Raw genomic sequence first — 144,179 nt, 5'->3', positions numbered from 1 at the left:
CTGTTCTAGGGCCTCCGTCTCTCCTCGCACCTGGACCCCATTAACCCCAAATACAGCCCTCAGCAAACAAAACAAAAAGGTGTTTTGCTGGAGCATCTCGGGAAAAGCTGCTCCCTCTTCCAAGTTAGCAGTGACGAATATAGGATTTATAAAGGGATGGCAAAGGCGACCAGCTCACATCTCAGAAAAGCAGTGCTGGAGATAAGTCATGCCGCGGTCTGACCAGCAGAGGTCGCTGCTGTGCAGCAGGAGGTCCCTGCTGCTCCAACTACCCAATATAGCCCCCAAAGCTCTTAATCAGACTCTCGAGGGAGGCATTCCATTAGGATTACCGCACTGGAAGTTAAGCACACGTTCTGGGGCTTTGCTGAATCAAGGCCTAAGTGCGCTCAGTCTTCGCCGCACGCCGGCAATCTGGGAATACGGCAGCATCTGGAAAACAGACCCTATTTTTAACCACAAGTCTTTCTGGTATCAATATTCCAGATTATATATGGCAGAAATATATACCTTTCTTTCGCTTTCAGTAGGCAGCCAACCTGCGTCACAAGCGCCGGAAGCGGCCGAGGCGACTGGACGTCCCATGGACTGTCCCCCTTGGCCAGAGCACAGATGATGAGAACAGAGGAATTTACCTTCTGCAAACTGTTGCTCTACCTAGCTCAGTATGTCCTACAGTGTTGCATGAGCCTGTGTGGGGTAGTGGTTAGAGTGTTGGACTAGGACCGGGGAGACCGGGGGTTCGAATCCCCACTTGGCCTTGAAGCTCAACTGGGTGACCCTGGGCCTGTCCTTGCCTCTCCGGCTAACCTGTCTCACAGGGTTCTTGTGAGGATAAAACAGTGGTGTAGCATGGGTTGCCAGTTCCCGGGGCCACTCAGAGCAGGGCGGGGAAGGGAATGGATGGAGTACGCATGCACATTCAATTGCCTAAATACATCAGCTTCACCCAGGAGATTGCAGCCACAGAGATAAGGAAATTTCGTTGTCTGGAGAGGTCACTTCCTGGTTCACATGGAGAAGCCATTTTCAATGGAGCCCAGTGCCAGAAATGTGCCGCTATTTCGAGGCAGTACTGGGTGTTTTGCGCCCGGGTCAACCCCCACCCCATGCTATGTCACTGGGATAAAACGAGGAGTTGGAGAACCATGTTTTCCACCTTGAACTCCCTTAGAGGAAGAAGTGGTATATAAATGTAATAACCGTATTTTTTGCTCTATAAGACTCACTTTTTCCATCCTAAAAAATAAGGGGAAATGTGTGCGCGTCTTATGGAGCGAATGCAGGCTGCGCAGCTATCCCAGAAGCCAGAACAGCAAGAGGGATCGCTGCTTTCGCTGCGCAGAGATCCCTCTTGCTGTTCTGGCTTCTGGGATTCAGAATATATTTTTTTTTCTTGTTTTCCTCCTCCAAAAACTAGGTGCGTCTTGTGGTCTGGTGCGTCTTATAGAGCGAAAAATACAGTAAATACACTGACTGGTAGGAGCATTCCAGGGTTTCAGGCAAGGAGTCTTTTCCCAGCCCTACTGGGAGATTATGCTATAGGGTGAGCTGAGCTGAAGCCCCTTCCCCACGATTGCAGCCCCCTGCCCACTCCCAAAGCTCAGTACAATGAAATCAGTGTTGAAAGTGCTGGGATGCAACTCGGCTTATATTAGGGCTGGTAGATTTGCACGGAGGAAAAGCAGATATAATAATAATAATAATAATAATAATAATAATAATAATAATAATTTATTATTTGTACCCTGCCCATCTGGCTGGGTTTCCCCAGCCACTCTGGGCGGCTTCCAACAAAGATGAAAAATACACTAAAATGTCACATATTAAAAACTTCCCTGAAGAGGGCTACCTTCAGATGTCTTCTGAATGTCAGGTAGTTGTTTATCGCTTTGACATCTGATGGGAGGGCATTCCACAGGGCGGGCGCCACTACCGAGAAGGCCCTCTGCCTGGTTCCCTGTAACTTGGCCTCTCGCAGCGAGGGAACCGCCAGAAGGCCCTCGGAGCTGGACCTCAGTGTCCGGGCAGAACGATGGGGGAGGAGACGCTCCTTCAGATATACTGGACCGAGGATAGAAGAAATGCTGAGTTTCCTAAACTGTCTCACTGCCCCTTGATCTCTGTGCAGACCTCTCAGCAATTGCTAGACGGATATTCTTAATAATAATAATAATAATAATAATAATAATAATAATAATAATTTATTATTTATACCCCGCCCATCTGGCTGAGTTTCCCCAGCCACTCTGGGCGCCTTCCAATCAAGTGTTAAAAACAATATAGCATTAAATATTAAAAACTTCCCTAAACAGGGCTGCCTTCAGATGTCTTTTAAAAAGAAGATAGCTGCTTATTTCCTTCACATCTGAAGGGAGGGCATTCCACAAGGTGGGTGCCACTACCGAGAAGGCCCTCTGTCTGGTTCCCTGTAACCCTGTAACCGCATCTTAGAGATGCGGACCTCACTTCCTGTTCCTTTCTCCAGAGGAGACATCTTCCCCTTGTCTCCTTCTCCTGCAGAAATCAAACAGCAAGCAGGGCCCCCAACTTAGGTTAGTTAGAATAGGAATTCTTTACTACCCAATATGTATTTCCTGGGGTAAACTGCAGCTTTCTCACTTTCTTACCTGAAGTCTCAACGTGATCAATTTCAGGTAGAAGCACGATGCAAGCAAGGATTCATAACTCGACTCAAGTTCTGATGTTGCATACACACTCCATATGCCAACAATTAAAACCACGCCAAGCCCCCAGTAGGGACTCTAAATCACCACTATCTTTAATTTTCAGGGTGGAAATCTAGGAAGCTACCTGATAACCAAGGCAGAAAATTCCCACAGGAACATAGGGAGCTCTTTATATAGAGTTAGACCATGTGTAGGCAAACTAAGGCTTGGGGGCCGGATCCGGCCCAATAGTCTTCTAAATCCGGCCAGTGGACAGTCTGGGAATCAGCATGTTTTTACGTGAGTAGAATGTGTCCTTTTATTTAAAGTGTATTAAAGGTTATTTGTGGGGCACAGGAATTCGTTTATTTTTTGCTTCAAAATATAGTCCGGCCCCCTGCAAGGTCTGTGGGACAGTGGACCGGCCCCCTGCTTAAAAAGTTTGCTGACCCCTGAGTTAGACCATTGGTCCATCTATCTCACTATGCCCCACACTGACTGGCAGCAGCACTCCTAGGGCCATTCCCAGCGCTTCTTGGAGATAAACGTGAGATTGAACCTGGGTTCTTCTGCATACAGTGCATGTGCTCTGCTCCTGAGCTGTACTCCTTTTCCTGCTTTTCCAGGAAAGGGGTTTGCAAGAAGCTCGATTTGGCAGAGGGGTTTGCAAGAAGCTCGATTTGGCAGAGGACTTTCTATCATCTCTTCCCGGTAGCGAGGGATCAGGCTACAAGTTTTTTAGGGATGCTTTGGTCCACACTTCATGCAATGCCTAACCTTTTCCACTAGATGGAACCAGATGGTGACATTTGGTTCAGCAGCAAGCGCAGAGTCACAGCGCCAAAAGGAAAAAGAGATTTCTGGGACAAACTGTCTGTCTGTCTGTCTGTCTGTCTGTTCAACTTGTATACAGCTTTGCATTTCAACATAAATCTCTAAGCCGTTTACATATATCAACAAAAATTGTTGTTGTTTAGTCGTGTCCGACTCTTCGTGACCCCATGGACTAGAGCACGCCAGGCACTCCTGTCTTCCACTGCCTCCAGCAGTTTGGTCAAACTCATGCTGGTATCTTCGAGAACACTGTCCCACCATCTCGTCCTCTGCCGTCCCCTTCTCCTTGTGCCCTCCATCTTTCCCAACATAAGGGTCTTTTCCAAGGAGTCTTCTCTTCTCATGAGGTGGCCAAAGTATTGGAGCCTCAGCTTCAGGATCTGTCCTTCCAGTGAGCACTCAGGGCTGATTTCCTTAAGAATGGATACGTTTGATCTTCTTGCAGTCCATGGGACTCTCAAGAGTCTCCTCCAGCACCATAATTCAAAAGCATCAATTCTTCGGCGATCAGCCTTCTTGATGGTCCACCTCTCACTTCCATACATCACTACTAGGAAAATCAACAAAAATAAAACAATACAGTGTTACAGTCCGCATTCAGTGTTACTACTAACAATGATGATTCTAAAATCATGGAAGGGATCTCAACGGTTATCTAGTCCAAACCTTTGCAATGCAGGAATCTCAACACACGGTCCCCCATCTCATTTGAAACCATACCAGACACTACTTAGCTTTGCAACTGTGCTGTTGGTTTTATTGCTGCACCATTTGGGGGGATAATTATTCCCACATTTTAAGTAACATAATTGCACAACAATAAATCTTGAAACAATGTACAGAAGGACATAAATAAACAAAAGGCACAGAGGCAAATAATACACCAAACATCAAAACACAGCAGCGTCAAAATGCAAGGTAATTACAGCATAATCTCATAAATGGTGCCCCCCCCATAGGATAGCATGTAATACAGCCAGGAATTCAGAAGCTGTGCTGACACCCACAACTGCTCAACAACCACATTCTCATTGCACCCACCATGTCACTCCTCTCAATTCTCAGTTCTGCAAAACACACAACCAATAATCATGTACAGAAAGATTGGCATCTACAGAAACAGTAACTCCAATAACTGTTAGAGGATTCGGGACAGATAAAATAACTTCTTTAACCATGGCATAGGCAAACTTTATAACTCGCTCCGTGTGTGTCATGATTGTCACACCAAAACCAGAGCTTTTCCAAACTTTTCACGATGGTGAAGACTCTCTTCCCTGGAAGAGAGGGGAGTGGTTGTGGGCGGGAGCCCGAGCTCCGCCCCTAGCGTCCACGCCCCTCGGCAGGCATCCAACCAGGTGCCACGGAGGGGGTGTGTTCAGCAGCCTTTTGCTGCAGCGCCAGCCTCTCCCTGGCCTCATTCTTCGCCGTCGTCTCGTCGTGAGTAATCAATAAAGTTGTGGCCTTTCCTTGCCCATTAACCTTAAATCACATGTCCTTGTGTATTCATTTCAGATTGCGGGGGTCGGGTCCTCGAACCACAACACACTTTTTAGCCGTGCATCATTTTGCGACACAGTAATTCAGTTTTACTAGCAAAACAGAGATTAAACTTTTTTTTTGAAGATAATCTTTATTGATTTTATGATTACATACTATACATATACACATTACTTTACATTTACATTTACATTTACATTTACATTTACTCGTAAGAGTTGACTTCCCTCCTTCTTTCTTCTGGCTTTTTTATGTCGTCTCTAAGTTTTTCGCCTTGTCTTTATCGATTTTGTATATTGTTGTTCTTCTTTCAACTTTATCCGCACCTTAACCTATGTATAACATACATTTCCCCCATTCTTTTTGAAATGTTTCATCGCCCTGTTGTCGAATTTCCCCCATTAATTTGGCTATTTCCGCATATTCCATGACCTTGTACTGCCACTCTTCTGCTGCTGGCAATTGTTGCTGTTTCCACACCTGAACCAGCAGTAATCTCGCCGCTGTTGTTGTGTATAGGAACAATTTCTGACCCTTCTTATCAATATCCTATCCCACCATTCCCAACAAGAATGCCCTTGGTTTTTTCAGAAATGTGTACCTAAAGATCTTATTTAATTCACTGTATATACTTTCCCAAAATGTTTTTACCTTATCGCATGACCACCACATGTGGAAAAAACCACCTTCTTCCACCCCACGCTTCCAGCAATTCTTGCTTCCTGCAAAACAGAGGTTAAACTAGCCCCTTTCCAGGAAGAGAGTGGGGAATGTTTGCACGACACACTGCTGAAGAGATTTCCCCACCCCGGTCCAAAGTTGGAATCTGGCATGTGCATTAGGAATGTGCACAGAGACATAGGAAGCTGTCATATACTGTACTAGGGTTGGGTGATAACAGGTTTTCAATATAGCGATAAATCACCAGCTAAAGGAAGGAACTACACAGAGGTGAACAGGACAATGTCCTGGCAACTGCTACTACTTAAAGATCTAAAACTGAAAAATGATATTATCAATGACCTCATGGTTACTTTCAGCAGCAGGCAAACCAAAATACATCCCAACAGGACTGTGGGTTAAACCACAGAGCCTAGGGCTTGCCAATCAGAAGGTCGGCAGTTTGAATCCCTGCGACGGGTTGAGCTCCCGTTGCTCAGTCCCTGCTCCTGCCCACCTAGCAGTTCGAAAGCACATCAAAGTGCAAGTAGATAAATAGGTACCGTTCCGGCGGGAAGGTAAACGGCGTTTCCGTGCGCTGCTCTGGTTTGCCAGAAGCGGCTTAGTCATGCTGGCCACATGACCCGAAAGCTGTATGCCGACTCCCTCGGCCAATAAAGCGAGATGAGCGCCACAACCCCAGAGTCGGACACAACTGGACCTAATGGTCAGGGGTCCCTTTACCTTTACCAAATGGTGGTATTCAAGACAATCCAAAGTATGGCAATGAGTCATAGTGAATACAAATAATCTGGGACCGCCAGCAGGCCTAGCTGTTACACACACTGTGATTTGCGATATATTGCCAGCTCAAATATTATGAAACAATTATCACAATGTGAACTTCAAACCGATTTTGGACAATATGGTTTCTTTAAATATTAAGGTGCATTATTGTTTCTCTTTAAAGGCCAGAGCAAATAACATGACCTAGTTTTACAGGTGTGAAGCAGTATAGCAGGTGCTGTTGAGTTGTGTTAATTAAGCTGTGTGAACAGTTGGGTATAGTATATAAAAAGCAGCATGTACCTCTTTCAGTTCCCTGGTGAATGGATGGGTCATACTTATAGATTTAATGTAAAAGGAGTTTTTGGTTTTTTAATTTTGTTGTTGTTTAGTCGTTTAGTCGTGTCCGGCTCTTCGTGACACCCTGGACCAGAGCATGCCAGGCACTCCTGTCTTCCATTGCCTCCTGCAGTTTGGTCAAACTCATGCTGGTAGCTTTGAGAACACTGTCTTTCCATCTCGTCCTCTGTTGTCCCCTTCTCCTTGCGCCCTCCATCTTTCCCAACATCAGGGTCTTTTCCAGGGAGTCTTCTCTTCTCATGAGGTGGCCAAAGTCTTGGAGCCTCATCTTCAGGATCTGTCCTTCCAGTGAGCAGTCAGGGCTGATTTCATTCAGAAAGGATAGGTTGGATCTTCTTGCAGTCCATGGGACTCTCAAGAGTCTCCTCCAGCACCAGAATTAAAAAGCATCAATTCTTCGGCAATCAGCCTTCTTGATGGTCCAGCTCTCATTTCCATACATCACTACTGGGAAAACCATGGCTTTAACTATACACCTTGTTGGCAAGGTGATGTCTCTGCTTTTTAAGATGCTGTCAGATACTTTTGTGTTTCTTCATTGTTTCCTGAACGTGTGGTCTCCCTGGCATGCTTTCCGCACCGAACTTAATCTGCTAAATACGCAACAATATCGCCCAGCCCTAGCATATACTGAGTCAGACATCTTACTCAGTATTGTCTACACTGACTGGCAGCAGCCCTCCCTGGAAATGCCGGGGATTGAACCCAAGACCTTCTGCATGCAAGGCAGACGCTCTCTACCACTGCGCCACAGCCCTTCCCCAGCTTCCTGCCCCCGCCGGCGCAGCTTGAAAAGGCTGCTGTTTCCAGATCAATCTCACAAGCTCCCGTTTCCACAAGTCCAGCCTCAGAGAGAATCCATATAAATGTAACCGAGCAAATCCTCAAATCTCCAAATAACGAAAACAAGGCGACGCAAGTAATGCAATCTGCCGGAAGTGACTTGGATCTCCGCTGGCTTAGGAGAAAGTGTCCATTAACGAGGGATTAACATGAGTGCGAGGGAAGCACATGGCCAGGCCGCTCCAAGTAGGGAAAGAGCTGTTCCGTTCGCCTTTGGGGAGGGTGCAGGGAGGCAACGCTTTAGATGTGCCACCCCCCCCCCTCAGTGGCAGAGAACCATTTCCTGAATTTTGATGGGAGAAGCAGGGAGGCCCAAACTGATCTCTGCCTCCCCCACTGCATGAAACCATTTGGAAAAGTTGCCAAAGTTCTGCAGTCGAACAGCAGGCCTCTGTAGGCGCCCTTCTTATTGTGCATTCATGGTGATTTGTGCTCCTGAGGAAGAAGAAGAGTTTGGATTTGATATCCCGCTTTATCACTACCCGAAGGAGTCTCAAAGTGGCTAACATTCTCCTTTCCCTTCCTCCCCCACAACAAACACTCTGTGAGGTGAGTGGGGTTGAGAGACTTCAGAGAAGTGTGACTGGCCCAAAGTCACCCAGCAGCTGCAGGTGGAGGAGCAGGGATGCGAACCCGGTTCCCCAGATTACGAGACTACTGCTCTTAACCACTACACCACACTAAAGCTATCAGGGTGGCGTTATCTGATCCAGCTTTAAATATTGTTTGCACCCGCAAAATGTTCAGAGCAGACAAACATCCTTGTTTCCAAATTGTGCACGACCTTGAATCCTGCAACTTTCATTTTTTTAAAAAAAAAAAATATTTTTTTTATTAGGAGTTTCAGAATAACGGTCAGTCAAAAATACATCATCCTCACCCCCCCCATTTTTCCCTCCCCCCTCCCCAAAAAGAAAAAAGCCCCCCCTCCCGCCAGACTTCCGTCAGCTCCTCTCTCTGGTTTCTCAGCACATGTTAATCTCTGCATGTTATAAAATTATAAAGATCCTTAAGTTATCTATATATATGTTATCAATAAAAAGTCTGTGTATGTTTATTCAAAACCTGCCAAGGAGTCAGGGTTCATTTTGTTGTTTCTTTAAGTACTTTGTGAAAGGTTCTCATTCTTCTTTGAAGTCACAGTCATCCTTGTCATGTAGTTTGTGTGTCAATTTCTCCAGTTCTGCGTCACCCATCAATTTCTCTTGCCACAGTTCTTTAGTCGGGATTTCCTCGTTCTTCCATCCTTCTGCTATTAAGACTCTTGCCTCCGTTGTTGCAAACATAAAAAATGTTTTTCAATTTCTTTGGCAGGTCTTTTCCTACAATCCCTAACAAAAATGCTTCCGGTTTTTTAAACAAATGTTAATTGGAACATTTTCTTCAACTCATTGTATATCATTTCCCCAAAATTTTTGATCTTACTACAATCCCACCACATATGGTTAAAAAGTCCCTTCTTTTCCCTTACTTTTCCAGCATATATTTGAAGCAGTTTTATACATTCTTCCTATTTGCACTTGGGTTATGTACCATCTAGAATCCTTGGGTTATGTACCATCTAGAATCCTTTCCAAACCAAAAATGTTCCTGGGTACGTGTGTTGTAGTCCCACTTTTGTTCGCCACCATGCCTTCCACATGCGCTGCGCCGGGAAGATTTTGGGGTGGAGTCTCAAACACAGGAGTGCTCTCCTGGCTTGGTCACATCCACAGAATGGAAGATGGCAGGATCCGCAAGGATGTGATCTATGGGAGCTAGATTATTATTGGCACAGAAACGGAAGCAGGAAGAATTACCGATGAAAGTGGAATGGCAGGTGAAATTGATGGACTATGCAGAATTGGGTAAAATGACATGGAGAATTTGAAACCAGCAGGACCAGAAATTATTGAAGGATTGGAGTAAATATGCGAGTTATCTGAAAGACAATTGTAATCAACTGTCCACGCTTGTAGGACTACAAGTTCTGAAAGGAGAACTATATGAAGTACTGCAGAAAAGAATTCTGATAATAGATTTTAAGTTATTGATTATTAAAAGTAATAGTTATGATGACAAATGCAAAATCGAGAGAGGAGGTTGGAAAATCCTTGGGCGTGGTTGATAGAAGTCTCAGGCTAAACTAGCCAAAGTGATGGGTGAGATGAGATGAGATGATTTGTTTTGTTTAGAAAATTTATGTAAAAACATAGATAGATAGATAGATAGATAGATAGATAGATGCCATTAATTTGGTTTTGAATTGATTTTAGAATGCTGTGTTACTTTTATTGTTGTTAGCAGCTCTGAGCCCGGCTTCGGCTGGGGAAGGCGGGATGTAAATAAATTATTATTATTATTATTATTATTATTATTATTATTATTATTATTATTATTTTATATATAGATGTGATCTATGGGTGGCTGGCTTCAGGCACCAGGCCCCTTGGCAGATCAACTGTGCGTTATAAAGATGTCTGCAAATGTGACAGGAAACCTGGCAACATCAGCCTGGTAGGAATCTCTTGCAGTGCTTGGAGACAGGCAGTCAAGTCGTGTATCGTATCCCCAGCAGTGACCAGAGGAGGGATGACCGCTGGGAGGAGCACAGAGAGAAGAAATGCCAGCAGAGCAGCAAAACTGGAGGCCTCCATCTGTCCCGGCTGCAACAAAACATGTCTCTCCCATGTTGGCCTCTACAGCTACAGCTGGTGCTGTAACTCTGCAACTGTTTAACTTCACCCCTGAAGGCAGGCTCTTCCATCTCGAGACAGACGGATGCCAGCCTAGGGCAAGAGTGACCCATCAGGTGGCACTAATATGGTAACATTGCAGAAGCATCTCAGAACAGCTAATCACAGCAGAATAATATGCCCACCTGAGCAACAGAACTTCCTCCCCCACTCTCCTCCCCCTGCGTGTCCCCTAAATTTGTTCTGATTTCCCCCCAGCCCTCCAGAGCAGATTTGGGGGTGGCATGGAGTACCCAGGGGGTGAGAGGGGGAGAAAGGCCCTACCCTGCAAGCAGAAGTCATGTCTGAGCTTGCAGGCTTCCCCCATTGGTCAGCCACTGTGAGAAAAGAACTAGATAGGATACCGGCCTGATCCAGAACAGCGCTTCTTGTGTTCTCTTTCTCTTACAGACACCGGCTGCTCTGCCATGATTTTTGACCCTGGATGTCAAAGAGGAGCAGCTGTACTGAATGTGGAATTTAAGCAATATCTGTTCATTTTTGTTGAGGTATGCCGCAAAAGGTATAAAGCAGGATACAAGATAGATGATGATAGAGATAGATAGATGATAGATAGATAGATAGATAGATAGATAGATAGATAGATAGATAGATATAGATGATAGACAGATGATAGATAGAGATGATTCAGCGGTTCTCAACCTGTAGGTCCCCAGATGTTGTTGGACTACAACACCCATCATCCCTGAGCTCAGGCCTTGCTAGCTAGGGGTGATGGGAGTTGTAGTCCAACAACATCTGGGGACCCACAGGTTGAGAAATAGATGACAGATAGATAGATAGATAGATAGATGATTGATAGATGATAGATAGATAGATGATAGATAGATAGATAGATAGATAGATAGATAGATAGATAGATAGATAAGATGACAGATAATCCATCTGTATGACAAATAAGGAACATGGTGCCATGGACACAGAGGGATGGTGGGAGGAACCAGCTGGGGAACCCCCAAGGTAAGAAGGCTCAGAGCCTGGGGAGTGGTGGTGGGACAATGATGAGTGGTCAGAGGGAGAAGCCTGGGAAGAGGAGGTGTTGGTAGCTGACGATGTAACAGGATTTAGTGAGCAGGAAGAGTCTGTGGCAGAGAGCAGCCCAGAACCCAAAGCTGAAGCAGGCAGGGAGGGAGGCCAAGAGGAAGAGGTGAGTCAGGCTGGTGAAGAGTCCCAGATGTCTCTCTCCCTGCTCCCCCTCCCTGTAACAAGCTCCTCTCTCCCCAGTCTCCCAGGACCAGGAGAGGCATGAAGTGGGAAGAGCAAAGGCAGGCATGCCGGCGTAGTCTCCGATAGCTTGGGAAAGTCCCAGGAGAGGAGGAACCTTCAGCAGCTGTGGGAAGTCAAGGACCTTCAGACTCTGCAGCTGCCTCATAGGGGCCAGACTAATTGAAGAAGAGTTGCTGTGCTCATTAGGCCTGGCACTCTCGAGCAGATCCTGTTTCTTCTGATGAAGAGTTTTTTTTTTTTTCTTTTTTATAATATTTTATTTGGATTTTTCAAACATAAATGCAAAAATAAAAAAAACAGTATAACATATATCATAACATCTTTTCATAACATCTTTGGACTCCCTCGCGCCTGATGAAGAGTTTTCATTTACTCTGTGTGGTTTACTGCTGCTGACACATAGGCGGCTGCCTTGTACGGAGCCAGACCATTGATCCAGCAGGCTCTAGACGGTATACCCTGCCTGGCAGTGTGACTCTCCAGATTTTATGGCAGGATGCACAGTGGTGCCTCGCAAGACGAAATTAATCCGTTCCGTGAGGCTCTTCGTATAGCGGTTTTTTCGTCTTGCGAAGCAAGCCCATTGACAGCTTAGCGGATTAGCGCTATTAGCGGTTTAGGGGCTTTTAGCGAATCAGCTGATAAGCGGCTTATCAGCGGATCAGCTGATAAACGGCTTAGCGGCTTAGGAAAAGGGGGGGAAAGGGGAAAAACCCCCGCAGGAACTCGCAAGACATTTCGTCTTGCGAAGCAAGCCCATAGGGAAATTCGTTTTGCAAAGCACCTCCAAAACGGAAAACCCTTTCGTCTAGCGGGTTTTCCGTCTTGCGAGGCGTTCGTCTTGCGGGGCACCACTGTATATCCCAGCTCTGCCTGGAGATAGGCATGGAATCTAGGACATTCTGCAGATGCTCTCCCACTGAGCTGCAGCCCTTCCACAAATCACAGAAAACTAGTAGAAAGCACCTCGCTGAGATGGAAGGATATTTTGAAAAGGAGGATCCTTTAATTCTGTGTGCCTCCAGGTGCAGTTCAAAGTGCTGCATCACAGATACAGGTTTCCCCACCTCAATGGGAATGAGGCCCTACAGAGAGTTGCTGACATCATCTCTCTCTCCCCCCCCCCCCCCCCGCCATTGCCCCTGGCTTTGCGGTGCCAAAGAAGACTTTAGAAAGAGCCTTGAGTTACAGAGAGAGAAAGAAAATATCTGTGGAAGAAAACTGCCTTGAGCTGTTCTTTAAGTTAATTATCACTTCTTTGGGTACCCTGAATGGCTGTTCAATGACAGTGTCAGCGAGTGGAAAGAAGCAAATTACTTTAATTATGGAGTAATTGCACAGAGTGATGGTAATTAAATCTTGATCAGTTTAAGTGAGTGAATTAATTGCTCCAACTTGGAATGCAAATCACAGCGAGAGGAGTTGTTTTGTAGTTTAATTAACACCAGCCACTAAATTCTTATCATATCTAAAATGCAGCCCATTAATGAGTTTGAATCTGGGCTCACCTTAATAGGAACTAGGACAGAATCCCTGCTGCGGAAGGTATGGCAGGCTGGGTGAAAAGTGATGGGGAACTTAATATTCTTGTCAGTTGTGCAGATATTAGTTGCCCACTTCATTCTGCCTTCCAGTGTAATGTGCAAATAGAAATATTTCCATATAATTAGCTTTTGGTCCCCTTTCTTTTCAAAATTCCCTGATCTGCTAAAGAGTATCCGCTTTCAAATATGACGGGGGGGGGGGGGGCCTCCCACCAAGTCGCATATTTGCAACAAGATCCCTTCTGTCTTCTATCACTCTTCTGTAACCAAACCCACCCACCCACTTCCTGATACCTGTCTCTCCACTTCTGGAACTTCATGCCGTTGCAATAAACCTAACAAATTTGATGTTGGCACTGGAAACTCCTGAGATTGAGGGTCTGGTAAGATTAGAGACTCTTGAGAGTCCCATGGACTGCAAGAAGATCAAGCCTGTCCATTCTTAGGGAAATCAGCCCTGAGTGCTCACTGGAAGGACAGATCCTGAAGCTGAGGCTCCAAGACTTTGGCCACCTCATGAGAAGAGAAGACTCCCTGGAAAAGACCCGGATGTTGGGAAAGATGGAGGGCACAAGGAGAAGGGGACGACAGAGGACGAAGAAGAGAAGAAGAAGAGTTTGGATTTGATATCCCGCCTTTCACTCCCTTTAAGGAGTCTCAAAGCGGCTAACATTCTCCTTTCCCTTCCTCCCCCACAACAAGCACTCTCTGAGGTGAGTGGGGCTGAGAGACTTCAAAGAAGTGTGACTGGCCCAAGGTCACCCAGCAGCTGCATGTGGAGGAGCGGAGACGCGAACCCGGTTTCCCAGATTACGAGACTACCGCTCTTAACCACTATAGTGTTCTCAAAGCTACCAGCATGAGTTTGACCAAACTGCGGGAGGCAGCGGAAGACAGGAGTGCCTGGCGTGCTCTGGTTCATGGGGTCACGAAGAGTCGGACACGACTAAATGACTAAACAACAACAAAGATTGAGGGTCAAGAGACATAGGGTTGTGGGAAGCTGCCCTATAGTGAGACAGACCTGGGGAAGTTGGCAGGAAGAGGATTGGCGGAAGCTGGCAGAGGTGGTTGCGTGATGCTGCCCAGTGGTCCTTGTCTCTGGCTCCCCGTACTCTGGATTTCTGAAGTCGGTGAGGTTTTCTGGAGACCATCCCTGAGCACAATGAAGAGAACTGCTATGCTTAAGCAAACCAGTTGATATTTCTAAATAAATGGCTTTCTAAATGCGTTTAGCAGTAGTGACCATTCTAACTTTTTCTTCAAAGGCAGACAACAGAAGATCAGATACATGAGTGTTACACTAACACTACTTATTCTTTGGCAATCACTCATAGCCGAGTAAGATTGTATTCCATGAACACAGTCTTAACAGTCAGTCCATAAGTGACTGCGGAGGCCAATTCTGGATCCACACGTCCTTCCACAGTGGGGACATTGGTTTCCAGGCGGGAGCTGGTCACAGTGTGGATTTGCCAAGCGTGCCTTCCTCCTAGCATGTTTCTCCCTTGCGTCCTGGGTTTGAGTTCTTCAAAGCCCATGACACCTTTGGTAAAGGCTGTTCCCAATTGGAGCCCTCGCAGGCCAGTGTTTCCCAATCGTCAGTGCTTATACATTTGTTTTAGATTTGCCTTGAGTGAGTCTTTGAACCTCTTTTGTTGACCACCAGCATTACGGTTTCCATTCTTAAGTTTGGAATAGAGTAGTTGCTTTGGAAGACGATAATCAGCTTTGGGCATACATCTGTTCCAGCCCCCCCCCCAAAAAAACAATTATTTAATTTTAAAAAGGTAAGGGAACTTAGTTCCCCCGAGTTCCTGCTCAAAACCCCTCATGGGTATATAGATTTATTACGATTATTGTATTTAGTCACTCCTCCATTGACTCCTGAGACAGACGGATGCCGCCGACAACAATTTATATTCCACCTTTTCCCCAGACCGGGACTCAAACCTGCTTGCAATAATGAAAGCAACACCGGTAAAATGCAAAAAGCAAAACACTTATAAAAGAGACTCATCAAAAAGTAATTAAACTCTAATAGAATCAAAACAATATAAAAACAAATGTATTGAAACATAAATCAAAAGAAAAGCATGGCACTATTGAAGCAAATTTCTTAAGAAAACAGTCAGTTCCCAAAGGCCTGGCAGAATAAAACAGTCTTCACTTGCTGGCGGAAGGACAATGAGGAACCAGTCTAGCTGTAGATTATGCCAGTGGTTCTCCAAGGTTTTTTTTCCTCTGGGCCACACTTTCAGAATAAAAATTTGCTCATGCCACACCGAATTTTTTATTGATAAGAAATACATTGGGAAACAAGAAGAAACAACACCTAGCAGTGCTTGATTTCATAGAAGCATAGAATCATAGAGTTGGAAGAGACCACAAGGGCCATCGAGTCCAACCCCCTGCCAAGCAGGAAACACCATCAGAGCACTCCTGACATATGGTTGTCAAGCCTCTGCTTAAAGACCTCCAAAGAAGGAGACTCCACCACACTCCTTGGCAGCAAATTCCACTGTCGAACAGCTCTTACTGTCAGGAAGTTCTTCCTAATGTTTAGGTGGAATCTTCTTTCTTGTAGCTTGGAACCATTGCTCCGTGTCCACTTCTCTGGAGCAGCAGAAAACAACCTTTCTCCCTCCTCTATATGACATCCCTTTATATATTTGAACATGGCTATCATATCACCCCTTAACCTCCTCTTCTCCAGGCTAAACATGCCCAGCTCCCTTAGCCGTTCCTCATAAGGCATCGTTTCCAGGCCTTTGACCATTTTGGTTGCCCTCCTCTGGGCACGTTCCAGCTTGTCCGTGTCCTTCTTGAACTGTGGTGCCCAGAACTGGACACAGTACTCCAGGTGAGGTCTGACCAGAGCAGAATACAGTGGCACTATTACTTCCCTTGATCTAGATGCTATACTCCTATTGATGCAGCCCAGAATTGCATTGGCTTTTTGAGCTGCCACGTCACATGGTGATTTATAACGCAGAACACAATTACTTTATAATACGATCACAGGATATCCAGAAAGTATAAAACAGCTACAAGAGAACACCAATCATTTCCAAAATATAATTATAAACGAGCCTCTTACATATGTACTTTAAGTATGTACACAAACTCAATGAAAGGTGTGAACTTGCTTTTGCCGGGCAATCTCATTTATATCAGATCTAATTTGGGACAAATAAAACTTTCATTTCCTCATCAACACAAAGAAGCCTTTCTCTCTCCTGATCTTTCATATTTGTCAGACTTGAAAAGCGCTGCTCACAACAATATGTTGTGGAGAACTGCGGAAGAATAGCCAACGCTCTTGAAGGGAGGCAGGGATCATGTTTTTGGTGGTACATCCCCCCAAATTATTTTGATGCTATACTACAGTGAGTATAGGGGACGCGGGTGGCGCTGTGGGTTAAACCACAGAGCCTAGGACTTGCCGATCAGAAGGTCGGCGGTTCGAATCCCCGCAACGGGGTGAACTCCCGTTGCTCGATCCCAGCTCCTGCCAACCTAGCTGTTCGAAAGCATAAAGTGCAAGTAGATAAATAGGTACCACTCCAGTGGGAAGGTAAACGGCATTTCCATGTGCTGCTCTGGTTCTCCAGAAGTGGTTTAGTTATGCTGGAGACATGACCCGGAAGCTGTACGCCGGCTCCCTCAGCCAATAAAGCGAGATGAGCGCCGCAACCCCAGAGTCGGTCACGACTGGACCTAATGGTCAGGGGTCCCTTTACCTTTACCTTTACAGTGAGTATAGAGTCAGTGTGGTGTAGTGGTTAAGAGCGGTAGACTCGTAATCTGGTGAACCGGGTTCGCTTCCCTGCTCCTCCACATGCAGCTCCTGGGTGACCTTGAGCCAGTCACACTTCTCTGAAGTCTCTCAGCCCCACTCACCTCACAGAGTGTTTGTTGTGGGGGAGGAAGGGAAAGGAGAATGTTAGCCGCTTTGAAACTCCTTAGGGTAGTGATAAAGCGGGATATCAAATCCAAACTCCTCCTCCTCCTCCTCTTTTCTTCTTCTACACTACACTGAAATAATAGAATCATGGAATTGTAGAGTTGGAAGGAACCACGAGAGTTTTCTAGTCCAACCCACTGCAATGCAGGAATCTTTTGCCCAACTTGGGGCTTGAACCCTGAGATTAAGAGTCTCATGCCTTGTTCAAACGTTTCCTTGATTGTCCACGAATCTTGCCGCCACACCCTTTCAGCACCAGTGGACAATGCCTATCCCTACAGACCCAGCTCTGGACAGGTGCCCAGCTGGTCTGGGTCTCCTGGCGCTGCCTCTCACCCCCCCCCCAGCTCCTGCTGGTCCAGCCTCCCACTCCGTCTGGGCTGTGGTCATTCTCCCCTCAGGGCTGGCAGAAGAAAACTACAGATGGATGGAAGCCCAGTGCTCTCCCCTCTGCTTTTCATGCAGAAGGTTCCGGGTTCAGTCCCCAGTGGCAATGTCTCCTGCATGAAACCCCAGAGAGCTGCTGGCAGTCCGTGTAGGCAATACTGAGCTAGATGGAGCAATGTTGTGATTCACTATAAAGCAGTGTCTGATGTTCAGGGATGATGCAAAGGTTCAGGGAGGGTGCACCTGCTCCTGTTCAGAAGTGCTCCAAACTCTCAGGACAAAGGGACCAAGACGTCATCTTGCTCTGGAACCGATCTCATCCTTGGGAAAGTGCCCATGTTTGGGGGGGGGGCGGCGGGGGGGAAAACATCTGGATTCCCTCTTCCTTTTATCTGCCCATCTTTGAGAGATTTGGTAGCTTACTTTTTATTTTAGTCTCTTCCAACACATTTCTGCAAAGCTGCTTTGGGCTGAGTGCTTCTTAGTCTCCTTTTCTGTTTCTATTTAAACATATAAAAATGTTTTTAAAAGCACATTTGGGGGGGGTGGAGGAGGGGGGTGGGCTGCCTAAGAGCGAACTGGAGACATGCCCCATTTGAGTCTTGTTTACAACGCAGCTCAGCGGCACAATAAATTGCAATAGATTAAGATTTCCACTAAACTGCATATGTGTGCGTATATGTGTCGGGGTTATGTTTGTGTTTTTTGTTTTAACTCTTCTCAAAGTGCAGAATCTATTAGTTCACAACCTTATGTTTCAGTCGGAAGAAAGTAGCTTTGCACTCCATGAAATGTGTTAATGCACGGATAGAACCCCTCTTATCCTTTTGCTTTCGCCAGTTCCAATCAGCAGAATGGATTATGTTTTTAATAATCTGACATTAGTATTAAAAGTGATATTTAAGGCATTAGTCCCTGTAACTGGCACAGAGCGAGAGAGGGCCGCAGCGTCCCCCTTTTCTCTTCGGCGACAAAACATATGTTTATGAAACAATGCATTAGCAAAAGGGGACCAGCCAAATACGTGGAGATCAACGGAGGAGACTAGATTACGCTCCGAACATCACTTCCCTTCTGCTCCCCCCCCCCTCCAATTAGTGGAAAAAGAAAGATTTGAGAGCCATTATGAAACTGATTGTGGAGAAACGGTTTACAGAGACAGTTCATGACTGGTGAGCAGGGAGGTTGTGGCTACGACTGGAGGACCAAAATTTGGCTCGGGGTGGGGAAACCCAAGCACGGCTCTTTGGGGATCACCGTTTGGCCCTTGGCCAAACAACATCTCCCCTACAGCCAGTTTCCCCCCACTTACCTGTCCTGCTCCTCACCCTCCTTAAGTACCAGGCTAGAATGTATCCTTGAACTCTGATCATACCTCTTGCCTTCCTGGGTAGAGGATAGAGAGGTAGAAGGAGAGTTTGGATTTGATATCCCGCTTTATCACTACCCGAAGGAGTCTCAAAGTGGCTAACATTCTCCTTTCCCTTCCTCCCCCACAACAAACACTCTGTGAGGTGAGTGGGGCTGAGAGACTTCAGAGAAGTGTGATCCAGCAGCTGCATATGGAGGAGCGGGGAAGCAAACCCGGTTCACCAGATTACGAGTCCACCGCTCTTAACCACTACGCCACACCGGCTACATACACACTGGTGTATATGTAGAAATGAATCTGCTTTAGAAAGGTAAAATTCGCACCCGTTGCTTTGTCCACCTTTGCCTCTAGCCATGTCCATCACTGGCATGTGGTCCCCAAAATGTTGCCCAAAAGGGAATGGTCAGGGGCAGGTGCCAGGAGAGGATCAGTAATAACTCACATGGCGTCCGTGAAGTTAACTCGTTAGTCAAAGAAACAAGACAGCTCGGGAGGCCAGGCCTAGTGAGGACAGCAACTCTTCCCAGATCTTGCCCCCAATGAGGCAGTTGTGGAGGCTGAAGGTCTCCACTTTCCCACAGCTCCCTATGTCTCTTCCTCTCCCAGGTGCTTTCTAAGCAATCTGAGATTCTGTCTCCCCATCTGTCTCTGCTTTGCCCTCTTCATACCTCTTCTGGTCCTGGGAGACCAGGGGGGAAGGGAACTGGTCGCAGCAGGAAGGGAAGAGAACCTGGCTTCCTCACCAGTCTGCTTCATCTCTGCTTCTTGGCCCCCCTCTTCTCCAGCCTCTGCTTCTGCCTCTGAGTCTGGGCTGCTCTCTGTCACAGGCTCTCCCTGCTCACTACAACCTGTTGCCACTTCAGCTTCTGACACCTCCTCCTTCCAGTCTTCTCCCACTGAGCCCAGCTAGTGCCTGCCTCCATTCTTCTTCATCCAGCCAGTGCACGATAGGAATGTGGACCTTTGGGAATCTTTCCAGCTGCAAACTTCATCATTGCCCAGTTACTACTGGCATTTTCGCAGAGTTAGCCTTACGAGATGTTGTTGTCAGATGGGAAGAAGATGGGCCTAGGAGCTGACAACGTCACAACCACTCAGGCCATCTTCTCAACTGGAGAGCAAGGTATGTGTGCACCTTCAGCTGAGACCAGTGGTTAGTTGGCAGCTATTCTGTCCTGACGTCCTTTTCTGTCCTGACGTCCTCTAAAGAATCCTGGGACTTGTCATTTGACAAAGTACTAAACATTCTCCCGGAACTTGAGACACTGGGGATTTCAAGCTGAGACCTCGTGAAGGGGGAAAAGAGGCTCCACCAGTGAACCCTGGTCCTGTCAAATGCATTCAATAGCTGTGTAAATATAGGCACTGCTCAGTCACTGTAATGTCAGAGGACAACTTGTGACAACTTGAGCAAGCTATCAGAGATTAGAAACCCACAATCTCTCCTGATCAAGCTTGTAATTGACAGTATGGTTCATGGAGAAGGGCGTTATGGGAAGATGGCGGCATAGAACACGTCAGAAGATGAGGGAGAGCTCTGTCAGTAGAGCATGAAACTCATAATCTCAGGGTCGCAGGTTTGAGCCCCACGTTGGGCAAAAAGATTCTTGCAATGCAAGATTTCTGCATTGTAGAGGGTTGCATTAGATGGCCAGATGGGCCGATGGCCTGATCCAGCGGGTCTCTTCATATGTTCTTATCTCTCCAAATAGAGGACTGCCCTCTGCAGAGTGGGGGACATGGCCACCCTAACTCTTAAGCCAGATTAAGTGTGTGAATACTGTTTTGTCTTATGATCAGCCTGTTAGTTCTTTTTAATGACTCGCCTGTCTCCTGCCCCCACCCCCACCCCCACCCCCACCCCCAAAAGTGCCTCTGAGTGTTTTCCTATTAACCTTATCACCTGATGGGTGAAAGAAAAGGTTTAACGGAAGCTTAGGCCTAATTGGATGGCATTTCTGTATTTTCTTATGTAAAACTGGTTCTGGTCCATTGTTTTTATTTATTTGCAATAACTGTGCTCATTGGAGTTTGTAATGACAATGCCATGGGTGAAGAGAATTTGCTCTAAGTATTATTCTCTCTCCCTTCCGTTATCTCCTGCCTCTCCTCTAAACTAGGCCTCTCAGGAAGAAAGCTGCAACAGACCCCGGCAGGAGAGGCACCTCGCTGAGTACACACAGCTTCGGTTGGTTTTGGAGATGCCTGCTCCAGCTGCGTTTGAGATTGCTTTACAAATATCTTGTTTATTTTTCTCCCTGCTCTCTTTCCACCTTGTGTACTTGCTAATACAGAGCAGGAAGGGGAAAGGAGGCAAAAGAGCGAGAGCGAGAGAGAGAGAGAGAGTTGGGCATCGTACAGAGAGAGAGGCGGTGCCATAAAGCAGGAAGTCCCGGATTCAAATTTTGCCCGTGTGCAATGAACTTTCTAAGGGTTAAAGCAAGTCTTCATATCCAGTACTGACATTCCCATACTGTAGATAAACTGTAGATAAACTCATCCCTGGTGCCGCCCACCAGTGCCGGATTTACGTATAAGCTAAACAAGCTCTAGCTTAGGGCCCCGCTCTCTTGGGGACCCCCCCCCAAAAAAAATGTAAAGGAAAAGAACAACTGGATGTACATTTCCAAAATATAAGATGAAAAACAAATAAAATAAGACCTACATACAGCAACAGTGTTTTGTGCTGTGTAGGCTCCTATGATGTAAGTCATGGGCCCCGCCTGCTAGCCTGCTCCCTAAAATATCACTGGTTTGCTCATTTTTATATATAGGGTGCCTACATTCTGCATGGACTGTTCGCATGGCAACAAGTGCAAATGGCTTGAGATACATACCTATTAGGTCAGTGATGGCCAAACTTGGCCCTCCAGCTGTTTTGGGACTACAATTCCCATCATCCCTGACCACTGGTCCTGTTAGCTAGGGATGATGGGAGTTGTAGTCCCCAAAACAGCTGGAGGGCCAAGTTTGGCCATCACTGTATTAGGTCCATAAATTATGATATAGCATATATTGAACACAAAAAAGCGACAATTTGTTGTTGACAAAGGACAGCTGGACATACAGAGCCCCCCCCCCATTACCTTCAGTAGCTTAGGGCCTCATCAAACCTAAATCCAGCCCTGCCTCCTACACCTTCAAGTGTCCCTATTTTCCAGGGACAGTACTGGATTTGCAGAAAGCGTCCCTGTTTCTGATTTGATCCCGGAATATCCCGCTTTTCCTTAGGACGTCCCTATTTTCATCGGAGAGATGTTGGAGTTATGCAACCCGTGATCCAAGGAGATAAGCAACTATACAGCCTTTAGAAGACATCTGAAGGCAGCCCTGTATAGGGAAGTTTGCTGAATATTTAATGTTTCATTATGTTTTTATATATGCTGGAAGCTGCCCAGAGTGGCTGGGGCAACCCAGTCATATGGGTGGGCTGTAATAATAATAATAATAATAATAATAATAATAATAATAGGGGTGTCCCTATTTTCATCAGAGAAATGTTAGAGGGTATGCTACCCTATGAAATACCCTGTTATTCAAAACAGCAGTTTGCATGGCTTGTTAAGGAGCAAAATAACCTCATAAAGTTCAAAACAGTAACAATGAATTGCACGTTTAACCAAAATCCAGTTAAAACTATTCGGTTTAATTAACCCAGCAAAGCTGATGAACTCAATTCAGTGATGACAGCTTTTCAAAGACTTTTTTTTACACCTCCAGGTCCCAATCCTGCTGCCCTCTTGCCTCTTAGCACAAACTCCGTGATAAGGACAACTGTGACTTTAAAGAAGAAGTACAAATTACTTAAAGAAACAACAAAACGAACTGGACTCCTTGGCAGGCTTTGAATAAACAAACACAAATTTATTATTGGTAACATATAGACAGATAATTTAAGGATCTTTACAATTTTATAATATGCAGATTCATAACATGTGCTGAAAAACCAGAGAGAGGAGCTGATGGAAGTTGGGGCGGGGGTGGGATGATATGTTTTTGATAAATTGTTATGTTGAAATTCTTAATAAAAATTATTTTTTTAAAAAGGGGAAAAAAAGAAAACGCTTTCCAATAGCAGCGTGGAAAGGTTTTCTAAATCTATTACACTCCGCTGTTCAATGCAACGTGCATTTGGCATATCACAATTTTGAGTTTATACTGGGCTTCCTTGCTTTCAGGCCCACCTCTTCTCCCCTCGCCACCTCATTTTCTTCCTGCTGTTGCGTTTCCCCATTTCTGATGCTCTCGAGTCCCTTCCTGCATCTCTTGCTGACTTTCTTAAAGATACTTGACTTTTTCTTGACTTGTTCAGGGTCGCAGCTTTGGCCGTTCCTTAAACTGATCCTTTCCCCCCCAGATTCCTCCAGTTCTGTTTCGCTGACTCTCCACTAGAGTATGCTCAAGTGTCACAAGTTTTAGAGTTACAGCGCAAGGTGAAGTGTTAGAAACTTAAAGCTTAATCTCAGGACTAGCTCTATACCTAGAAGCGGAAAGTATTTTCCTGTTTTTTCTTCAGCTTTTTTTTAAAAAACAAAAAACGCTTTAATTATAGAAAATTACAGAAAACACCAATCCACACCTACAGCAAAATATATTAATTGAATCAAATAAGGTTAACAAAAAAAGCACACCTCTGAAAATATCATGTCCATCTCATTTTCCAAAAACCCGCTAAATACAGACTTAGGCTTCACTTACTGGGTGTCCTTCAGATCCTTTGGACTCCAACTCCCATCATCCAGTGCAACACTGTGGTGTTGGGGCTGATGGGAATTGTAGTCCCAAATCTCCTGGAGGGCGCCAGTTTCACAGGCACTGATTATTTGTGAGACAAGAAATTTGGTATAATAAATCATAGACTAGAGCAGAATGCTAGTGGATCTAGCCAGATCACTTCTGTTTCACTCCTCCCCAGTGGTGTCTGTGCACATGTGTGTCTTAAATTTCCCAGAATGAAATATTTTTCAGAAAAACTTGTAGTGCTTATTTTTCCACATAAAAATGTCCCTTTCGTAAGACTGTTAGTAACAATGAATGGATGCAAGTTGCAAATACAATACTGGGCAAGCTTTACATTTTCAAAGTTTCTAACTTTGTTTATCCTTTCATAAAGTTTTCTGATGATAACCCTGAAGATTGTCACAAAAGACTCTCACAAAATTTATCTGATCTGTTCAATGGGTGGGTGGGGGAGAAGGAATTACTGTAAATGTATCTGCTTCCATGTTAGATACTGAAAGTGAATAAACATTTGTTACCCCCCCAAAAAGAATCTACCATCGTTTCCTAAATGCAAGGAAAACACAGTAAATTAGATCACTCTTTATGGCATCAGAATTCCTTTTGCAAACTGTCAATTACCCCATGCAAATGACCTGACTTGCACTGAAAATTGTTCAAGTCCAACATTTCCTGGAAAACACAAATCACTGACCATCCAGCTTGAATCTGACCCCCCCGCCAGCACTTCCATTCATTTCAATGGAGGGAGCAACATTTGTTGTTGTTTAGTTGTTTACTCGTGTCCGACTCTTCGTGACCCCGTGGACCAGAGCACGCCTGGCACTCCTGTCTTCCACTGCCTCCCGCAGTTTGGTCAAACTCAGGCTGGCAGCTTCGAGAACACTGTCCCACCATCTCGTCCTCTGTCGTCCCCTTCTCCTTGTGCCCTCCATCTTTCCCAACATCAGGGTCTTTTCCAGGGAGTCTTCTCTTATCATGAGGTGGCCAAAGTATTGGAGTCTCAGCTTCAGGATCTGTCCTTTCAGTGAGCACTCAGGGCTGATTTCCTTCAGAATGGATTGGTTTGATCTTCTTGCAGTCCATGGGACTCTCTCCTCCAGCACCAGAATTCAAAAGCATCAATTCTTCGGCGATCAGCCTTCTTGATGGTCCAGCTCTCACTTCCACACATCACTACTGGGAAAACCATGGCTTTAACTATACGGAGCAACATTATGTGCATTGAAAAGGTGTGGGGGGGAGGGGGACACATACACCACACATGAGCACACCCAGACCTCTGAACCGGGGTGGCTACCTTAGATAGCCCACGATCGCCCACCTGCTCAGAATTTGATACGCAACATTTCAATCAAGCCATCCCTTAATCTCCTCTCTTTTCCCACTCCCCCCTTTCCTTAAAAAAAATAAAATAAATGAAATGCAAACCTAATTTCCCAAACGTCTCTGCTTAGATTTAATCCACATGACTGTTCTATCATCCCGGTTATGTGCTCCGCTATATCTCTCAAGCCCCCCCCCCCTCTCCATTTGTATTCAAAACCCTTTCTTTAATCTCCTCCAGTACTCCAGGTACAGCTTCTCTAGTCTTTTGTTACAATCCCATAATGATTTCTGTGAATGTGTGTTTTATTCTTCTATCAATACTTCCCTGTACTCTATTTGCTTTCTAAACTACTGCCACGCGTTGAACTACTGTTTTGTTTTTTTTAATAAAATAATATCCTTTACTACAATCCTCGGCCAGATTTGCGTCTCTCTGTGTGTGTGTGTTTTTCTTGGGATATCCTTCTGTTTCGCGTACAAACATCCTCCATTCGATGCACTAAGTCCAGTGTCTGAAAATGGGAATTCAGGTGAGAGAAACACACACACACAACCCCCCAACAGTTTTTTTTACATATAAATCACATGCATATGTTGTCCTTGCTGCAAGGGAGCAGGGGCTTAACTGCAACACAATTCTGCAAGAAGTAGAAGCTGGTCCACTACAGAAAATGAAGCAATGTCTCACTAACTTTAGTCCAAAGAACCTAAGGGCTATTGGCAAAACCTGTTGGTGTTTCGCAACTTTCTGACTAGCAGGACTTTAGCCAGACCTAGCAGAGAAAACACAGAGTTAGGTGTTTATTATATACAGTGGACTATTTACAGGAACAGAACAGAACATGGATCTTTGACTAACTCTCTCTCACAAAACTCACAACTCCTACGGCCTTGGTCCAGTATATCTGAAGGAGCGTCTCCACCCCCATCGTTCTACCCAGACACTGAGGTCCAGCACCAAGGGCCTTCTGGTGGTTCCCTCCCTGCGAGAAGCCAAGTTACAGGGAACCAGGCAGAGGGCCTTCTCAGTAGTGGCACCCTCCCTGTGGAACGCCCTCCCACCAGATGTCAAAGAGAACAACAACTACCAGACTTTTAGAAGACATCTGAAGGCAGCCCTGTTTAGGGAAGCTTTTAATGTTTGATGTATTACAGTATTTCAATATTTTTTGGAAGCTGCCCAGAGTGGCTGGGGAAGCCCAGCCAGATGGGCAGGGTATAAATAATAAATAAATTATTATTATTATTATTATTATTATTATTATTATTATTATTATTATTACACTGAACTGACACTCAAACTCGTACATTCCAGTTAGTAGGCCATTAATCATTATTCCCGTGAGAGAGCTTGACCAATCATGGAGCTGTCTCCATGCCTCTGTATCACCAGGCAGACTTACTCCTTCACATTGCCTTGGCTGTCGGCCAAACCCTAATTGACTCTGTGTGGGTAGCTGCACGTATTCAGATTCCCAACAGCCTGTTGGATGAGGCCAATAGCCCATCTAAGTCTAGCATCCTGTTCTCACTGGGGCCAACCAGATGATCCATGGGGAAGCTTGTAGGCAGGACCCAAGCACAAGAGCCATCGCTCTTCCTGTGGTTTCCACTGACTGGTTTTCAGAAACATCCGTGGAGGCAGAGCGCAGCCACCATGGCTAGCATGTCAGGAGTTCAGCCTACACTTGAGTAGGACCCTGGCAGAGACACATGCCTGATGGGCATGTTCCCTCCCTCCTGGTCGATCATTTGGGAGCTTCAAAAGCTTTCTTCTGCCTGAACATCACAGCGACCGATGCCAACAGACACCGGCACACTCAGGGATCTGCAGAGTTTGCGCACCTTGCGTAACAGACCTCAGCAACTCAGCATTTTGGCTAATCTACTTTATTTACATATAAACACACACGGAGCACTGCAACATGGCTCCCTCTCTCTCTAGCATCAGACAGCAAAGAGAAAAAGAACAAAGGACAATAGTCCCACTTCGCGGAACACAGTAACACAAACATGCTGTCTCCCTCACTTCCAACTCTGCGGAGTCAAAACATACACCGTCATGTGAAAGACAACAATCCCATGACTGCAATCATGGAGCAGGAATTCTAACAGCCATTGACAGCCCTCTCTCTCCTCCATGAATTTGTCTAATCATCTTCTAAGCCATCTATGTTAATGGCCATCACTGCCTCCGACAGGAGTGAATTTGGATATTGAACATTTCACTCTAGCCCTTTACTTCCTGTTCCACAATTTGCCTGAATTTACTTCCTGCTGAATTTACCTTTTTAGCGGGACTTCGGGGTTGGCGCCATCGCCGAATGGCGGACTCCCTCCGAGCTCCGGAGGGAGCCTGCTCGGCAGGAGCTGGGTTCTACCGCGCCGGCGATGCGGGGACCCTCAAAAACCATGGGCGCTGAAACCCATGGGCATGGTGACTCGGCGGGCACCGTTTGCGCCCCCCGACCTGCGAAGGAGCCTTTTTAAAGGCTGCGGAGCGGGTGCCGGGGGGGGGGGTGGTGCTATGAGTCCTCCGCTTCCCCTACCGAGCGAAGCCGCATGCCATTCGGCGGAGAGCGCTGACTTCTTCTATTGAAAATTTGGATCAAAAAGAACAACCCGTGAGTAATTGGAAACTGGACTTAAAAAGGAAATTTTTTTTTTTTTTTAATTCGGAGCGAGCGAGGGAGATGCAAAAAGGAAGTCAGTCTCCCCCCGGTTGTAGAGGATCTAAAGCAAAGGATTTGACAACTAAGATCGAGTGCTACCATATTTTTATAAAGTTACTAACTTCACGATGGAAAACTATAAGATTGGGCTGGAGGAGAAAAGTAGAATGTGAGCTAAAAGGCAACCCCCCCCCCCGGGAGCCGGGAGCGATTCGCGAGAGCGCCGGGAGAGGAGCAAAGGAGGCTTTGACAGCTGTCAAAGGAGCTGTCAAAGCTGAAGAATAAAAAGAGAACTTTGTTACGAGGACTTTGCCGGTTATATTCGTTACAAATTGGATATTAACTGTTTAAAATAAGGAATAACAAGTTACTTTGACTGTTGGGTGTGATCTGGAAGGAAACTGAGTTACTATAATCCCTCTAGAGGGGCTGTGGGACACTACAAGTATTGCTGGTATGGAATTTGAATAGGACTTTTTATCTCCTGGGAAACTGCAGAAATGGAATACTATTTTGTCTACAGAGGTCTCTACACTAAAGGAGACAATAGATTTATCTACTGAAGAATGGAAGGGACTTGACGTAAAGTTTGGTTCCTGAATAACAAAGCCTCTGTAGAGGATTTAGAAGCTTTTGGAATTAGAACATTTTTGCAGGGGAGCAGGAAATGAAACTAGAGGAAACTGAGGAGAGAGAATAACAAGAACAACATGAACAATAAGAATTGGACAAAGTTGGAAGTGGGAACATTTGGGACATCCAGATTTGAAAGGCCTAAAGAAACAAGATTGGAGTTTTTGCTCTTAAATATAGAGATCTGGATGGAAAAAATGGACCTTTTTGAGATAGAGTTCTTCCAAGATTGGACGTTCGAAATTAAAGATGACCAAAAAGGCGGCAAAGACTTTTAAAAAGACGGCAAAGTGGATTTGCGAAGGATTTTGGCCTAGATGTGGGATCTCCAGGATGACAGCAGGCATTGATGGACATTGGGGAACGCAACCGGGAAAGGGGGGGGGGAATTTGGAATCCAAAGGGTGTTAAACTATACTTTATTCTTTTTTCTTTCCTTTTTTATTTTAATCTGTTCTGCATATTAAAGAGGGGAACTCGAGGAAGGGAGCGGGGTCGATTTTAGGGGATGGAAAAACATTGTTAACATTGGGTTAATCATAATAAGTTTAAAATTTGGGATAAGAACTTGCTGCATCTATTTGAAGGAATTGGAATACAAAAGGGGGTGGGGCGGGCAAGTCCTGAAAGGATATTAATGAAAATAAGGTTATAAAATGGATGTTTTATTTTTATTTTTTATTTTTTCTGTTATATTTGAAAATGTTCAATAAATATTATAATAAAAAAAATGAATTTACCTTTTTAGCATTATTCTGTATCGTGACAGCTATTTCAGCTATGCAACAAAACTGGTTGATGAAGGGAAGGGGTGGGTGGGGGACTGTGCACCGTCAAGGCTTGTTATTTCTCCCTGAAGAAGTCATAACTGTATTTTTTTTTTTTTAATGTTCCCTTCCAAGCAATGCTTCACAAATTCCAGCTTGTTTGCACTGAGAAGTCACATTAGATTTGCTCTTGGGTGCTTGGGTCTTGCGTTCTGAATCTCATCTGTGCTATGAACTCAAAAGGGGCCCTTAGGCAAGTCAGTCTCTCAGCCTCAGTCCTCCCATCTGCTAAATGGGTATAATACCATATTGTCTTTTACAGTGATGAGGGGAGTTGTAGTTCAGCAAACCCTGGAGAGCATCACATTGAACTAGACAACACATGTGAATTGTTTTGCGATACTTGAAATGCTCATTAATATTACTTGGGGAGTATTACCTGGGATTTCCACTCCCCCTCCATCCCTGATGCAACTCAGGTAAATATAGAAAGCTGATTTTCAGTAGATTGGTAGATTGGGCACAAGAAGAGAAAATTGTGCATGTGGAATAAGTGGCTGGGGAGACCCCCCCCCCATAAATAGTAGAATTCAGGCCTATTCAATGAAGCTGAATGTCTGAACACAAAAAGAGGTGTGCTGGATCAAGCCAGTGGTCCATCTAGTTCACCACCCTGTTCTCGCAGTGGCCACTCAGAGATCTATGGGAAGCTGGCAAAGGGCCTGAGCGCAAGCGCAATCTCCCCTGCCATAAGAGAATTGGTGCAGATGTGTGTACACGCATGGATTCTCTCCCCACGTTATGTGTGCGCTGCATGAATTTACGGCAATAATACAGGCCGGCTGCGGACCTGAAACCAGGGTGTGGTGGTATAAACCATTGCTAGAAATGCGCAACATCAAAAAACGAAGGTAATGGCCACTGGTCCCCTTACCTCCTGGCAAACAGAAGGGGAAGAAATGGAGGCAGTGAGAGATCTTACTTTCTTGGGCTCCATGGTCACTGCAGATGGTGACAGCGGCCACGAAATTAAAAGACGCCTGCTCCTTGGGAGAAAGGCGATGGCAAACCTAGACAGCATCTTAAAAAGCAGAGACATCACCTTGCCAACAAAGGTCCGTATAGTTAAAGCTATGGTTTTCCCAGTAGTGATGTATGGAAGTGAGAGCTGGACCAACAAGAAGGCTGATCGCTGAAGAATGGATGCTTTTGAATTATGGTGCTGGAGCAGACTCTTGAGTGTCTCATGGACTGCAAGAAGATCCAACCTCTCCATTCTGAAGGGAATCAGCCCTGAGTGCTCACTGGAAGGACAGATCCTGAAGCTGAGGCTCCAAGACTTTGGCCACCTCATGAGAAGAGAATACTCCCTGGAAAAGACCCTGATGTTGGGAAAGAGGTATGACTGTAGAGCTGCAGTTTATATCCATTAGAAACCACATGTTTAAAAGCACGTAGAATGTGACTTTTATATGCCTGTTGTCTTTGTCCACGGATTTTTCTTGGCAGGGATACTGGAGTGGCTTGCTGGTTCCTGCTTCAGATGGATCACGTTTAGTCAAAACTCTCCACTATGACCTGTCCATCTTGGGTGGCCCTCCATGGCCTAGCTCATAGCTTCTCTGAGTTATTTAAGCCCCTTTGCCATGACAAGGCAGTGATCCACGAAGGAGAATTTTGAATTCTGGTGCTGGAGGAGACTCTTGAGAGTCCATGGACTGCAAGAAGATCAAAGCTTTCCATTCTGAAGGAAATCAGCCCTGAGTACTCACTGGAAGGACAGATCGTGAAGCTGAGGCTCCAAGACTTTGGCCACCTCATGAGAAGAGAAGGTTCCCTGGAAAAGACCCTGATGTTGGGAAAGGAGAAGGAGAAGGGGAGCACAAAGAGAAGGGGAGGACAGAGGACGAGATAGTTGGACAGTGTTCTCAAAGCTACCAGCATGAGTTTGACCAAGCTGCGGGAGGCAGTGGAAGACAGGAGTGCCTGGCGTGCTCTGGTCCAGGGGGTCACGAAGAGTTGGACACGACTAAACAACAACAGAATGTGACTTGACTGTCCTGCCATTAGTGTATTGCTTGCGTCCATCTGGAGGCAGGAATGGCCACCAATTTGGATGGCTCCAAACAATGGAGGATAAGGCTGCCAATGTCTACTTAACCATGATGTCTGTGCTGTGTCTCCACATTTGCTTCTGAATACTAGTGGCTGGAAATTTTAGGAATGGTGCGCTCATGTCTGAGCTTGCAAGCTTCCCCCCAGTGGTCAGCCACTGTGAGAAAAGAACTAGATAGGATACCGGCCTGATCCAGAACAGCGCTTCTTGTGTTCTCTTGCTCTTACAGACACCGGCTGCTCTGCTGTGATTTTTGACCCTGGATGTCAAAGAGGAGCAGCTGTACTGAATGTGGAATTTAAGCAATATCTGTTCATTTTTGTTGAGGTATGCAGCAAAAGGTATAAAGCAGTATACAAGATAGAGAGATGATGATATAGATGATAGATAGATAGATAGATAGATAGATAGATAGATAGATATACTGTAGATAGATGATAGATAGATAGATGGATGATTGATAGATGATAGAGATCATTCAGCGGTTCTCAACCTGTGGGTCCCCAGATGTTGTTGGACTACAACTCCCATCATCCCTGAGCTCTGGCCTTGCTAGCTAGGGGTGATGGGAATTGTAATCCAACAGCATCTGGGGACCCACAGGTTGAGAAATAGATGATAGATAGATAGATAGATAGATAGATAGATAGATAGATAGATAGAGAAGATGATAGATCTGTATGACAAATAAGGAACATGGTGCCATGGACACAGAGGGATGGTGGGAGGAACCAGCTGGGGAACTCCTAAGGTAAGAAGGTTCAGAGTCTGGGAAATGGTGGTGGGACAATGATGAGTGGTCAGAGGCACAAGAAAGGAACTACAACAACAGCAACAGAACTGCGCACCAGGCGCAATTGGGAGCTTCATTTGCGCGTTCTCAGTAGTAAAGTGAGGCTTGCCCCGGCGTGACACGCGGGAAGGAGGTGCAAAGAAGGAGGACTGCCCTCGATGCGGCGATCTGGGGCCTCAAGGAACCCCTCAAGGAACTACACGCCTCCGCAAAGGCTCCCCATCTTAGCGACCTCGTTTCCCCGCAATCTCCCGGGTCCTCTCGTGCCTGCAGTACCGCTGCCCGCCGGGCGGGGGAGCGCGTCGCCGCAGCCAGGCCAGGCAAGCGGAGAGCGCTCCGGCGTGGGCGCAACCACCGCGAAGGGGGTGCAGGAAGCTTCCCTCCTCCGCGCCCTCGGGGAATGGAACAGGCCGGCGTTGGCCGCGCCCACAACCCGGAAGCCAGCAGGCGAGCGGGCGGCGAGAGCGGCTGGGTGCGCGCATGCGCGGCTCCGATCCATGGGGCCGCTGAGTGGGGCCGGCGCGGTGGGCGCGGGGGTGGCGGCCTTGTACGTGGCGGCCCTGCCCCTCTCCGTGCCCGGGGGAGACTCTGGTAACGTACCCGTCCCCCTCCTCCTATCCCCATGATGCACCGCGGGGCGAGGGGCGGGGCCCTCTCGGCAAAATCTGCATATATTTACATATTCTAATTTATGTTGATATGGAGCCTCCTTGGTTTGTGCGGGTTGTCCCCCCCCCCTTTCTCCTTCTCCCTCTATTTATTATGTATTACATATTTTATTATATATTTATTGGTTTCATAAAATTTATGCATCTCAACTTTGGAACTCCCTGCCTATTGAGGGCGCCAGCTAAAAATATTCCTCTTCAGACAAGCCTTGCTTACCCAGGTTCTTAGAAAGCGGAGGTGACCTTAATCTGTTTCAGTACTTTAGATTTGTAGGTTTAAAAACAGGGTTGTGATTTTCCCCACCGCACCCCACACTCAGTTATTGCTGCTTTACCTTTTAGTAACCCCCCCTTTTTTAATAAAAAAAAGCAGCGTATAAATTTTATGCAATAAAAATGTGAAAATTGTAGGTGGGGGGAAATACGCACCTCAGAGCGGTTTTACAAAAATATAAAGCAATAAAAGTATCACAAAAAACCAACAAATTAAATTCAATTAAAACGTGCAAAGTTAAAACTGCAATAGAATAGACTAAAAACTCATACACCTGGCATCGCTAAGTGGAGCTTTGCTTTTGCTGGGCAATGGTGGTTGCTCTCTCTTTCTATATATAATTGCATGGTTATTATTTTTATTATTTTAAGAAGACACTTTTGGGTTATTTCTTGCGACGGTCTCTTCCAATTCTACAATTCTATGATTCCAAGGTTCAGAAGAGATGGCGCTGTTGCTCAAGCGTTGGATATGGATTGGAGTTGACCCTGCCAGTTCAAAAACCCACCCTCTCTCTTCTTCTCAGCCTAGCCTACCTCAGAGGGTTGTTGTTGTGAGGACTTCAAATGGAACGACCCCCCCCCCAATACAGATGCCCAGAGAGGTCCCTCCATTGTTTCTTTGCACTTCAATAGTTGGCAGTTGGCAGTTGGCAGTGAGAGCTGGACCATAAAGAAGGCTGATCGCCTTCTTCTTTTTGATGCTTTTGAATTCTGGTGCTGGAGGAGACTCTTGAGAGTCCCATGGACTGCAAGAAGATCAGACCTCTCCATTCTTAAGGAAATCAGCCCTGAGTGCTCACTGGAAGGACAGATCCTGAAGCTGAGGCTCCAAGACTTTGGCCACCTCATGAGAAGAGAAGACTCCCTGGAAGACCCTGATGTTGGGAAAGATGGAGGGCACAAGGAGAAGGGGACAACAGAGGACGAGATGGTGGGACAGTGTTCTCGAAGCTACCAGCATGAGTCTGACCAAACTGTGGGAGGCAGTGGAAGACAGGAGTGCCTGGTGTGCTCTGGTCCATGGGGTCACGAAGAGTCAGACACAACTAGAAGAGTCAGACTAAATAACACAACAACATTTGGCAGTTGAACGTGTGTAATGGTAGCTCCTCCTCTGAAAAGCGTTGAGCTAAGCCGAGGTGAGTCGGCCATGGGCCACATTGTACACCCATCTCTAGATGTTGCAGCCATCATGCGCAGCGCATGCATGTTCAAAGCAGGCAGATTGCGCTGGCAAAGACTATAGCAAGTGACTGCGATGGGTTGAAGCTTTGACTTCTTGGACAGTAAGACAGGATGGCAGAATGCTGCATATTCAGACGTTTTGAAGAACAGTTAAATACATGGATTTTTCTTTACTTTCATAAAAATTATACATCGCTTGATTGTAAAAAACAAAAACCCCTCCAAAGCGTTTTACGAAAAAATAAAACAATTAAATCAAGAATTCTCAACCCTACTTTAAAGCGTTTTAAGGAGGTCACCATTACTGCTCATTTGGTAGGTTCGAAACTCACATCCACTGCATACATTTAAAGCACTTTATTATTATTATTATTATTATTATTATTATTATTATTATTATCATCATCACCTGACCTCCTGCTCTCAGAGTTGCAAGAAATTAAACATGTTAAAAACACTTTAAAACAGCTTGTTGTTGTTTAGTCGTTTAGTCGTGTCCGACTCTTTGTGACCCCATGAACCAGAGCACGCCAGGCACTCCTGTCTTCCACTGCCTCCCGCAGTTTGGGCAAACTCATGCTGGTAGCTTCGAGAACACTGTCCAACCACCTCGTCCTCTGTCGTCCCCTTCTCCTTGTGCCCTCCATCTTTCCCAACATCAGGGTCTTTTCCAGGGAGTCTTCTCTTCTCATGTGGTGGCCAATGTCTTGGAGCCTCAGCTTCAGGATCTGTCCTTCCAGTGAGCACTCAGGGCTGATCTCCTTAAGAATGGAGAGGTTTGATCTAGCAGTCCATGGGACTCTCAAGAGCAGCTTAGAGTCATGGAAATAGGGTGAGTTCTAAAATTATACACCTCACGTGTCATAAGCCGGAGTGAATTTATAAGGAAAGTGCCAGAAGCACGTCTGTGGGGAGGGAGTGCCGCAACTTTGCGGCTACCACAGAGAAGGCCCCGCGAGCTTCTAAAGGGCAGAGGAAAGCCACTCCTCAAGAAAGTCTCCCTGTGTAGCGCAGTGCCTGATGGACGTTTACAAAATTTGCATGGCGTGGAGAAATTGGATAGACAAAAGTTTTTCTCTTTTCATAGCACTAGAAGTTCTGGGCTTTCAACGAAGCTGGATGTTGGAAGATTAAGGGCAGATGAGAGAAAACCCTTCATGCAGGACATAGTTGAACTGTGGAACTCCCTTCCACAGTAGGCAGTGGGGCCACCAACTCAGATAGCTTGGATGATTAGAGTACAGGGGTCAGCAAACATTTTCAGCAGGGGGCCGGTCCACTGTCCCTCAGACCTTGTGGGGGGCCGGACTGTATTTTGCGGAAAAAAGAACAAATTCCTATGCCCCACAAATAACTCAGAGATGCATTTTAAATAAAAGCACACATTCTACTCATGTAAAAACACCAGGAAGGCCCCACAAATAACCAATAATCATAATAATAATAACAAATTTTATTTATACCCTGCCTTCCCCAGCCAAGACCGGGCTCAGGGCAGCTAACACCAGATATAAAACAATTGATTGAAATACAACTTAAAAAACAAGATTAAATTACAGCATTAAAATGCAGCCTCATTTCAGCAGAAACTCAAAAACTTTTTGGGGGGTGAAAACATCAAGTCTTCACCAAGGCTAACTATCCAGACTGGTCCTACGTGGGCCAGAAAAAAGTCAGGGAAGTACTCAAGTAGGAGTTCCCAGAGATGCATTTTAAATAAAAGGACACATTCTATTCATGTAAAAACACACTGATTCCCGGACCGTCCGCGGGCCGGATTTAGAAGGCGATTGGGCCTTAGGTTGCCTACCCATGGCATGATTAGACCTTCAGGGAGGAGAGAGCTTTCCATGGCCTCTAGCCATGATGACTGTGCTCTGCCTTCACTGTTGGAGACAGCAATGCTTATGGAATACCAGTCGCTGGAAACCGCAGGAGGGGAGAGGGCTCCTGTGTTCAAATCCTGATTTCGGTGGTCGGCCACTGTGAGCCTGCTGGAGTAGATGGGCCACTGGTCTGATCCAGCACATTCTTTCTTATGTCTTTATGGTTGCTTCTCATTGGGCCGTTGGGGGAAGTTCCCCGTGAAGGTATTTTGTGCTTCTGTACCAACATGGGTGACGCTGTGGTCTAAACCACTGAGCCTAGGGCTTGCCGATCAGAAGGTCGGCGGTTCGAATCCCCGCAACGGGGTGAGCTCCCGTTGTTTGGTCCCAGCTCCTGCCAGCCTAGCAGTTCGAAAGCTTGCCATTTGGCCTTTGTCGGTCAGGGTCCATGGTGCTCACACTTAGGGACTCCCTGTGGGAGTTATGAAGCTAGGCTAAGCTAGCTTGGCAGCTGAAGGAAATCTGTTCTGAAAGACAGTTCAGTGTGCACCATCCCTGGGAGCCAAAGATGCCCATCCGGCCTCAGGCTAAGGAGTAAAAACCACATGGAGAAACACAGGGAGCTGCCTCATAGCAAGCTAGACTCTTAGTCGGTCTAGCTCAATATAGTCTACATTGACAGACTGCCATTGACACCGGCAGTGGGTTTCCAGGACAGGGGTCTTCCCCATCCCTTCCTGGGCATGTTGGGGATTGAACCCGTGACCTTCTGCATGCAGAGCAGGTGCTCTGTCACTAAGCTCTGTCACCAGATTCCTAGGGATCTTCTGCTACTACTCTCAGGACTCATCTTCACTTTTGCTTGTCCATTCTTTGTAGGCACAGATGAGAGCGGTTTTCTGTTTGCCCCATTGTTTCCCCTGGGAAAACTTATTCTTTAGTGCTGAATCGGAGCAAACGTCTATCTGTGGAAAACCTGGTTGACGTTTGTGCCAGTTCAGAGGATTGGGTTTTCTGGGGGTGGGGAAGCAATGGGACAATCAGAAGTCTGCATGAGCCCTTGGTGTTTGCCCCTGCAGCCTCTCATCCCTCACCAGGCCCACTTCAATGTAACAGGATGACATCCTCTTATATGGAGGAGCTCTGTGGGTTAAACCACAGAGCCTAGGACTTGCCCATCAGAATCGCGGATCCCCGCAACGGGGTGAGCTCCCGTTGCTCGGTCCCTGCTCCTGCCAACCTAGCAGTTCAAAAGCATGTCAAAGTGCAAGTAGATAAATAGGTACCACTCCAGCAGAAAGGTAAACAGAGTTTCTGTTATGTTGTGGGTTGACATAGCAGACGACACAGCGATTTCTCCAAGTAGCTCTTTATTTCGTAAGCTGGAATAGAACTGACTGCAAACAGCTCAGCCGGCCTGCTTTTATAGGCAGCCGGCTGTCAACATTGTAACAACAACAGCCCAGAGTTCCCGCCTAAAATAACTGACGCGGACCTGAGGGAAAACTATCTACAGACCTGAGTGAAAACTATATACAGTATCCCCCTGCTGGCCCAGGGTGAAACTTCACTACATAACACCCCTCCCCACCGAGACAAGGCGTTAGTTACAATCGTAATGGTTTCCTTATATACAGCACTACGCGTAATGGTTCAATTAGGCACAAAAGCATATTGGTTACATTTCCCATACTTAGACCAACAGTGATACATGTCCAACAACATAGTCCTTTAAATAAGTTGGGCACTTGGGAACTCTGCCAGACCGCTGGGGACTGGTAGCCAAGTCCGGAGGGCCACACAGTTCTTGCTGAGGCTGTGGTGCGACCCTAGGTGGCGTTGGAACCAACTCCCCTGGATCCGCTGCTGTGGGTGGAGCCTCCGCAAGTGGAGTGGTCTGAGTCTGTGGTAAGTCTGGCAGACCCTCTGAAGCGGCTTGGTTCGGCTCCACGCTGGCAGTTTGCGAGGGAGGTGTAGGTGGGGCCTCGCCATCTGTACGTGTCTCTTCTGGAGCCGCAAACGCAGTTGGGGGCACCTCGGTAGTGTCCAAGTCCCCAACCCTGCGCCTAAGCTGGTCTATGTGCCGTCGCCACAAGCGTCCGTCTTCGAGTGCCACCTGGTACGAGCGAGGTCCAGTGACTCCCACTACTGTGGCTGGCACCCAAGGAATGTCCCCCACATAGTTCCGGGCAAAGACCTGGTTTCCTGGGACAAATGACCGTGGCGCGTTGACACAGCCTGGGGGTTCAGCCACGGCAAAGTCCGGGTGTAGCCGGTCGAGTGGTGACCTGAGGCGGCGGCCCATAAGCAGTTCAGCAGGACTCCTCCCTGTGGCCGCATGAGGGGTGATGTGTTGCACGAACAAGTATTCGGCGACCCGCTCATGCCAGTCTCCCCGGTCCAGGCGCGCCAGTGCCTCTTTTGCCGAGCGCACCATTCTTTCCGCTTGCCCGTTGCTGGATGGATGAAAGGGTGCCGTTAGGGCATGGTGGATGCCCAGTCCCAAAAGATACCGCTCAAACGTGCCTGGCGTGAACTGTGGTCCGTTGTCAGAGACAAGGACATCAGGACACCCATGCGTTGCAAACAGGCCTCGCAGCACCCGGATGACAGCTTCAGTAGTGGTGGAGGGCATCAGGGCGACCTCCAGCCATTTGGAATAGGCGTCCACCACTACCATAAAGGTCCGGCCGTGAAAGGGGCCAGCCAGATCAATGTGCACCCTCGACCAGGGTGTCTTTGGCGTCTCCCAGGTGTGTCCCTTAGCTGCCGGTGGTGCAGGCCTCGACTCTTGGCACGCTTGACAGGCGGACACCCAGGCAGTGATGGCATCGTCCATATTAGGCCACCAGACGTAACACCGAGCCAACGCCTTCATTTTGACAATTCCCGGGTGGCCAACGTGCAGAGCCTCCAGGACGCGCTGACGGAGTCCCTGGGGAATCACGACGCGGTCTCCCCACAGCAGACAGCCGCGATGAGCTGAGAGTTCATGTTGTCTGGTTGTGAAGGGCTGGAACTCCGATGCAAAAGGCCCTTGTGGCCACCCCCTCCACACCCAGTTGAGCACCCGGCTGATGGTGCGATCCTGGGCAGACGCGGAGGCCACAGTGGCAGCTGATACAGGCGCTGCCGGAAGATCCTCAATCAGAAGGAGCGATGAAGCTGGAGCCGGGTCTTCCACAAATGCTGGAAGAGGGCAACGGCTGAGGGCGTCGGCATGGCCCATCGATTTCCCCGGGCGATGGATGAGCCGGTAGTGGTAGGCAGCCAGGAAAACAGTCCATCGCAGCATGCGTGGCGAGAGGACCGGTGGAGTTGGACGATCACCGGCGAGGAGGCCCAGGAGTGGCTTGTGGTCAGTGATGAGGTCAAAAGTCCTGCCATAGAGGTATTCATGGAACCTCTTCACTCCAGCCACAAGTGCCAATGCCTCCTTGTCGAGCTGGCTGTAATTCCGTTCCGTCAGAGATAGTGTCCTGGAAAAGTAGGCGAGTGGTGCTTCTCTTCCATCTGGAAAACGGTGACTAAGGACAGCACCGATGCCAAAAGGTGAGGCGTCGCAGGCAAGGACCAGCGGCCTGGATTCACTGTACTGTACCAGCACACTGTCTGATGAAAGGAGAGCCTTAACCGCGTTGAAGGCCGCCGTCTCCCGATGACCCCAGGCCCAAGGCGTCTTTGTACTAAGGAGTCGGTGAAGAGGCTCAGCCACTGTGGCTTTGTGGGGCAGGAACATGTTATAAAAGTTCAGCAGCCCCAGGAATGCCTGCAACTCCGTCTTGTTCTTTGGGGTGGGGGCCTGCTGGATAGCGCGGATCTTGGATGTGGTCGGGTGAAGGCCGGAGGCATCGATAAGATAGCCCAGGAACTCTACCTGTGGAACGGCGATCTGGCACTTCTCCCTCTTTACCTTGAGCCCGGCCTCTTGGAACCTGGTCAGCACGGCACGGAGGCGCTCGAACAGCTGCTGGTGTGAGTCTGCAGACACCAAGACGTCATCAAAATATGGTACCACGCCCGGAAGCCCTTGCAGGAGACGCTCCATAAGGCTTTGGAACATGCCAGGAGCCACACTCACCCCGAACTGCAACCGGCGGCAACGGAATGCCCCCCGGTGGGTGACGATCGTCTGGGCTTCAGCAGTGGCATCATCGACTGGCAGTTGTTGATAGGCTTGGGCAAGGTCCAGCTTAGCGAAGACCTTACCCTCACCCAGGGAATGCAGCAGGTGTTGGACAACAGGAACCGGATAAGCGTGCTGCTGAAGTGCCTTGTTGATCGTGCACTTGTAGTCAGCGCAGATTCTCACCGACCCATCTGGCTTGACAGGCGTGACGATGGGGGTTTCCCACTTGGCGTGGTCAACCGGCTCCAAAACTCCTTGGGCGATCAGTTTGTCCAGTTGTTCGTCCACCTTAGCCTTGAGAGCAAAGGGAACCCGGCGTGGCTTTAGCTTGATGGGGGCGACTTGTGGATCAAGGCTAAAGGAGATGGGCGTACCTGTATATTGCCCCAAGGTGCCGTCAAAAACCTCGGCAAAGTCTTTGACCAGACCCTCAGTCTCTGCATTAGAGATGCAGTTGATGCCGGTGACTTCCAGGCCGAGGGCATCAAACCAGTCTAGCCCTAGGAGGCTTGGCCGCTGACCTTCGACCACCACCAACCGGAGCAGGCCCGAAAAATCCTTGAAGGCAATCCGGAACCGGCCAACGCCTACCACGGGAATGTCGTTTCCCTGGTAGTCTCTCAGGTGTACGCGGTGAGAGTCGAGTTGCCTTTTGGACACTCTGGGTACCAGTCTTTTGATGGTGCTCCACGACACGATGGACAGGGCAGACCCGGTGTCGATCTCCATGTCACATGGAGCTCCTTCAATGAGCACCGTGACGTTCAGCTTGCGTCGCGTAGGCGAGTCGGTTTGGCCAATCGTGGTTCCAGACGGGCAGCGGCAGTTGGTGAGAGCGAAACAACTTTCCTTGGCAGACTGGAGTGAAGGCTTGGACTTGCGAGTCGATGAAGGGGGGGTGTCAGACGGAGCCGATCGGCAGACCTTAGCGATGTGGCCCCTTCTGGAACACTTCCTACAGATGGCGTCTCTGAATCGACACTTGGCACGGGAATGGTTGCCTCCGCAGCCGGCACATTCCGGTTGGCCCTTGGACTTCTGTTGGAACTTCCTGTACTCCCGCTTTGTCTGGTGCACGTCATCGCCTTCACTGGAGGATGCCTCATCACTGCTGGCCTCTTCATGATGCACCGGAACTGGCTCCCTAGCAAGACGCAGGCTGCTGCACTTGCGGATCTCCTGGGCGGAGCGTTCAGCAGCTTCTGAGGCCACAGCCTCCTCAATGGCTTTCTGCAGCGTGAGGTCTGGCTTGGCGAGGAGACGCCGTTGCAGATGGATGTCCCGGACCCCGCAGACGATTCGATCCATCAGGGCATCGTCTAAGTCTCGGAACTCACAGTGCATTGCAGCCTGTCGCAGGGCGGTGGTGTAGTTGTTGATTGACTCCCCCTCTGCCTGGTTCCGGTGGTAGAACGCATGGCGGGCAGCAATCTTGGACGGCTTTGGTGCGTAGTGGTTGCGGAGCTTCTCTTGGATCGTGTCCCATGGTGTTGCCTGGACTGCTTCGGGCGCAACCAATGCTCGGGCCGTCTCAAACACCTCAGGTCCACAGAGGCTGAGGAATAGGCCCCGCTTACGATCCTTTGATACTGCTGTCAGCTCGTTGGCTTGGAGGTAGCAGTCGAACCGAGCGAGGTAGGAATCCCATGATTCAGAGGCTGGCGCAAACGGCGGTAGAGGCACAAGTGAAGCCATGATTCCGATGCCGGCGTGAAGGGCGATGGATGGAACACAGTGCTCTAGCCAGAACAGTCAGCTCTGAATTGGTTCTGTCCAGTGATTTCGCTCAGTGATTTCGCTCTGTGATTCAGCTCAGTGATTCAGCTCAGTTCAGAGGCTGGCCGCATCTGGCTGTGCTCTGATGTCCATCCATCCCACCTTCGTCGCCAGAGTTATGTTGTGGGTTGACATAGCAGACGACACAGCGATTTCTCCAAGTAGCTCTTTATTTCGTAAGCTGGAATAGAACTGACTGCAAACAGCTCAGCCGGCCTGCTTTTATAGGCAGCCGGCTGTCAACATTGTAACAACAACAGCCCAGAGTTCCCGCCTAAAATAACTGACGCGGACCTGAGGGAAAACTATCTACAGACCTGAGTGAAAACTATATACAGTATCCCCCTGCTGGCCCAGGGTGAAACTTCACTGCATAACAGTTTCCGTGCGCTGCTCTGGTTCTCCAGAAGCGGCGTAGTCATGCTGGCCACATGACCCGGAAGCTGTCTGCGGACAAACGCCGGCTCCCTTGGCCTATAGAACGAGATGAGCACGCAACCCCAGAGTCATCCGTGACTAGACCTAATGGTCAGGGGTCCCTTTACCTTTACCTTAAATCTGACCTTGGGATTCAACTAAGCCGGCTGATACCCACTCCTTTGCAGCAATACTGACCTTGCATGCCATGGGATAGGAGAAGTGGGTATTGGAAAAAAGGAGCTGCTCTCTGTTTTGTGCATTCTGCACATCACTGAGGCATTGCCAAGTGGCAGCTGTGTGGATTTCCTGGAAAAGTTTGAATCAGATTCCCGCCCCCCCACCCCCGGTACATCAGAAATTTTTCAGTTTGCACCATGAAAATTCTCCGCTTAATCAGAGAGTGGTAATAGTTTAGCATGTTTGCTTCGCTCATGCTTAGTAAACAAAGAAATTTTGAAACTGCTCAGATTGCCTAATGCTATATTTGCAAGTGCCAGCCACTCATCTGTCAGGGTTGTTACTGGGACTGTGCAAACGTCAGTCTCCCTTAGCAGAACTTTGCTCCTCCCTGGTCCTTTCCACTGCTGTACCGTGCTAAGCTAAACCAAGGTTTGTCTCAGAGTGTCATCCGAACCAGGATTTATGGTTTGGCTCTCTCCTCCCTAACCAGATAACAAGTTTATAGCTTAAGTGGTGCCTTTATAGGATTGCAGTTTAGGCTGCTGAGATACTTTAGCGTTATGTCGCTGTTGCAGAGTGTGGATTCGGCAAATACTGAAAATATAATTTGCAATTGTTTTTCTCAGTTCAGTCCCGCCCTGAAAATGCAGTTGCACTCTACAGTAGCAACGTTTTGTGATTTGCACGTACAGTACAAGCAAGATGGAGTGGTATTTTAAGCAAATTGTCCCCCAAGTATAGAAATGTATGACAGACAAACAGCCAGTGTGGTGTAGTGGTTAAGAGCGGTAGACTCGTAATCTGGTGAACCAGGTTCGCATGTCCGCTCCTCCATATGCAGCTGCTGGGTGACCTTCGGCCAGTCACACTTCTCTGAAGTCTCTCAGCCTCACTCACCTCACAGAGTGTTTGTTGTGGGGGAGGAAGGGAAAGGAGATTGTTAGCCGCTTTGAGACTCCTTCGGGTAGTGATAAAGCGGGATATCAAATCCAAACTCTTCTCTTCCCTTCTCTCTCAGGTAGTCTTGCCTGGAATATATTGGGAATCCAATAAGATCAGAAATTAGTCCTAAGAGAGATTGTTGCTTGGCCCCATGGCGTTTGAGTTGTGGGGTCCTGAAAATTAGTCCATTCTGCCCCCTATGCTGTTCAACATCTATAGGAACCCCTTGGGAGCTGTCATTTGGGGATTTGGAGCATGATGTCATCTGTATTCTGTGGACAAGCAGCTGTTATCTCTTCATTCCCTCTGAATCAGGAGAGGCTGTGAAGGCGTTAGACCAGTCCCTGGAAGCAGTGGGGAGCTGTGAGTGGCTGATTCCCATGTCTGGAAATAAAGTATTAGGTGTGTTCTGGGAGGGTCTGCACAGATCCGGGAGTATTCTGCACCAGACACTCTCATGTCTCGCCAGAGTGGTGCATGCTCTGGTTATCTCCTGCTTGGACTACTGCAATGCGCTCTGCGTGGGGCTACCTTTGAAGGTGACCCAGAAACTACAACTAATCCAGAATGCGGCAGCTGGACTGGTGACTGGGAGTGGCTGCTCAGATCACATAACACCGGTCCTGAAAGACCTATATTGGCTCCCAGTACGTTTCCAGGCAGAATTCAAAGTGTTGGTGTTGACCTTTAAAGCCCTAAACAGCCTCGGTCCAGTATACCTGAAGGAACGTCTCCACCCCCATTGTTCTTCCCGGACACTGAGGTCCAGCGCCGAGGGCCTTCTGGCAGTTCCCTCACTGCGAGAAGGGAAGTTCCAGGGAAACAGGCGGAGGGCCTTCTCGGTAGTGGCCCCCGCCCTGTGGAACTCCCTCCCACCAGATGTCAAGCAAATACTGTAAACAACTATCTGACTTTTAGAAGATATCTGAAGGCAGCTCTCTTTTAGGAAGTTTGTAATGTTTGATGTTTTATTGTATTTTTAGTATTTTGTTGGAAGCCGCCCAGAGTGACTGGGGAAACCCAGCCAGATGGGTGGGATATTAATAATAATAATATATTTGTTTGTTTGTTTATTATTATTTGGTGTCTGTGGCCAGGAGTATTTATGCCCAGCTTAGGCCGGTTTGCCAGCTGTGGATGCCCCTGGACTGGGATAGCGTGACCTCAGTTGCCCATGCCGCAGTGACCTCCAACTTAGACTACTGCAGTGTGCTCTTTATGGGGTTGCCCTTGAAGCTGGTCCAGACGCTGCAGCTCTGCACTGGCTGCCAGTGAGCTACTGAGCCCAAGGTGTCAGTGCTACAGTAAAAAGCCCTAAATAGTGTGAGACTCAAGTACCTAAAATAGCGACTTTCCCAGTAACAACCACCTTGGTCCCTACAGTTGGCCAGGGGAGACCCAGTGGTGGTGCTGTCTCCTGCTACTGCCCAGTTGGCATTGACCCATGGCAGGGCCTTCTCGGTGGTGGCTCCATGTTTGTTCCCTGCCCTCCCCAGTGAGCTGCATCTGTCTCCCTCATTATTGGTTCCCAGCGGAAATTTATAAAGGCATCCTTGCTTACCCAGGCATTTGATGGCTGGTAGATACTGGCCCTGGCAAGTTTGAAATTCGCCACTGCTTTTAACATTCTTGGTGCTTTTTAAGTGCCTTTAAACCTTTCAAGTTACAGATGGGTAGCCGTGTTGGTCTGCCATAGTCAAAACAAAATAAAAAAATTCCTTCCAGTAGCACCTTAAAGACCAACTAAGTTAGTTCTAGGTATGAGCTTTATCTGAAGAAGTGTGCATGCACACGAAAGCTCATACCTAGAACTAACTTAGTTGGTCTTTAAGGTGCTACTGGAAGGAATTTTTTTATTTTGTTTAAACCTTTCAAGTTAGCTTTTATTTTATTTTAAACTGTATGGTTTTATAAATAGCTGGCTTGATTCCCTCCAGTTACCGTTGGACTCCATGGGTTTCATTCAACGTAGCACGAAGCAAAAATGCCATCAGTGCTAGGATTGGTATCCATTTCACAGCCAGTTAGCTCGATAAGTAGATAATCTGATTTCTTGCCGCTCTTCCCAGTAAGGTCCCAGGGCGGTTTGCAACATTTTTTTTTATTAAAAAAGTTAAGATTGGTTTACAACAAATGACAGTCGAGAGAGCCCAGGGTTGGTCCTAAAACGTATCTCATGTTTCAGAAGCCATGGTACAGGTGTGTCTTCAGGCATATGATGAAAACCACCTAAATAATATGTCAGGTGCACCTCCAAATATTTATTGGTGCTGGGCCGATGGGAATGCCTTGCTTTGGACTCTCGTGTTTAATTCAGACCTGCCCAAAAGTACTATCCTTCTTACAGTAATGTGAAACAGATTTGGCTAATGCCATCTGACATACCTTACAGTGCATCTGATCCCACGTACAGTGCTTTGAAGATGCCGCTGGCCGAACGAACATTCTTGACACCACTCTTTTCTTTCATTTTTTAAAAAGAAATTGCAAAAAAGGTGGAAAAATAATTCAGAACAGGGCTTTTCGTACACAATAAACTGAGGCCAAATATAATGGCAGCGCAGCAGAGAATTCACAAGTCCCTTGGGAATACACTGCCACAGGTATATGGCCATGCTAGCGCGGTCTCCCTGCTCCAAAATGTGAAGCTGCAGATATTTTGGGAGACAAGGAACGATATCGGCAAATCGGTATTGAGCCGAGCTGCTGTGGAAATGCAGTTTGCATGGTTATTTCACATCCCCTCCTGCAATAGTGTTTGCGTAACCCGAATATTTCTATTATTATTATTATTATTATTATTATTATTATTATTATTATTATTACAATGCACCTTCATTTATCTGCTGATAGAAGTGCCGAGAAAAAAAACACGCAACAAAAGATGTTTTGTGCAACGACATCAGTGGGGGAAGAAAATATTCTTGGAAAAATTTCATGCTGTTAAATCTCTACAGATTTACACTTTTATCCAGTCAAATTAATGCAAAACCCCCAACGCAAGGGTTTGGATTTTCAAAACTTGGGAGGAGTGTCGTTCCCTAATAGTAATTATTGGTTTTACATTATTTTTTCACAGGGGAGCTGATCACAGCCGCCTATGAGCTTGGAGTAAGTATTAGTTTTATTGTTTAATCAATGCTCTCATTAACAGTTTTAGGAATTAAGGAAGTTTAATTAAGCATGGAGTTAAAGTAGATTAATTTATTTTCAAACCACAGTTTTTGCTAACTTATAAGTACAGCACGCGACAATTTACTCCCAAGTTTTAAATCCAATTAAACTAAATTATAAAGCAAAGGCTTTACTGTATATACAGTAGTTGGCTTATTATCAACCCAAATTTTGTATAAGCTGGGGAGAATAAAATAAATCGGGTTAACAATTTTAATAAGTTTTGTTATTTAATAAACTTTTATTACGGCGTGTGATCCCCTTTAGGCGAGACCTTAGGACTGTCATCGTGGTGGTAATCCGATAGCAGTGTGGTCTTTCAGCTTGCTAACCAATAAAATAGTTCAGAATCTGTTCTTTCTCTCTATTTTGGTCGAATCGTATGTGTGCATGTACATATATTTGGAATCCCAGCCTTTTGAATGACCCTAATATATTATGAACCCAAACTTCAAGCCATTTAAAGGACAATGGCGACGAGTCCCACCGCATCTCTTAAGTGGTGCATTCATCTCCTTGATGAGTGTAGCAAATCCACTAAGGCAAATATTCCTGCAAAGTTTAGAATCGGCACTTTAGAGAGACAAGATGAGATGAGAAGGGGTGGGGGAGAAAATCTGCTTTTTTAAAAAAAGGGACTGTGCTTTGACTTGCGTGTTTATTATGAGGCAGATAAGGCACTTATTTCTCCATCAGACAGCCCTTGTGTGACATCTTCACTGCAAAGCCTTCTCTGTTTGTTTTCCCCTCCTAGGTTGCTCACCCCCCAGGCTATCCTCTCTTCACTCTTTTGGCTAAACTGGCAATTGAGCTGCTCCCTTTCGGCTCGGTCGCTTTCCGCGTGAACCTGCTCTGCGCTGTGCTCGGAGCCGCCGCAGCGCCGTTTTTCTTTTACACCGTGGCCAGGTAAAGTAGATGCTGCTGGTATATATTTCCCCCCCTGCTTTTCCGGGATCTGCAGTTACTGGATAGGATCTTTTAATTGTGGAGATGAGCTCCTCCCTGACACAAAAGCAGCGGCGGCTGCGGCAGTGGCTGCTGTCCGTGACAGGCTGTGCATGCAGAACCGAACAAAATTTTCCGGGCGATGGCAGGCCTTGACAGGACATGACGCTAGCTCTGTGTGAGTCCAAGGGAGGACTCCTCACCCCCCCCTCGCCCTCGCCTCACTTGCTTTCCTGGAGCGGCTAACGGCTTCTGAAACACCGAAGGAGTTTCAAGAACAGTTTGTAACATGGGTGTTTTGCGGATTCAGTTTTGGGAAAGCGGTGGGGACAGGGGACGTCGGAAATTGTGCATGGTTAGCGCAGGCCCCTTGCATGAGTCTAAGCTGGCCTTTGGATCCCAAGCTCAGTTGATTGTGGAAAGAACTACAGAGCACCAGAGAACTAACTCCACTCTGCCCTGATGCATCTCGGCTCTCGGCTCCATTCCAGAAGCGGAAGCTGGTGGATGCTTCCTCGTGGAAGCTGCCTGCTTGGGGTTACGGAACAAACCAGACACTTTGGGAAATGGAAATCCACCGTATCAGTAGGGCTGGGCAATCTGTTGACACAGAGCTTTCCAAACGATGCGTCGCGACACGTCTGTGTGTCGGCTGCAGTGTGTAGCTATGTCGTGCAAACGCTCCCTGCGCTCCCCCAGGGCTGGAAAGGGAGCGAGCGGCCCGGTGGTTTGCTAGCAAGACTGAATTGCTGTGCCACGAAAGGGCGCGTGTCTAAAAAGTGTGTCACCAGCACGCAAGGTTTGGGAAGCTCTGTATTGATATATCGTCCCTAAACCGGTTTTTGAAGTCCATATCGTGATAGAGATTTCATCGTTCTGGACCCGGCAAGATATCGCGAATCATGATGGGCATTCATTTTTGACCTGGCTGTATATTGTGAACTGTGGTGTGTGGGTGTGTCTGCCACGCAGAAATCACAATGTAGGAAAAACCGTGACGCCCGCCGATGCCTCTGCGTAGCTCCATCCTTATTTTAGACACTGTGATATATCGCGGTGTTTAGCTGATGATATATCGTGATGTTGGAAACTGGATATCGCCCAGCCCATGTATCAGCAGGGCAAAGTGTGCCATGCAGATTGTACAGCTTTTGCACTCATCCTGGTTGCCACTCTCGCCTGTGGGGAAATGGGTTATACTAGGCAGAGGACCCATTGCCTGAATTTGGAGTCCCTGCACTCGGACTGCTTCTCCGTGGCGTGTTCCATTTGCCTAAGCAGAGCTGGCACTGCCTGCCTATGAAGGAGGGGAGTCTTTGGGGGCTGGCAGAGCTCAGCATGCGCCCTGGATGTGCATTTAGCCGAGGCATGTGCATGTGCTGGCCCCACAAATCCCCAAGCATAAAGCATTTCGTTTTCAAAAATCCCTGCAAGAGCGTACCCCGGACTGAATTTCTGGGGGCGTTGGGGCATGATCTTAGGAACATAGGATGCTGCCTTCTGCTGAGTCCATCTAGCTTAGTATTGTCAACACTGGCTGGCAGCAGCTCTCCAGCATTTCAGGCAGGGAGTCTCTGTCAGTCCTACCTGTAGAAGCCTGGGGATGAACCTGGGACCTTCTGAATGCAAAGCAGATGTTTTGCCTCTGAGCTACGGCCTTTTCTCCCCGATTTTAGAAGTAAGCAGCTGATCTAGTTATTAATCTTGTATCCCCTTCTTTCCCCTCTCAATTTCCTGCTTGTTTCTGCCTCCCTCCCTTCTATACCCACTTCCTCTCTCTCCCTTTCTCTTAACCTTATTGTAGGTTCGTAGTCATATCCTTAGTGGGAAAACGTCATTCATAAATTGCCTTCTAAAACAATAATAATATCTGCAATCAATCTAAATTAATTGGGATACATTCCGTGAACTGTTTTGCTTTAAACAAACGGCGCACACAAGGAAATATCTGCTATATACTAAAAGCCCTTCCCTCCTTTGGTTTAGCAGCACAACTCTACATTAAAGTCAAAAACAACATTCAGCTCGATCGTCACGGCTGCCGAATTTTCAGTATCCACCCCAGTGCTTGCTGCAAACTGCTAATTGATTCATCTGGCTACAGTTTATATAATTTAAATTTTGTATCGGGCCTTGGAGTCTTCACAAAGTTAAAAACACAGGCACATACAACACCCCCCCCCCCCCGCCGGAAAAAACCCAACTAATTTATTTCTAAAGAGTGGCAACATTGTTCAGTCTCGTTGATGCTGATCAGGTTTATCTAACCAGAAGTAACAATGTTTGTCATTACAAAAAGACACAGATGTCTTTTTTTTAATAAGTTAACAATACATGCATCAACTGTACTGGCAAACTTTTAATTGCTAGCGTTACGAAGGGAAAGCAGCTGCCTGCTGATGGCTTCATTTGTGTTATTCCACCTGTGTGTACAGTACAGTGACTTGGAATACTGTACTGACCAAATAATATTGAGATGCAGCTTGGATTAGCAGGGGCCGCAGTGGCAATGGGAGATCATCAGTTGGAAGTGTGTGTGTGTGTGTCGGGAAATTTTCAGGTTATACCGACTTACAAGAAAATATGAACAGTCTCCCCCCCCTTTTTTTTTGCATTGCAGGATTCTCTGCTTCTAACCATGTGCAAAAGAGAAAGAATTTTGGGTTGGCCTGGCTTGGTTATTCGTTAAATTTATACCCCTGTCCTTCCTTCCAAAGGAGCCCAGGGTGGCAGCTGCTACAGTAATTCAAAAATACATTTAAATAATGGTACTACATTAGCTCCCCCCCCCCCATCTTTCTGTATCCTAACTCACAGGTGAGAAATGGTATTTTGGACCATTTCTTTTTGGGCCGGCTTTGGCCAGCCCAGTGGCCTCCAGAGAGTTCGGACTGCGCTGGCTGTGCTCTCAGGGGCTCACAGGAGTTTATATTAATTGTTTCAGTCTCAGGGTGACTCAAGAAGATAACATACAAACTGATAAAATCGCCGAGAAGCCAGAAGTGTAACCAACGACGTACAACGCACAGTTCTCCAAATTCTCAGCCAACAACACAGTAAGAACAAGCCTTACCTGGCTCTGCTCAAAGATGACCACAGCTGTAGAGGCTTGCTCAGGGGTAGGCAACCTAAGGCCCGTGGGCCGGGTGCAGCCCAATCGCCTTCTAAATCTGGCCTGCGGACAGTCTGGGAATCGGCGTGTTTTTCCATGAGTAGAATGTGTCCTTTTATTTAAAATGCATCTCTGGGTTATTTGTGGGGCCCGCTTGGTGTTTTTACAGGGGTAGAATGTGTGCTTTTATTGAAAATGCATCTCTGGCTTATCTGTGGGGCATAGGAATTCGTTCCCGCCCCCCCCCCAAATATAGTCCGCCCCCCCGCAAGGTCTGAGGGATGGTGGACCGGCCAACAGCTGAAAAAGGTTGCTGACCCCTGGGCTAGCTTAACCATAGAAGGCCTGGGCGGATGGAAGTTTTTTGCCTGGCTGTCACTAAAAGCTGTCACTGGTGATGCCAGCTATGTTCTGCTAGAGAGGATTCCAGAATCTGGGAGGAGGAGGAGGAGTTTGGATTTGATATCCCGCCTTTCACTCCCTTTAAGGAGTCTCAAAGCGGCTAACATTCTCCTTTCCCTTCCTCCCCCACAACAAACACTCTGTGAGGTGAGTGGGGCTGAGAGACTTCAGAGAAGTGTGACTGGCCCAAGGTCACCCAGCAGCTGCACGTGGAGGAGCGGAGACTCGAACCCGATACCCCAGATTACGAGACTACCGCTCTTAACCACTACACCACACTGGCTCTCTGGTGGACACCTGAATTGGTGCCAGCTACCTGAGGCCCTCTTCACCCTCGCTTCCAGCAGGGTGGAAGACTGCCCCCTTCTCCCTCCCTACAGTGATCCCAGGCAATTGTGATATATTTAGGGAGGGCAGCCATGTGGGTCTTTCCCAAATGACCGGCGTAAGACTGCGAGTGGCCCCTGTTACGTACGCTGGTGAGGCTGATAACAAATTGGCGCTGCAGCAAAATGTTGCAGCGTGGCGGTGTTCCTATTCAGGATGCTTATACAGTCATACCTCGGGATAAATATGCTTCAGGTTGAGCGCTTTCGGGTTGTGCTCCGCGGCGACCCGGAAGTAACGGAGCGCGTTACTTCAAGGTTTCGCCGCTCGCACATGCGCAGAAGGTCAAAATGATGTCATGTGCGGAAGCGGCGAAACACGACCCGCGCACACGCAGACGCGTTGTCGCATCTTGCGTTCTGTTCGGGATGCGAACGGGGCTCCGGAATGGATCCTGTTCGCATCCCAAGGTACCACTGTATCTCCCGCCTTACTCGGTTTCCCTTTCTAATCTTATTATCATCTTGTTATTACAATTAATACCATTTTTCAAGTGCTCAAAGCGCTTTGAGCGCACTATCTACTTATAAGTCTTCCAGCAACCCTGTAAGATAAGTCAACATCGCCCATTCTACAGGTGGAAGGACTGAGGGGTATCTGTCTATTTTTCTATCTACGGGCATGCTTGTTTAAGGCCACCTGTTGAGTTAATGAGAGGATTCGAACTGGTGACTTCCCGATTTGTAGCTGCAATATGCAACCACGCTGGCCACAGTGTTAGGGCCCAAGGCCAGTCGTATCAGTCTTTCCTATCACCCTCTCTCAGTTGGGCATCAGCTGGGTGGGGAAAACCCAAATGATAGGCCTCACCCACCTGGGCAGTTACAGATAGGGCAGTCACATGCATAAAGTAGACACAGGATTGTATCATAGAAGAAGCAGCATCCACACCTCTGTGGCTTCTTGTGGGAGGATTGTTCTGTTTGACAAGGGTCAGAGAAATAGGGCTTATTTAATGGCTTGGGGATAACAGTATAAGGGAGATAAATGCTGCAAAGGAGAGCATTTCAACAAACAATATACAGGCCAGTGATATACTGGCACACTGCAAAGTCATACCAAACTAGATCACCAAAGCAACTACTCTAGAGTAAGGACTGTGGACAAGCAAACAAATAAATCACAGAAAGAAATCACATTTATTTCTGAGATTTATTTGTTTGCTTGTCCACACTCTTTACTCTGGAGTAGTTGCTTTGGTGATCTATTTTTGTATGACTTTGCAGAGGAGAGCAGCTTAACAATAGTATGTTTCCTGCCAAGAAACCACAGCCTGAAACCATGGTTTGTTGTTGGCACAGTGATTTTTTTGTGCCAATGAACTTTGGTTTGTTCTAACTGTGGCTTGGCTGCTGTGTGGAACCCAAGAACTTTCCTTAACCACTGCTCATTTTCCCACCTCATCCCTCACTAATGCAAGAGCAGCTGAGAAACAAACCAGATTTTTGGTGAAACCAGCGTTCGTTTGTTTGATCATCTGTGGGACGTGATTTCTTAAACAAACCATGGCTTAGTGTTACATGCGAACAAGACCAGCGTCAAGGCAATTTTTAAGAAGCCCTGTCATGGGACTGTGCCAAATCGGCAAAGGCTGTCTCACCCACATCAAAATGCAGCTTTTGTTTTGGCTATATCCGATAGCACTCTGCCAAGAGAGGTTTCTTGGACTTGGGGGAGCTGGTACGGGTGTGCAGGTAAACCAATCATTTTTCCAACTGAAACTGAAGGTTTATGAGTATTTCTGTACAGGGGCTGTTTCAAAGATACTTCAAATAAGGCATAACATTCTCTCCCTGCTCCCCAACCCTATCATGCTAGCAAATTATTTAGTTTGATGGCAATGCGTTGGCCTTACCCAACTGCCTGTGGGCAGGCTTTGTCAAAGGTGGCTCCTCTTATTTCGAACCCCAGTTATTCATTATTAACCATTCCTATATTGTTTTCAAAGCTCAGGAGTGCTTTGACAATCCTTATTCCATTCATTTTTCGGGGGCGGAAACCACCCACCCTTAATAATCCCGTTTAATGGGTGTGGAACTGAGGCCAACCGATACCAAGTTGCCCCGGGATATTCAATGAAAAATTTCATGGCTGGGTGATGCGCTGAACCCAAGCCGCCCACATCCAAATGCCAGCAGTGTAGCCATGCTCGTTTTTATGGCTTTGGGGCTTTCCTGGGGAAATGCCAAACGCCGCTTTCTGCAGACGACTTGTTTCGGAGGCAGACCGGGCACCTTAGATCAGCCACCCTTTAATTCCTTACGAGTGGAATTTCAAGGGAAAGGGAACTTTGCGGGGCTTGTGCGCAAACAGCCTCCTGCAAGCAGAGAGGGGAGCAGCCAGCCTCTTTTGAAGATGCTCATTACACATTTTCTTTTCTACCAAATAAGAATTAACATTGCTTGAAACCCAGACCTGCTCCGCCAAGCACTCCTGCCAGGCTTCCTTGAAAGAGATGCAAGGCTGTGGACTCGACGCTCTTGCTCGCTCGCTGGCTGCTCCTAGGCTGTGATAAATGTTTTACATACTGTGTGCCTTCCGGCAGAGCCGCCTTCAGTGCCTTATTTGCTTAAGTACACCTCTCTAATATTTCATGAATAGGGGCTTCCCCTATCAGATAATTCATCCTTAACTAATTTTCAGCGTCGTTAAAGGAGTAGGGTTAATAGCAATAATATGGGGAAAGGGCCCCAAAGCTTTTCGGAGGGAAATATATAAAGCGCAAATTCTCAAGGCAAAGAGTGCTTTTGTCATATCGGCTGGGAGCAGCGTTGAGCCTAATGTTGGAGAAGAATAAATAATAATACTCCCAAGTTCCATTAGTGGTGGCGCAGGGGGGCGAGGGGGCAGAAATCCCCTCGTCTATACATTTTATTTTATATTAATCTCTAATGCATTCCTAGTAATGCCTCTCTTTGTAAGGACACGTCCTCATCCTCTGTTTATTCTAAACATCACAGGATGGAGCCTTACGAAGGAATTACATTTGCGTGCGGGTTTTTTGTGGTTGTTGTTGTCCTACAGCAGAAAGAGAAAAATAATAAACAGGTAAATTGAAAATAAAATCGCAATGGCAAGCTAATTTTGGGAGGTTTTTTTTTTTAAAAAATACATCTTTTTTTAGGGCATTAACAATTCATACCTCAGACGCCAGGCATTTGAAACTCTGTATAATATTAGGGGATGTATTTACTGGAAAAGAGTGGCCAAATGTGTCATTCAAACATCTTGAAGACCGTTTTTTTGTTTTACACACCACATCCACAACCCCAGTCTTATAGGAACATGTCAATAAGGCTCTTTTAACTGTCCTTTTTAACTGTCCTGAGCTCGTGACTTCCTCCATCCCTTCAACAGGTTTTTTTTATTTTCAAGTCTTTGTATCGCACTTTATATCCTCCACCTCTGACCTTTATATCCTTATAGTCAACTCTGTCTCTTTGGTCAAAAGGTTTTAGAATTTACGATTTTTAGAGTTAATATCAGTCCTGCTAGTGTCCTCACATTTTTACAATAATTATTCATATACCCAATAAATCCAAGTGTTTCGTTTCCAATCCGTGTGTGTCCTGTAGTTTCCTGCAGAATGAACCACGAATGTTCCAGGTTTTTAATTTTTTTTTACCTTCCTGCCGTAGTGGTACCTATTTATCTACTTGCACTTTGACGTGCTTTTGAACTGCTGGGTTGGCAGGAGCAGGGACCGAGCAACGGGAGCTCACCCCGTTGTGGGGATTCGAACCACCGACCTTCTGATTGGCAAGCCCTAGGCTCTGTGGTTTAACCCACAGCGCCACCCGTGTCCCTTGGGAAGCATTACAGAACAACTATTAACTCAGAAGGGTGCTTGGACTGTCCACTATAAAACCCACCGGTGATGCATTTTTATTGCATCAGCGATAAGGTTTCAGAATACACCCACGGAACAGCAGTGGAGGGGTGCAGTCGCAGCTTCTTATACATCACCCACTCTGTCCCAGCTCGCTAGTAGGCCTTCTCAGGAGTTTTGCAGTTTGAGGACAGCCCTTTCCTGCCACGTTAATGGGCCTTGCACACCAAAGGCAGACATAGATCGCAACTTCCAGCGCGGAACATTTGTACAGCCGGCTCTGACAATAAGCCACAGAAGTGTTCCACTCCAGCAATGTTTGCAGGATGTTGTACGCTGTGATGTTGCGCTGTCACTGTGGGTTGCAGACCACACATACCTCAGCTGTCGTTTACATGCATTCGCTCACCCCGTGATAAACTCTTTTTTTAAAAAAAGTGAAATTACCGTATTTTTCGCTCTATAACACGCACCAGACCATAACACGCACGTAGTTTTTAGAGGAGGAAAACAAGAAAAAATAATATTCTAAACGAAATAGTGGATATATGATTTTTGTGGTTCATGCTGTGGCCACAGACATGTGATCTGACAGTGAGTTTGGAGTAGCCCAATGCAAAAATCCTGAGGATCCATGTGGATCCATGCTTTGTAACCACGGAGGAGGGAAGGAAGGGGAACCATGGATCCTCTGCTCATGACTACAGCAGATCCCCCCCCCCGCCACCCGCAGGCATTTGCTCCATAACACGCACAGACATTTCCCCTTACTTTCTAGGAGGAAAAAAGTGAGTGTTATGGTGCAAAAAATACGGTAAGTCTAAATGACATTCTGTAGAACAGCCACAGGAATGCTTGAAGTCCCTTTGGGACAGTCTTGCTTTTTAAATTTATTTTATGTGCCTAAAGAGTTTGCGTTTTGCTCCTCTACCCAAAGAGATTCAGGAAATAGTTACAGCAGCTTTTCCTGACCTGGTACCTTGCAGATGTTTTGGAATGCAACTCCCATCAGTCCCAAACATCTGGCCGTGCACCTGGTTGCAGAATTCCAAGGTATGTCATTTCAGGGCATTGGGAGTGGGTGCCACTGAGTTCTAGATGCCCCACGAGGAGTTTCCAAATACGATATCAACCCCTTATATTTGCATAGGGTAGAGCGACCTTTAAAAAAGTCTTCCGGGATTTCTTTTGGGTGGTGGGGCTCAGAAACAAGAAAAAATATATATCTCAAATACCTTCTGTAACCCAATAGGTGCTTGCAAATATACAAAAAGTCTGTCGCTTTTCTTTTTGCTTTTTAAGGCAGCAAATAATTAATGAAGTGCAGATCCTCCAGAGAACAACGGCAGTTCAAGTGGCAAATCTGTTTTCCCCCTCAGACAATAGGCACCCTTCAGAAAGGAGCGGACCATCTCTATGGTAATCTGGAGCCGAGAGCGGCCTATTGATTTGGCAGAAGAAGACATTATACAGTGTCAGTTGGGGTTGTTAACAATTTCATTTGTTGCCTGACCTGAACTTAACCTTCTGGAAACCTTTTTCCTTCCGTGTGCATATAAGCGCACGGAGGCTGTTTGCAGCGCTGACAGTTGAGTACAGTAAAGAATCGTCGCTTGGCTTCTCGCTGGCATTTTTTTGTTTTGTTTTTTTGTGTTGTTTTAATTTGGTTCTGTTGTTTTATAACCAACCAACCATCTCTCCCCCCCCCCCCGCCCATCACTTTCCACAATTTCCTCTCTATATATGCTATGTAAATCAGTTCTTTTAACAGATTCTGGTCCTTTGTCCAGCGTTGTGTTTTGAGGCATCTTCCCCAAGTTTTCCTCTTCGTTTTCGGGTCAAGATAGTTTCATTTTAATGCTTAATTGAAGGAGGCTTTTTGATTCGTACAATAGTTTCATTCATTCCCACTTAAGAGGACATTGTTCTACATGCGGGATTAGTGTTAACTGTATTCTGACACTTTGTTCTTCTAATCATGGTTTGAATTCTGCCAGGTATTTAGGACCCCCCCCCCCTTTTTATGTGAACGAAAAAAACAACCGCCTTCCAGTTTCCATCTATACTTCTTGCCTGAAATAGGAATTCCCTCCCAGAAAAATCTCTTTTAGTCATCTCCTGAATTTTTATCCAATTTCTGTGTGAGCAGATTTGATATGAAAACCTCTGTTTTTAACAGCTGTTACTGATTAGGTTTAAAACGACTCAGCTCCTGAATTTTCCATCTTTTAACTTTTCGGTGTTTTTTTAATGCCAGTTTAATTTTTTAAGATATCCTTTTGACAGAATTGGTTTGCGTGGGTGTGCTGGTTCCCCACCCCTTTTCCTTTTGAGGAGGGGGCAACTTTTTATGTTTTGTATGCTAAAGTTTCAGCCCTTTCAAAACAAATGTTGCAACGGTTGCTGAATAGAATCCATATGCATTCATTCTCTCGTTTATTTTATTTATTTATTTATTTATTTATTTTAAAATATTTTTATTTATTTGTCAGGAAGTGCAAACAACGAAAATAAAGTAAGCGAGGAATCAGAAATGTAAAACATAAAGTGCAAGGGGAAAAGTACAAAATAATAGCACATCTCCAAAAGAATAATTAAAGTATTGACTCATACCAGGATTCCCTTTGCAAATAATGAATAAGTGGAAAAACAAAAGTGTTAATCTACCTGTGAGTTCCAACATCATTGAAAGCAAAAGTTCTATAGAATCTTAGATGAGCCATAATATTTGCTTATTCTTCCTCCTAAGTGAAATTCTTGCATTCTTTCCGTTAAGCAGGGATGGAGTTACAGTATAGGGTGTTTAGCAATACTCATTTTAGCACTTGTGAAATGTGCTGCATTGCACATGGAGGAAGAAAGGGGAAAAAGCAGAAATCTGCAGACCTGGGATGTAATTCTTTTACAAAATGCCTCTTCCTAAGGTTTTGCAACTGTACTGGAGAATGTTGCGTTCTCCCAAGACTGCTGGGAAAAAAAATTCACATTAACCAGCATTCCCAAAGTGGAAAGTTATAATTCATTCCATCCATATTTGAAAGGATGGGTGTTAGGCTATAAGGCCACCCTCATGTTTGTTTTGCCTGTGTGTGTATTCAGAGAAACACAGGAGAGGACAAGAGCATAAATTAAAAGCAAACGTTAACTTTTTGCTTGTGTGCGTGAAGGGGGAAAGCAATACAGAATTCTCTCTTGTTTATATTATGGCAGGAGACGTTTACATTTTTTTCTAGGTAGAAATACATAGCGAGCGGAAGCTTTGCCCCCTTTCCCTTAATTTTTAGCTTTCATTCTTGGCGTGTGGAAACTCTTGAAGCGGAAGCCACGACATATTGGCTCATCTGAAATAAAAGCAAGGCGTCCACAGGGCAGCTGACAAGCCACATCAATTTGCCTGCCTGTTTGCACCCGCAGCCGAAAGTCACAGAACAGCACTGACATTTCCCCCCTCCCCTTTACCCTGAAGTGAAAGGAATCTTAAATATGCCGTGGAGGGGGCGAGGGGGGGCGGGCGAAGGTGGCTTCTCCAAAGTTAAGCCAGAACTGTGGAAATCAGAAGGTAAATTTGGTTTCAAGTCACAGTCTGCTAAAGCGAAAGGCTAGCTCTTTGCTGCGAGTTTGCAGTGCACCCATTTTGCAGCTCTTGGGTGCTGAGTTTAAATGGGGCGAGTTGACTCCCAGTTTGGATTTATATTCCCTTTCCCACCCGCCTCTCGATCTTTTATAAACTTGTGGCTCGTTTGAGGAATTGTTCGGCTTTCTTCGCCGAATTTGAGGGTGCTTGCCTTTGTTTGACCAAGCAGTTTTGACTCCTTCCTTCTATGGCCTGGTGAGGCCGCTGTATCAGTTCCCCCCAATCCCGAAAGAATCCTTACCTGCCTACTGTCAGGCAAATTAATTGATCAGATTTTCCACCTGCGCGGGTGTCTCCCTTGCTTTCATATGCCAGCCTGGAGCAAATGGAGACTTTACTCTTTAAGCCCAGAGCTTATTCTCTTCAAACATTGTATCTCTGACCATCATCCCATTCAGCGACGAGCAGAAAATTAAAACGCCGCGCTTTGAAAAGGGAGTGCGGAATTTTCCGATTTAAGGTATATTTGGGTACATTTCTCCCAGATTAGACTATTCCCCTTTGTCTGCGGTTCTTGCAAGGCTCTTTATAATTTCAGGAGCAGCTAATTCTTAAGTAACAAGTAGCTTCTAAGTTTTAGCAAAGTGGGGGTGTGGAATAATAGGCTGTAGAAAGCTCTTGTATTAATTTCCCTTTTAGGAGACTATCTACCATGACCCCTTGGCTAATTGATCTCTCTCTCTCTCTCTCTCTCTCTCTCACACACACACACACGGAGAGATATTCCCCCCCCTCACTTGCAGCAAAGTTGCATTGAATTAGACTTTATAGGGACCTTAACCGATTTCCCTCATTTGCATTTGCTTTAAAAAAATGCTGGGGTTTTTTTTGGGTTAGACTCAAGGATCCATGCTTCATTTTTGGGAGCTGGGAGGGGGGTGTTGGAAAGAAAAAAGCAGGCCAGCGCACCCGCTCCCACCCTTAATTTTCTCCCCCCCCCCCAAAAAAGGGAGTCTTTGGTGACAGCTAGTCAGAGTTAGAATTAGTTCAAGGAAATGTTAATAAAGCGCTGCCTGGCCTAATCCTCTTGATATCGCCAGGTATCCTCCTGTTCACGGGTTAATTGCTTTAAAAGCGGAGGCAGTATTCTGAACGGTGGGCTGCTTCACCTTTTCACAGCTGTTCCCATTGAGTGACAACTAAATCCCATGTGTAAGATGGGGAAGAGCTCAATCTCCAATTGGGAGAAAATTTATGTAAACCGCAATCCCTTCAGAATGTGCGGAAGTCATAGACTTTCTTGATTTACTCTGCTTTTCCAAGAAAGCTCCATTGTCCCCGTCCCTAAGTCCCATCAACCCTTTGTAGCCGAATATCACAGCCGAGGCAGATAGCTTGAAATATATAAATGCTATCATAGCTCTGATTAATAGCACCGCTTATGAGTCAGGTCTGATAACGCGGCTGCTCTCCACTCAATTTCAGATACCGCTAATGGAATCTGTCTTCTGCAATTGTAATGTTAGAAGGTCTAATTTGCTATGGAGCTTGGATCTGTCACCAGTAGGGGATTGCGGGGTCAGAAGGGAGCTGGCAGGTTTTTGCCCTGAAGCTTGTATCTCTCACTTTGAAAGGCGCAGCCCCCCGCCTGTTAGTGAGCTGATAGGCCCCTCTGTGGGGTTTATGCCACTTCACACAATAGAGGAGGGCTTCCTAGCCTGCCTTCATAATTGTGAAGCGAGCTCATATTTCCACAGCCCTCTCTGCTGCATAATTTCTAATAAGTGGGCTTTTTTTTTTTTTAACAAATGTCAGATTATGAAAAGTTTCCTCAATTACAAAAAAAACTTATAAAACATTTAAATTGCTTAAATCTGTTTCCTGCAGAGTTTCCTCTTTTATTTTCCTTCCTCCCCCCCTCCAGCCTCCCCCCTTCCTACCCCATACCCCTAACTTTCCGTTCCACCACTTGGCATCCAGGCATCTCTGCTTAAACTACACCAGTTGAAGCTGTAATAAAGTGCAGGTTGGTTTTTTATTTATTTTTTAAAAGTATGTATATAGAGAGATTTTTTGGAAAAAAGCGTGATTGGGTCGTAACGTCAGCCCTGGCTGCCTTAAGGAGATAGCCGCCCGCCGTAGAGTTAGGTGCAACTTCTGATGACACCATTTTTGCAACTTCTGGGGGAAAGTGCCCTTTGGAGTGTGTTTGCACTGTGTGGCTGCTTTCACGTAATACTTCTCACGCGAGAGAAATCGTAGGAGCTCCGCCGTCTTCAAACTTTCCGCAGAACCGTCACTCCAAAGCAAGTGTTTTCCAATCACTGGACCTGCTGAACTTTCGCCAGGTTTCATTGGTAGAATTGGAAAAGAGGGAGAGACTTGATCTGTTCTAAATAGGATCAAGCCTTTGATTAGGGCACCAGAAATTCTCCTTTGTAACCCGCCCAAACCTTGACAGTATCTTAAAAAGCAGAGAAATCACCTTGCTAACAAAGGTCCGTATAGTTAAAGCCATGGTCTTCCCAGTAGTGATGTATGGAAGTGAGAACTGGACCATAAAGAAGGCTGATCGCCGAAGAATTGATGCTTTTGAATTATGGTGCTGGAGGAGACTCTGGAGAGTCCCGTGGACTGCAAGAAGATCAAACCTATCTATTCTGAAGGAAATCAGCCCTGAGTGCTCACTGGAAGGACAGATCGCGAAGCTGAGACTCCAGTACTTTGGCCACCTCATGAGAAAAGAAGACTCCCTGGAAAAGACCCTGATGTTGGGAAAGATGGAGGGCACAAGGAGAAGGGGACAACAGAGGACGGGATGGTTGGACGGTGTTCTCGAAGGTACCAGCATGAGTTTGACCAAACTGCGGGAGGCAGTGGAAGACAGGAGTGCCTGGCGTGCTCTGGTCCAGGGGGTCACGAAGAGTCGGACACGACTAAATGACTAAATAACAACAACAACAACAACAACAACAACCCATTACTTCCCCATGTAAATGGGTGAGGCTGTGGTGACGGCAACTGCCCACAATTCTCAGCCAAGTTTCCATAGTTAGCACAAGAGGTTGGATGGTCATCTATCATGGATGCTTTGGTTGAAATTCCTGCATTCCAGGGAGTTGGGCTGCAGGACCCTCAGGGTCCCTTCCAGCTCTATAAAGCTGCGATTCTGTAAGCTTCTGGATCGTGTCCTCGTTCAGTTAGCCTTTGTCAGGTAATGCATTAATTAAGTTAGTATTGCAGTGTGCGCGCGCACACACACACACACACTGGGCTGCCTCTGAAGATGATTTGGAAACTTCAACTGGTGCAGAATTCAATGGCCTGGTTGCTCACCAACACAAGATGGCTTGAGCACTAAACCTGGCCCGACTGCCCTGGCTGCTAGTTAGTTTCTGGGCCCAATACAAAGTGCTGTTTTTGACCTATAAAGCCTTAAACAGCGCAGAACTCCAGGGACCACCTCGCCCCGTATGAACATACCCAGACTCTGCAATCATCACCTGAGGCCCTTCTTTGTGTGCCTCCTCCGTGAGAGGCCTGGAGGGCAGCAGCATGAGAACGGGGCCTTTTCTGCAGTGGCTCCCCGTTTGTGGAACACTCCCCCAGGGAGGCTCACCTGGTGCTTCCATTACATATCTTTAGGTGCCAGGCAAAAACGTCCCTCTGTAACCTAGCCTTTGGCCTTTAACTATCTGTGGCCTTTTAGAAGTGGGTGGGATATTTAGACCTCTTGGTCTAATGCAGGGTTCCCCAAACTCCAGCTGTTTTTGGACTACAGTTCCCATCATCCCTGACCATTGCTTCTGCTAGCTAGGCATCTTAAAGGGGCTAGATCCCAAGATCTGACCTAAAGTTTCAGGTTTTCAGTTGCCTTAGGGCAGCCTTTCTCAACCTGTGGGTCCCCAGATGTTGAACTACAACTCCCATCACCCCAAGCTAGCAAGGCCAGAGCTCAGGGATGATGGGAGTTGTAGTCCAACAACATCTGGGGACCCACAGGCTGAGAACCGCTGCCTTAGGGTCTCCAAAGGGAGGAGTTGAAAACCCAGGAGAGGAATCACTAATGGGAGGGAAGGCTGCTTTCCCTCAGGGATAAATCCCAGACTTATTTCTTATTCTGAAATGTAAATTGCCCTCTGACATGCTGTCACCAGTGAACGATCAGTGCTTGGGTGACCAGTTCACCAGCCGCCTTCTCCTCCTGCCCCCGGCGCCCCAATCCAAAAGGGTTCTAAGCTGTTCCTACGTAAAGTGAACAGGAGGCATATTTTGGCCTGCCACACACCGTGCATTTAAAATGCACTTAGAGCACATTGCTTCCCTCCCCCCAAAGAATCCTGGGAACTGTCGTTCGTTACAGCTGCTGGGGATTGTAGAGCTGTGAGGAACAAACAACAGTTCCCAGCAATCTCTGGGGCGAGGAGAGGTGCTTTAAGTGTATGGCGTGTACAAGGCTTTTTGAGAAAGCAAAATCTGGCAGCAAAAACCTCGCAGAGGAGTATTGCATCATTGCCCTGTCATCCCAGTCGCCCCTTCTGGGTAAGGTCAAAGTTCAGTGGGTGAAGTGCTCCTCCTCTTCCTCCTCCAGCTTCCTGCCTGGCTTGCCATCACCAAGGCAGCATCAGGTGTGTGTTTTGTACCTTTCTGACACCAGTTGTCCGTATCCCATGGAAGGACTGTAGTGAAGCGGCAGAGGACACATGCCTGGCATTCAGAAGACCCCCACCATCTCCAGGTGAAAGGCTCCAGTAGCACACCTCTGGCTGAAACCCTGGAGAGTTGCTGCCAGCCAGTGCAGGCTCTACTGCGCTAGACAGTCTGACTCCGTGTGCATCAGTGTGTTATGGTTCTTCTCAGCCCCACAAACAATAAAAACAATAAAGTTTTTGCTCATTTGCCTTCAGGCCACACCCTGGGATTTACCACAAGGGAGCTTGTTTGAGAATCGTAGAATTGTAGAGCGGGAATCGCAGCTAAAAGAAGCCCTGAGAGATGGCCGTCCAACCTCTGCTTAGAAACCTCCAAGAAGAAGAAGAAGAAGAGGAGGAGGAGGAGGAGTTTGGATTTGATATCCTGCTTTATCACTACCTGAAGGAGTCTCAAAGCGACTAACAATCTCCTTTCCCTTCCTCCCCCACAACAAACACTCTGTGAGGTGAGCGGGGCTGAGAGACTTCAGAGAAGTGTGACTAGCCCAAGGTCACCCAGCAGCTGCATGTGGAGGAGCAGGGAAGCGAACCTGGTTCCCCAGATTACGAGTCCACCGCTTTTAACCACTACACCACCTTCCACTGTTGGACAGCTCTCACCATCAGAAAGTTCTTCCTGACGTTGAGTCAGCATCTCCTTCCTTGTCATTTGAATCCATTAGCTTGGATCCTACATTCTTCCGGAGCAGGAAAAAACACCTTCCATGTGGCGTTGTTGTTTGTGTCCATCTGTTTCGAGAGACAGCGGAGTTCACCTCCGGGGCTGAAGTCACACTGCTGGAGAATCCAGCACCTGCTGTGGTTGAAGTAACTCATAACTGCTGCCTCCTGTATTGTTTCTGCTGCATTAGTGACCTCCCCATGGTGCAAGCTTAGGCAGTGTGTATGGAGGTCCTGTGCTGCCCCCAGGCGACAAGACCCTCCCCCCCCCTTCAGCCTCACTGATGTGGTCCAAAGGAAAGCAGAGCAATATGCTTGGCACCAGCTTGGCTGCAGGAGTTGCTGGAAGGAGACATACTAAATGCCACATCCAACTGCCTTAGGGAGTCCACTCCAGATTTGTGTAGGGTTTACTTTACAAGGTTGTAAAGACTGCGGAGCCCCTTCATGGATCACTGCCGTGCCGTGGCGAAGGGGCTTGAATAACTCAGAGAAGCTATGAGCTATGCCGTGCAGGGCCACCCAAGACAGACAGGTCATAGTGGAGAGTTTTGACCAAACGTGATCCATCTGGAGCAGGAACCGGCAAGCCACTCCATTATCCTTGCCAAGAAAACTCCATGGACAAAGACAACAGGCATATAAAAGTTATGACGCTGGAAGATGAGCCCTTCAGGTCGGAAGGCGTCCAACATGCTACTGAGGAAGAGCAGAGGACAAGTCCAAGTAGATTCAGAGCTGATGAAGCGGCTGGGCCAAAGCCGAAAAGACGCTCAGTTGCGGATATGCCTGGAAGCGAAAGGAAAGTCCAATGCTGTAAAGAAAAATATTGCATAGGAGCCTGGAATGTAAGAACCATGAACCTTGGTAAGTTGGATGTGGTCAAAAATGAGATGGCAAGAATAAATATTGACATCCTGGGCATCAGTGAACTAAAATGGACGGGAATGGGCGAATTCAGTTCGGATGTCCATCATATCTACTACTGTGGGCAAGAATCCCGTAAAAGAAATGGAGTGGCCCTCATAGTCAACAAAAGAGTGGCAAAAGCTGTACTGGGATGCAATCTCAAAAATGATAGAATGATCTCGATACAAATCCAAGGCAGACCTTTTAACATCACAGTAATCCAAGTTTATGCACCAACCACTGGTGCTGAAGAAACTGAAATTGACCAATTCTATGAAGACTTACAACACCTTATAGAAATGACACCAAAGAAGGATGTTCTTCTCATTATAGGGGATTGGAATGCTAAAGTAGGGAGTCAAGAGATAAAAAGAACAACTGGCAAGTTTGGCCTTGGAGTTCAGAATGAAGCAGGGCAAAGGCTAATAGAGTTCTGCCAAGAGAACAAGTTGGTCATCACAAACACTCTTTTCCAACAACACAAGAGACGACTCTAACATGGACATCACCAGATGGGCAGCATCGAAATCAGATTGATTATATTCTCTGCAGCCAAAGATGGAGAAGCTCTATACAGTCAGCAAAAACAAGACCTGGAGCTGACTGTGGCTCAGATCATCAGCTTCTTACAGTAAAATTCAAGCTTAAACTGAAGAAAGTGGGAAAAACCACTGGGCCGGTAAGATACAATTTAAGTCAAATCCCTTATGAATACGCAGTGGAAGTGAGGAACAGGTTTAAGGATTTAGATTTGGTGGATAGAGTACCTGAAGAACTATGGATGGAGGCTCGCAACATTATACAGGAGGCAGCAACTAAAACCATCCCAATTAAAAAGAAATGCAAGAAAGCAAAGTGGCTGTCTAACGAGGCCTTACAAATAGCGGGGGAGAGAAGGCAAGCAAAATGCAAGGGAGATAGTGAAAGATACAGGAAATTGAATGCAGATTTCCAAAAAATGGCAAGGAGAGACAAGGCCTTCTTAAACGAGCAATGCAAAGAAATAGAGGAAAACAATAGAATGGGAAAAACCAGAGATCTGTTCAAGAAAATTGGAGATATGAAAGGAACATTTCGTACAAAGATTGCCATAATAAAAGACAATAGTGGAAAGGACCTAAGCGAAGCAGAAGACATCAAGAAGAGGTGGGAAGAATACACAGAGGAACTATACCAAAAAGAAAGGGATGTCTCGTACACCCCAGGTAGTGTGGTTGCTGACCTTGAGCCAGACATCCTGGAGAGTGAAGTCAAATGGGCCTTAGAAAGCACTGCTAATAACAAGGCCAGTGGAAGTGATGATATTCCAGCAGAACTATTTAAAATTTTAAAAGATGATGCTGTTAAGGTGCTACACTCAATATGCCAGCAAATTTGGAAAACTCAGCAGTGGCCAGAGGATTGGAGAAGATCAGTCTACATCCCAATCCCAAAGAAGGGCAGTGCCAAAGAATGCTCCAACCACCGCACAATTGCACTCATTTCACATGCTAGCAAAGTTATGCTTAAAATTCTACAAGGCAGGCTTAAGCAATATGTGGACCGAGAACTCCCAGAAGTGCAAGCTGGATTTCGAAGGGGCAGAGGAACCAGAGACCAAATTGCAAACATGCGCTGGATTATGGAGAAAGCTAGAGAGTTCCAGAAAGACATCTACTTCTGCTTCATTGACTATGCAAAAGCCTTTGACTGTGTCGACTACAGCAAACTATGGCAAGTTCTTAAAGAAATGGGAGTGTCTGATCACCTCATCTGTCTCCTGAGAAATCTCTATGTGGGACAAGAAGCCACAGTTAAATCTGGATATGGAACAATTGATTGGTTCAAAATTGGGAAAGGCGTAAGGCAAGGCTGCATATTGTCTCCCTACTTATTTAACTTATATGCAGAATTCATCATGCGAAAGGCTGGTCTGGATGAATCCCAAGCTGGAATTAAGATCGCTGGAAGAAATATCAACAACCTCAGATATGCAGATGACACAACCTTGATGGCAGAAAGTGAGGAGGAATTAAAGAACCTTTTAATGAGGGTGAAAGAGGAGAGCGCAAAATATGGTCTGAAGCTCAACATCAAAAAAAAAAAAAAAAAAAAACGAAGATCATGGCCACTGGGCCCATCACCTCCTGGCAAATAGAAGGGGAAGAAATGGAGGCAGTGAGAGATTTTAGTTTCTTGGGCTCCATGATCACTGCAGATGGTGACAGCAGTCACGAAATTAAAAGACGCTTGCTCCTTGGGAGAAAGGCGATGGCAAACCTATACAACATCTTAAAAAGCAGAGACATCACTTTGCCAACAAAGGTCCGTATAGTAAAAGCCATGGTTTTCCCAGTAGTGATGTATGGAAGTGAGAGCTGGACCATAAAGAAGGCTGTTTGCCGAAGAATTGATGCTCTTGAATTATGGTGCTGGAGGAGACTCTTGAGAGTCCCATGGACTGCAAGAAGATCAAACCTCTCCATTCTGAAGGAAATGAGCCCTGAGTGCTCACTGGAAGGACAGATCGTGAAGCTGAGGCTCCAAGACTTTGGCCACCTCATGAGAACAGAAGACTCCCTGGAAAAGACTCTGATGTTGGGAAAGATGGAGGGCACAAGGAGAAGGGGACGACAAGAGGACGAGACGGTTGGACAGTGTTCTCGAAGCTACTAGCATGAGTTTGACCAAACTGCGGGAGGCAGTGGAAGACAGGAGTGCCTGGCGTGCTCTGGTCCATGGGGTCACGAAGAGTCGGACACGACTAAACAACTAAACAACAACAACAACAAAAGTCTGCGGAGAGAATAACTGGGTGCACTCTTCCCACCTTGGATCAAATCTCTTGATCTCTTTCAGCTTCTGCCTTCTGGAAGAAGGTACAGGGTTATTAAGACTAGGACTAGCCACCTGAGAAACAGTTTCTATCCAAATGCGATCTTGGTTTTAAATGCAGTGTAAAGTAGTCTCTATGGGAGTATATTGTATTCAATTATGGGGTATCAGAGTTTTTAGGGGCATACCAGGCTGGGATAGTTGGGATAGCAGGCTTGTTGGTTTTTGAATGTCTGATGTAGATTTTTCAATTTCGTTGTTCTGTATGGGACAATGACAATAACGATTATCATATCGTATCCTTAGCCCATGGGTAGGCAAACTAAGGCCTGGGCCCTGGATCCGGCCCAATCACCTTCTAAATCCGGCCCACGGATGGTCTGGGGATCATTGTGTTTTTACATGAGTAGAATGTGTGCTTTTATTTAAAATGCATCTCTGGGTTATCTGTGGGGCATAGGAATTTGTCCATTCCCCCCCAAAAATAATATAGTCCGGCCCCCCTTAAGGTCTGGGGGACAGTGGACCGGCCCCCTGCTGAAAAAGTCTGCTGACCCCTGCCTTAGCCTTTTCTTTTCCCAAAGATGGCCTGCAAGATGTCCATGTAACATCCCTTCAGATAGTTGAAGATCTGAAGTTCAGAGGTGTCCGTCCACCTGTTAGCCCATCAGAGGGCCCATAACTTTACAGTAGAGCACGTGTTGTTAATGCATGTTTCAATCCACACAGCACCTCCATTTTTAAAGGGATCTCAGATGACAGGTGACTGGGGAGACTTTTCTGTGTCAGAGACCCTGGGGAGTTGTCGCCTGTCAGAGTGGGTGACATTGGCCGATGTTGACCTGTGGTCCAACGCAGTATGAAGTAGCTTCCTAGTCTCACTGCGCAGATGCAACAGCCCCCAAGGGAATTTTATCTGATAGCCCCACCAAATTTTAAAGGTTGGGGCCCAATTCAAGAAGTGAGAAAATGCAACATGCAAAGGGGAGACTTCGGCTCGAATCTTTTCTTGGCTATGAAGCTTACTGGGTCAATCATACTTACCCTAACTCACCTCTCAGGGTAGTTGTGAGTTCTCCTGAAAACTTTTGTTATTGGGCAGGATATAAATATATAGAATAAATAAATTAGTAATACATTAAATCAATGGTTCCTGATTGCTGGTCAGCGGGCGGGGGGGGGGGTCCATAGCACCGTTCACATAACAAAAACAACCAAACAGATATCAAAATTTTCAAAAGTAGGGGGTCCGTGGCTTGGCTTTTGAAAAACAGTACTTAGTTAATTGGGAACGGCTGTATTAAATAAATGGTGTCAGCTTTGCAAATAGTGATAAACATTTTATTTCAGCATGCTTGCCCATTTTATTTCAGCATGCTAGCAATTTTAGGCACCCATATTTATTTTAACCAATTTTTACCTGTGTCTTTTCACGATAACTATTTTTGCATGTAGGTTTCACCTGTGTTTGATCTGCAGTTTTATTCTCTGTGTGGCTACTTCAAAAGTTTTTTGATTTTTTGATTGAGTGGTTGAATAAATCTTCCAAAACAAAACGAATAAATAAACGTGATTCTGGGGCCATCTCACACATTGGCCCACAGCGCTTCGTAGCTCTTGAGAAAATGTTTCCTGGCTCACTTTTCTAGCTACTGCTCATTTTAGACTTCTGAAAGAATTTCTTTTAAATAGCGGGAGAGCCCCCAATTCTTGTTGGTTTGTTTGTTTTTTTATTCGTACAGCTGCTACTAATGGTTCACTTCAAGTGAGAAGGAAAGAGACCCTCTCTTTCAGGACAGATAACAAAAAGGACTTCATCGCACAGCACCTAGTTAAACTGTGGAATGAACTCCCGCCCTCCAACCTAGATGGCTTTAAAAAAGGATTAGACAAATTCATGGAGAAGGAGAAGCCATTGATGGCTTTTTCCCAGGATGGCTACACTCTGTCCTCCCCAGTTGGAGTCAGCAATGCTTTCCAATACCAGATGCTGGAAACTTCAGGAGGGGAGAAGGCTCTTGTGTTCGAATCCTGATTGTGGGTTTGCCACACAACATCTGGTTTCCCACTGCGAGAACAGGAGGCTGGACCAGAGGGACCATTGGCCTGATGCAGCAGCGTGTCTTCATCATCATCATCATTTTTTATTTGTATACCGTCTTTCTATCTTACAATACTCAAGGCGGTTTACAAGCTGAAGAAACAAAAAATGTACATCTTATAACAATCCAACGCAATACAAAAATGTGATAATAAAACGAAACTGTAAAATAAGCAACCTACATCAAATAAAGTAACATTCAACAATCATTAAAGGTAAAGGTAAAGGGACCCCTGACCATTAGGTCCAGTCGTGGCTGACTCTGGGTTGTGGCGCTCATCTCGCTTTATTGGCCGAGGGAGCCGGCGTACAGCTTCCGGGTCATGTGGCCAGCATGACTAAGCCGCTTCTGGCAAACCAGAGCAGCGCACGAAAACGCTGTTTACCTTCCCGCCGGAGTGGTACCTATTTATCTACTTGTACTTTGACGTGCTTTTGAACTGCTAGGTCTTGGTAGGTTGGCAGGAGCAGGGACTGAGCAATGGGAGCTCACCCCATCGCAGGGATTCGACCGCCGACCTTCTGATCGGCAAGTCCTAGGCTCTGTGGTTTAACCCACAGTTCCACCCGCGTCCCTCTAATTATTAGAACAGTCATTAGAATAGTATAAAGTAATAATATCAACATATTAAAGAGAAATCCACTCAACAGTTACAATAAATACTTTCTAAACTATAATCAATAAAACAACAGCAAACCACAGTACATAAAATAATGCAATACAAATTGAGAAGCAGAGATTATCAGGTGGAGCAAGGCAGGTGGAAGAAGGCCTTGCCTGGTGGAGTCTCTCCCCTCACAGTGTCCTTATTGGTAACTGATTGTAAGACTTTCCTGGATCAGGCTAGAATTGGTGTCTGATCTAGAGGGATGTTGTCTATGCATAGGGCATTTGTGTTATTTAGGGATGGGATCAAAAGGCACCACTGGCGTGTTGTAGTGGCTATAATGTTGGAACGTGATTTTTTATTTTTTCAACGTGTGCTTATTACATATAGACATTGTTGTAAACCGCTTTGATATATTTTATGATACAGTGATGTGCAAATATTTTTATAAATAAGACCTTGAGCTGGCTCCCTGGGAAGAGCACAGAAAAATTACAACATATTACATTGCTTTATCACATATTTCAATCAATGTATTTACTGTGTATTTTTAATTACATATTTTGATTACAGGTCTTTTATATTTTAATGCCTCTGTTTGCATACTTTTAAACTGCTTAGAAGTCCTTTTTTTGCCATGAAGTGGTATATAAATTAGGTAGTTGACTCAACAAAGCAAAATGAAGCAAGCATTGCTACCACCCTTCCTTATTTTTCCCCATCCCAGATGTGGAGACGGACTGACTGGACTTAACCGTCCAGAGGTCCTTTACCTTTCCTTACCTACCTGTGCCAAAGTCCATTAAACTGAGCCTCCCGGTCAGATATCTGTGGTTGTTGTTGTTTGTGCTGTTGTGTAGTCCAGGCCTTAAAAAGGGTTATGGTGGGGGGCAACATGGTCTCATAGCTGACCCCCATTTTTTTTGTCTGTGCTTGTTTGAACAGCAGCATTAATGTGTGCCTGGGTCAAAAGTTTTGGAGTCGCTTTTTTTAAAAAAGCAAAACCTTTTGGCTGATATTTGAGGGGAGGAAGTGCGGTGCAAGGACCCCTTGCTTTATGTCATTTTTTTTGTGCAGGGTGGGGGCAGAGAGCAACAATCACCAACATTTCAGCCGTTAGCTGCCATTTTGGAACGCTCCAGAAGGAAGCCACATGTGGACACGCTATCAACTGGGTCCCTGTTGGTGTGGCGGTCCGCCATTTTGTTTCTCTCAGAATATTCCTCAGGAGGAAGCTGCGTTAACGTAGCCGGGAGGGGTCAGTGAATTTCATCCTCGGAAAACACAGAAACATTACACCTGACAGCCTGCGAACAGGACCACAGGGCTTTGGGGCTGGTTTTTGGCACAGAGCCAGCCTGCCCATGGCGGATAAACAACCCCAAGACCCTGTTCTCTCATATAAAAATACCAATAAACTGTCATTAGCGTTTTGTGCAGGCCTGTCAAGTCATGTTTGAACACAACCTTAAGGCGTAAGGGTTTTTTGATTTTTTGTTTTGAAAAATAAAAATAAGACCTTGCATTGGGAGGGCCTGAGATGGACCAAGATCGTGGTGAGAGCACTTTAAACTTTTTTAAAAAAAAATTCCCAAAGATCTTTATTGAAACTTAAAATATATGCATAATAACCAAAATTCCCAATGATTCCCTCACATAATATATAATATCTAAATTACAACAGCTGCATGATTATACACTTAATTATAAAACCCACCACCCCCTACTTCCCTTCCACGCATAAAGTATAAACTATTAACAGATAAAAGGGAGAGAGGAGGACTGGCATTACCAAATCTAAAATTATACTATGAAGCAGAATGTCTGGCGTGGCTAAAAGAATGGATTATATTGGAAAACACTAGTATTTTAAATCTAGAAAGTTTTGACAATAGGTATGGATGGCACGCCTACCTAGTGTACGAGAAGGTTAAGGTACATAATGGCTTCAAAAATCATATACTCTGAAAGCACTTTAAACCTTTGTCCGCTCAACAGTCCTGGTGGAAATTGAGGCCCCTGTGTTTATGGTATTCAACTGTGCCAATGGGAGATCCCCGCCCCCATCCCACCACAGTTCATATCTGAAGAAGTGTGCATGCAGAACAAACTTAGTTGGTCTCTACGGTGCTACTGGACAATTTTTTAAAATTTATTTTCGACTGCGTCAGACCAACACAGTTACCTACCTGAATCTAGAACCGCAGTCCAGTTTCATCCTCAGTCCCCTCAACCACACTTTTGCTGAACCCAGGGCTGCTGCAGGATGCTTGGAAACTGATGTGAAAGCTATTGCAGCGGGTGTTTTTGTGTGTGTGTGCATGAGAGAGAGAGAGAGAGCGAGCACTCCTGTGCATGTACAGAGTCTCCAGCCCTCACTTACTGTCTCTGAACTCTCAACCAATGGATCCTGCTTCCCCCAAGCATTTCAGAGCTGAACGCTTGCAATCAAGAACTGACCCAGAAGTCCAGATTAAGGCATGTTTTTAAAAAGACCCCAAACCCAAAACAAGAAAAGCCTTGCAGTGGGTGCGTCCCCCCCAGAAAGGTATATTTTGCTGCTGCTGTTTTGGGTTTCCAGATGGGTGGGGGCGGCAGCCCAGAAGGACGACGAAGGCTCCTTCAATTTTGTTTTTCCGTGTGAGGGGTGGGGTGTGTACTAAGAGTTGTTGGAGGAGACGGTACATTTTCTTGTTATCTGTGTTTGCAGGCTTTCTGGCAAGCATGCTGCAGGAATCTTTGCTGTGGGGATGTTTTCGTTTTCTCGCCTCACATGGCAGTGGTCCATCACGGCAGAGGTTTTCAGCTTAAACAATCTGTTTGTGGGGCTGCTGATGGCTCTCTGTGTGCGCTTCCGGGAGGCTGCGACCGCCAAGGAGAGATCAAAGGTAGACCGCTCGGGATCAAAAGCCATCACGATAGATTATTTCCCTCCCCACCTACACCATTAATGGAAGCAACCTGAGCCTACAATTAATAATGATGATGATGATGATGATGATGATAATAATAATAATAATAATAATAATAATAATAATAATAATAATAATAATAATTTATTATTTATACCCCGCCCATCTGGCTGGGCTTCCCCAATCGCTCTGGGCGGCTTCCAAACATTAAAAGCTTCCCTGCACAGGGCTGCCTTCAGATGTCTTCTCAAAGTTTGGTAGTTCTTTTTCTCTTTGACATCTGGTGGGAGGGCTTTCCACAGGGAGGGCGCCACCACCGAGAAGGCCCTCTGCCTGGTTCCCTGTAACTTGGCTTCTCGCAGTGAGGGAACCGCCAGAAGGCCCTCGGAGCTGGACCTCAGTGTCTGGGCAGAACGATGGGGGTGGAGACGCTCCTTCAGGTCTACTGGGCCGAGGCCATTTAGGGCTTTAAAGGTCAGCACCAACACTTTGAATTGAGCTCGGAAACGTACTGGGAGCCAGTGTAGGTCTTTCAAGACCGGTGTTATATGGTCTCGGCAGCTGCTCCCAGTCACCAGTCTGGCTGCTGCGTTATGGATTTCAGCCTTCCCAGACATTTTGGACTACAGACCCCATCAGCGCATGGCCGTGACGGCTGGGGGTGATGGGAGTTGTAGTCCGAAACATTTGGATGAAGCTGAGTCTGGGAAGGTTTATCTTGGGCCGAACTGCATACGATGCTTTAAGACACCTGGAACAGACGAAACTGTCTGCTACTCAGTCAGACCATTGGACATCTAGCTCAATATCGCCTGCCCTGACTGCCAGCAGCACTCCTGAGGTTCAGATCGACCTACCTGGAGGTGCTGCCAAATTTTGAACCTGGGGCCGTCCGCATTTAAAACAGATGCTCTTCCACTAAACCCGGATTTGTTCCTGTAGGAACGTGGGAGACTTCTTCCAACTGCCTAAGACTGCTTGTCCATCTAGCCCAGTATAGTCTGCTCAGACAGGCAGCAACTCCTGTGAACATGAGAAGAGCTCGGCTGCCGGATCTGGCCAAAAGCCCATCTATCCCATCATCCCTGCTCTTATTCCCAGAGACTTCCACAATACCTGCTACCCGAGCCTCTTTCTAAACCCATAGATTGCTGGGAGATGGCACCAGTGCTGTAGAATTCCCTCCCTGCTGAAATATGAGAGACTCCCATCAGTGTCGGCATTCCGCCGTCTCCTGAAGACGCAAGCCTTCCCTTGAGCAGAATTTCTTGTTTTATTGTTTCAGCTGTTTGTTTTATTTTTACTTGTTTTACTTGTTATGCATTTTGTTTTTAAAAAACCATTCATTGTTTACTTTAAGTATCTTTTTAATGTTGTGTGTTTTAAATATGAATTTATTTTATAGCTGTAAACAGTGTAGAAGCCATTTTCGCATATAAATGGTATATAAATTAATAAACGATAATATATGTGCTGCACCAATGAGAGGCATTCTCTCTCTCTCTTTCTAATTAATTTCTCTGATTATAGAGAAAATGAGGTGGTGGGATATATATATATATTAATGAAAAATGTACATGAGTTGAGATGATACTGCTCCAACAGTTTATCTCTGTAGCCTATCTCACAGTTGAGAGAAGAGACTTAAGCATGTAAGAATTTCTGAAAGGTGGCGCTTTGTCCTGGATCTTAGGCAAGTCAATCAAAAAATTACTTCTTTTTTTTTGGTATTTTTGTAACAAAAATCTCAACAACTTTCAGGCTGTCCTCGTTTTTAATTTTTGAGATATTCACACCAAAGGCCAATTTAGTCTTATTTCCCTCAGTGGCCAACCGGTAAAAACAACAGTCTTCTCCCTGTTAATCCCATTTAACCTCAGTCCCTGGTTATTTTGGGGGCAAAATTCAATTCAGTTCACCTCTGAAAGCGATCTTACCTAATTCACACTTTCAGAAACACTATGGCAGGGCTGTCCAACTAGTTGACCGCGATCGACTGGTCAATTCCCAGGATGTTAAAGTCGATCACAGGCTCTTTTTCCTTTGCACTGTCCTCCATTTACACATGAAAGCTCAAAATTCTATACCTGCCCCTCTAAAAAAAAGGTGAACAACATTGACTTTCCTCTCCGCAAAAAGCTCAACAACTTTGACCAAATCTCAACAACTCTGATCACTGCCATATTTTTTTTTTCTGTGAGTAGATCGCAGTCCCTTGGGAGTTGGATGTCCCCGGACTTTGGTAACCAAAACACAGTGATCCTTTGAAATTTGCACTTCTCTGAAATGTGCAAGGCAGTTCTCCAGCAAAGCATAGTGTGTATAAAAATGCACAGATTAGTGGGGGGGGGGGGAATTAGAAATGCATTGTATTAGGAAAATGTCTTTTCAGAAATAATAACAACAACAATACTGCTACACTCATACCTCGGGTTAAATACGCTTCGAGTTGAGCGCGTTCAAGTTGCGCTCCTCGGCAACCCAGAAGTAACGGAGCGCGTTACTTCCGGGTTTTGCCGCTTGCGCATGCGCAGACGCTCAAAATGACGTTATGTGCATGCGCAGAAGTGGTGAAAAGCAACGCGCGCATGTGCAGACCTGCCATCACTAGCTACATTTATCTCTAGATGCGAATGGGGCTCCGGAACGGATCCCGTTCGTATCTAGAGGTACCACTGTACTAATAAGAATATAGCAATTTATTTATAGGCCACCCATCTGACTATTATATTTCTAAATAAAATAGTCCCACAAGCATCTGGTTGGCCACCGTGGGAGCAGGAAATTGGACTAGCCAGATCCAGCATGTTCTTCTTACGTTCTGAAAAAACAATTAAAAAAGCCACAATTAGATGCTCGTTTCGTTTCCTTTTTGCAGATCTGCAAAGCGGGCGCCTTCTGCTGCGGCCTCAGCTTGTGCAACCAGCACACCATTGTCGTCTATGTGATTTGTGTCGCGCTGTGGGTTTTCTCCTGCTTGCTCAGGGAGAGGGTGAGTACCCACAATGCACTTTGCAAAGAAGACTTGGGTGGCCGAGAGAGTCCAGGGATGAGCGTGGCCAGACACTCTTCGCAGCCTTCTCTCTGTGGCGCTGTGGTCTAAACCACTGAGCCTCTTGGGCTTGCCGATCGGAAGGTCAGCTGTTCAAATCCCCACGACAGAGTGAACTCCTGTTGCTCTGACCCAGCTCCTGCCAACCTAGCAATTCGAAAGCATGCCAGTGCAAGTAGATAAATAGGTACCGCTCCAGCGGGAAAGTAAACAGCATTTCCGTGCGCTCTGGTTTCCGTCACAGTGTTTCATTGTGCCAGAAGTGGTTTAGTCCTACCGGCCACATGGCCCAGAAAAACTGTCTGCGGACAAACGCTGGCTCCCTCGGCCTGTAAAGCGAGATGAGGCCGCAACCCCAGAGTCACCTTTGACTGGACTTAACTGTCCCGGGGTCCTTTACCTTTTACCTAGGCATGCAGAAAGGGGCAGAGCTTGCCACCCGAAGTTGCAGGAGGGAGATTCTAATAGCTTAGAGGAGGTAACTTGGAACTGGTCCTATGCAGTGCAACTGAGCGAGTGCGAAATGGAAGACATCTCTGGGTGGTTTGAGGAAGTGCTATCCCCCTTGGGACCTGCCCATAAAAGCAAGCCAACAGTGAAGGGTTAGGGGGTTTGCCAGTTGGTTCCAGGAACCCCCATTATTGTGAGGAGGGGGTGGTTTTGTGATTTTTTTTCTGTCCTGGGAGAGAGCCAAGGTAGATGCATGGAGTTTTGGGTGAGAGCCAGGAAGCTGGCAGGTATCTCAGAAGGAGAAAGAACTGGGAATAGTCCATATTTGTTAGTATTAATGGTTTTATTATTGTAACTTGCTCTACGCGGGGCTGCCCTTGAAGCTGACCCAGAAACTCCAGCGGGTGCAGAATGCCATGGTGAAACTCCTTACAGGGTCCTCGCCGCGGGATCACATTCATCCAGTGCTTTACCAACTGCGCTGGCTCCTGGTGGAGTACAGGGTCGGGTTTAAGGTGCTGGTTTTGACCCTTAAAGCTCTATGTGGCCTATGACCCACGTACCTGCGGGACCGCCTCTCCTGGTATGCCCCGCGGAGAACCTTAAGGTTCACAAATGACAACATTTTGGAGGTCCCAAGTCACAAGGTAGTTAGGTTAGTCTCAACTAGGGCCAGGGCCTTTTCAGTACTGGCCCCGATCTGGTGGAATGCTCTGTCACAAGAGACAAGGGTCCTGCGGGACTTGACATCTTTCCGCAGGGCCTGCAAGACAGAGCTGTTCCGCCTGGCCTTTGGTTTGGACTCAGTCTGAGCCTTATGTTTCCCTCCCCTTATGGTTTTGACTTTTAAAATGAGGCTGCATTTTAAATTGCATTTTAACCTGCATTTTAAATTGTTTTTTCCCCCTTTTTTCTTATTATGTTTTTACTGTAATTTTACTGGTGTTAGCCGCCCTGAGCCCGGCTCTGGCCGGGGAAGGCGGGGTATAAATAATTTATTATTGTTGTTGTTGTTTTATTCTGTGTTTTTGTAACATTATTTGTTGTTTTAGTTTTCTATACACTGCTTGGAAAGGTTTTTTTCACATATTAAAACCATGTATAAAAATATAGCCCTTATGTTTTTATATCTGTTGGAAGCTGTCCAGAGTGGCTGGGACAACCCAGTCAGATGGACAGGGGACAAATAAGAAAATCACCCCCATCATCATCATCATCCCCATTATCATTTCAGACAGCAAAAAAATAGGTCTCTGTTCCCAAGGACCTTACAATCTAGAATGGGTTGCTTGTTATGTATTAAAGTGCAGTTTTTTAAAAAAACAAACAACAACAACCATGCAACCAGTTTTCAGAGGTCTAATCCCCCTGAACATGGAGGTTCTGCTTTGCTAATAGTTATTGATAAACATCTTCCTTCAAGAGCTTGTCTAACTTTAGCCTCAGAAAGAATGCAATAATCCTTTCAGCTGCGTTTTTCTGTCACAGTAAACTGTGGTTTGCCAATGTTAGGCTTAGTGGGATGTCTGAATCAGGGATTGTGGGTTCCTCTGCTCATAAAAAAGCCTTAATGTAAAGCCAAGATTTGTTCTTTACTTACTAATTGTGGTGTGAGCAAAAGAAATGATAGTCAGTGCTTCAGACTAAACGCAAAGCTGCAGGCCGTGGTTTGTGGTTCTTCTCACCCAGCGGGGAGGAGCAAAGGGAGAACAATCTGTAAACCGCTAACCATGGTTTACTGTGACATGCAAACAGAACTGTTGTCTTTTACAGTTAGACATACACCCATTCTCTTCTGAATCCTTCTGTGCGGCTGCGTCCTGGCACTCCAGAGCTAGAAAAATAAATGGGATCAAGCTATTGACAAAGAGCATGTTGTGGGTGGGTGGGGGACAAGCCTTAGTTATTTAATTTAATTATGGGTGAAGGGGGTTGCAGGTGGAAAACCAGCCAACTCTGATCATCGCAAAGTGGTTTATCTCCGCATTGCAGCGTTTCCTACCACCCATGGCACAGTTTCAGTGGTGAAACGCGCCACCAACATGATCTTTTGGGCAGCCTCTAATATTATTCGCTTCACTTAAAAAATTATCCTGCCATGCAGAAGAGATCAGAGCGATGTCATTTCCCCCGAGTAATCCACGGAGATGGTGCCGTTTTCAACATCGCCTTTTCGCGGGGACTTAACGTGCAAATTGAGAGATCAGTTCTGTGTGTGTCTATATATATATATCCATATGTTTCCTTTGCCTTTCCTCCCCAACCCTTGATGTCCGATGGCAAAGTTCCGGCACGACCCCACCGAAATAATCACCGTGGTGCAATTTGACATTTTATTTTATTTATTTTTTTGGTCCAGGAATTGACCCTAGGTCACATGCTAAAGTTGACTTTCTGCTTCCTGGCTGGCTGCCTGCCGTATCTCTACCTACCTGTCTCCTCCTACCTCAACAAAGCTCGCTGGACCTGGGGAGACCAGACAACCGTTAAGGGATTTACGACTCATCTTCTCAGGGAAGAATACGGAACCTTCAATTTGGTAAACCGGGGGTTGGGGGAGAGAGGGGCTCTCTTTCGGAGAACAAGATTTCTCTTCTGTATCTTGAGTCCGCGTGGCTCCGAATCTTTTAGACTCACAGCCTGGGATCCTCGTAGCAGAAGGGCTTTAAAAATTGTTATTTCTCAAATAGCGGTTTCATAGTCCCTGTGCTTCTTCTTCGGTGTGGCTAAACCGCTTGGTAGCTAGAGAAATAAATGCAATCTCCCTCATGCCGCTTAATCGTAGTTATTTTGTTCCGAAGGGAAAACGAGCAGGCCGGTGAGGCCGTCACAGCTGTGGTGTGACACTCTGCTCTGCTCGTGTCAGTGGAAGGGGAAGGCTGAACATATGCAATGAATTGGAGGCATAGCTGTCAACCGTCCCTTATTTGGTGGGAAACTCCCTTATCCCAGCCCTGTGTCCCGCTGCTGTCTCTTATTGATGATGTCCCTTAAATTTCCCGGGTTTCAAAGGAAGGAGCTCCTCTCCCTCCCTCCCTGCCGGCCAGGGAGGAGAGAGGCTCCAACTGTGTTGCTTGGCTGTGTTGCTCACCCAATAAGTAGTCTAAGAACGACTGGGGGGTGGAGCTTGCATGCCTTGTGCCGATCAAATCGGCCACGTTGCCTGGGGACTCGCCTTTGCTCAGCGCTTCCCAGCGGAGAGGTGACGGTGGTTTTCCTTGCTGCATCCCCTTTGCCGGGTTGCTTCGCTGTGGGAACCACCGCTTGAGGCTTCGTTTGGCTGCTGGCTGGGCTTTCTGCCTTTGGCTCGGAGGGGCTCAGAAGTTGAACATACCTGTGCTCGCAAAATCCCTTATTTTGGCTGCTGATCCCTTATTTTCGAGGCTGCTGGTCCCTTGTTTTCAAATCTGTAAGTTGACAGCTATGATTGGAGGTGCCCTGGGCAAGGGGTGTCCAACTGATATCCAGCTGCTAGCAGTTTCCGAAAAGGTAGTGGATTCGGTCCAGAAAATGAGGATAAAGCTATCAAGGGCTATGAGTCAAGATAGCACGGCTCTGCCTCCACGCTTGGAGGCAGCAGTGGTTCTGAGCATTGTCTGGAAACTGCAGGAGGGGAGAGGGCTCCTGTGTTCGAATCCTGCTTCCTGGTTTCCCACAGGCTTCTGGTTGGCCACTGTGAGAACAGGATGCTGGACTAGATGGGCCGTTGGCCTGATCCTGTATGCTCTCCTTACGTTACTGGGGCCAGCACCAAGTGACTCTGAGGAAAGTCCGCGATAAGGGAGGACATGGCAGTGGCGCAAAAATTTATGTGTGGAGAAAGTGCATAGGGTTTTTTTTCCCCTCTCCTTTTCTAGAACTTGGGACCCTCTGACAAAGCTGAATTTTGGCAAATTCAGGACAGGGAAAATAAAGTACTTCCACCCATTGAGTTGGCTCTGACTATATGTAGCGATGGACTCCAGTAAAAATCCTGGGGTTAACCTCTGGAAAAAGAGGGCAGGAACCTATTGCAGCATTTGTTGAGTTTTTTTCTTTTCTGTGTAGGCAAAATTAGAGAATGGATCGAGTATGGCTGATATATTGCTGTAAGTGAATCATTTAAATTATTTCTTGGTCTGGGAGGGCTCATAACAAAACCCTACACTAGTGACCTCTTCTTCTTCTCCTTCTTCTTTGTCAAAGAGAAAAACGACTACCAGACTTTTAGAAGACATCTGAAGCAAGCTTTTAATGTTTAATAGATTGTTGTACAGTGGTGCCTCGCAAGACGAAATTAATCCGTTCCACGAGTCTCTTCGTCTAGCGGTTTTTTCGTCTTGCGAAGCAAGCCCATTGACGGCCTAGCGAATTAGCACTATTAGCGGCTTAGCGGCTTTTAGCGGCTTAGCGGTTTAGCAGATCAGCTGATAAGCGGCTTAGCGGCTTAGAAAAAGGGGGGGGAGGGAAAAAAACCCGCAGGAACTCGCAAGACATTTCGTCTTGCGAAGCAAGCCCATAGGGAAATTCGTTTTGCGAAGTGCCTCCAAAACGGAAAACCCTTTCGTCTAGCGGGTTTTCTGTCTTGTGAGGCGTTCGTCTTGCGGGGCACCACTGTATTTTAATATTCTATTGGAAGCTGCCCAGAGTGGCTGGGGAAACCCACCCTGATAGGCGGGGTATAAATAATATATTATTATTATTATTATTATTATTATTCTGTGTATTATATGCATATCCTTCCTTTTTCACTGCTAGGGACTCAAGGCAATTAATAAAAGCAGGAGCTGCTAGAAACATAGGAAAAATCATTTAAAATCCAATTAAACGTTGATAAAATTATATATACACACACATCATACAAATGATTTTAATAAAAGCAGCACGGCACACTAATTCTTTCATGAGAAATGGTCCGTTCCCCAAAGCGCATTGGAACTAAAAGGTCTCCATCTTCCGGCAGAAGGATAACAAGGAGGGAGCCAGGCTGGCTTCTCTAGGGAGGGAGCTCCAAATTTTTGGAGCAGCCACACAGAAGGCCCTGGGGATTATTCGGCTGCAGCAGGCAACAGCATTTTGACTTCCCACAATACCGCTGTTGTAACTTTGTTCCAGGGCAGGGATGCTCAGCAGGATTGATCTCCATGAATTCTCTGTTTTTTAAAAAATTATATTTTATTAAGTTTTAACAATAACAAAGTTATAAAACAACAAATAGGAAAGACATAAGAAAAAAATACAAAAATACAAAAATACAAACATTTAACATAGAAAAAAAGAAAAAACAAGAAACAAAAATCCCTCTTTTTTTAATTTCTCATCTTTAGTTAACTTATTTTCCTGACTTCCTCACGCCTCCCTTTTTTGTATTCCATTTAAAAATTGGTTCAGCAAATTCATATCCTGTTAGTTTAATTATTTTTCCTCACATATTATAGCTTCAAGTTTTCATCTAATATCACTCCAATCTTACATTTTACCTTATTACTAGAACCCCTTCATTTCATTTCAATGTCATCAACATTCAAAAATTTTACAATGTTTCTGTAAATAGATTTTAAATTTCTTCCAATCCTCTTCCACCGACTCTTCTCCCTGGTCTCGGATTCTGCCAGTCATTTCCTGATCGCCATGAATTCTCATACCTCCTGGAACCAATGTGCAGATTGGAACATCATTATCCACTGGTCTCTTACATCTGACACGTCAAAACGTTTGGGAAGTGCATCGGAATGTACAGTCATACCTCGGGGCACAGACACTTTAGGTTGCGATTTTTCGGGTTACGGACCCGCCAAAACCCGGAAGTACTGGAATGGGTTACTTCCGGGTTTTGGCGGTCATGCATGAGCAGAAGTGCTAAATCATGCTTTGTGCATGCGCAGAAGCACCGAATCACAACCCTCGCGTGCGCAGATGCGCCTCTGCAGGTTGCGAACATGCATCCCGCACAGGTCGTGTTGGCAACCCGAGCGTCCACTGTATTTAAAAATGAAAATACTGATGTAACGCTGGACATGCATGTTTTGAAAGAAGATGCTTTTCAAAAAAATGAGTTTAACAATCACATTTTTGAGAGGATTAATGTGCAGATGGGGACACGGGTAGTGCTGTGGGTTAAACCACAGAGCCTAGAACTTGCCGATCAGAAGGTCGGCGGTTTGAATCCCCGCGACAGGGTGAGCACCTGTTGCTCGGTCCCTGCTCCTGCCCACCTAGCAGTTTGAAAGCACGTCAAAGTGCAAGTAGATAAATAGGTACTGCTCCAGCGGGAAGGTAAACGGCGTTTCCGTGCACTGCTCTGGTTCGCCAGAAGCAGCTTAGTCATGCTGGCCACATGACCCGGTAGCCGTACGCCGGCTCCCTCAGCCAATAAAGCGAAATGAGTGCCGCAACCCCAGAGTCGGTCACAACTGGACCTAATGGTCAGGGGTCCCTTTACCCTTTACCTTTACCTTTACCTTTAATGTGCAGATGAATATGGCAATTGGATGGTGTAGACGTCTGGGGAACCACAGTTGAATTTGACGCAGGCTGAGTCACTTCACCCTGAAACACCGTGGGAACCAGCAGCCAAATATTCATTGGAACCTCGGGCAAAATACGCCTTTAAAGGGTGGCCCAGGGCAGGTGTCAACTGTGGGCCATGCAGGGCCCCATCAACTGCCCAAGCCTGCCTTGTTGCATAACCTAGTCTTCCCAATTGTCAGAATAGGACATCATGACTTCCACTCCATGGCTCCTGAGACCCCGTAATTTTTCTGCCAGCGGTTGTACTGCTGTGATTTGTGGATACATTGATCTGACGGCTGTTGCAACCCCTGCTTTTAGCTATTGCGCTACTAATATTTTGACTTTTGATGCCTTTGCAGTTTCCAAGTGTCTGACATGAGGACAGAGCTCTCCGCCATCACCCAAGCCCTTGCGATCATTGCGTGTTTGTGTGCAGCAGTGAGGTAGCAGCAGGTTTTTGTGGGTTTATTCTTCAAAAAGTTGTGGGCTGTATTCTCCTCGGTTGTGCGTTGCTACAACCCAGGCCTTTGTGGGGCGTTTGGACCGCTCCCTTATTGGACCGATTAGTGATTTTATGGCTGTGTAGCTGATTTATTTTATTTCACTGCAGTCTTTGTATTCCACCCTGGGAACCTTGTTTGAAGCGTAGTTTTAACGATCACATTAAAAATAATGATTTAAGCCAACGGCAACCACGTTTCGCCTGGCTGTCTTTGGAATCACATCTATGATGCACCTTTCGTGATGTTAGTTGTGTGTGCTGCATCTTCTGCCGTTCTTCACTTAAAACACAGTTTTTCCTTTTGCATTTTTTTCACCTTAATCGCTCTCTTAATCGCAGTCTCTCTCCCCTCTCCTCCTCTTCTAGGCCCAAGGTGGAGAAGCCAAATTTAGTCTGGCTGTTGACTTCAATGCTCCTTGCCTATTCATTTTTCTTTGCTTGGAGAGCAAATCTGGATATTTCAAAGCCGCTGTTTAAAGGAGTGGTATGTTTGCTTTCAAGGTTGCTATTTGTGTTGTTGTTTTTTTTAAAAAAACAAAATACATGGTTTTAATTTAAAGCTTATTTCAGGATTTAGAAATAGCTCTGCGATATCTGAGCAGAGAGATGAATGCCTGGGGGAGGGAGAGAAAAGTTCGGGGGGGGGGAAGCATTTTTCCATTTCCCCCCCAAAGCCCATTTCTTTGGGGGGGGGGTTCTGGAAAAGAATGAAAAAGAAAAAGCACTGTGACATGTGAAAGGCTGTAGAGGTTTGTTTCAACCAGGGCAAACTTTCAGCTTTTAGAAAGTCTGTGATAGATACGGTGACAAATACAAAGAAGCAAAAAGAGAAACTGATAGTGATATCTCAGATAATGAGACTGATTCAATTTATAGTATTCATCAACTCTTGGGTCCTTCCCTTTTTCGCAGAAAACATGTTATGGACATGAGTGCTGTATCTCTGCTTGACTTTGTTGAGGACTGGAGAAAACCTAATAATTTTCAGCATACATTATACTTTTCTCTTTTTTCTATAATGTTGACTTGTTCCGTTGTTTTTATTGTTTTATGCCTGTTCCTTATAAACTTGCAGAATGAAAAAAGATGCCAGGCTGTAACTAAAATGACATGCAACTAAAATTTAAACCTGAAAATTCCACCTGTCCCAGGCAGAGATTACCTTCTTTGCTGGTGATGCTAGGGATTGGACCTCGGGCTTTCTGCACATGCTCTGCCAGTGAGCTGTGGCCCTTCCTCTAGATTTCGGAAATTCGAAAGACCATCTCCTAGGTCTATATTCATCAAAGCTGAACTCCATGCAGCGTTTTGCAAACATGCATTATGTGGGAGATTTGCAGTCAAACCTAACAGTGCTAGTTAGTATGTGAAGGGGTTAAGGACCACAGAGTTCTCAATTACTAGAGTAGCCTCTGTGATGTCACATCCCTTCTGCTCCAAGGAGGGAGGAAGTAAGCCTTGCTTTCTGTTCCTTTCTCTGTCTATCACGCTGCAAGCAAGGAAGCAGAAATACATCAACTTTGTTCTTCCTCTCATATGTATCTGAGGCTGCTTTGCTGCATATATTTCAGCTAAGCACATTTACCTGCATTTTATTGTTGCTGCTAAGGAAAATTCAACTCTGAGACCTAGCGACTGTAAGTAAAACATTTTAAACTTACCTTGCAGTCTGTGGTCTTAAGGCCAGGTGCCTTAAGAGCTGGGATGTATTAAAAAGGTTTAAAAACCTATTCTTAGGCGTCAGTAAATCTGCCTAACAGTAAGATTTAAACTCCACTACTGGGTCTCTTTAGGTGCAAGCCCTGCATTTTAAAAACAGGCACAAGCCATTTTGTGTTAATCCAAACACAGGGGTCTCTAGAGAATCAGTTATAATTAATATATCCTTACTATAATACCTAGGATAGCTCAGTTGGTGGAGCATGAGCCCCATGTGGGGCAAAAGATTCCTGCATTGTAGGGGGTTGGACTAGATGACCCCCGTAATCCCCTCCAACTCTGCATTTCTATGAGTCTAATACCCATCACATTTCTACACAGTTGGGGAAACGCTGTCTGTCCTTCTGCAGGTCGAGCGATTCTGGATGCAGAGCAATGCGGTGGTTGCTGTTCTAGCCGGCCTCGGTTTCTCCTCGCTTTTCTTTTTTGCAGAGGGGTTAGCTGGAAACAGGCGAGTGCTTCGCTGCCTGGAATGGCTTCTTGCTGCCGTTCTGGTTACCGGGCAAATCTACTCTAATTACAGGTAACTGCAAGAAAGAGCACAGCGGGTTCAGCTTTGCAGAGTGTGCTTAAAAGTCCAATTAGCGTCGTGTTCATTTCCCACTGTTCCCTCAAGTGGTTCAGGGCAGCCACACCTGCTTCTCGCTTCCTTATTTAGCCACGCAACTCGTGTTGTAAGGAGGCACCGTCTTCTGTTCTGCCTTGTATCCATCGCATGCAGCGCCGCTTCCATTCCACTGCAGTTCGCCTTTTGCCAAATGCTACGTTATTCATCTCACTGCCCCGCTGCTACATGTCATTCCACCCTGTGCAAAGGAAAGGGAATGCAAACAGGGAGGGGGACGTAATCAGTTACATATCAGAAGGAGCAGGAACAACAACAAATCCCAAACTGGTTTGATTTCCATTCTGGACATGGGGCATGTAAGCAAACATCAGCCATTTTCCCTTCCGTTTCCATTTCCATTGAAATTGTCTGATGTCCCTACTCACAACACCCTTGCCAGATAGGTTAGGCTGAAAGAGAGCAATTGGCCTATTTATTACTATTACTATTACTATTACTATTACTATTACTATTACTATTACTATTACTACTACTACTCCTACTACTACTACAGTTTTTTTTTTATTCTTTATTCGTACCCAGCCATTCTAGGCAGCTCCCAACAAAATACAGTGGTACCTCGGGTTAAGTACTTAATTCGTTCCGGAGGTCCGTTCTTAACCTGAAACGGTTCTTAACCTGAAGCGCCACTTTAGCTAATGGGGCCTCCCACTGCCACCGCGCCGCTGGAGCATGATTTCTGTTCTCATCCTGAAGCAAGGTTCATAACCCGAGGTACTATTTCTGGGTTAGCGGAGTCTGCAACCTGAAGCATATGTAACCCGAGGTATCACCGTATTCACAATGAAACATCAACCATTAAAAACTTCCCTATACTGTACAGAGAGCTGCCTTCAGATGTCTTCTAAGAGTCATATAGTTGTTTATCTGTTTGACAACCGACGGGAGGGCGTTCCGCAGGGTGAGCACCACTACCGAGAAGGCCCTCTGTCTGGTTCCCTGTAGCTTCACATCTCGCAGTGAGGGAACCACCAGACGGCCCTGGGCGCTGGACCTCAGTGGCTGGGCAGAACGATGAATGTGGAGATGCTCCTTCAGGTATACAGGGCCTAGTGTAGATCTGAACCCAGGTCTCCCTGCTTGTAGTCCAATCATCTTGCTACGCTAGCTGTTGCTTAGAACCCTTTAAGACTTCGCACTGCTTGGGCAGGATGGGAGCGTCTTCAAAAAACGTGCCACCTGGGACCTTATTATTAGCAAAAACGCTGCATCAGGGCAGTGCCGGATTTACATAAAAGCTAAACAAGCTATAGCTTAGGGCCCCACTCTCTTGGGGGCCCCCCAAAATTATGAGTCTTTGGAAATTTTGTTTCTAAAGGAACTTTTGTTATTGCCAAATGCCAATGTGTTTGCATTAAGTTTGCTATGAATAAAAAATCATTTTAAGTTAGAGCTTAATAATTAATTTACTATTAATATACAGGGTGAGGTCCCGTAGATACAGAGTGCACATGTTTCACGGGGCCTCTTTTAAAAGACTCACCCTGTATTTCTTCTTAATTGTATTTCACTATTAATATAAAAAGGTAAAGGGACCCCTGACCATTAGGTCCAGTCATGGACGACTCTGGAGTTGCGGCGCTCATCTCGCTTTATTGGCTGAGGGAGCCAGCGTACAGCTTCCGGGTCATGTGGCCAGCATGACTAAGCCGCTTCTGGCGAACCAGAGCAGCGCACGGAAACGCCGTTTACCTTCCCGCTGGAGCGGTACCTATTTATCTACTTGCACTTTGAAGTGCTTTTGAACAGTTGGCAGGAGCAGGGACCGAGCAACGGGAGCTCACCCCGTCGCGGGGATTCGAACTGCCAACCCACAGTGCCACCCGCATCCATCCACTATTAATATACTTCTTCTTAATTGTATTTCAGTTCAACAATTACTTTGATAAAATACATATTTTGTTATGTGCAAATGGCTTGAGATACCCATTATGTCCATAAATTACCATATAGCAAATATTCAACACAAAAAAACGGCGACAATTTGTTGTTGACAAAGGACAACTGGACATATCAAGGGCCCCAGTACCTTCAGTAGCTTAGAGCCTCATCAAACCTAAACCCAGCCCTGCATCAGGGCATCAAAAGTAGTTCCGCCATTGATCATCCAAAGCTGCCGTCTGCTGAATGAGATGATTGGCTGTATATAGGCCAGGGAATCTTTGCCCCTCCCTATGTTTTAAATGCAACTCCCAACATCAGATGCTGGCTGGACCTGCTGCGAGATCGACTCCAACAAGTCCTCCATTTCTGGTCAAGTTCATCTCTGCCTGCTGAAGGGATGCGGAGCCTTGTTCCTTTGCAAACTCCTTTGCCAGAGGAAGTAATAATAATAATAATAATAATAATAATAATAATAATAATAATAATAATTTACCGTATTTTTCGCCCTATAGGACGCACTTTTTCCCCTCCAAAAATGAAGAGGAAATGTGTGTGCTTCCTATGGGGCGAATGCAGGCTTTCGCTGAAGCCAGGAGAGCGAGAGGCTTCGGTGCGCACCAACGTCTCTCGCTCTCCAGGCTCCAGGAAGCTATCCGCTAGCCTTGCGCACCCGGGGGATGTCCCACCAGGAGTGCAAGGCTTGCGGGCGACAGCCTGCAGCGCGGAGCACGGGGCGCCCTCCGGAGGACGCCCTGTGCTCCGCGCAGGTGTCCGCTAGCCTTGCGCACCCGGGGGAGTTCCCGCGAGCGCGCAAGGCTTGCGGGCGGCAGCCTGCAGCGCAGAGCACGGGGCGCCCCCCGGAGGACGCCCAGTGCTTCGCGCAGGTGTCCGCTAGCCTTGCGCACCCGGGGGCGTTCCCGCGGGCACGCAAGGCTTGCGGGCGGCAGGCGGCAGCGCGGAGCACGGGGCGCCCTCCGGAGGACGCCCCGTGCTTCGCGCAGGTGTCGGCAAGCCTTGCGCACGGGGGGGTGTGTGCGTGGGGCGCCCTGAAACAGAGGGCTCCCCGTGCTGCGGACAGTAGCCTGCCGCCCGACACGCGGGGCGCCCTGAAGCAGAGCGCCCCTCGCGCCAGGCAGACATCGACCAGCCCCACAAGCTCGGGGGACAGCGGGGAGGCGCAGCACCGCCATCCCACTGTTCCCCGACCTGGTTTTTTGGGGGAAAATAAAGGAAACATTTTTTTCCTTTATTTCCCCCCCCAAAAAGTAGGTGCGTCCTATGGGACGGAGCGTCCTATGGGACGAAAAATACGGTATATCCCGTCCTCCCGTCCTTCAGAGCGGCTAACATCATACAAGTAAGACAATGCATAAAACAAGCGATCAATAAATTAAGATACATCCCACAATTAATTCAGTAGTGATGCCCATCAATTTGCTTGGCTTTAATAATAATAATAATAATAATAATAATAATAATAATAATTTATTTATACCCCGCCCTTTCCGGTTCAGAAAACCAGGCTCAGGGCGGCTAACAACAAATTTAAAATTGATGCAACAAAAAAACAGCATAAAATACAGTATAAAACGTGAATAACAATAAATTCAGGATTGAAAAATCAATTTGGGGGGGAAATCCATCCAATAAACATTAGATAATCACCAGGGCAAGACACATTCATGGAGGAGAGGGCCATTGATGGATACCAGCCATGATGGCTATGCTTTGCCCTACACTGCTGGAGGCAGCAATGATTCTGAATACCAGTTTCTGCTGCTCTTGAGTTCGAATCCTGACTTCTGGTTTCCCACAGGCAACCATTCAGCCGTTGTGGGAACAGGATGCTGGACTAGATGGGCCATTGACCTGATCAAGCAGACTCTATATATATTCTTATGGAAATTAATGTCAGGGAAGTTTTGTAAATTTCTCTTCCTCTGCCCTCCACATTCCTTTTTCCTTGCCTCTTACAGATAATACGCCTGAGGGCAGGGCCTGTGTCATTTTCCTACGGGACCGCCACTCCTGGTCTGCCCTGCAGAGGACCTTAAGGTCCGTGAACAACCATAGTTTAGAGGTCCCAGGCCCTAAGGAAGTCAGACTATCCTCCACCAGGGCCAGGGCCTTTTCAATGATGGCTCCAACCTGGTGGAATGCTCTGTCCCATGAGACTAGGGCCCTTCAAGATTTAACCTCCTTCCATCGGGCCTGTAAGACGGAGCTATTCCACCTGGCCTTTAATTTGAATTCAGCCTGATCTTTTATTTCCCTTCCCTTCCCTCCCCCTCCCCCTTTTATGAAGATCACCCGCTCTGAGACCCCACAGCTAATTCTCCCCTGGCCTCCTCACTGGCCCAAGTAGGACCAATTCAACCAGCTAGCCCTGGGGATTATCTGAGTTTTTATTTTTGAATTTTATTGTCATTCATGTTTTTATACTATATTTTATGCTGCTTTTATAATTAAGTGTTTTAAATTTGTTGTTAGCCGCCCTGAGCCCGGTTTTTGAACCAGGAAAGGCGGGGTATAAATAAAAAAATATTTATTATTATTATTATTATTATTATTATTATTATTGCATTGCATGTAGAGAATGTCAGGTCCTTAATAAACAAACACTAAGCTGCCTGGTGGCCTGTCATTGCTCTTCGAAGTGTTTGCAAATGCTACAGATCCTGGGATTCAAAGCCGCGCTGTGTCTCTCTCTCCTGTTTATCTAGCTAATCTACTTGGGGATGGACTAAAAGCAACACAAAACAGCCTTCCCTTTTCTTTCCCATTATCTCTTTCCGCCCAGCGTCTGCGACCAAAGCCGCAACTACGTCGTCGACCGCTTTGCGAGGAACCTTTTGTCCTCCATGCCTCGGGATGCCATTGTGCTGCTGAGAGGGGACTTGCCCGGCAATTCTCTCCGTTACCTCCATTATTGTGAGGGAGTGAGACCTGACGTTACCTTGGTGGACCAAGAAGTAGGTGGAAAGCGAGGTCTGCATGCTTTACAGAGTGTGGGATGACAGTTCCTTGCAAGGCATGGGAAAACGAGAAGCTGCTGTGCTGGCCAGACGTTGGTCCATGTAGCTCAGTCTTGCTGATGCCGAGAGCAGTTTAAACCAGAGTTTCAGGTCAGGCAGGTGACACTCCTGGCCAGGGCCGGATTTAGGTTTGATGAGGCCCTAAGCTACTGAAGGTAATGGGGCCCTTTATATGTCCAGCTGTCCTTTGTCAACAACAAATTGCCACTGGTTTTTGTGTTGAATATATGCTATATGGGAATTCGTGGACCTAATAGGTATCTAAAGCCATTTGGACATAACAAAAAAATGTATTTTATCAAAGTAATTGTTGAACTGAAATACGATTAAGAAGAAGTATATTAATAGTGAAATACAATGTTTTAGGGGTTGTTTTTAAAAGTCTGCAACGGATTAATCAGTTTTGCATTACGTTCTATGGGAAACCACCGATCCTCTGGTGACTCGCCTCTCCTGGCCTGGAGGCGAGCACTCCTCCTGCGGGAACTTAGTTCCCTCCGCCTCTCTGCCCTGAGCCTCTGCAGCTCAGGAGAGGCTGGAGGGTGACCGAACCCAGAGGCAACCTCAGCTTCCCCTGACGGGGCTGAGAGTGGAGCACCTGCAGGCAATGGGTCCTCCATCCCCTCAGGAGCCAGAGCAGACTCAACTGGTGCCTGCACCTGAGGATCCAGCACAGGTGAGGACCCTTCAGGCTCAGGCCCCAGCCCCGGCTCAGCTGATTCTGGAGGCGGGGAATCCTGTGCAGGCTGGGATTCCTCAGGTTCAGCCTCCGAGTCCGAATCCCAGGCCATCACAGCAGCCTTAGTGTCAGGTTTTAGGTATGTTTATTTACATCGATGGTGCTTCGGGTCGGAGAAGCCTACAGGCCTCGTCTTTAATTTCATCTCGTCTTGCCTGCGCTAGATGATGACTTACCACTGGTACTTACTGAAGATGTCAAAACATTTGCCTGGCGTCATTTTTCCTGGGAACCGGTGGAATCCTCTGGAAGGGATGCTGCCCGATGGGACGACCACATTTAATCTCCATCACTTTCTCAAAGTAAATAAACAGTAAGCATTCCTGTTCACATAATGGCATTCCTTCTTCCCATAAAAATTGCATCAGTTGCATTCTCAAACTGCTCTGTGTTAGGGGAGGCTAATCTCCCACCTGAGGCCCTTATTGGGACCATCTAAGCGTTTTGGTGTGTCCCCAAAAACTACTCAACCGCCCCAAGTTTGATAGCAGCGGCAAAAAAAAAATTTTTTAATACAAAGTAGACTTCTGGTGTCACCACACATAAAGCTCTGATTCTTCCTGGGCTCATTAAAAAATAAAGTTAACCACCTTTGCTTTCTATAGCATCTGAACCTGCAATCCAAAGTACAGCTTTCCTCCTGAACAGTCATGTTTACATTTTTGTTGTGATTATAATTCATTACTTACCTTCACCCTAATGTCCAAGGGTGGGTGACAACAAAACTATTGATTTTATTTATTTATTTATTTATACATACATACATACATACATACATACTCCGCCCATCCATCTGGGTCTCCCCAGCCACTCTGGGCGGCTTCCAACCGAAGGTTAAAAATACATTAAAACATCAGTTATTAAAAACTTCCCTAAACAGGGCTGCCTTCAGATGTCTTCTAAATGTCAGATAGTTGTTTATTTCCTTGACATCTGATGGGAGGGTGTTCCACAGGGCGGGCGCCACTACCAAGAAGGCCCTGTGCCTGGTTCCCTGTAACTTCGCTTCTCACAGTGAGGGAACCTCCAGAAGACCCTCGGAGCTGGATCTCAGTGTCCGGGCTGAACGATGGGGGTGGAGACGCTCCTTCAGGTATACAGGACCGAGGCCGTTTAGGGCTTTAAAGGTCAGCACCAACACTTTGAATTGTGCTCGGAAACGTACTGGGAGTATTGAAAACAGTTTAAAACAACTTAATATTTCAGAAATAAGGTGGGTCCTTAAAAATAATGAGTTGTGGGTACTTTGTACAAATTCTTTTGTTGGTGTAATGTATTTATGGCCATGTTTTCTAAGTGTGCTGTCAGTCGCTTGGAGACATTTGCATAACAAAGAACTAAAAAGTCTTAACAGAATCATAGAGTCGGAAGGGAACTCCAAAGGTCATCCAGTCCAACCCCCTGCAATGCAGGAATCTCAGCTAAAGCATCCATGACAAGATGGCCGTCCAACCTCTGCTTAAAAACCTCCAAGGACAGAGAGTCCACAACTTCCCGAGGAAGACCGTTCCACTGTCAAACTGCTCTTACTGTCAGAAAGTTCTTCCGTATTTTTAGTCTGTTAATAAGAACAGTTATATCCTTGCAATTATTGGTTTTCTGTATAGGGCTGTGTACATGTTGGTTACCAGTCTTTTTCTGAGCTCAGTTCAAAGTGTTGAGTTTTGGCTGTTAAAGCCAGGATGTCTCTCTGCCCTCTCCTCATTCCCCAGTGATTCTGAGATGGTACACCTTTTTATTGCACAGCAGAAGGCAAAATATATGTTCTGTGTTGCTCCAGAGTGACCGTAAGTTACAGGAAGGTGGGTGTCAGTTGTGTACAGTGTTGGAACACATGACCTGCAAGGTCCTCTGAGTCTTTAATTTTATGGTGAGAGCAGACTAAAGGTTTCTCTAGTCCAGCAACATCTCCACAGATTCTATATTGCTGTGGGAAGTCTAGCCTAATTAATCGCTCTCTTAACAGTAAACTCTGCCTTCTGCATGTGGTGGTTTCCTTGTTACCCAGAACCAAGCTACATTGTTGACATACGAGAGGCCTCCATCAGTATTGGCATTCTGCCGGTTCTTAAAGTACCCATGTTTAGATGAGCGTTCCCCCTGTTCTCTTAACTTTAACCCCCTGTTGGGAATGTTTTAATTGCTGCTTTAACAGAGTACATTGCAGTAAATCCAATCTTGAATATAATTTAATAAATAATATTGGTGGTGATGATTTCTTTTGCAGCACCAGTTTCCCATTTATATTTTGCTTTTTGTTTTTGTGTGTGGCTTGTTTGCAACAGCAAAGAAACCTTTGTCTGCATTGGGCTCCACGAAGGTGACCCCACCTGGAAGAAAAGCCACTCCCTTTGGCCGTGGGGCTCTTGCGAGAAGCTGGTGCCTTCGGAAACTCCCTTCGACCCCGGAGAGTGGATTGAGAGAACCAGAAACCTCTATAACTGGAGTGAAGAATATGGGAGGTGAGAACAGCAGAACTGGTGGCAGGGTTTGAAAGTTCGCAAACCTGGATGAGGAACTTGGGTGCAGTTAAATCTGGCCTAGTTGCCCCCAATCTTCCTTGGCAACCTTAGCTCTTGAGCCATGGTGTTGGCCTCAGAAATGGGGTGGCTTATACCATATTTTCCGCTCAATAAGACACACTTTTTTCCAGCTAAAAAGTAAGGGGAAATGTCTGTGCATCTTATGGAGCGAATGTGTGGTCGGCCGCTGGCTCCCTTTCCGGTCCTGAACCCTTGCCCAGGCCTCCACTGTTGAATGTTTTGCAGAAGGAGGCTCTTTGTTTCCCCAGCGACATGTGACTGGCTGCTTAGATTATCTGTCTGGAAAGTGTAGAAACAGCTCCCTTTCCTTTCCTAAAGAAGCTGCAGAACTGTGAGTTGAACCCCATAAAAACAGTTACAGATAGGTAGCCATGTTGGTCTGCCATAGTCAAAACAAAAAATTCCTTCCAGTAGCACCTTAAAGACCAACTAAGTTAGTTCTAGGTATGAGCTTTCGTGTGCATGCACACTTCTTCAGATACACCAACAGGTGTATCATGCACACTTCTTCAGATACACTGTGTATCTGAAGAAGTGTGCATGCACACGAAAGCTCATACCTAGAACTAACTTAGTTGGTCTTTAAGGTGCTACTGGAAGGAATTTTTTGTTTTGCCCATAAAAACAGGATTTTCCCCCCTTGCAAAGTAAGCTCAACAGCTTTGAGCTGATCCTCAAAAACCTGGGGCTTTTCCCCTTTGCAAAAGAAGCTGCACAACTGTGAGCTGATCCTCAAAAAAGGGGGCTTTCCCCCTTTCCTCCTCTAAAAACTAGGTGCCTCTTATGGTCGGGTGCGTCTTATGGGGCGAAAAATACGGTACGTTACACTGGGAGCTTTGGACTGCAATTCCCATCAGCCGCAGCGAGCATGGTCCAGTGGTCAAGGGTGATGGAAATTGTAGCCCAGCAACATCTACAGGGCTATGTTATGGGCAAAACATTAAAGGCATTTTAAAAATCAAGCTTCTAGTCCTTCTAATCGTGAAGATAGGCCTGTGGGCACGTGGGTTGTGCTTGCTGAAATCTCAGGAGCTGCAGTGGCAACTAAATAAGAATTAGAGGGAGGGGTGTTTGTTTGTTTTTTTGTCTTGTGTTGCTCTTTGCTCTTCCATCATAACCAGAATGCTTTGCAGAATGAGACATGGTGTGCAAATGTGCTCGACATCCCACAATTCAGGCCCCCCACGGAATTCTGCTGTCCCCGGAGCAGAATGGCTTTGAGTGCCAAATTCCAGTGTTTGTACAGCGTTACCCTGTTTAATACTCTCAGTCTCTCTGTGACCTTTTCATGTCTGATGATCCAGTTAATCAGCTCCAGTTGTTCACTTCTTAAAGGTTCGATTCATCTTCATGGGAGTTGGTGGCAAACGAAGAGATGTGGCAAGCCAGGTGAGAGCCCCCACCCCCCCCCCACATTTCCCCTTCTGAATGGGTTCTAAAGGGAAGGGAGACACCGGGGTGTCCACATGGGCCTTCATTTGGGAAACGACTATCTTCTTATTCTTCTTTGGCGATCACTTGTAGCCGAGTAAGATTGTCTTCCAAAACACGGTTTTAACAATGAGTCTGTAAGTGACTGTGGAGGCCAATTCTAGATCCACACGCCCTTCCACAGTGGGGACATTGGTTTCTGGGCAGGAGTTGATCACGGTGAGGGTTTGCCAAGCGTGCCTTCCTCTTAGCATGTTTCTCCCTTGTGTCCTGAGTTCAAGCGTCTTCAAAGTCCACGACACCTTTGGCAAAGGCTGTTCTCCAGTTGCAGCACTCGCAGGCCAGTGTTTCCCAGTTGTCGGTGCTTATACCACATTTTTTTTAGATTTGCCTTGAGAGAGTCTTTAAACCTCTTTTGTTGACCACCAACATTACGCTTTCCATTTTTAAGTAGTCCATTTTTAAGTAGAGTACAGTGGACGCTCGGGTTGTGAACGTGATCCGTGCGGGATGCACGTTCGCAACCCGCAGCATTCACAACCTGCAGCAGCGTGTCTGCACATGCGCGGGTTGCAATTCAGCGCTTCTGTGCTTGCGCAAAGTGTGATTTAGCGCTTCTGCGGGTGCGTGACCCTTGAAACCCGGAAGTAACCTATTCTGGTATTTCCGGGTTTCGGTGGGTCCGAAGCATCTGTAACTCGAGGTACCACTGTAGTTGCTTTGGAAGACGAGAATCAGGCATCTGAACAACATGACCAGTCCGACGAAGTTGATGTTGAAGAATCACTATAGCTCAGTGGCAGAGCACCTGCTTTGAATGCAGAAGGTCTTTGATTCAGTCCCTGATAGCATCTCTAGGTAGGACTGAGAGTGCCCCTTCCTGGAACCACCACGAATCAGTGACAGCGATCCTGAGCTAGATTGACCAATGGCCCTACGCAGTGTAAGGTTGCTTCCTTTAAGGGGAGGGCCATGGCTCAGTGGTGCAGCACACAGAAGGTTCCAGCTTCGATCCTCTGCATCTCCAGATCCCCTGTCCTGAAACTTTGGAGAGCTTCTGCCGTTCAGTGTAGACCATACCAAGCTAGATGGGCCATAAGGCAGCTTCCTACCTTCCTGTGATAATTGCGTCAGAAGCTGCAGCAGTAAAATTACTTGCGCGTTTGCAAAGCTAAGCAGTGTCCGGTATGGTTTCAAACTGGATGGGGGAACCGCGTGTTGAGATTCTGGTAAGCAGGGGTTGGACTAGATGGCCATGGGGGTCCCCTCCAACTCTGCAATTCTGTAATTAATAAGCAGCTGATACAACGAAGGCATTGGAGAAATATAGGAAGCAGCATTTGGTGACCTGAAGCCAGATGCAAATAGTGTCTGCGTGACCTTTGTGAATGCAAATAATTTCAAGCAGTGTTTCTCAACCTTGGGTCTCCAGCTGTTTTTGGACTACAACTCCCATCATCCCTGACCACTGGTCCTGCTAACTAGGGATGATGGGAGTTGTAGTCCAACACCGTCAAGTAGAGGAAGGCTGCTTGGAATCCTCCTTTGCTTAGCCCCAGCCCAGCAATAATACAGCAATACAACTGCTAGCCTGTTTGCAAAGCTAAGCAGGGTCCTGTACGGTTTCAAATTGGATGGGGCCCCCTGCATGTTGAGGTTCCAGCATTGCAGCGGGTTAGACTAGATGACCCTGGGAGTTCCCTTCCAACTCTGGATTTTTATTATTCTTTACTGCCACCATCTTGGGCACCACACCTGTGGCATAGTTTCTCTGGCTCCATGTCCTCAGCCAACCCTGGTTCAGGGGCACCAGCTGGTATTTAAAGAACCCTTAACCCTGACAGTAATGTGCTTCTGTTAGAATTCCTGCTCCGTGATTGCAGTCATGGGATTGTTGTCTATCACATGACGGTGTATGTTTTGACTCCACAGAGTGGGAGTTGACAGAGACAGGATGTTTGTGTTACTGTGTTCTGTGAAGTGGGACTATTGTCCTTTGTTCTTTTTCTCTTTGCTGTCTGATGCTGGAGAGAGAGGGAGCCATGTTGCAGTGCTCCGTGTGTGTTTATAGGTAAATAAAGTAGATTTGCCAAAATGCTGAGTTGCTGAGGTCTGTTACGCATGATGCTCAAACTCTGCGGATCCCTAAGTGTGCCGGTGTCAGTTGGCATCGGTCGCTGTGATGTTCGGGCTGAAGAAAGCTTTTGAAGCTCCCGAACGATCAACCAGGAGGGAGAGAACATGCCAGTCGGGCATGTGTCTCTACCAGGGTCCTACTCGAGTGTAAGACGAGCTCCTAACAGCTTCCACTTTTTTGCAGGATGAAGACAGCCTTCTTCATTTTTGACCTAGCGGAAACAGCTCGTGTGTCTATGGATGTAAAAGCCCAGCTTTATACATACGCTTACAAGGTAGGCACCTTGTATTCTTTAACTTAAAAAATATTTCTAAGGATAGTTTTCTATTTAAGTTACATTATTGTCCAAGGGCTATTCATCAGGAAATAAGAATTTGTTTTAAGTTTTTCATGTGTGCTAAAACTCAAAGTTTTTTTTATAAAAAAAAAAGTTTGACCACATTAGTCAACAAACATGGATACATATGCTATAATGTTATTGTTTTAGTTAAATAAATTGTTTAAATTGTTATTAAGGAAATGATTGTTTTTCTCCTTCCAATAAAGTGCAGCGAAAAAGTTGTCCAAATATAAACAGTTACTGTATATACTCGAGTATAAGCCGACCCGAATATAAGCCGAGGCACCTAATTTTAGCACAAAAAACTGGGAAAACTTATTGACTTGAGTATAAGCCAGTTCACCACACCACAAACCTGGTGGTGACATAGCTGTCAACTTTTCCCTTTTCTTGCGAGGAGTCCTATTCGGAATAAGGGAATTTCCCTTCAAAAAAGGAAAACGTTGACAGCTATGGGTGGTGGCGGCAACGGTTGGAAGGGTCACAGCGCAGCCGCCGCCACCCGCCTCACTTGAGTATAAGCCGAGGGGGGCTTTTTCAGCATAAAAAATGTGCTGAAAAAGTCGGCTTATACTTGGGTATACAGTGGTACCTCAGGTTAAGTACTTAATTCGTTCCGGAGGTCCGTTCTTAACCTGAAACTGTTCTTAACCTGAAGCACCACTTTAGCTAATGGGGCCTCCCGCTGCCGCCGCACCACCGCCGCACAATTTCTGTTCTCATCCTGAAGCAAAGTTCTTAACCTGAAGCACTATTTCTGGGTTAGCGGAGTGTGTAACCTGAAGCGTATGTAACCTGAAGCGTATGTAACCCGAGGTACCACTGTCTACGGTAACTTACTAAACCTCACAATAATTTCATAATGATCGGTCTATGTATTTCTAACAGTATATATATATATTTTTTAAAAAAATAATTTTTATTAATTTTACAACATAAACAAAAAACAAACAAACATAACACGACTTCCCCATACCTCCCCTTCACTGCATCCTTGTTTTAAAATTTTTTAGCAATCCTTCATCCATTTTTATATTTAATTCTCTTTAAAATTTTCTTAAGCTTAAATTTTTACAGCTGTAATTCTTTATATCAAATCCCTTGACATCTTAACATTCCGAAATTTTACAACAATTTTTAAGATAAATTTTAATTTTTTTCCAGTCCTCTTCCACTGTCTCTCTCCTCTGGTCACGAATTCTGCCGGTCATCTCTGTATTTCTAACAGTATAACCCAATCAGTAATTTTTGATATACAGTGGTACCTCGGGTTACAGACGCTTCACGTTACAGACTCCCCTAACCCAGAAATAGTACCTCAGGTTGAGAACTTTGCTTCAGGATGAGAACAGAAATCGCGCGGCGGTGGCAGCAGGAGGCCCCATTAGCTAAAGTGGTACCTCTGGTTAAGAACAGTTTCAGGTTAAGAACGGACACCCGGAACGAATTACGGTAAGTACGTAACCAGAGGTACCACTGTAACTGTAAAAACTACTCTGAAAATTTATTATTCCCAAAATGAAACCTTCATCTGGTTGTAAATATTTGACTAGTGATTTAAATCGTGATTTGCAGTGGTGCCTCGCAAGACGAAATTAATCCGTTCCGCGAGTCTCTTCGTCTAGCGGTTTTTTCGTCTTGCGAAGCAAGCCCATTGACAGCTTAGCGGATTAGCGCTATTAGTGGCTTAGCAGCTTTTAGCGGCTTTTAGCGGCTTAGCGGATCAGCTGATAAGCGGCTTAGCGGCTTAGAAAAAGGGGGGGGGGAAACCCGCAGGAACTCGCAAGACATTTTCGTCTTGCGAAGCAAGCCCATAGGGAAATTCGTTTTGCGAAGCGCCTCCAAAACGGAAAACCCTTTCGTCTAGCGGGTTTTCCGTCTTGCGAGGCGTTCGTCTTGCAGGGCACCACTGTCAAGCAATTTGGTTTAAATCAGATCCACTCTGTTTGGAAGAGCCTTCAAAACTGAGTTATCCCCCAATGTCTCTAGCTGTACAAGGAGATTGTCAGCACCCACAAAGTGCACCCGGTCAACTGGCACAAGAACTACGCGATTGCCTGTGAGAGGATGTTGCACCTTCAGCCAGGAAGGGAAGACCCGGAACTGCTGTTGTCAGAAGCCATCAAGCACTTCCTCCTTTACACAGAGAAAGCCGAAGACGAGCCCCAGCAGGGCAGCATTTTGCAAGCCGTGAAACACCTGAAGAAGGAACTTCGGGGGTTGAGACAAATGAAAAAGGACCGGGAGACTTCTCAGCAAGGCACAAAGTGAAGGAGCTGTGGACAACACATAGAAAATAACTCTTGGGGAAATAATGAAATGTAAGAAGATAATGTAAGTTGAGCGGTCTATGGGTGGAAGTGAAGCCAAGCTCTTGGTTGCTTAAAAAAAATGGGGGGAGAGCAGGGCCAGATTTAGGTTTGATGAGGCCCTAAGCTACTGAAGGTAATGGGGCCCTTTATACGTCCAGCTGTCCTTTGTCAACAACAAATTGCAGCTGTTTTTTGTGTTGAATATATGCTATATGGTAATTGATGGACCTAATAGGTATCTAAAGCCATTTGCACATAACAAAATATGTGTTTTATCAAAGTAATTGATACAGAAATGAGCAAACCAGTGATATTTTAGGGACCAGGCTAGCAGGCAGGGCCCATGACTTACATCACAGGAGCCTACACAACACAAAGCACTGTTGCTGTATGTAGGTTTTATTTTATTGGTTTTTTATCTTATATTTTGAAAATGTACATCCAGTTTTTCCCCTTTAAATTTTTTGGAGCCCCCAAGAGAGTGGGGCCCTAAGCTATAGCTTGTTTAAAGGTAAAGGGACCTCTGACCATTAGGTCCAGTCGTGGCCGACTCTGGAGTTGCGGCGCTCATCTCGCTTTACTGGCCGAGGGAGCCGGCATACAGCTTCCGGGTCGTGTGGCCAGCATGACTAAGCTGCTTCTGGCGAACCAGAGCAGCACACAGAAACGCCGTTTACCTTCCCGCCGGAGCAGTACCTATTTATCTACTTGCACTTTGACGTGCTTTCAAACTGCTAGCTTATACATAAATCTGGCACTGGGGGAGGGTCTAAGAAAGGGGTGAAATGATAGAGGCTTTATGAAATGACATCAAACAAACAAACCAAAACAATGTGCAAGCCAGGAAAATAGACAGGGAAGCATTTCTCTCTTTGCCAATAGTACTGGTGGCGCTGTGGGTTAAACCACAGATTCTAGGGCTTGCCAATCAGAAGGTGGGCGGTTCAAATCCCCGCAACGGGTTGAGCTCCTGTTGTTCGGTCCCAGCTCCTGCCAACCTAGCAGTTCGAAAGCATGTCAAAGTGCAAGTAGATAAATAGGTACCACTCCAGTGGGAAGGTAAACAGCGTTTCCGTGCACTGCTCTGGTTCGCCAGAAGAGGCTTAGTCATGCTGGCCACATGACCTGGAAGCTGTACGCCGGCTCCCTCAGCCTATAGAGCGAGATAAGCGCTGCAACCCCAGAGTCGGCCACGACTGGACCTAATGGCCAGGGGACCCTTTACCTTTACCTTACTGAAACCTTTAGTCATCCAATGCTCTCAGTAGTTTGTGCACAAGTTGAAGGGCATGCGTTTAAAACAGATGGAAATGTTCTGCGGCCCAAGTGCAACAAATCCACTTTCAGAAAGGAACAGCCTTTTGGCAGTCAGAAAAGCAACAGGAAAATGCATTGAGAATTGAAGTGAAGGAGAGACTTGACGGAAGATGTGCCAACACCCCTCGGCCAGATCAGGAGCGATCGGAGGGGCCGTGCTCATTGCCAAATAAGTCCCCTGCAAACGAGTCGATGCAAACTTTCAACGGAGTCTCTTGTGGGCTACTAAATCCAGCCCGTTATTTGGAGAGCCCAGCAGCCTCATCGGCACAGCGCTCCTTTCCGTGCACCATTTGCAGCCTCCGAAAAAACGTTGCAAATTTTCTGGTGGCATCCCAGGCTTGTTGTAATTATCCAAAGGGGTGGGACCATAAATCTAGCGGTTGAGTGCCCACTTTGCATGCAAAAGGTCCCGGGTTTAATCCCCAGCATCTGTCGGTTGGGCTGGGAATGCCCCCTGCCTGAAACCCTGGAGAGCTGCTGCCAGTCAGTGCAGACAATACTGAACTATATGGACCATTGGCCTGGCACGGTATAAAGCAGTTTATATCTTCCTGTGAATTTCGGCCTTCGGTCTTCAAACAGGATTACTCACCATCAATACAAAATTCATTATCCTTATGGGGACGGCTACTGCCAGCCAGAGAAGGCAATACTGGGCTAGATGAACAAATAATCTAACTCTGTATAAGGCAGCTTCATATGCTCATAATGCACTGAATGTGGAGCTGTTGTTGAGTTTGGAAACTGTGGTTAGTACAAAACGCACCTGCTAAGTTGCTAACTGGGACTGGGTGCATTTCGGCTGTTTTAAGACAGCTGTACTAGTTCCCCATCTCTTTTGGGTTGGTGGGTAAGTGGGCTAATTCAGGGTGCTGTTTTTGACTCTACATCCCCAACCTGCCTGACTTGTCTCTTACATCCATCTCCAGTGCCTGTTAGCTTCCTCCTCCTTAATCTCAGAGTTGCCCTTGTAGAACTCAGCAGGGAGGAGGATGGAGACAAAAACTAGAATTAGTTGAACCCAGTGCTATTTTTCCAGATAAGGAGGTGCTGGATCTCACTGTGAACACCTCCCTCATTCTTTTGGAAGGGCAATTTTCTAATGCTCCTCTACATTTGCTTTTTTTATGTGTATATTGCCATTTTGTTTTCGTTTTTCATTGTGTTAGCTGCTCTGGGAGGTGTTTTTCTTAACCTGTGGGTGCACGATCGTTCATCGAATAAACAGATAAATTACCCTGTTTTCCTGCCTGTTTTGTAGCATCCTCTTGCCGCTGCAAAATCGCTTAGAGTGAATAGACAGTTGCAGTGCCTGCAAACAGTCAGGTTGTTTATCCATAGCATCGACCAGAGGAGGAATGACCGCCATCTTTGTCCCTGCCTGTTGCCCATGAATGCTGGAGCTGATGCGAGTTGGGAGTCCAGGGACAATTCTGGTGCAAGGACAAAAGGCCCCCCTGAACAGCCCCTCACCCTCTTTCCCACACCTGGAAACTCCATGCTTGGGGCAAAGTGTCCTGCTCCCAAAACACTGCCTGCAGGGAAAGGGCCAGAGTCTCTTGAAACAGGGTTAATAATAATGATGATGATGATGATGATGATGTCAGGGAGGCGGAGGCAGTGCTCCAGAGCGATGCCGGAGAGGGGACCAGCAGGGGGGAAGGAATTCAGCGTAACACCAGTAGAGAAGAGAGGGAGATGGAGGAATTGGAGACAGGGCTCCAAGACCCTTCACCAGAGACTAGTGGAGAGAGCGCTGACACGCCCCTGCCTTCCCCTTACTTGCGCAGACGAGTTCCACGCAGGGAAAGTAGGAGGAGACTTGGCGTTAAACAGCTCTTATGCTGGAAGAGGTTCAAGAAACGCCCACTGACGGATTCTGCAAGTGACTGACCGGCAACGGAGTGTGAGCTGTCAGCCAAAGCATGGTTGGCCAGGCAATATAACTAAAACTGAAGGCAACTTACGCACAAGTAACCCCCTTACAACCATTACAAATAATAATAATAATATGCCCCCCCCTTATGACTGGGTTGCCCCAGCCACTCTGGGCAGCTCCCAACAAAATATTAAAACCACATTAAAACACCAGCCATTAAAAACTTCCTTGAACAGGGCTGCCTTCAGATGTCTCCTAAAAGTCAAATACAGTGGACGATTGGGTTGCAAGCGTGATCCACATTTGCAACCCGCAGTGTTCGCAACCCACAGTGGTGCGTCTGCACACGCACAGGTTGCGATTCGGCATGTATGCGCAAAACACAATTTAGTGCTTTTGTGCATGTGCGACCGCTGAAACCCGGAAGTAACCTGTTCCGGTATTTCTGGGTTTCGGCGGTCCGTAACCCGAAAAAACGCAGCCTGAAGTAACCCGAGGTACCACTGTAGTTGTTTATCTGTTTGACATCTGACAGAAGGGTGTTCTGCAAGGCAGGTGCCACTACCGAGAAGACCCTCTGTCTGGTTCCCTGTAGAATGTCACCAGGTGCCTGAGTCTCCCAGTAACCCCAACCCTTATTTCGTTACCGAACTGATTGCCCGACCCTGGTTGCCCTCTGGAAAGCAAAGCTCTGCTTGCCACCAAACATCCACCCAGCGCGGCGTCCAGAGTGAGGCCTCCTCATTCCTTGCAGCGGCTACGGTGCTCGAAGGAAGCCAATGGGCAGAAGTTTAATTCCGGCGGTCCTCCTGGGGCCACCGGCCTCCCCGAGTTTCTCAAACAACCAGGGGCCGTCCTAATGGCCAGGGGACCCTTTACCTTTACCTTACTGAAACCTTTAGTCATCCAATGCTCTCAGTAGTTTGTGCACAAGTTGAAGGGCATGCGTTTAAAACAGATGGAAATGTTCTGCGGCCCAAGTGCAACAAATCCACTTTCAGAAAGGAACAGCCTTTTGGCAGTCAGAAAAGCAACAGGAAAATGCATTGAGAATTGAAGTGAAGGAGAGACTTGACGGAAGATGTGCCAACACCCCTCGGCCAGATCAGGAGCGATCGGAGGGGCCATGCTCATTGCCAAATAAGTCCCCTGCAAACGAGTCGATGCAAACTTTCAACGGAGTCTCTTGTGGGCTACTAAATCCAGCCCGTTATTTGGAGAGCCCAGCAGCCTCATCGGCACAGCGCTCCTTTCCGTGCACCATTTGCAGCCTCCGAAAAAACGTTGCAAATTTTCTGGTGGCATCCCAGGCTTGTTGTAATTATCCAAAGGGGTGGGACCATAAATCTAGCGGTTGAGCGTCCACTTTGCATGCAAAAGGTCCCGGGTTTAATCCCCAGCATCTGTCGGTTGGGCTGGGAATGCCCCCTGCCTGAAACCCTGGAGAGCTGCTGCCAGTCAGTGCAGACAATACTGAACTATATGGACCATTGGCCTGGCACGGTATAAAGCAGTTTATATCTTCCTGTGAATTTCGGCCTTCGGTCTTCAAACAGGATTACTCACCATCAATACAAAATTCATTATCCTTATGGTGATGGCTACTGCGAGCCAGAGAAGGCAATACTGGGCTAGATGAACAAATAATCTAACTCTGTATAAGGCAGCTTCATATGCTCATAATGCACTGAATGTGGAGCTGTCGTTGAGTTTGGAAACTGTGGTTAGTACAAAACGCACCCGCTAGGTTGCTAACTGGGACTGGGTGCATTTCGGCTGTTTTAAGACAGCTGTACTAGCTCCCCATCTCTTTTGGGTTGGTGGGTAAGTGGGCTAATTCAGGGTGCTGTTTTTGACTCTACATCCCCAACCTGCCTGACTTGTCTCTTACATCCATCTCCAGTGCCTGTTAGCTTCCTCCTCCTTAATCTCAGAGTTGCCCTTGTAGAACTCAGCAGGGAGGAGGATGGAGACAAAAACTAGAATTAGTTGAACCCAGTGCTATTTTTCCAGAAAAGGAGGTGCTGGATCTCACTGTGAACACCTCCCTCATTCTTTTGGAAGGGCAATTTTCTAATGCTCCTCTACATTTGCTTTTTTTATGTGTATATTGCCATTTTGTTTTCGTTTTTCATTGTGTTAGCTGCTCTGGGAGGTGTTTTTCTTAACCTGTGGGTGCACGATCGTTCATCGAATAAACAGATAAATTACCCTGTTTTCCTGCCTGTTTTGTAGCATCCTCTTGCCGCTGCAAAATCGCTTAGAGTGAATAGACAGTTGCAGTGCCTGCAAACAGTCAGGTTGTTTATCCATAGCATCGACCAGAGGAGGAATGACCGCCATCTTTGTCCCTGCCTGTTGCCCATGCATGCTGGAGCTGATGCGAGTTGGGAGTCCAGGGACAATTCTGGTGCAAGGACAAAAGGCCCCCCTGAACAGCCCCTCACCCTCTTTCCCACACCTGGAAACTCCATGCTTGGGGCAAAGTGTCCTGCTCCCAAAACACTGCCTGCAGGGAAAGGGCCAGAGTCTCTTGAAACAGGGTTAATAATAATGATGATGATGATGATGATGATGTCAGGGAGGCGGAGGCAGTGCTCCAGAGCGATGCCGGAGAGGGGACCAGCAGGGGGGAAGGAATTCAGCGTAACACCAGTAGAGAAGAGAGGGAGATGGAGGAATTGGAGACAGGGCTCCAAGACCCTTCACCAGAGACTAGTGGAGAGAGCGCTGACACGCCCCTGCCTTCCCCTTACTTGCGCAGACGAGTTCCACGCAGGGAAAGTAGGAGGAGACTAGGCGTCAAACAGCTCTTATGCTGGAAGAGGTTCAAGAAACGCCCACTGACGGATTCTGCAAGTGACTGACCGGCCACGGAGTGTGAGCTGTCAGCCAAAGCATGGTTGGCCAGGCAATATAACTAAAACTGAAGGCAACTTACGCACAAGTAACCCCCTTACAACCATTACAAATAATAATAATAATATGCCCCCCCTTATGACTCGGTTGCCCCAGCCACTCTGGGCAGCTCCCAACAAAATATTAAAACCACATTAAAACACCAGCCATTAAAAACTTCCTTGAACAGGGCTGCCTTCAGATGTCTCCTAAAAGTCAAATACAGTGGACGATTGGGTTGCAAGCGTGATCCACATTTGCAACCCGCAGTGTTCGCAACCCACAGTGGTGCGTCTGCACACGCACAGGTTGCGATTCGGCATGTATGCGCAAAACACAATTTAGCGCTTTTGTGCATGTGCGACCGCTGAAACCCGGAAGTAACCTGTTCCGGTATTTCTGGGTTTTGGCGGTCCGTAACCCGAAAAAACGCAGCCTGAAGTAACCCGAGGTACCACTGTAGTTGTTTATCTGTTTGACATCTGACAGAAGGGTCTTCTGCAAGGCAGGTGCCACTACCGAGAAGACCCTCTGTCTGGTTCCCTGTAGAATGTCACCAGGTGCCTGAGTCTCCCAGTAACCCCAACCCTTATTTCGTTACCGAACTGATTGCCCGACCCTGGTTGCCCTCTGGAAAGCAAAGCTCCGCTTGCCACCAAACATCCACCCAGCGCGGCGTCCAGAGTGAGGCCTCCTCATTCCTTGCAGCGGCCACGGTGCTCGAAGGAAGCCAATGGGCAGAAGTTTAATTCCGGCGGTCCTCCTGGGGCCACCGGCCTCCCCGAGTTTCTCAAACAACCAGGGGCCGTCCTTGTTCCCTTCGTCTCAGTTGCACAAACCGGTTGCCAAGTAAACACATTTCTGCATTTTCCTAATTACTTTCCTATTTGCGTTTTGCCTCCCCTGTTTGTTCCTTTTGCAGATCTGGTCCTTGTAATTAGCTGCCGGTCCTGCTGCTCACATGTTGAAAAGGAGAATTTGTGGAAAGCGAATAGGGGGAGAGTGTTTTTCTTTTCACCCTCTTTTTTTCTCTCTCTCTCTTGTGTGCGTGTGCTGGGTTTTTCTTAAACCCTCCCCCCCTAATTTTATTTTATTTTTTGTTAAAAGAATCTCCCCCCACTCCACGCACCGCCTCCTCGCTTGCGGACTAAAAGGGAATGGCGTTAAGAAATGCAAATAATGGCTCTTTATTTGATTATGACAGTTAATTAATAGCAACCTGTTTTAATGAATTAAGTCACTCAGGGCCCTTCAGCACTTGGGTAAGTAGTAGCCAGAATCTGTAGGGATTCTCGGCCCCCCTGCACCCTGCTCCAATTGTGTAGCCGCTAGACTCCAGAGCACTTACGCAGGCCCCTGTATAGAAATGTCCGCTTAATGAAGAGGGAAGGTTTTAGGAGCTCGCTTGGCATTCAAAGATCACTGGCGAGCTATTCAGGGGCGGAGGGGGGAGAGAGCCCCCGCACCCCCACCCCATCCCGACTATTCCTCCGTACGAGGAATAGTCACAGTTCCGCACCATTGTTCTAGCCAAGGTCCTTGATCAAAAAGGCCTCCTGGTGAACTCCACTGGGCTCCCTTTCAGACGACGGCCATAATTAAAACCACTAATTCTCTTTTAAAAGTGCTACAGGATGCCATTGCGGGCCCCTGTTTTGGAGTGTCCTTTGTGATGTCATAAGCCGTTGAGGTTTGTATGATGGGATAGGGAGCTTTTTTTTTCTTGAGACCAAGAGGTGCCCGTCACCAAGTTTGCTCTGCAACAAGGGTTCCTGTGACAGCCGTTGACGAGGTCTTGACTACTGCACAATCCCCAAACCCTCCATCTGCCTCCTTGTCCGCTGCAGCCAGGAAATAAATCTCAAAGGGGGATGGATGAGAGGGGAGGGGGGCGGGCTGGGAGAGGGTGGTGGCAGTGGGGCTAATGGTGGGGGCTGGAGTTTCGTTGACTGATCGGCCAGGGCTTTATTGGTCTTGGCGTGACACCAAGGGAGACAATCCTGCGCTCCCTTTCTCCGGCGGTTTGAAGATGCCCACTGGAGCCTGCCGGGCTCAGAGCACGGCCTTTTGAACAGCATCAATGGGCGCAACAGTTCAGCTGTTAGGGGGACAAATAAACGAAGGAGGGCTCATTAAGACCTTTTTTTGGCTGTCTCGGTGCCTTTTGCCCTTTTATCACACGGCCTTATTAGTCTCCTACTCATCTTGAACCGGGAGGGGATGAATAGGAGTTGTCGAGCGCTAATTGGCAAAGACTTTTAATCATAGGCTAAGGACTTTCGCTGACTTGAAAGTAACTTCTCCATGGGAAGGGGCCAAGAAGAAATCACAAGTCGTTCCTCTTCCCCACCCCTTCGCTCTTGTCTACAAAAGCATTATCGGAGGGAGGGAGGGAGGGAGGGAGGGAAAGAAAGAAAGAGAGAGAGAGAGAGAGAGCGCGCTTGCTTAGTACTTGGTAAAAAAAATATTGAAAAAATGCGAAGTTAAGCAACCGTTTGTTCGCCTTTAAAGGCACCTACTTTTAAAAGGCAGCGGTGCTGCTCCACAGCCTTCACAGTTGCTCAGTCCCAAGGAGTTTGGGCAGACATGCTCGCGAGTAAGCATGCTGGGGTGGCCATTTTAGGACCCAATATTGCTTCAGAAGATAAAAATGGGTGCCCTTCTTTTATAGAAATGGAACACAAATCTTTCACCAAGAGAAGTATGTTCATTTCCCTCCTGCCAAAATGTCTTGCGCTTTTCTCGAGTACAATTAAGAACCACCAATCTCTGTGATTTTTCAGGATGCTGTGAAAATCTGCTCTACGTAAAAGTACTGTTGTCACATTTTTCAATATTCAGCATATAAGCTCACCGCTGGGCAAGCTGTTAGATTATTTTGCTCATTTTTCTTTGAAATAGAATACTATTCTAAAACATGTTATAGTATATAATGTAAACATCTACGTTAAAAAGTCTCATCAACTTTATTATCTGGTTAAACTAATTAGACAATATAAGGGGCCTGCCGTATAAAACACTATTTTTAAATGTTTAAAAACTATTTTACATTGAGAGTATAAATATATAATATAATTCACACAATGTCTTAATAGTTGATCCTTAGCGTACGTGATTATGACAGTACAGTCACAATTCTGGCATCTAGATCGTAAGTGAATGAGTGTGTGTGTGTGTGTGTGTGTGTGTGTGTGTGTGTGTAAAAAAATCATTTGCACTTAAATTCTCACTGATCTTTCTATTTAAGATATTTCTCAACTGCTTATTGGGCCAAAGTAAAATCTCCAGCGACAGCATTTGAAAAGCAGACTGCTTGATAGATTAAAGGAGGCCTTAGGAGAAAGGTTTACACCTGCCACCTGCTAAATCAACGCAATGTGACAGAGGTGTGTAAAATTATTCATTGTATATAGGAAAAGTGAACAGAGAAAAGTTAAAACAAAAAATTCCTTCCAGTAGCACCTTAAAGACCAACTAAGTTAGTTCTAGGTATGAGCTTTCGTGTGCATGCACACTTCTTCAGATACACTGAAACAGAAGTCACCAGACCCTTCTAAATAGTGGGAAGGTGGGGAGGGGTATTACTCAGAAGGGTGGTGGGAATGGGTGATTGGCAGATAGCTGTAATGAGCCTGTTGACCATTTTTTGTTTTGACTATGGCAGACCAACACGGCTACCTATCTGTAAGAGAAAAGTTGTTCTTCCTGTCTCTAATATCAGAACTCGGGGGGAATCCAGGGAAGCTGAATGTTGGAAGACTCACCATGACTATGGAATGGTCACCAACTTGGATGACTTTAGAAGAGGGGGAGATCCTTGGAGGAGAATGAGGCCAGCACTGGCTGGCAGCCACAATGTATATGTTCTGCCAGCACTATCTGAGACTGGACAAGACTGAATACCAGTTGCTGGAAATAGGAGGGAGGGGAGAGGGCTGTTGCGTTGAGCTCCAACTTAAGAGCTTCCCACGAGCACCTGGTTGGCATCTGATGGGAGCAGGTTCTTCTTATGTACTTGGTTGGGCAATGTCTAAAAGGAAAAGGGCCAACTCTTATAAGGCAGCTTCCTTTATCCAGTAGGTAGAGATCCTTCATTAGCAAATTAGGATCTGCACAGGAGTGTCAGGCCTAATCAACGCTGCAACTCAGGTCTTGACCCTATGAAGCAGTTGCCAAGACTAAAGGTCCATTGCCTCAGCCTCCTGCTCCACCTGGTCCTTCCCAAGCAAACTGAGACTCCTCCGACGTTTCTCTGCTCTCTTCATGCCTCTTCTGGTCCTGGGGAGACCAGGGACGGGGAGCCTGTCGCAGCAGGAGGGGGAGACACCTGTGCCTCTTCACCAGCCTGACTCATCTCTGCCTCTTGGCCTCCCTCCTCTCCTGCTTCAGCTTCTGCCTCTGATTCTGAACTTCTCTCTGCCATGGATTCTCCTTGCTCACTAAGCCCTGTTACATCTTCTGCTTCTGACTCCTCCTCTTCCCAGTATTCTCCTTCTGACCGTTCATCATTGTCCCACCACCACGCTGAGCCATCTTTCCTTTTGGGTTCTCCAGCTGGTTCCTCCCACCATTCCTCTACACCCAACCAGTCCATGACACGGATGGGGACAAAGCTAGAAATAGCTGACTCGGCCTGCCATTGGCTCTGGCGCCCCCTGCTGTTGGGCTCCCTGCCTCCTGCCCTACCAGTTCCCCTGGGTAACAGCCAACATGGAGGAGATCACTGGTTTGTTCCCCAGTGTCTCCAGGTGGAAAGATCTTGAATAGCAGGACCTGGAAATAATATCTGCTTGGAGAAATTTATGCAACATCAAAGTAGACTGACTGGCAGCTACAGTCTTTTCCCACAGGGCTCTTTAGACTGTAGCATTTATCCATTTGCCATGAGATAGACCCAAACTTTCTTGAACTACGGACTTTTTACAACAATGGGACAAGTCAGTCGTGAATCAACCTCAGTCCCCATTGATTTCATTGGGACCTCAGTGGAAGCAACGTACAGTGCGATTCTACTCAGAAGTAAGCTTTATTCAATTCAATAGGGCTTCCTCCACAGTAAGTAGGGCTAGGATTGCAGCTTTTGTCTGGATCCTACCCAATATCTTCCCCATGGCTCAAAGCAGTGAGCAACCACGTGCTCCAAGAACAACCAGGCAAATGCTCAATAGCTGGAGACCATCAGATGTGGGTTGAACACAATGTGAAAAAGGATATAGGAGGGTGCCTTAGCAGATCACAAGCTTAACTCGAGTCAACAGTGTGACGCAGCAGCAAAAGAAAGCTAATGCTCTTCTAGGCAGCATCAACAGAAGTATAGTGACCCCATCAAGTGGAGTAATAGTATCACTCTATTCTGCCACGCGGGTGGCGCTGTGGATTAAACCACAGAGCCTAGGGCTTGCCAATCAGAAGGTTGGCGGTTCGAATCCCCTCGATGGAGTGAGCTCCCGTTGCTCGGTCCCTGCTCCTGCCAACCCAACAAAATGCAAGTAGATAAATAGGTACCGCTCTGACGAGAAGGTAAACGGCATTTCTGTGCACTGCTCTGGTTCGCCAGAAGCGGCTTAGTCATTCTGGCCACATGACCCAGAAGCTGTCTGCAGACAAACGCCGGCTCCCTCGGCATATAGAGTGAGATGAGCGCCGCAACCCCAGAGTCGTCCGCGACTGGACCTAACGGTCAGGGGTCCCTTTACCTTTTTATTCTGCCTTGGTCAGACCACACCTGGAATGGTGTGTCCATAATGGCCCAAAAATGGAAGCAGGAAGAACTACCGACTCTGGAGGAATGGAGAATGAAGCTAACGGGCTATGCAGAGCTGGACAAGTTAACTGGGAAAATCAGATTTCAACGAGATCACAAGTTCATTGAGGACTGGGAAAAAATTTTCAGAGTATTTGAAGAGTGTATGTGATGAGCAAACAACGCTAGTGGGTTTTAAAGAAGCTTTGTGAAAAAATAAGGAATATTGCAAGAATGCAAATAAGGTTATAAAGGTATTTTTAAAAGGCGATACTAAATTTGAGGAATGCGTAGACAAAAACTTAAATACGGATGATTGTCAGAGAAGCTGAGGGAAGTCCCAAAATTGAAAAGATGTTATTTGGGAAATTGTTTGATTGGAGATATTTGTGTAAAATTTAATAAAAATTTATTTTTTTAAAAAAAGGAATGGTGTGTCCAGTTCTGGGTGCCACAATTTAAGAAGGATGTTGACAAGATGGAACATGTGCAGAGGAGGGCGACAAGGATGATCAAGGGTCTGGAAACCAAGCCATATGAGGAATGGTTGAGGGAGCTGGGTATGTTTAGCCTGGAAAAGAGGAGCTGTGATAGCTGTCTTCAAATATCTGAAGAACACGGGTAATGGAGCAAGCTTGTTTTCAACTGCTGCAGAGAGTAGGACCTGAATCAAAGGATTCAAATGACAAGAAAAGAGATTAGGAAGATCTTTCTGACAGCAAGAGCAGTTTGACAGTGGAATGGATCACCTCGGAAGGTGGTGGACTCTCCTCCGCTGGAGTTTCCTAAACAGAAACTGGATGGCCATCTAGCTGTGATTCCTGCACTGCAGAGGGTTGGACTAAATGGCCTTTGGGGGTCCCTTCCAACTATCTACAATTCTATGACTCCATGGTTGTTTTGGTCAAACCTGGGCCGCCGTGCTAGCTGCATATTACCTGGTGTCCGCTGTCAGGTTGACCCTCGCTGTAGGAGATCAGTGCAAACCTCACCCCCCCCCCCACCCTGCCAAGATACCATAATTATTTCTCAAGTTATATATTTTTTGTTTCTTTTCTCTTTTTTCCCCCTAATGTGCCATCAGCGGTTTCCTGATAAGAGCCCACATTTTAAGTGGTATTATGCTAAGTAATTATTTGTACCGGATGGGAAATTAAACAAATTTTTGCACAGCCATGAAATTATGCCTGCCACGTATTTACTTTGGTGACAGATTTTTTCTTGAGTTTGGACAGGCTGGGTGGCAAGGGAACAAAAAAGCAAAAAACAAAAAACCGCAGAGAACCAAGAATAATAACTCCCCCCCTCGCCCCCCCCCACAAAAAACCCCTACCATAGGTAAGTCCTTGTAGCAAAATTTATTTGGCTGGATCAAATATTAAACCTGCTACTCCAAATTTCACGCTTTGGATTCCTAAAGCAGATGCGAGCGGAAGCTGCCAAATTTTAATTGGAGGCAGCGTGGCCTGCGCTTGCGGCTTCTCTCCAGCAGAGGGCAGGCCAGAGAAGACCTGGGGAGCATCTCTCTCCGTTTGCAAAAAAAAAAAAAAAAAGTGGGGGCATCTTTGACAGAGGCAGCCTTGCAATTGTTTCCTTCAAAATATGTAGCCGCATGCTTGCATGTGCGTATTTACATTTTGGAATGTGTTTCAGAATGCGGGCGTCAGATTTAAAACTTCCTTTCTCCTCGCCGGCATGCTGGAGAGGCCTTTGGAGGCGTGCTGTCCTCTGTTTACAGATGCAAGTTGCTAAATGGTTGGATTTAATTGTCACACTAGAACGAGCCCTTGCATCTCCTTCCTCTTCTTCTTCGCCCGATTTTTCTTTTTCTAATGGTGAGAAGCGGGAAAGGGAATAGACCACCTTTTAAAGACCCGGGAAGGCAAGGGGAAGCAGAAATGTCAATCCACACACAGAGACACGCCGGTAGTTCCTTTGTTGTTGTTGTTGTTTTGTCGTTTAGTCGTGTCCAGCTCTTCGTGACCCCCTGGACCAGAGCACGCCAGGCACTCCTGTCTTCCACTGCCTCCCGCAGTTTGGTCAAACTCATACTGGTAGCTTTGAGAACACTGTCCCACCATCTCGTCCTCTGTCGTCCCCTTCTCCTTGCGCCCTCCATCTTTCCCAACATCAGGGTCTTTTCCAGGGAGTCTTCTCTTCTGATGAGGTGGCCAAAGTACTGGAGCCTCAGCTTCAGGATCTGTCCTTCCAGTGAGCGCTCAGGGCTGATTTCCTGAAGAATGGATACGTTTGATCTTCTTGCAGTCCATGGGACTCTCAAGGTAGTTCCTTGGTTTTTATCAAATACCCAACTCAGGGCTGGATTTACGTATAAGCTAAAACAAGCTAATGTTTAAGGCCCCACTCTCTTAGGGGCTCCCAAAAAATTTAAAGGAAAAAACCTGAATGTACATTTCCAAAATATAAGATAAAAAATATCTTTTATTTTGGTGTTTTTGGTATTGTGTAGGCTCCAATGAAGGGACACGGGTGGCACTGTGGGTTAAACCGCAGAGCCTAGGAATTGCCGATCAGAAGGTCGACGGTTAGAATCCCCATGAAAGAGTGAGCTCCCGTTGCTCGGTCCCTGCTCCTGCCAACCTAGCAGTTTGAAAGCACGTCAAAGTGCAAGTAGATAAATAGGTTATTTTTTGATAGGTCATTTTTTGTTGTTTTGTAAAGCAGATTTTCCAACTGTGCAATTCCCCAGCAGAAACACCACAATACAAAAAAAGAAGTCAAATGAGCACCAAACAAGCTATGCTGCTTTGCTTATGCCACGTATCCATGTTGGTTCTTCACAGGAGTCCCTAGTTCTTGTTTGCTATACAGTTACTAAGGGACGCGGTGGCACTGTGGGTTAAACCACTGAGCCTAGGACTTGCTGATCAGAAGGTCGGCGGTTCAAATCCCCACGATAGAGTGAGCTCCCGTTGCTCGGTCCCAGCTCCTCCCAACCTAGCAGTTCGAAAGCATGTCAAAGTGCAAGTAGATAAATAGGTACCACTCCGGCGGGAAGGTAAACGGCATTTCCGTGTGCTGCTCTGGTTCGCCAGAAGCGGCTTAGTCATGCTGGCCACATGACCCAGAAGCTGTACGTCAGCTCCCTCGGCCAATAAAGCGAGATGAGTGCCGCAACCCCAGAGTCGGCCAAGACTGGACCTAATGGTCAGGGGTCCCTTTACCTTTACCTAGGCTCCTATGATGTAAGTCATGGGCCCCGCCTGCTAGCCTGCTCCCTAAAATACCACTGGTTTGCTCATTTTTATATAAAGGGTGCCTACATTCTGCATGGACGGGTTGCATGGCAACATGTGCAAATGGCTTTAGATACATACCTATTAGGTCAGTGATGGCCAAACTTGGCCCTCCAGCTGTTTTGGGACTACAGTTCCCATCATCCCTGACCACTGGTCCTGTTAGCTAGGGATGATGGGAGTTGTAGTCCCAAAACAGCTGGAGGGCCGAGTTTGGCCATCACTGTATTACCATATAGCATATATTCAACACAAAAAACAGGGACAATTTGTTGTTGACAGAGGAGCTGGACATATCAAGGGCCCCAATACCTTCAGTAGCTTAGGGCCTCATCCAACCTAAATCTGGCCCTGACCCAACTAGATATATGCGTAATGAAACTTGGCGTTTAGATTTTATGCTTTTATTTATGACTGCAGTTATTCCCCCTGCTTTTCTCCAAGTTATTATTTCTTTTATTTTAATTGTTGCCATTCTATTTAATGGTTGCTGTCCTCCAGCCCATCATAGAATCGTAGAGTTGCAAAGGACCTCAGGGGTCATCTAGTCCAACCCGCTGCAATGCAGGAATTTCAGCTAAAGCAGCCATGACAGTTGGCCCTCCAACCTCTGCTTAGAAACCTCCAAGGAAGGAGAGTCCACCACCTCTCATGGGAGACTCTTCCACTGTCGAACAGCACAAACTGTCAGAAAGTTCTTCCTGACGTTTTGCTGGAATCTCCTGTAACTTGAAGCCATGGGTTCGAGTCCTACCCTCCAACTCTTACTGTCAGAAAGTTTTTTCTGCTCAGTGGGTTGGTGCATCTGGCTGTTAAGCAGAGGGTTGGTGGTTCAAGCCCACCCAGAGATGGCTGTGGGCAGGATTCCTGCATTGTTGGGGGTTGGACTCAATGACCCTTGGGGTCCCTTCCAACTAGGATTCTGTGATATGATATGCCATCTTTCTTCTCCTTTCGCCAGTGTGGTGTAGTGGCTAAGAGCGGTGGACTCGTAATCTGGTGAACCGGGTTCGCGTCTCCGCTCCTCCACATGCAGCTGCTGGGTGACCTTGGGCCAGTCATACTTCTCTGAAGTCTCTCAGCCCCACTCACCTCACAGAGTGTTTGTTGTGGGGGAGGAAGGGAAAGGAGAATGTTAGCCGCTTTGAGACTCCTTAGGGTAGTGATAAAGCGGGATATCAAATCCAAACTCTTCTTCTTCTTCTTCTTCTTCTTCTTCTTCTTCTTCTTCTTCCTCTTCCTCTTCCTCTTCCTCCTCCTCCTCCAAGGTGGAATACATGGGTCTCCCCCTCTTCATCTGATCCACACAATAATTGTGTCGGATAGGTTGGGCTTAGTGAGCGCAACTGGCCAAGGTCAGTCCTTTGTGGCTGAGTAGCATTTCGAACCCTGGTCTCCCAGGTCCAAGGAGGCAGAGGATGGCGTGTACATGGTTCTTCCACTCCCCATTTTATCCTCACAACAACCCTGTGAGGTGGGTTAGGATGGGATGTTGTGACTGGCCCAAGCTCAGCGTAGCAAGCAACAGGGCTGAGTGTGAATCTGAACCTTTTTAATAATAAAATTTTATTTATATCCCGCTCTCGCAGGCCAAAGCCGGGCTCAGAGCGGCTAACAACAGTAAAAATAGCACAACTTACATAAAATCACAGTCAATTAATTGAAATACATTTTAAAACCAATTCAGAATCAAATTAATGGCAACCATTGGGCTAGAGTTCTGTGAGGATTACAGAAGGAGGGGTTCAGACTGTGCCTTGGCCAAAGGCCTGGTGGAACAGCTCCGTCTTGCGGGCCCTGCGGAAAGATGTCAAGTCCTGCATGGCCCTAGTCACTTGTGACAGAGCGTCCCACCAGATCGGGGCCACGGCCGAAAAAGCTCTGGCTCTGGTTGAGGCCAGCCTAACCTCCCTGTAGCCCGGGACCTCCAAGATGTTTTTATTTGAAGACCGTAAGGTCCTCCGCGGGGCATACCAGGAGAGACAGTCCCGTAGGTACAAGGGTTCTAGGCCTAACCTGACACCCTAACCACTGCACCTCACTGTCTCTTTAGAATACAGGCGTTTAGTTTGTTCATCTGCATTGCCTGAAGACTGAGACAAGAATGACACAATAGCCCTGTAAGGTCAGTCCGTATTAGCCTGGAGATAGCTTCTCTCTTTTAGAGCTGAAGGTGTTTTGAAAGAAATGTTTGTGTGCACTCATTCTACATTTGCCTCTATTTAGTCAAAGTTTTGTGCAATTCAAAAACCAGCGATTTCTACTTTCCTGAAAGTCACTGCAAGACTGCAGTGTACGTTCATGCAAAGTACCACTTTCAGTTCTTTTGAAATAAATTACGTGTTTCTTATTATCCCCATGTTACAGATGGGGATAACTGAGGCTGAGAGCTAACAAAGGCTAACCTAAGGTTACCTGCCGAGTTCGTGACGGAAGTGAGATTTGAGTTGGGGATCATTCACAAAGGACCCTGGGCTTGCCCAGAATGCCAAGCCATTTTGGGAACAAACCAAAGGTTCCTCAGCCAGCCACAAACCATGGCTTCAGACCATAGCTTAACCATAGTCTGCAGCCAATAAACCATGAGTTCATGTTGCCTCTTTCATTTCACAAATGTTTTGTGTCACTAGGAAGGCGGGAATTCTGTATTGATTTGCTATGGATGTTTGTATGTGATACCAATAAAAGGTTTGATGGTGATGATGAATAAACCGCGAGACAATCAATCAAACTATTTGCCTCGAATTCCCAATCCACAGAGCCACTCCAGGAGGATACAATTGCCGATGGTATCTAAAGCTGTTGAAAGACCAGGGAGGACCCACAATAGCCACATCCTGACCTGACCTACCTCACAGGGTTGTTGTGGCCTGTGGAGAAGGGGTTTGGCTAGGGAGAGTCCCAGGGTCCAGACTGAGAGGCCCAGGAGGCTGAATTCAGCTGCTAGGAATGAGGTTCATCACTGCTGCATTAAGTATTAATATTTCATTAAGAGAATTCCAGTCATAAAAAGAGGGGTGGGGGTAGGAGAGAGAGAACGAAAGAAAAAAAAGTGAGTGAGAATGACAAAAAGGGGGGAGGACTCACCCCTTACCATACATGTGTATATTCTGATTATCCTAATAATACACATATAATTGCCAATAACCTAATGTGTAAACTCATTCCAAATATCATTGCATTTATCCAAAGCAAGTCTGGGTCTATAAGCTGTTGCCAATGTTGCCATGTTGTCAAGCCATCAATGAAGGGGAATCATCTCTCTATTCTTCCAGTTCATCAGTTTCAGCCTCAGCACACAGAATCCATTTTCACTGCCCTGTTGTCAATTTCCATACAATGGGTATACAGTGGTACCTCGGGTTAAGTACTTAATTCAATCCGGAGGTCCGTACTTAACTTGAACCTGTTCTTAACCTGAAGCACCACTTTAGCTAATGGGGCCTCCTGCTGCTGCCGCGCCGCCAGAGCCCGATTTCTGTTCTCATCCTGAAGCAAAGTTCTTAACCTGAAGCACTATTTCTGCGTTAGCGGGGTCTGTAACCTGAAGCGCATGTAACCTGAAGTGTATGTAACCCGAGGTACCACTGTATAGTTCAAGAGCATATTCACCTCTGAAAATCTTAATTTTTCCCTATAAAAAGGTAAAGGGACCCCTGACTGTTAGGTCCAGTCGTGGCAGACTCTGGGGTTGCAGCACTCATCTCGCTTTATTGGCCAAGGGAGCCAGCGTACAGCTTCCGGGTCATGTGGCCAACATGACTAAGCCACTTCTGGCGAAGCAGAGCAGCGCACGGAAACGCCGTTTACATTCCCGCCGGAGCGGTACCTATTTATCTACTTGCACTTTGACGTGCTTTCAAACTGCTAGGTTGGCAGGAGCAGGGACCAAGCAACGGGAGCTCACCCTGTCGTGGGGATTTGAACCGCTGACCTTCTGATCGGCAAGTCCTAGGCTCTGTGGGGTGACTAGTGGGGTGCTACAGGGTTCTGTCTTGGGCCCGGTCTTATTCAACATCTTTATCAACGACTTGGATGATGGACTCAAGGGCCTGATCACATTTGCAGATGACACCAAACTGGGAGGGGTGGCTAACACCCCAGAGGACAGGATCACACTTCAAAACGACCTTGACAGATGAGAGAACTGGGCCAAAACAAACAAGATGAATTTTAACAGGGAGAAATGTAAAGTATTGCACTTGGGCAAAAAAAAATGAGAGGCACAAATACAAGATGGGTGACACCTGGCTTGAGAGCAGTACATGTGAAAAGGATCTAGGAGTCTTGGTTGACCACAAACTTGACATGAGCCAACAGTGTGACGCGGCAGCTAAAAAAGCCAATGCAATTCTGGGCTGCATCAATAGGAGTATAGCATCTAGATCAAGGGAAGTAATAGTGCCACTGTATTCTGCTCTGGTCAGACCTCACCTGGAGTACTGTGTCCAGTTCTGGGCACCACAGTTCAAGAAGGACACTGACAAACTGGAACGTGTCCAGAGGAGGGCAGCCAAAATGGTCAAAGGCCTGGAAACGATGCCTTATGAGGAACGGCTAAGGGAGCTGGGCATGTTTAGCCTGAAGAAGAGGAGGTTAAGGGGTGATATGATAGCCATGTTCAAATATATAAAAGGATGTCACATACAGGAGGGAGAAAGGTTGTTTTCTGCTGCTCCAGAGAAGCGGACACGGAGCAATGGCTCCAAACTACAAGAAAGAAGATTCCACCTAAACATTAGGAAGAACTTCCTGACAGTAAGAGCTGTTCGACAGTGGGATTTGCTGCCAAGGAGTGTGGTGGAGTCTCCTTCTTTGGAGGTCTTTAAGCAGAGGCTTGACAACCATATGTCAGGAGTGCTCTGATGGTGTTTCCTGCTTGGCAGGGGGTTGGACTCGATGGCCCTTGTGGTCTCTTCCAACTCTATTATTCTATGATTCTATGAACCCACAGCGCCACCCGCACCCCCCTTTACCTTTTAAGGGAGTCCAATAGATTCTTAATAGCAGTTTCTGTTGTATAAGTCTTGGTGTAAGATCTTGAACTTAAACGCCTGCATGAAGCAGAGTGAGGCAGCTGGGGTGGCACTGGGGTAACGGCAACAGCCTCTGCGATGATCCTCCTGAGAAGCAGAGCTTTGTGTGGGGATGCTGTCCTGTCCAGCAGTGCTGAAGTCAACTTGGACTGCCAGAGCAGTCAGTTTCTCTTACCTGCGATGGCTCCTTCTGGACAGGGCTACCAATGGCTATAAGCCCCCATGGCTATGACCAGTGCCGGATTCACGTATAAGCTAAACAAGCTATAGCTCAGGGCCCCACTCTCTTGGGGCCCCCCAAAAAAATTTGAAGGAAAAAGAACTGGATGTACATTTCCAAAATATAAGATAAAAAACAAATAAAATGAAACCTACATACAGCAACAGTGTTTTGTGTTCTGTAGGCTCCTATGATGTAAGTAACGGGCCCCGCCTGCTAGCCTGCTCCCTCAAATATCTCTGGTTTGCTCATTTCTATATATAGGGTGCCTACATTCTGCATGGATGGGTTCCATGGCAACATGTGCAAATGGCTTTAGATACCTATTAGGTCCATCAATTACTGTATACCATATATTCAGCACACACAAAAAGTGACAATTTGTTGTTGACCAAGGACAGCTGGACATATAAAGGGACCCATTACCTTCAGTAGCTTAGGGCCTCATAAAACCTAAATCCAGCCCTGGCTATGTCCCACTTTCACTATCAGATGCAAAATGCTTCTGAATGCCAGCCACTGGTGATCACAGGTTAATAATAATAATAATAATAATAATAATAATAATAATAATAATAATTTATTATTTAAACCCCGCCCATCTGGCTGGGCTTTCCCAGCCACTCTGGGCGGCTTCCAACAATATTAAAATACCGTAATACATCAAACATTAAAAGCTTCTTTAAACAGGGCTGCCTTCAGATGTCTTCTAAAAGTCTGGTAGTTGTTGTTCTCTTTGACGTCTGGTGGGAGGGCTCTAGATACCTATTAGGTCCATCAATTACCTTATAGCGTATAGTCAACACAAAAAACATTGACAAGTGGGTACAATCTTCTCCTTGGCCTCAACCAGCTAGATGTCTGGGTCCAGCCTTGACCACAGTTCCTGCAGAGACATCTAAGGCAGGTGGAGGCAGGAATGCCAACTTTGAATTTTGGAAATGCAGGCTCCCTGTCAGATAACAGCAAACAAACAAACAAACAAAAAACCTTGCATGGACAAAGAATGAAGGGGGCTCCATTTGATGTCAAGGCGCTGATTTCACAGGCCTTCTCCAAAATGTGGCAGTGATGCTCACAGGACAGTTTTTCTAGCAACAGAAGGGCAATCGGGATGAAAGATGCAGTGGTCCTCTGCAAATGACATGCCTTGATGAGAAAACCACCTCTCAACAAATGTAGAGAGGAATTTGGTTTTCTTTCTCTTTTTAGATAAAGAGACCACTGACCATTAGGTCTGGTCGTGGCCGACTCTGGGGTTGCAGCGCTCATCTCGCTTTACTGGCTGAGGGAGCCGGCGTACAGCTGGGTCATGTGGCCAGCATGACTAAGCCGCTTCTGGCGAACCGGAGCAGCGCATGGAAATGCCGTTTACCTTCCTGCCGGAGCAGTACCTACTTATCTACTTGCACTTTTATGTGCTTTGGAACTTCTAGGTTGGCAGGAGCAGGGACTGAGTAACGGGAGCTCACCCCGTGCATGGGGATTCGAACTGCCGACCTTCTGATCGGCAAGTCCTAGGCTCTGTGGTTTAACCCACAGTGCCACCTGCGTCCCTTTCTCTTTTTAGTTATATTTTATTAAATTTCAGAAGTTTCACATATACACTCCAATCCGCAATAACTTTTTCTTTCGTTTTTTGACTTTCCACCCAGCTTTCCATGGTATTTTTTCATTTCTCCCCCTTTGCTGCACCCTATCTTCTGTCTCTTAAAGGTAAAGGTAAAGGGTCCCGTGACCATTAGGTCCAGTCGTGGCCAACTCTGGGGTTGCGGCGCTCATCTCACTTTATTGGCCAAGGGAGCCGGCGTACAGCTTCCGGGTCACGTGGCCAGCAGGACTAACTAAGCTGCTTCTGGTGAACCAGAGCAGCGCACGGAAAAACACAGTTTACCTTCCCACTGGAGTGGTACCTATTTATCTACTTGCACCTTCTGAATCGCAAGCCCAAGAGCACCACCCGCATCCCTCTGTCTCTTACACCATTACTATAATCTCTAATTCCTTCTGCTGCTCATAGTTCAAATCCTGCTTGCGAATTCATCATACTGTAGTTATTTCTTTAAAACAAAAAATTCCTTCCAGTAGCACCTTAAAGACCAACTAAGTTAGTTCTAGGTATGAGCTTTCGTGTGCATGCACACTTCTTCAGAAGAAGAAGTTCTGAAGAAGTGTGCATGCACATGAAAGCTCATACCTAGAACTAACTTAGTTGGTCTTTAAGGTGCTACTGGAAGGAATTTTTTGTTTTGACTATGGCAGACCAACACGGCTACCTATCTGTAACTTATTTCTTTAAGTTATCCGAATGAGTGCTTTTGTCTTCCTCAAGCCCAGGGAGTCAACCGAGTGGAAATGCTACTTCCATCCTTAATCGACAGATGAAATTAAAGTTGTTGAAAGATGCCTGTGAAACCAGGATCTTTCCACCCTTCCACAAAACTATCATCATTTAGGTTCTCTAACTTTGCCAATTCTGCACAGTCCATCACCTTGTTTATCCATTCTTCTTCAGCGGAAGCTTCTTCTTCCTTCCATTTTTGTGAATAAAGAATCTTTGCTGCTGTTGTTATCAGAATCTGCTTTCCCCTTTTCATCTCAGTCCTCTGTCCCACCTGCCCCAAACCAACTCTGTCCCAGTTTCTCATGAGAACAAGCCAGCGCTCTGAAGATTCACTACTTACGAGATAACCTTTGCCACGTGGGACATTACATCCCATGTGGCCGCCGGGACCACATAACACCGGTCCTGAGAAATCTGCATTGGCTCCCAGTACGTTTCCGAGCACAATTCAACGTGTTGGTGCTGACCTTTAAAGCCCTAAATGGCCTCAGTCCAGTAGACCTGAAGGAGCATCTCCACCCCTATCATTCAGCCTGGACACTGAGATCCAGCACCGAGGGCCTTCTGGCGGTTCCCTCATTGCGAGAAGTGAGGTTACAGGGAACCAGGCAGAGGGCCTTCTCGGTAGTGGCACATGCCCTGTGGAATGCCCTCCCACCAGATGTGAAGGGAATAAGGAGCTATCTTTTCTTTAAAAGATATCCGGAGGCAATTAATGCTGTATTGTTTTTAACACTCGATTGGGAGCCGCCCAGAGAGGCTGGGGAAACTCAGCCAGATGGGTGGGGTATAAATTATTATTATTATTATTATTATTATTATTATTATTATTAATTCTCCCCTTCTTGGTTGAAAGGAGATTGCAGGCAGACCTTGGTGCCAAAGATAGCTAAAGGGCCTCTTGTTTGCCTAGTATATATGTAACTCCCTCATACTGCAGACTTCAATGTCCCTTCCAGTTCTGTCATCTCTTTCCGCTGCTGGGGACCTGGGACCTCCTCCTCTAACCACATGGAAACGCCGCTCTGACTTCCTTGGCTCCGCACAAACGTCACGGATTGTCAAGCCTCCTTCATTAACACTCCTTTCTTTTTTTCTTTTTCTTTGCGCCGAAGAAACCTTTAAACCTCTAAATCTCCCTCCTGCGAGCCAACCTGCGCGTCTCATGCTTGCGGTGCGTCTGCAAGCATGCGCTTAGCAACGATCCCAGATATAATTGGAAATTTAATAAAGCTGCTAAAATATTTGGTGGGTTTCAGCTTTTCTTCTGCTCTCAGCAAGAAGCGAGGCCTTCCTGGTTTCACAGGCATCTTTCAACAACTTTAATTTCATTTGTCGATTAAGGATGGAAGTAGCATTTCCACTCGGTTGACTTAACTGGGCTTGAGGAAGACAAAAGGACTCATTGTTTGCAACGTTCGGGAGTGGTTTGATAGTCTCTCCCCCCCCCCATCCCCGCTCTGACTCTCTCTCTCTCTGAGTTGTATTTTCTAAAGCCAGACATTAAGCCGTAGGTGGCATTCTTTACATCTGACGTCGAAGCGCTTTTGTCAGGTGTTGAGTTGACAGGATTTACCACAAGCTCATTTGAGATGCGAGGAGCACTGAAAGAGAAGAGGAGGAGGAGGAGGAGGAAGAGAGAAAATGCTCCTTTCATAGACTGGGATGTGCCAGTATGGTTGAACATCCCTAGCTGGCTAACTGTTGCTTACCACACAGAGCATTGGCAGATGTTCATCGGAAATTACTTGGCAAATTATAGCCCCAGGGCGCAGCGGGCAACCAAAATGGCAAAGGCCATTTCCTCATTCTTGACGGGTGGACTTTCTCGACTCACTTATCAAGGAACTGATAAAAGGTAAAGGGACCCCTGACCATTAGGTCCAGTTGTGGTCGACTCTGGGCGAACGATTCTGGGGTTGCGGCACTCATTTCGCTTTATTGGCCGAGGGAGCCAGCGTACAGCTTCCGGGTCATGTGGCCAGCATGACTAAGCCGCTTCTGGCAAACCAGAGCAGCACATGGAAACACCGTTTACCTCCCCACCAGAGCGGTACCTATTTATCTACTTGCACATTGAAGTGCTTTCGAACTGCTAGGTTGGCAGGAGCAGGGACCGAGCAATGGGAGCTCACCCCGTCACAGGGATTCGAACCGCCGACCTTCTGATTGGCAAGTCCTAGGCTCTGTGGTTTACCTCACAGCGCCATTTGCTTCCCAAGGAACTGATGCCAATGTCCATATACTGGCCAGCCTTGTGCATGTGACGTCACTTCTGCGATTTCTGTAGTTTAGCCACCAGAACTTTTCCTCGATATTCAGAGACCAACTGCTAAGTTCAGCAGCTTTTAATCACTCTCTTGTGTGAGGTGAGCATTGCCTCTATTATTATTATTATTATTATTATTATTATTATTATTATTATTTATTCAACTTATACACCGCCCTATACCCAGAGGTCTCAGGGCGGTTCGCAACAAGACCACAACACATAAAAGCAAACCAAACCAATAACCCAATAAACACCCCCCCAAGGGACATTCTAAAAGGGTGTTGGATGTCAATAAGACCAACCAAAGGCCTGGTTAAAAAGGAACCATTTTGCCTGGCACCTAAAGGTGTATAATGAAGGTGCCAGGTGAACTTCCCTGGGGAGAGCATTCCACAGACAGGGAGCCACTGCAGAGAAGGCCCGGTTCTTGTGCCTCCTGGACCCCTTGAGGAAGAGGCAAACGAAGGAGGGCCTCAGAAGGACATTCCCCTCAGAAGCGACTGTGATGCACAGAAGTTGCACTAGAGAAGTTTTCCTTCCTTGGAGGTTTTTAAACAGAGGTTGGATGGCCATCTGTCGTGGATGCTTTAGCTGAGATTCCTGCATTGGAGAGGGTCAGACTAGATGACTCTTGGGGCTCCCTCGCAACTCTGCGATTCTGTAATTCTGTGAGATATCTGGAGATTTCTTTTTTTATTATTAATATTCTTTATTGATTAATAAATTTGCATGCCTATACAAACATTATGTACTATCTCTTAACGGGTTTTAAAAAAGAAAACTATATAAAATAGAAAATTTATAAAGAAATAAAAAAAGACAAAATTATTTCCATAGTAAAAGTACTCATCGACACAACCCTTCTCATCCTTCTCATTATACTGTTTGATATAACATTCTTTTTTTACACAGGTTTACATTATATAATATCATTTCGTTCTTTGTATACATTCCTTTGATCTTTTTCTTTCCAAATATCACTCAATTTCTGCTAATGTGGAATTATTTGTGCAATAAAGTTTTATGTAATTCTTAAATATTATCCATTCTCTAGTTGCTTTTCATTTCGATATTCCTCTAACTGATCCCGTCAGTTTTGCTAATTGTAGATATTTTAACATGAGTATCTGCTGATCTGTAATCTCTGGGAGCGTTCCTTTTTTCCAACGGAGATTTCTTATCACATACTGTTTTTCACCTGTAACGGTTCTCAAAGAGTAACAAAAGCCATTTTGAAAGGTGATATCAGAAGAACAGATCCAGAATACCAGGTGCTATCAATGGTTTCAAACTGTGATGTTTTCCAGGGCCGGCCCTACCATTAGTTTGAGTGTAGCAGTGGTCTGAGCTGAATCAGGAGGTCCCAGGACATGGGGGGCTTGGAGGGAGCTCAGGAAAAGTCCTGGAAGAACAAAGGGTGTGTGTGATGCTAAGCTCAGGCACTGGGGTGCCCGTAAGAAGGAGGGTGGTGTCAAAAACTTCTGGGAAACGATATATAATGAGATGAAAAAGATGTTGAAATATACATTTTTTAAAAAAAACCAGAAATGTTTTTACTTGGTATTATAGGTGAGGATATGAAGAGACAAGATGTTAAATTATTTCTATATGCAACAACAGCAGCAAGAGTATTTTTAGCCCAAAAATGGAAACAAGAAGAAATACCGACGAAAGAAGAATGGCAGACAAAACTAATGGACTACGCAGAATTGGATAAAATGGCAGGAAGGATTCGAAACCTGCGGGACCAGAGATTTATAGAAGATTGGAAGAAATATACGAATTATTTGAAGAGCAACTGTAATCAACAAATTAGGCTAGTAGGACTACAATAAGTTTTGTAAGGAGGAATATATGAAACCTTGCAAAGTAGAGAAAGAAGAGAGATATTAGTTATGAGACTTAAATGTAATAGTGAAAGTAAGAAATGTAACTTAAGTGAAAAGATTGGAAAATTTTCAGATGTGATTGATGGAAGTCATAAAAAAAATGTGTAAGATATAAAAGTATGTTTAATTATTCTTGAAAATGATATGTTAAAAAACTAATAAAAATATTTTAAAAAAGAAAGAGGGCGGTTTCAGGTGCTACTATGTGGAGGCTGTTTGCCTGTACATACCAACTCTTAAATATTAGCATTTTAAAGCCTACTTTGTCCCAAGTACATCTGTGTGTAAGCCCCTGACAACCTTCAAAAACCCCCTAACAACAAAGGGAAATGGTAAAGGGACGGTATCCGCAATATACAAAATACTACTCCAAAATCCCACAAACCCCCTAGACGCAATCAAAAAACAATGGGAGAATGACATAGGCTATGAGATTAACCCCACTCAATGGACCAGAATGTGGTCTAACTCCCCCTTTATATCCATATCAATGAAAAGAAAAGAACTCACTCTGAAACTCACCTACAGGTGGTACCTAACACCAAGAAAACTAGCGCTAAAACACCCAGGAACCTCACCAAAATGCTGGAGAGGGTGCACCTCCACAGGCACATACCTCCACATGTGGTGGGAGTGCCTCAAAATCCAACTATTCTGGACAACAGCCACACGAGAAATATGTAAAATAACTAAGCAAGTATTAGACATCACCCCAGAATTGGCCCTGCTAAGCATCTTCCAACACAACAATGCCCATTTACACCACAAAGAACTCATAACCCACCTACTTTCAGCAGCCAGAAACACCATAACCAGACACTGGAGAGACCTGTCAGGAGTAAGCATGGACCAATGGTACCAAATAGCATGGGAAACAGCCCCACTAGAAAAATTAACCAATAAACTGAAACTGACATGGGGACAAACAGAAGAAGATGCCTTTACCCCGGTATGGCTCCCCTTTATCACATGCACAGCCCAACAAGACAATGACAATAATCCACAAACAGCATACAAATCAATATGGCTAACCTGATCCAAAACACCCCCCCCCCACTCACACACGAAAACAAAGATCACCACAGCCAAAAAAAAAAAAGAAGAAAAAGTATTGGGCATGATGCTCTCTTTCCAAAATAGTTTCCCCCCCCCCCCAGCTTTAATGTCATAAAGGGAATAGGGTGGGTTGATATACCGTATTTTTCGCCCTATAGGACGCACCGGCCCATAGGACGCACCTAGTTTTTTTGGGGGGGGGATTTTTTTATTTCCCCCCCAGGTTTGCGCAGCCATCCCCAAGCTAGAAGAGGGAGACGGAGCACTCCGTCTCCCTCTTCTGCCTTCAGGGACAGCCTCTCTATCCTCCGTGGGGCAGCGGCTTGCCCCGCTGTCCCCCAAGCTTGTGGGGCTGCTGATGGGGAGAAGCAAGCTTGCTTCTCTCCCCCCCCCGCCAGCCTCCAGACCAGGTCCGGGAACAGCGGGGTGGTGGCGCTCCGCCTCCCCGCTATCCCCCGAGCTTGTGGGGCTGGCGGGGGGGGGGGGGAGAAGCAAGCTTGCTTCTCCCCCCTGCCAGCCTCCAGACCAGGTCGGGAAATAGCGGGGTGGCGGCGCTGCGCCTCCCCGCTGTCCCCCGAGCTTGTGGGCTGCAGGCTGCTGCCCACATGCCTTGCGAGCCCGCGGGACCTCCCGCCGGGCTTGCAAGGCTTGCGGATAGCTTCCTGAAGCCTGGAGAGCGAGAGGGGTCGGTGCGCACCGACCCCTCTCGCTCTCCAGGCTTCAGCGAAAGCCTGCATTTGCCCCATAGGACGCACACACATTTCCCCTTCATTTTTGGAGGGGAAAAAGTGCATCCTACAGGGCAAAAAATGCGGTATATATATTTAATGTTCAACTTACAAGTTGAATATCCATTTAGAATTCCAGCACAGCTAATCCTCCCTCGCCCACAAAATAAACATTTTTTTAAAAAAAGTTCATTGCACGATGCTGCCCATTTGAGTGTCTGTTATCTCCACCTCGAAAGCCAATACAACTCAGCTTTCAAGACAAAACGAGGATGATTTGGCTTGAAAGCAGGGCTGGGTTCATTGGTGGCCAGGAACAATGTTTTTGCAGTTCGCCAAAGTCCGATAATGAAGGCAATCAAGCCCCTTTGCTTCGGGGGGTAAGCCGATGCTCCCAGTGAGAGACCTCATCACTGGGCGCTGTTATTGGGAAACGAATGTGCTTAAAGTATCAGGTATTGGTTAGTGCTTCAGGGCAGGACTCCAGGTTTGATTACCCAGTTTTCTGACTCATTGAGCAGGAAAGCTCTACCTGCGCTGAACCAGAGGAGAAAAGCACAAAGGTTTGCAAAAAAGAAAACATCACTTTGACGATGCCGCCGTATGCCCAACAAATAAGTAGCTTGAACATGAAGAACTCCTTTAGAGTGTTTTCTTTGTTTTATATAATTTTCCCTCTGAAAAAAGGGACAACACGGGAAATGTGTTGATGGAAGAGAACAAAAACACACTTGGGCAGTTAATTCCACCGCCCCTTTTGTTGTTCCGCCATCCAGAGGAGTGGCATTTGCTATCGCGGGCTCTTGGCCAAAGCCATTGGTAAACCCCATTTTCCTCCGGATAAAATCATTTCAGATTAGCAGCCCCTGCGGTGGCGGCAAAACTGTAAAACGAAGCCCATCTTGTGTGTTATTGCTTAAACTATTCAGGTATTCTCTTTCTTGCATGTACTGCGAAGGTGCTCGCGGCAGAAATTCAATCTCTTTTCTAATTATTATTTATTTGCAGAAGTAGCCGCAACGGAAAGGACTTGGTCGCTTTCCAGATATTCATAAAGAGGCCATCGTTCCACATAGGCTTAGGTGGCACGGGATTTATTTGTTTAGATTGGTAGCCCTCCCACCCCCAAAGGCTTGGGGTGGGTAACGGAAGCCAGAATCAACAAAATGCAGCAGTAAGTCTTTCGATTTGTTCATGCATATTGCATTGGCCACGATAGGCAATACTGGTGTCTTCTAGATGCTGTAAGTATCCCATTCCCATCACCTGCAGCCAAGATGCCCAATGACTGGGATTGATGGGAGTTATAATTCAAGAATATATGGAGGGCACCAGATTGGGCCTGCCTTAACCTGATCTGGCCAAATCCTGAGTTGATCTGAAAATGCAGTAGAAGGAGAAGAAGAGTTTGGATTTGATATCGCGCCTTTCACTCCCTTTAAGGAGTCTCAAATCGGCTAACATTCTCCTTTCCCTTCCTCCCCCACAACAAACACTCTGTGAGGTGAGTGGGGCTGAGAGACTTCAAAGAAGTGTGACTGGCCCAAGGTCACCCTGCAGCTGCATGCGGAGGAGTGGAGACGCGAACCCGGTTCCCCAGACTACTGCTCTTAACCACTACACCATACTGGCTCTAAATAATGCAGTGCATGATTTAGGTCAGTGCGGGTGGTTCTGCCACACGGGGTGCCAAGCTGAGGGGGTGCAACACTGAGAAGATCCATAACTGATAAGGTCTAATTTTTTTCCTTGCTGCGCAGGGTGTCATGTTAGGAAATATTACCCAAATCCGCCCCTGAGTGCAGGATCCGGCCATATCTGGGACACAGCCCTACTGTTTAGTCTCTTGGTTCGTTTTATTGTGGCAGAAGGAAGCCAAACTGATGTGATGAGGATGGTGGTTAGGGTGATTTTTCTGTGCATCTGCAGGCTTGTCCTATATTCCACTTTACTGAGGACAGTTCTCTATATGAAGCGCTGCCTGGTCCAAGTCTGATATATAAATAGAAATAACCATGGCTTTGGGCCCTCATATCTACGGGACTGCCTCTCCTGGTATGCCCCACAGAAGACCTTAAGGTCCATGAATAACCATAGTTTAGAGGTTCCGGGCCCTAAGGAAGTCAGACTATCCTCCACCAGGGCCAGGGCCTTCTCAGTGATGGCTCCGACCTGGTGGAATGCTCTGTCCCATGAGACCAGGGCCCTTCAGGATTTAATCTCCTTCCGCTGGGACTGTAAGACAGAGCTATTCCACCTGGCCTTTAATTTGAATTCAGCCTGATCTTTTATTTCCTTTCCCTTCCCTCCCCCTCCCCCTTTTATGAAGATCACCCGCTCTGAGACCCCACAGCTAATTCTCCCCTGGCCTCCTCGCTGGCCCAGGCAGGACCAATTTAGCCAGCTAGCCCTGGGGATTATCTGATTTTGATTTTTGAATTTTATTGTTATTCATGTTTGTATACTGTATTTTATGCTGCTTTTATAATTAAGCGTTTTAAAGTGTTTTAAATGTGTTGTTAGCCGTCCTGAGCCTGGTTTTTGAACCGGGAAGGGCGGGGTATAAATAAATTGTTGTTGTTGTTGTTGTTGTTATTATTATTATTAGAGACCCGCAGGAGCTATTCAAGTTGCCGATCAACTTGTGAACACCTGACCTACAGGCTGAGAAGGCACACACAGATCTCTTGGGCAGAGTCACGCTCCCCAGTAGGGTGAGATCCCCACCCAGTTAAATTACAGAAATCAGTTTGCAGAAATTAGCATATCTAAATGTTATGAAAATGTGCCTTGCCTTTGTTTTGGGTGATGCATATATAGCCACCCTAACTGGGCTACAGGTCTCTACTTATCATATCAACCTACCTGAAGCATTTTGATTCATTTCCTCCGCACCCAAACACATTCCCATTTCAGCAACCCCGCCTAGCATCAAGTAGATTGTTTAGCAAATCATTTCATTTCCTTGCCATTGTCCAAAAAGGTAATCAAGTATATTGGATACAATAGTTCTCTGTAGAAAGGAAGCCGCCCCCCTCTCATTTCTATTCATATAAATTTCATATATATAACTTCCCAAGCATTTATAAATATTAATACAGAATGCTCAGCAAGAACAATACATAACAATAATGAGAATCGCAAAATCCCATCCTATTGATTCTGGTGTCTCAGCAGCTTTAAGGATTAGCAGGTGAACTTTGGAGTTAAAATATTGCTTTGGGGGGAAAACAAAAAAAACAGTGATAAAGTCGAAATGTTAAAAGAGGGAAATAAGGCCCCTGAGTTGAATTCCCTGTGGCCTGGAATCAGGTATTCCACCACGGCTAGGAATTGCTGGTGCTGAGAGACAGAACCTACCCATGCTATTTCCCTAGAGGGTCTGCTGACCTTCTCCAGCCCATGCCCTGCCCCCAGCCCCCAAGCCCCAGCCCCCAGACAAGGTACACAACCCTTCCATGCAAGAGAAGAATCCTAGCTCAGTGGTAAAGTACCCGCTTTCCATGCAGAAGGCTCCATTTTCAATCCCTGGCTTCTCCAGGTAGGTCTGAGAACTGCTGCCCATCAGTAGTGTGGACGTATTATTATTATTATTATTATTATTATTATTATTATTATTATTATTATTATACCATCCTATGCCCGCAGGTCTCAGGGTGGTTCCCAGATAGTAAGCTAGATGGACCCAGCTGTCACAGGAGCTTGCCAGTCCAAAGATGGAGTTCACTCTTTATTAGTGGTATTATTATTTTTTTGCGGTACATTTGTCTCTCTTCTCTCTTTGGCGATCACTCGTGGCCAAGTAAGATTGTCTTCCATAAACATAATCTTAACAGTGAGTCCGTAAGTGACTGTGGAGGCCAGTTCTGGATCCACACGACCTTCCACAGTGGGGACACTGGTTTCTGGGCAGGAGTTGATCACCGTGTGGATTTGCCAAGCATACCTTCCTCTTAGCACATTTCTCCCTTGCGTCCTGAGTTTGAGTGTCTTCAAAGCCCATGACACCTTTGGTAAAGGCTGTTCTCCAACTGGAGCGCTCTCAGGCAAGTGTTTCCCAATTGTTGGTGTTTATACTACAATTTTTAAAGATTTGCCTTGAGAGAGTCTTTAAACTCTTTTGTTGACCACCAGCCTTACGCTTTCCATTTTTAAGTTTGGAATAGAGTAGTTGCTTTGGAAGACAATAATCAGGCATGCACACAACATGACCAGTCCAACGAAGTTGATGTTGAAGAATCATTGCTTCGACACTGGTGAATCTTCTTGAGTTACAAAGTACACAAATGGAGATTTGTGCACATGTAAATAAGCAAATAGGGACACGGGTGGCGCTGTGGGTTAAACCACAGAGCCTAGGACTTGCCAATCAGAAGGTCGGCGGTTCGAACCCCGCAACGAGGTGAGCTCCCGTTGCTCAGACCCTGCTCCTGCCAACCTAGCAGTTTGAAAGCATGTCAAAAGTGCAAGTAGATAAATAGGTACTGCTCCGGCGGGAAGGTAAACGGCGTTTCTGTGCACTGCTCTGGTTCACCAGAAGTGGGCTTAGTCATGCTGGCCACATGACCTGAAAGCTATACACCGGCTCCCTCGGCCAATAAAGCGAGATGAGCGCCGCAACTCCAGAGTCGGTCATGGCTGGACCTAATGGTCAGGGGCCCCTTTACCTTTACAGTGGTACCTTGGGTTAAGTACTTAATTCATTCCGGAGGTCCGTTCTTAACCCGAAACTGTTCTTAACCTGAAGCACCACTTTAGCTGATGGGGCCTCCTGCTGCTGCAGTGCTGCCGGAGCACGATTTCTCTTCCCATCCTGAAGCAAAGTTCTTAACTTGAAGCACTATTTCTGGGTTAGCAGAGTTTGTAACCTGAAGTGTAACCTGAAGTGTATGTAACCTGAGGTACCACTGTACGTTTAAATAAGCAAATAGATTTATTCCCCCCCCCCCAAAAAAAAACCCAACCCATCCATCACGGTTGCAACTAAGCTTCACAGACTGGCTGGGCACCCATGGCCAAGCTACCTTGGCACCCAAACTGTGGGTCAGGATAGAACCCTGGGCAGCCAAGTCGATGGGTAGCAAATAAGACTGGCGTTGAAACAGTAGGAGGAGCAGACTCCCCTCTCCCTCGGCCGAGTTCCTCCCATGGTTGAGGACACACCAGAGGTCAGCGGGGTTAGACAGCAATAACAGCTGGAATGGCAGCCCTAAAGAATGGGGAGGGGACGAGACAAGAGTCAGAGTGAATAGCAGCCTGCAGGCCTTTTCATCCCTCCATTGAGAAAATGATGCTCTGGGTGGGACGCCTCCTCTTCCTGCCTCCCCCGCCTGCCCATCAAGTGTTCCTCCCGCCCCGACAGCCCATTCATAAAGGGAGAGTGACGGGAAACAGGGGTCTTGTATTCCCCGCTGGCTCTGGTAATGAGAGGGGAGTGTCTCAGGCCGGCAGCCGGCCCCAGATGTCTCAGGGATGAGTTTGGAGATGTGAGCTCCAGGCCTTGGCAGAAAGTGGGCCAGGGGCAGGTGGCTCAGGCTGGGGAATTGATGCTGGACCCAAAGGAAGATGGGTGGGGTTTTTAAAATAAAATAATCCTGGGAGTGACAGGTGCCCTTTTTATCTACTTCTGTACTTGCACAGTCGCCTGTCAATCTGAATGTGGCCGTCAGCAACGGCTTCACACACAAGAAACACAAAAGAATGAAACGGGAAGCAGCCAGTGCACTTTTTATTGCGGGACAAAACAGTTATTTTCTCGGAGGCTTTGCTACCCCCCCCAAAAGGGGGGGCAATTGGTAATAAACCACACAAAACATGAAGATAACTGAAAATGCAATATCAAAACTGTTCCCATTTCAATCTCATATACAGTGGTACCTTGGGTTAAGTGCTTAATTCATTCTGGAGGTCCGTTCTTAACCTGAAACTGTTCTTAACCTGAGGTACCACTTTAGCTGATGGGGCCTCCCGCTGCTGCCACGCCGCCGGAGCGCGATTTCTGTTCTCATCCTGAAGCAAAGTTCTTAACCCGAGGTACTATTTTCGGGTTAGCGGAGTCTGTAACCTGAAGCGTCTGTAACCTGAAGCGTCTGTAACCCGAGGTACCACTGTATATCAAGTTTAGGGGAAGGTGGGGCCCCAACTTGGTGGAACGCTCTGTCACAAGAGACCAGGGCCCTGCAGGACTTGACCTCTTTCTGCAAGACAGAGCTGTTCCGCCTGGCCCTTGGTTTAGACTCAGTCTGAGCCTTATGTTTCCCTCCCCTTACGGTTTTGATCTATGGGCTACTTTTAAAATGAGGCTGCATTTTAAATTGCATTTTAACCCGTATTTTAAATTGTGGGGTTTTTTTCCTATTATGTTTTTACTGTAATTTTACTGGTGTTAGCTGCCCTTAGCCCAGCTCTGGCCGGGAAGGGTGGGGTTTAAATAAAATATTTATTATTATTATTATTATTATTATTATTATTATTATTATTATTATTATTACAGTGGTACCTCGCAAGATGAATGCCTCGTAAGACGTAAAACACGCAAGACTAAAGGGTATTTCGATTTTTGAGTTGCTTCGCAAGACGATTTTCCCTATGGGCTTGCTTCGAAAACGTCTTGTGAGTTTGTTTCGTTTTTCTTACGTCCCAGGCACCGGGCGGCCACGCAGATGGGTCGGCGCTGGCGGGAGCCTCGTTTGTGGGCGCCGCCGCCACCGCCTCCTCGTTGCCTCTCCCTTCCAAATCCTGCGCGTAGTGCCCGTACAGGATAGCCAGCACCAGCAGCACCAAGAGCAGCGCCAGCAGCGCGGCGGACTTTTTGCCCACGTAGAAGCCCGAGCGCAACTTGACGGTCATGGTGGCTGGTTGAAAACGAGGGGGGAGCCTGAGCGACTAAGGAAGAAATTCAGCACAGGATCCGTGCTTCACAAGACAAAAAAAATCGCAAGACGAAACAACTCGTGGAACGAATTAATTTCGTCTTGCGAGGCACCACTGTATTATTATTCAGGAGCTGTGCACAAGAGCCCTCTAATCTCCTGCCATTTCCAGCAACTGGGATTCAGAAGCATTGCTACCTGCAACCCTGGAGGTAGAGCGTCGCCATCCTGACAAGTAGCCATCGACAGCCCTCTCCCAAACCGGGCATAAAACCCTGATTGAAATGGATGCAGAAAATCAATTTCTTCCCAAAGTGACTGGATCTGGTCTGCAACCACTCGCAGGCCAGACTTGGATAGATTCAGAAGTGTTTCTGGATACAGTCATACCTCGGGTTACAGCCACTCCAGGTTGCGTTTTTTTGGGTTACGGACTGCCGAAACCTGGAAGTAAAGGAACGGGTTACTTCCGGGTTTCGGCGGTCACGCATGCGCAGAAGCACTAAATCGCACTTTGCGCATGTGCAGAAGACCGAATCACAACCCGTGCATGCACAGATGCAGGTTGCGAATGCTGCAGGTTGTGAACGTGCATCCCGCATGTCCACTGTATTGCTGAAGAATAAACCAAGCCTAGCCTGCCTCCCAAGTACAGATCTTGAAGAATCCCTACCAAAAACAGGAATGGGGGCAGAAATTGCTGTGTTTGCTAATCTGTCCACTGTACAGAATGGAAGTCAGTGGGCAGTTGCTGTTCCTTTCAGTCCACAAATTATACTTTATTGATTATGTCCCCTCCCCACTCAATTTGCATTGCATTCAGTTTGCATTGAAATGGATGGGGTGCAATAATGTAACAACAACGTAATTTCTCTAATTAATTGTGTTAGGTGAAGGTAAAGATAAAGGGACCCCTGACTGTTAGTTCCAGTCGTGGCCGACTCTGGGGTTGCGGCGCTCATCTCGTTTTACTGGCCAAGGGAGCTGGTGTAAAGCTTCTGGGCCATGTGGCCAGCATGACTAAGCCGCTTCTGATGAACCAGAGCAGCGCACGGAAACACCATTTACCTTCCCGCCAGAGTGGTACCTATTTATCTACTTGCACTGGCATGCTTACGAACTGCTAGGTTGGCAGGAGCAGGGACCGAGCAACGGGAGCTCACCCCGTCGCGGGGATTCGAACCACCGACCTTCTGATCTGCAAGCTCTAGGCTCTGTGGTTTAACCAACAGCGCCACCCGCGTCCTAATTAATTGGGTTAGTTATTTTATTTTGCCGCAGCAGACAGCAAGACGAATTATGTGGTTTTCAGTGGAAGGATGAAATGCATCAGAATGGAAACACTCCTGCATGCGATAGATACTGGGCAGAATGGGGAAGGACACCGTCTTACAGCCCTAATCCCAAGAAATACTGCCTCTCTTTCTCTCTTCAGCCACACAGATCCCTTTTCTGCCTTTCTGTCAAGGCTTTCTTAATGTGCTCTTCCCACCGTGAGCTAGACCTGCTCTTCTGCAGCCTGCCTCCTTTCCTAAAATGTGACAAATGCGCCAGTCTCATCTTGAAGCACCAGGGGAAAATGGCAGCTGGGACTCAGAAGTGCCAAGACATATTTACTCTCCGTGTACATGTTGAACGATTGGTGTGTGTGTGGGGGGGGGAATTGCACCTCCCCTCCTCCCTGATTAAAATTCATACCCTTTAACCCGCCGAGATCTCTATCATTAAGGCTGATTCCGCAAGGTGCCTTGATATTCTCAATTATTTGTATGCCCGGGAATCCCAAATAAACATTTGTGAAATTCATTTCGAAAGACGTTAACACTTGTGAAACCTGCGTGCCCCAGAGGGATTAGATAAATTTCCATGTCAAATATTTGAAGCCGGAACACTTCTACAGAAACAGTGGGCTTCCCCCTCCCTTTCTTTTTTTTTTTGGCCCTGTGTTTTGATGCCTTTCATTTCCATAAACTAGATTACTTTCTGAAATTACTTTCACACAGAGAACAGTTTCTATTGAATTCCAGTCAGTGAGCTCCTGGGAGTGTGAGGTGAATAAAAATATCAGTCGGCCAAGAGTCACTTCCAAGATTCACATGCATTTGAGTCTCATGAAGAGGGCAGCATGAGTTTCAGATTTATATCTTGAGGAGAGTTCAAGATACGCCAAGAAGGCTGATTGTCTTAGAATAATTGCTAAACAGCTCCCTGCTTTATTGCCTCTCTCTCTCTCTCTCTCCACTTCTTGTGCCTAGCTAATAAGGACTTGAGCTGTGTACTTAAGGAGAGATTTTGCCAGCACACAGAAGAGATTTCCCTAGGACTCATGATCATTGCTGGGAAATGGCAGGGACCAACGCCTGACCTTCCACTGCTCCTACCACAACAAACTTCATCCAGTGCTTGGAAGATGGCGATGGGCTAGATGCAGTTCAATTAACTGCAGCCAATTCATTGAAGTTTCCCAGTAGTGAAGTATGGAAGTGAGAGCTGGATCATAAAGAAGGCTGATCGCCGAAGAATTGATGCTTTTGAATTATGGTGCTGGAGGAGACTCGTGAGAGTCCCATGGACTGCAAGAAGATCCAACCTCTCCATTCTGAAGGAAATCAGCCCTGAGTGCTCACTGGAAGGACAGATCGTGAAGCTGAGGCTCCAGTACTTTGGCCACCTGATGAGAAGAGAAGACTCCCTGGAAAAGACCCTGATGTTGGGAAAGATGGAGGGCACAAGGAGAAGGGGACGACAGAGGACGAGATGGTTGGACAGTGTTCTCGACGCTACAAGCATGAGTTTGACCAAACTGCAGGAGGCAGTGGAAGACAGGAGTGCCTGGCATGCTCTGGTCCATGGGGTCACGAAGAGTCGGACACGATTAAACAACAACAACAACAACAAGCTTTCTCTATTCCATTCTACCAGGCCCTGACATAATGCTGGTACAAAGGAACCATTCATTTCATTGCTTTCTTCTTCTTCTTCTTCCTTGGCAATCACTCGTAGCTGAGTAAGATTGTCTTCCATAAACACGGTTTTAACAATGAGTCTGTAAGTGACTGTGGAGGCCAATTCTGGATCCACACGTCCTTCCACAGTGGGGACATGGGTTTCCGGGCAGGAGTTGATCATGGTGTGGATTTGCCAAGCATGCTTTCCTCTTAGCCCGTTTCTCCCTTGTGTCCTGAGTTCGAGTGTCTTCAACTTCCACTGTACTCAAGTGGACATCCCTTGCTTCAACGGCCAATTATGAGATGGCACTTTATCTATCTTGCTTCTCTCTTTTTTTCCAGCTGCAAAAGCAGATGGGTAAGGCCATTTCAGGTTACAAGTCTTCCTCCTTTCTGGGACAGTCAACCAGATAAAGGGTTGGGTTGTTCCACCCCCTTCCCCTCCCCTGCCCGGTTGGATGTCATTTTCTGCCTGGCTTAGAACCGATCAATTGATTCATCAACTGATTAACCATAATAGTACAGTATCTCAATAGAAGGTTTGGGATCATTTAATTAAATGTCTCAGCGAAATAGCATCCCAGACACAAGTGACTTATTGTGAATAAAATCACCTGACCTCCTTGCCTGAATAAAGAGGTGGATGTAGAATGTCTGCAACAATGCTATCAGTGCTAAACACTTCCTTTTATTTACAGGGTACAATTCTGATTAATTTCTGATTAGTGCATTCAGCCCACAGTTTTGCTCCTTCCTCCATCCCTCCTGACCTCCATTCCTGGCTCTCTCCTTCCTACCTTCAAATATCCCGAAGTTCCACACACATAACAGCAGCCATGGGGCATAACCAGTAATATAAAATGCGGGGAGGGAATCTACCACTGAAAGATCGATGAATTGTACAAACTGAAACAGCCGCGTCTGAGAACTAGAAATTTAACTTGGTTCACTAGACTCAATTTGGGCTCTTGTGAGATGCTCCCATCTGTCTTTTAGCATCTGTCTTGTTTTGCTTTTTCAATTAGATTTCTGTAGGTTTTCCGAATAGGGTTGTACCAGTATTAATTTATTTCGACAACTTAACGTGCTGCTTAACGCTGCTGGTTTCTAAGCAGCGTACAGTGAGGCTGCAGAAGAGATGCACAACAGAAAACAATTTGAACAAGAAATGCCAACTTAAAATCCCTGCTGAATTGTTCTTAAACGGGGTGCCTGAAGTTCAACAGGAAGAGAACCTTCCATATTTCAGGCAGGAGGGAGTTGGGGGCCACAATAGTGAATGCACAGCTGCTGCCAGCCGATGTGATCTGGGCCTCTGAGCAATGGGTGACCACTAACAGGGACTCCCGCAAAGACCTTAGTGATCTGGGAGGGATATAAGGAATCAAGTTGTCCTCAAGGTATCCTGGACCAAAATGATTAAGATCCTTGTAAATGAATAGAAGAACTTGGCTTGGGAACATACAGGTAGCCAGGGCAAGCATCAGAGTTATGGGCTGGCATTAGTGTGCCCCTATCAATAATCTAGCTATAGTGTTTTGCACCAGCAGAAGCTTCCAGACCAGGCCTAAGGGAAGCCCCATGTAAAATGCATTGCAATAACAGAATATCCAGGAGCACACAGAAAAGATCATACTGATTATCCCAAGCAGATTGTCATTTTTGCAGGGAGTTTTTATGCACCTATAACCCGGAGGTAGGGAATAATAATAATAATAATAATAATAATAATAATAATACCCATCTAACTGGGCTGATGCAACAGCCACTCTAGGTGGCTTCCAGCATATACAAAAACATAATAAAACATTGAACACTAAAAAGTTTCCCTATACAGAGTTGCCTTCAGATGTCTTCTAAAAGTCATATGCCTGTTGATTTACTTGACATCTGACGGGAGGGCGTTCCGCAGGGCAGACGCCACTACTGAGAAGGCCCTCTGCCTGGTTCCCTGTAACCTCACTTCTCGCAGGGAGGGAACCTCCAGAAGGCCCTCAGTGCTGGATCTCAGTGTCTGGGCTGACCAATGGAGGTGGAGATGCTCCTTTGGGTATACTGGGCTGAGGCAGTTTAGGGCTTTAAAGGTCAGCACCAACACTTTGAATTATGCTTGGGAATGTACTGGAAGCCAGTGTAGATCCTTTAGGTCTGGTGTTATGTGGTCTCGCGGCCACTCCCAGTCACCAGTCCAGCAGCCGCATTCTGGATTAGTTGTAGTTTCCGAGTCACCTTCAAAGGTAGCCCCACGGAGAGTGCATTGCAGTAGTTCAAGCAGGAGAAAACCAGAGTTTGTACTGGAAGGACTGATAGGAACTGAACGCTGATGGGGATGTTGCAAATCTTGGAATCAGCTTTAGAACTTCTGTCTAAGCTTCAAGTTGACACGGAGTGGAACGCAAGACAGAGCAAATGTAGGCAACAATAACTGAACATGATTTGGGGGCTGGTGAACTCTCTCATCCCCACTGCAGACTACAAAGCACACGCAAGGATTGCTTTGCCAGGTTAGGAAAGATTTCATTTCCAGCCCTCCAGATCTCTTAAAACACCAGAGATGCAAATTTGGCTCAAGGAAGTCCGCTCCCTTCTAGTTCCCGGGCCTTTAAACGTTGTTGGGGATTGATAAGCAGAGGCTTCCAACTTCATTTTCTCTGATCTCCATCCCTTCTGCCCAAACTGGCTGCCTTCACTTACATTTGATCTTTACCCCCTGTGGACGGTGTGCTCAATATAATCTTCTGATAAAGAAGCACTTACTGGAAGAGGATGAAGTTGGCCCGTTCAACGCTGAGTGGAGCTCTAATTAAGAATTAAAAACAAAACAAAAAAAAAGGGTTCCTGGTGCTTGCCGCTAATGATATGTTTGGTAAACTTGTTTAAAACAATGCAGCATGTGTCCCTCCCCCCATATGCAAATTGGCAGTTCAGCGGCGCGTCTCCCGTCGAACAGCAATTAGACATAATTTGGTCCTGAGATTTCGACATTTGTCTTTATGTCACCAAGTTTACGATTAAAAACCCTTCATGTTGATTCAGGGCGTGACTTAGATCCTTAAGCCTTCCGCAGGCAATCAAGCCATTCAGAGGCGCAGCGGCGCCGAGACGCACCCGATCAAAACATTGCAAGCGTTCCCTGGTTAGCCCCTTAATGGCCCAATCCAAGGCCTTGCTGCGCCAGAAAGTTTTTTTTAGAGAAGAAGAAGAAGACAGGGGAAAATAAATGCGATGAAGGATCTCCTATGCAACTGGAAGGGCAGGTTCTAAGTGTGGTCCTGTCCCATCTCAATCGGGACAGGTAACCATTCGCGACATGAAACGGAACAGCAACTACAGGTTAACCAGGTTATTGATGGCTTCATATCTGTGAGTTTGTTTGTTGTTATTAATATTCTTTTATTTATTTGTATCCCGCCTTTTCCAGGCCAGGACTCAAGGCGGCTTACGCAAGTTTAAAACAACACAGATAAAATACCCCAAAGCTAAACTCATCTAAAAGATAATTGTTAAAAGGTAATTTCTCTTGGGAGAAAAGCAATGACAAACCTAGGCAGCATCTTAAAAAGCAGAGACATCACTTTGCCAACAAAGGTCCGTATAGTTAAAGCTATGGTTTTCCCAGCAGTGATGTGTGGAAGTGAGAGCTGGACCATAAAGAAGGCTGATCGCCGAAGAATTGATGCTTTGAATTATGGTGCTGGAGGAGACTCTTGAGAGTCCCATGGACTGCAAGAAGATCAAATCGATCCATTCTTAAGGAAACGGATGAGCCCTGAGTGCTCACTGGAAGGACAGATCCTGAAGCTGAAGTGCCAATACTTTGGCCACCTCATCAGAAGAGAAGACTCCTTGGAAAAGAGTCTGGTGTTGGGAAAGATGGAAAAGAGTCTGGTGTTGGGAAAGATGGAGGGCACAAGGAGAAGGGGACGACAGAGAATGAGATGGTGGGACAGTGTTCTCGAAGCTACCAGCATGACTTTGACCAAACTTTGGGAGGCAGTGGAAGACAGGAGTGCCTGGCGTGCTCTGGTCCACGGGGTCACAAAGAGTTGGACACGACTAAACGACTAAACAACAACAACAACAAATTAAATTTAAAACAACATAAAGAAGAATCTATTGAAATACAGATAGAAAACAGCTCTTCGCTATTAAAATTCCATTCCTTTTCTTTTTTAAAAAAGTCAGTTCTCAAAGGTCGGTCAGAATAAAACAGTCTTCACTTGCCAATGGAAGGACAACAAGGAGGAAACCAGTCTGGATTCTCCAGGGAGGGAATTCCAAAGATGCTAGGGAGCAGCCACCAAAAAGGCCCTTTCCTGCATCCCACCAAGTGAGCCTCCTTTGGGGATCTCAAAGCCTGGGCAGGTTTGTGTGGGAGAATGCGGTCCTTCAGAGAGCCTGGGGCCTTTTCCCCAGATTCACCATTTAAAACAGAATCATAGCAAACATTCTCAAACAGACCAGAAATGTTGGACTCAGCTATACAGCTGCAAATAAAATATTTTAAGTGTGTTGTGAAGTGCAGTATACAAATGTGACACTAGATGGCGATGGTGAGCTATGGCAAATTCAATATATTTTTCAAAACGTTTATTTAAAAAAGCATTTCCACAGTGTTTTTATATGTGTGTAGATTCCACCATTCTAAAAACAATTACAGTTCAAAACCGCCAGCCAGCCTCACCTGCTGATCATAGGGTCCGTATGTATTATGACTGAACTGGAACACCCCTTCCTATGTTGCCATGGACAGCAAAGTAAAGGAAGGGCATTTCAGCTTTCAAGGAGGGGCAAATTCTGAGTAACTGTGTGCATGTGTGCAAAACTCACCAGGACACCTTTAAGTTCCACTTCTGGTGGCCACCATCTTTAATTCCGAAAGGCAATGACAATAGCATTACTGAACAGTCCCACTGGATCAGGCTTAAAGGCCTGTCTCATCCAGCATTCTAGTCCAGTGGTCAACCAGCTACATTTG

The 144,179-nt window shown here is 46.4% G+C and overlaps 1 protein-coding gene across 1 annotated transcript; it reads left to right on the top strand.

Annotated features, from left to right (window-relative positions):
• Positions 1–32,394: 32,394 nt before the first annotated feature.
• On the top strand, positions 32,395–100,765 carry TMEM260 (transmembrane protein 260). The gene is made up of 16 exons (XM_081861111.1): positions 32,395–32,525; positions 46,416–46,447; positions 47,265–47,416; positions 73,274–73,451; positions 76,354–76,467; positions 79,337–79,516; positions 81,025–81,065; positions 83,829–83,912; positions 84,338–84,455; positions 86,041–86,213; positions 91,003–91,174; positions 92,141–92,289; positions 94,262–94,438; positions 95,855–95,908; positions 98,271–98,361; positions 100,417–100,765. Exons 1-16 carry the CDS (start codon positions 32,432–32,434, stop codon positions 100,696–100,698), a joined length of 2,091 nt encoding a protein of 696 aa, XP_081717237.1. The 5' UTR covers positions 32,395–32,431; the 3' UTR covers positions 100,699–100,765.
• The last annotated feature ends 43,414 nt before the right edge of the window (positions 100,766–144,179 follow it).

The sequence above is a fragment of the Podarcis erhardii genome (genome assembly GCF_964252035.2).
Source record: "Podarcis erhardii genome assembly, chromosome: 1".
Classification (NCBI taxonomy): Eukaryota; Metazoa; Chordata; class Lepidosauria; order Squamata; family Lacertidae; genus Podarcis; species Podarcis erhardii.
This window is presented reverse-complemented; position numbering and strand designations above follow the sequence as displayed.

Coding starts and splice junctions, on each gene's coding strand:
- TMEM260 (XM_081861111.1), top strand. CDS start 32,432: ATGGGGCCGCTGAGTGGGGCCGGCGCGGTGGGCGCGGGGGTGGCGGCC. Junction 47,417..73,273: donor TTCTTTTACACCGTGGCCAG/GTAAAGTAGATG, acceptor CTGTGTTTGCAG/GCTTTCTGGCAAGCATGCTG. Junction 76,468..79,336: donor CCTGCTTGCTCAGGGAGAGG/GTGAGTACCCAC, acceptor TTTTTGGTCCAG/GAATTGACCCTAGGTCACAT.